Below are 144179 nucleotides of genomic sequence, written 5' to 3'. Positions count from 1 at the left end.
GTGTCCATCTCGGCTGAGTGGCAAGTTTCTTTCCTTTTCTTTCCGTTTGTCTCAGATGCCGCGGCCACCGGGGTTCTCGGTCGCGCGGAGTAACGACTTCATTTACTAGCGGCTCTTAACGAAGTGGGCCAAGTTACCCCGTATAGGCACAAACATCTACATCACGCTTACAACGAAAACAACGAATGATCTCACAGTTGCGTTGCTTCTGCTGTTTTGGCACGTGGTTTCTTTCGAGAATCTGTGATTTCTTTCTTTGCGTCACTGGATCAGCAGATAAACCTGGAGCTGGTGAATATACGTGACATTGTACTATATGTATGGGCTGAGTGGCCAGCTGCTAGTTCAAACGTAATGTGATGCGTTCCATTAAAATTAATGGCGGTTTCTATTGACTGTCAATTGATATAGAGTACAAGTCCAATAGAGTTAACAGAGAGCGCTTTTGTACAGGACGTGTTTAGGGATGACTCACGCTGTTGACATGGTTGCAATTGCTATGGCATGGTCGCGATGATAGCATGCTGCGGGGAGTGGCAGTCCACATCATTTGGTATTGCTCCTGCCATACAATAGCGAAAGGTCATCCCGCACAATAAGACGGACTAAGCTAACTCAGTTTCAAGCTTTTAAATTGCTCACATTAAAATTTGTGTAAGTGCGGCACTCGCCCACGCCGCACTTACGCCAGCGCGTAACGGCGCGTTGGCATAATACAGTGAAACAACGCATTGGCATTATGCGCGCATGTATGCATAAGCCGAAAATCGGTGAAGGATTTTTTGTGGTTATCATCAGCTCCGCTCAAATACTACCTTGCACGACACGCACTTGCCGCCAGGTTATGGCTTAGTCGATTATGGATGACAAGCTATTGTGTCTTTGTTGGGCGCGCTTCCTATGGTAAATATGGTTTCCGAATCGAACGGCATTGTCTGCTGTACTATATATATATATATATATATATATATATATATATATATATATATATATATATATATATAGGTAACCAAAGCAATCTAAACTCGAGTGCACTTTCGTCATACACACGTATGAAGACACCTTCTGATAACAAGAAAACAGTCGCTGCAATATATATAATACAAGCGGGGCTTAACTGCAACGTCGAATGCCTAGGCGTGAAACGGAGCGATTTTAAGAAATAAACCAACACCCGCCACTGACGACAAGTCTCATGTCGGAAAAGCAACTCGTCAAAAAAAGAAGAAAATACATTAAGAACCACCCGCAAAGTGACGGCGGCGTATGCATGCCGGAGGCGACAAGACGGGTCGGGACGTGTCGCCGCGCGTCGTCGAGATTTCGCGAGAGTGACGGCAAAATAGCTAAAGCCGACGGCTCAAAGACTGATGGCCGTAATGGTTTCTGCGTCACTTCGAGCGATGCCGACTTCCGCCTCGCAAAAAAATCCGCGCCACGTCGCCGCACCGCGAGAACGACAAGCCGCGTCAGATACACACACCGATCTCGTTTCTTCGACGGCGTACAACGCTCTTTTCCTGCCAGACCCGCTGGCTCGGCGGGAAAGCGGACGATAAGGAGCAGCATTTCCTGCCTCGATTTTCACCCGCATCCCCTCGCGCAATACTGCGGCAAACGACGCCGAACCAAAGAGCAAATACGGAGAGATGAGCGCCACATCGCAGCCAGCCGCCACCACGTACACTATACGCGGCACTCGCAAGCGTTTAACGAAACGACGAACGGGGAGGGGACGTCTACGAAACAGGGGTAAAAGAAGAGAGGTCTATGGGAGGCGAGTTTGTCAACAAAAATGTCGACAGCACGCATACAACACAGGGGCGCTGAGCTGCCAGCATTCTTTCCGTTTTCCGCGAAAGCTTCGCGCACGCGCGAACGGACGCCGTTGCTCAACGACAGCCGCACGCACGCGGCAGCAACCCTCGAAGCGTTCCGCGGACGAAGGAACTAAAGAGAGGCGAGCGGCGCCCTGCGACATCGAGATGGGCACGGCGACGACGCGGAGAACGTCTTGCGAGCCAAATTGTCTGTGTTTGTGTGCGTGCGCGCGCGCGCGTTTGCGTCTAACACTGTCGAGCTCGCTTGCACAACCGATGTCGCGCCGTTTTTGTTGTTACTCCTGCCGCCGCTGCTGCCAGAGCGCAGGCACGTCAGGGTTAGAGAAGACCCGTTGGCAGCTGACTATGACAGCCGGCTGTCATCCCTGTACCTAAAATTGTTCTCTTCTCGCCAACGACCTTCTTTCTTTCTTCATTTATTTCTATCTTTCTTTCTTTTTTTTCTCTTTCTTTCTTTCTTTCTGTTTTTTTATTTATTTTGCTTGAAGCCACGCTGACGCATTTAGCATAGCAAAGGAGAGGCTAAAAGGCTCAAGGAATGTCCAAACTTCTCTCTCGCTGTTTTCTATGCATATGTCTAAACGTTTCAGCTTTTTCAGCCTTGCTGCTCTGTTCTATCACCGCGAAATTTTCGCTTTAATTCTCAACAACAGGAGCAGACTGATTATTCCTCCGACGTGAAGTTTGTTACTCTGTTATACAAAAGGGAAACCTTTATTTAATTTTTCGAAAATATACCAAATAACGAAAATAATGTTATTCTGGGAAACAATATGCATAAAGCCTTCACGTGGAGTACGTTGCTTTTGAAAAAGAGGATCAAACTTTCACCACGTTAGGAACATACCATGGTGTATATAGATATTGCAGTAATGTCGGTGTTTCCTATATTTTGTTATTGTGCGGTTTTCCCAAGCCTGGTTATAGTGTACTGCTGACGAAATGGTCATTTCAGAATAGACTTAGTTAAGGGAGAGGCATGCTCAGTCAGGTCCAAAGCGGGTACCACACTAGCGCTCCCTGCCTTAGCACTGGCTATAAAGACTGGAAGTTTAATACTTGTCCGCACTCTAAGTGGACGCTAAACATTTGTCGATGGCTGCACTGTCCTCTACGGAACACATCTCCCGTCTCACACTGGGATTGTCACTGGGAAGCTGCCAGCGAGACAAACGTGAGGCGGAAGAGAGTGCGGCTTGCGCGGTATACTTTTTTTTTTCTAGAATTTTAGTCCAGCGTCGTAAGGAGAGCGGGTCTAATAAACGTTTCCGGTACAAACTCGCTTCGAGCGATGGCTTGACACTATATATTTTTGATTGTTCTCGCTGCGGGGGGGACATGCCATTTAGATCAAATGCTAGCTCGGGCGGTGTCCCTCGTTACGAGAAGATAAGGACGTCACGGAACAGAAGTGGAACTCGGCCATCAAGAGCTCGGAATACCATCGTCAGCTTTGGACTGTCCAGAGATCCTGCGGTGCGGCGGTTAGGTTGGGCCTAACCGACCCCACGTGGGAGCGGCCCGCGGTATCGCCCTAAGGGGCGGCGATTCTCGGGATGCTTTTAACAGCGAAGCTGTTTATACCAGCCGTAATTGTGCGTGTGCCACGAAAGTATCATCATCAGCATTGGCTCGAGTGTCGTCGTCTTCTTCCGCAGTTTAAGCCAGCCGTAACTTGTGCGTGTGGCACGAAACTGCCGCGCCGTAGCCATGGCAACCGGGCGACGCCACATCGACACGGCTTCGCCGAGCTCCCGCCAGCTGCGCGCTATTGCGCATGCGCCGTAACGTCATGCTGGCGCGTCTGCGCTCGCCGCCCGAGAGAAGTAAGTAAATACAACAAAATGAAGGTTCTTGGCAAGGCAGGATTCGAGCCCGGGTACCCACGTTCTGAAGGCGAGCCTCATAACCACTGCGCTATACACCCACGCTTGCAGAACGTGCATTTATGGGAACCATATAGTTGCATTGTACTGACGATTGCAACACAACTTCCTTTGGGAGAGAGAAAGAGAAAATGAGAGCGAGAGTGAGAGGGAAAGAGAGAGAAAGAGAGAGAGAAAGAAAGAGATATAAAGAAAGAGAGAAAAAGGGAAAGCGAGAGAAAGAAAAAAGAGAGAGAGAGACAACCAAGAGACGCAATCAATCGGCCAGCTTCGCTGTGTCTTGAGCTTTGTGCGGCCTAGTGCCAGCTTTCGCCTTTTAAGCGAAGCTTTATAGGCTCACAAGTTTCGGCGGTAGTGGTGGTGTCACGCTGAAAAGTGGGCCGATCCCGGCGACAGTGCAGAAGGGTTCAAGCTCAATGGCACATACCAGGCACAAAAAAGAAATAGAGAAAGAAAAACAAAAAGAAAGAAACAGAGAAACAGACAGAGAGAAAGAAACAGAGAGAGAGAAATGTGGAAAAAGAGAGATAGAGAGAGAGAGAAATAAAGAAAATTACCACCCCTTCCCCTGTCGAGAAAACCGGGGTAAGCGAAGGTCGTCGTGTATGTACTTGACCTACTGCTTTCCCTTCCTTTTTCTACTACTTTTCGTTCCCCTTCCGTCTACTTTTGTTTCCCTTTCGTGCAACTTTTCCTTCCGTTGTATTGTATGTTTCCTTCCCTCGATGTATACATTTAACAAACGTTTTATGTTGTATTACCGTGACATGTCGTGAACTTTACGTTACCCTGACGAAGGTCAGATACACACACTACAAGCTTCGCTTAACCCCCCCCCCCCCCCCCCGCTTCCCTTTTCTCGACTGGGGAAGGGCTGGTGATTTTTTACATAAATTTCTTCGTGTCCGTATTCCATTCCCTTAATGTGAGGCATGGACTTCTTTTATTGCGATAACAAATATATGGACACTCCAGGCGAATGTTCGCCGTCTACGTCACCGCCGTCGCGATGGTTCCGATATATATACAGATACAGTCAAACCTCGACATAACGAACCTCGATTTAAGGAAATTCGCGATGTAACGAACTATTTTTATTTCCCGCTTTTGGTTTCATTAAATTAACTACATTCGCGATGTTACGAAGTTGTTCGCTGCAAGTACAACTTCGTCATATCGAGGGTCGACTATATATATATATATATATATATATATATATATATATATATATAAAGTTAACCGACCACCGGATTTGACCGAAGTACGTCTAACACAGAAGCCCGATACTCTAACCATTCGGCCACGGACGCTTGCCTCCGCAGGCACAATGGAAGATAGAATGTTTCGTAGCTGCCAGGGCGCTGTTCCTTCTAGCAAGCGGGAGTTGCATTGTGTGCTCTGTTGTGCGCCAATATGTCGCATTCGCGTATAGTTTGAACACCGTTTCAGGAGTCGCCGTTGTTGCCCATCCAACTCGTGGTTCATGACCAAGCACTATACATATGAGGGATTTACCGAGAAATGGGTGCATTTTTTCAAGTTATAACCGCAAATAAACTTTCTGGACTGCTGTAGAGAAAGTGCTGTTAAAATGTGAAATTATAGGTCAAAATGAAAGCAATAGTAGGAAGAATCAATAACCATTAATTGAAACACCACAAAAAAAAGAAGAAAAGGTACGCATTCAATAACAGGGCGTTCGGTTGGATCCCATAAGAAATCCCGAGACTGCGGAGCAAGCATCCCTGTCGCTGAATCCCAGAATAGGGGCCCCATACGAAAGAGGCCACACGCAATGCTTTACCTTGATATCACGCTCAACGCTTCGCCCATCGGGCGAAACTGCCACATTTTTTTTTCTGTGGCTCAGAAAATCAATAGATCACAATAACCCTAGCAATCTGAAATGAAAGAATTCAGTTAGTCAATAAATATACGTTACTGATCAAAGATGTTTGTTAATCTGTAACAATTATGAGGCACGCCGTAGTGGTTTAGACCACCTGGGGTTCCGGAATGATTTAGACCACCTGGGGTTCTGTAACGTGCGCCTAAATCTAAGTACACGGGTGTTTTCGCATTTCGCCACCATCGAAATGCGGCCGCCGTGGCAGGGGATTTGATCCCGCGACCTCGTGCTTAGCACCCCAACACCATATCCACTAAGCAACCACGGCGTGTTGTAACAATTATTGTACAGTGCTAGCGCAAAATAAATTTACGCATTCTTTATTTGATTAATACTATTAATGAACATTCAGAAGGACATACAGTAATTTGCATAGGATTCGAAGCACGTGCACAATGCATGCTTCGAATGTATTTCATAGTGTCGTGCATCGCGCTTTTTTACACGAAAATGCGTGTTAACATTTCCGGAAATTTGTGACGTTTTGCGTACACGAGAGAATGTTGTATGGGAGTTCCATATATAGGGCTACTGTGCGACACCAAATATACTCCTGGACAGGTTTCTGGGTTTAGCCCATTGTGTAAAAACGGTGGAGCCACAAGCCAATGGATGTCATCTTCAAGCCTGCACACAGCGCCAGTGCATTTGTTCCACTAAACCTCGAAAGCAAACTACGTCTCAGTTTTTCCGATCGCTATTTATCAACGCCTGACACGCGAGTAAGCACGGTGTAGACGCGGCCCAACAACGCGACAGCGGCACATCACAAGATCCCCGCTCGTATTCAAACCCACAAACACGACGCAATGCCTGCAGCGCACCACCGCATGGGATCCTCTGGCCTCCTCGTGGGGGGAGGAAAAAACAGCCCCGGGGCAAACCTATATACACGTCAGTCGAGGAAGGACGTAATTTATTGGCCTCCCATTGTCACCAAAAAGTCGGCGTGTCGCGCTGTTCTCTTTTCCGAACGTCGACGAAACTCCTGTCTTCTTTCAATTTCGCAAATACTGTCCCCGTGCGTCTTTTCGTTTTTACGTTTCTTTATTCGTTTGCTCCGAGAACTGTGGTTCTTTCATTCCTCATGAAGTCGTTTGTTATATACCATACTAGAGGCAAATACTTGCGTGTGTGCGAGAGCTGCGTCACTGTTCTCTTTTGTTACTTTTTTTTCTTTTAAATATTTTTATTTGGACTGACTTCGATGCCGGAGGGCATACGGATGTCGATAAGAGCGGAGCGACGGTTTTCAATCGAAGCGGTGCGTTCCCATTTCGCTATGAGCGGTTTGTACGCCAGACGCGAGAAAACGAACGCTCGAAAAAATATCACGAGAACGACAAGTATCATCCCTCGCAACGACCGCGCCACACCCCAGATGAAGCCATCTGCGAAAGTATACCAGCGATCACCACCATCCGGGAGACGACCATGTGTAGCTACAGTACGCGCTTGCGGGAGCTCATGAGTGTGCTATACATGAAACCAGAGAGAGAGGTATAGTAGCGACTGCGTTTCGAGTTCTACCTCCGGCTAAAAAGTCATCAGCGCTGTCTGGCACTTGCTGTGAAGGAATGAAATGCGATAAAACTGATCGAAAGGCGAATGTTCTCGTCTTTCCGATACGGTTCTTTTGTCACGTCATGTATACTTATTGGCGGGTGTTCGGTTGAATATGTATGTGTACAGAGACGTACAAGTTACAAAGTGAAACATCAGCGTGATGGTGAACCACAATCGCACTTCCTCTTATTTACGTTTGTTTGTCAGCTGTTCACTTTTAATTTTAGGGAAAATTGACGCAGTGCGGTTTATCTCACACATGTATGTCTACAACAGTGCTACTACGGCGTTTACGCGCGAGAACTTACCTGCAGTTCGTTATCACCGCATTGCGTTCCGGACTTCAAAACAACCTTCAATGCGTCTCTCTCTCTCTCTCTCTCTCTCTCTCTCTCTCTTGTGTGTGTGGTAGTAGTCTGCACTGATAGCGCAATATAATTAGGGTTGTTCGTTTTTTTTACACGCCAAACATGTTTAAGAAAAATCTGGTTAAATACGATTTCTCCCCGAATTCCTAAACTCCATACCAACCTATTTTTTTACGCTGCACGGAGTTTGCGGCGCACACGTGCTAGCTACCCTGCCTCGGGACAACGAAGTTAGATCCCGTTGGCTTAAGTGAACTCCAGTGGCCTATAGACTTCATTTCACAAGTTGCGTGCACAACGGTGGACGCTGCACGGCTCTCAACCTACCGCCCAACGAGCGCGTCTAACTCTGAGTTAGTAACTCACCGTGTTACTCCCCGTGTCACTGTATTGTGCCTGTCTAATGGAAGCTGCGATGTCGAGAGAACTTCCTCTCAGCTGAAATACGTTCAAATATCGGACAGGTATCGGATGGAGACCGACATGTTACGCATGCAGATCATAATGTATGTTAAAAAGGATCTGTAAAAAAATGATGACCAGCTTTTCGTGAATAAGATATGTTTCATTTCCTAGAAGTTATCAAGGCTCTTTACTGTCATTATTATTTATTATTTTCCAAACAAACGTCGAACTTTGGAGTATTTGCTAGAAGACGCTGATGTGCCCCCGATGACCAGCTTGAAACGGATTCCTAGATTTTACGGGTCCACGTTAAGGAGCTTGTGATATTCTCCGATACAAAAATGCCCAAATATAATGTATTTCTTAGAACATTTTTTAATTTATAAAAAAAAACAGAATTTCGGATTGGTTCTACAAAAAACCAAATTTCTAACCGATTATCAGCTTGAAAAATAGCACCCGATTTTTACCCCCTGAATTTAAAAAAATATATATAAAACCCGAAAACGAACAACCCTAAATATAATTAGGTTCATCAGTTCATCAGCACGTAACACGATTAAGATGGCCTTCTCTTTCACATATTCCGGAACTGTCAGCCCCGCGTCGCCTCGCTTTCATGACGTCACACTTAGCATCAAGACTTCTGTCCAAGAGCGCTTCAATGCACGTCGCCACAGTGAACGTTAGACAAACAGTGAGAGAGCTGGGGAACGTGAAAAACGTGGTCATTCTTGGCGTGCTTGCAACGGCATGTACGAAAAGCACAGGTTATGGTTCTGCAACATATGATAATAAAGTGATATCTTCGTTGTAAGTTTATCGGGCGCTACCAACTTCTTACCTATAAGCCCATATACCATCTGTGTGGGCTAGAAAAATGGGATAACCGAAGGGCTAGATCTTTATTGACAACCATATGACGCCAACAAACAATGAAGCCCAAGAAAGCATATAGGGGAAATTAACTGTTCCGAGAGCTACGGTTATAGCCTTCGATACATCCACTTTAATTCTGGGGCGATTAAGTACAGTGCCGTCCACTGCTGTATAGAGCGCGTGAGCGGGTGGCTTTGCTCTGCAGGGCGACAGCTGGCGGCAGTCGCTGGGTTCGAGATAGTGTGCCCAGGAGCATGCGCGGCCTAATAGACATGTAGAACTGTTTTTGACGAGTGGAAGTTGAAAAGCGCCTTTGTTTACCCAAATCTGAACTCGGCCAGAGGGCACCTGCGGCACCGCAACTGTCATAGAATGAAACGTATGGGCTGACAGCATGCGCCGGCCTTTCGCAACAAATGAAACGCGCTCATGGACTGTTCGAGATGACAAAGGCGCTCACGAACATCACCTCTGGTTAAATGCAATACGCACATGTTTGCATGTTTATTAGGCCGCGCATGCTCCAGGGCACGCAATTTTGCACCCGGCAACCGCCGCCAGGTGTCGCCCCGCCGAGCAAAGACAGCTGGACACAGAATGGAGGAAGAGGTCAAGGAAGTTGGCAACCAAGTACAGGATAATCGAAACTGTAAATATACAACCAGGGGTCATCAGAAAGAAAGTGAGAGAAATAGAGACCGTGAATTGGATGCAAAGAATGGAAACGAAAAGGACAATGGAGATTTACAAGAATGAGAAGAAAGAAATCAGAAGGGAAAATCTGTACGATAACACAAAGGGCAGTGCCTTGCTATTTGAGGCTCGAGCCGGTTGCCTAAGGACGAAAACATATCGGAACAAATATTCGGAACTAGATGAGACATGTGTATGCTGCACTAAAGATCCAGAGACCACTCAGCACATCCTAATGGAATGCGACGGGATCCACCCAGCGAGAACCGTAGGTAACGTGCAACTCCCAGAAGCGCTTGGGTTTAAAGTGGAAGGAAACATAAACAGATCAGCCGTAAAGATCAGCAAGAGACGATTAGAGTACTGGTGGAAAAAAAGCAGGGAAAAGATCGATACGACCTGATCTCTTAAAATCATAGGCAGCGGTACAAGCTAAATTTTTGAAAAAGGTATACAAAAATGCGAGATAAAGAACATGTGTAGTATACCTGATTAAATCAAGCAGGCTAGGTGACTATTTGTCGCCACCCCGTTTCAAAGGGGATGCCAATAAATCATCATCATCATCATCATCACAGCCGTTCGCGCACTCTACACAGCAGTGGACGGCACTGTACATGTAATGTAACCTACAGCCATTGATGTGCTAGGCAGCGCCACTAAAGGCCGTGGTGACGGATACCATCTATATGACGCTTAGGACGGAACAAGAAAAAATAAACGGGAACAAATGCTTCTAAAGAGTTCTCCTCATCTTGCATTGCCAAAACTCTCGTGAACGTACGTGAATAATTTTACATACAAGTCGAAAAATAGAATTCACTCCTAATGGACTAACGCGAACATCAGAAACAGAGCAGAGTAACATGAAACATTTCCCGCCAACATCTCTCCTACCAGCTTCTTTCGCCCGTTCCAACAACGCCCTCAATTTGGAGACACTCCCACACGAAGTAGGAAAGGGCAAAAAAATCACCGAAGGGAAACTCACATTTCAAAAATCCCCCCACAAAATAAAGCGAATGATAAAAAGTTGCGGCATCCTAATTACCGAGCGATTAAGGAAGCGGCGGCAAAAACGTCCTGAAAGCGACCGAAAAAGCGAGGGCTGCCATCTTCTTTTATTTTCTTTCTTTCTCTCTCTCGCCTCTATACACTGAATGCACACAGCCACGCGCAAACACCCACGCCGCTGGCGTATAACGACAGGAGCATAAAGAGGAAGAACAAAGCGAGCGTAAGGTAATGTGTGATGCGTAAAAGAAACACTAAAAATTATAGATATAGTCAAAAGCAAAACTACGGAGGCGCTAAAGGGTTCGCGGCGTTCCGAGAACAGGCGAGGAACAACTCGTTCTCAAGATAAACACTATGCGGCACCTTGGACGCACCGCCGTGCCTGATGAGCCGAGTCTGAGCCCGTGGTTTTAGCTCGCACCCGGTCTGCACCCGGGGCCGCTGAGCCTTAATACACCCTGCCCGACGCGGCCCCGCTAAATATAGAGGAGTGCACTGGTTCGACTACAGCGCTTTTCACGTTAAAACTAGGCAGCGCTGAAAAAAGCTAAGAGCTCGCATCTGCCAATGAGGGCAGTCAACGCATGTAGGATCAGCCTGGTGTTACACCGAGACCTTTTCATTTGCAACCGGGGTTTCTTCTTTCCGCAACGGTGAGGCATGCATGCGACACAGTGTGTACACGTACGGCGCCATATTGAAAGTGCTTTGGTAAGATATAGCGAGAAGAATAAGGGGAATCGAGGGTCTTGATTTTTGTTGATTGTGCGTTCTGTGAAGTGCGGTTCAAACCGGTCACTGATTTTTGCATCGAGGTGGTGAAGAGTTCAAGCACACCTCAGGGCGGCAGACGTGCCGTCAACTGTGTTCCTCCGCGATTCTCACAACTACTACCCACGTACGTCTGCTTCCTTTGAGGGTAAGCAGAAGTCAACGTAAAAACGTGCGGCAAAACATTGAAACATCAGTGGGCTCTTTGGGGTGTATCGATTACGTGATATGGGCACATAGGCGTGGTACAAATTCGGCACTTCTTCGGGACGCTCTACAGTGAATCCTTTGAGCATGTCTCATACACCTTTAGAAACATTGCACCCTTTTAGTTTAGCCAGAATAAGACTGCAACCATGTGCTGGCTCGTCAAGAGGAGAGAAAATGCCTTGTAGTGTATATGGAAGAAATAAAATGTGCTCATCAGGGAGAAATAAAACAAACGACGCACGACCGACGCGATACAAAATAACAACGAACCAGGCAGGTTTAGATGTGTAGCAGATGTGATACTGGAGCCACCTGACGAGAGCTGCCTGGATTACCTGGGGATATGGCTAGATGCGCTCTGGCTGGAACACATTCGACCCGCGTGGAGGAGAAAGATGTCTCCCGGCTCTTTCGAGGTCTGAAAAGAGGCAACGCGAGTTCTTGGAGAGAGCGGAGCAAAACAGGCAATAACTGTGAGACAAGTTTGCTCCCCAAATGCCTACGCAAAGTTAGTATAGTAGCCAGAAAAAAGTAGCTTCTCCTTGTTCATATTAAAAGCTCCATCAATTAATATAAAGGAAAAAAGAAACTCGTGGAAGGGATTTCGGGGCGACGATGTTTTTCTTATACTTAACTACTCACTTATCGTTCTTGCTTATAATCTTGATTCTCGTTGGTTGAAGCACTTTCTTTCCCCTTACGTAGTGAGAACTTTCGGATGCAGGGCTGTTATCGCGTGGACTTAGCGATAATACTGGAGCAGGATATTTACAGGCTAGCGCAGCGCAACGCGGGAGACATAACCGTTACTGGCTATGTCTTGTTTAAAAAAAAAAAAAAAACAGAATAAATAGGAGTCGAGACAAAAAGTTTGAACAAATTGCCCCGCGAAGGAAAATGAACGCAGTGCTTAAAGGCGCTTAAATACTGCGAAGATAAAGATGTCGCAAGGCGTACTAATTTAAATAATAAGTGAGTTTTACCTTTGTAACTGTCTCTAGTTTTCCTAATAGGCTGGTCCTAGAAAACGCGGAACTGCCTAGAAGTTGTTCGTCGAAGCTGGCTTTCCCGCAGTAAGATTACCTGTGAGGAGAAGCCCATTTGAAAGACCCACCTCGTTTTGCAGGCGATTGTCTTGAGTGACGGAAACATTTGTACGTGTGCAAGAGGGTATGTGTGTGTGTAATACCATTGCGATGACAACTATAAGCGTTGTTGAAAATTTAGAAATATATATATATATATATATATATATATATATATATATATATATATATATATATAGTGAAGTAAAGAGTAACCGGAGCCGGCACAGAAGTAGTTCAAAAAATAGAAGCACGTAGGAAAAACATAACAAGACTTTACTGACGTTTCGGCCGGGGTCCGGCCTTCATCAAGACTCTTGATGAAGGCCGGACCTTTGGCAAATCACGCGTTCACAAAATTGGCGTAAGCACCAAATGATCTTGTCATTTGACTTGTGCGCATAGGTAACTTCAAGCAGTTAGTCATGACTTAATGTTTTATTCCTACACGAATGCGTACACAAAGATACTAGAGATCTGCCGAGGCGGCCTAGCGGCTAGGGGCGTTTTTCTGCTGTACACAAGGTCCCGAGTTCGACTTCCGGCCGCAACGACCGCATTTAGACGGAGGCTGATTACAAAATCACCTGTGCACACTTAGATATACACACACGTTAAGGGATAGCAGGTGGTGGAAATTAATCCGCAGCATGGACTAGGCGGCGTCTCTGATATATATATATAGCATCTGCATAACAATGGGTCTTTTAACTTCATCAATGGGCATCAAAATAATAAGCATCCTGTCTCTAGCAATATTTATTTCCTTGTTTTTGTGAAATTTAACGTTTTTTTCATTTCACGAAGCCAAGCAAATTACGTTTCATTCTATAAAGAGAAAAGCAAAGAAGATGCCAGATGCCAGTCTCCCTTCGTTTACGAGTTTCTGTTCATAGCGACGCCGGTAATCATTTTTCGTGTAGCTCTACGACTGTTACTTTAAGCTGGCTCGCAAGACGATCACAAACGAAACAGAAGGCGACGTATACAGCGGCGGTCGTAATGTCCAACCGACGCTGGTCTCACGCCAGGCGGGAGGGGGCACCGTGCACGCCATCTCCCGGAGGCATCGACAGAACGCGGGCGAACGAGCAGCCATCCTATAGGGGAAGTACCACCACACCCGGCGGGTCGTAACCCTAAAGAGAGAGCCCCGAAGTCCGTAAACAAGGCCGCTGTCGAGGAACCCGCGCGATCAAGGTGCTCATCCCACCTCCGCAGGTACACACACGCACGCACACACAGCGCAGGTGGTGGAGAGCACGTTTTAACGCTCGGCGCGCACCTCAGTCGAGTGTTGCTGACCTATTCTGCAGAAGCTCTCGAGTTGTGAGACGATACGAGGAGAACAAAATGCTTCGCGTAGCGCTAGAGAGACTGGACAGACGGTCACTGTTAGAACAAAGGATACTCGAAAAGTGGCCATAGTGGAAATCTGCGCTAAAGGTGAGGTGCAGTTCGCATCCTGCCATCTACATATGGGTCTGCAAGGTGTAGTCTGCGTCAACGATGAGCGCCGCCTCAGATTTTTGTGAACCACTTTGTCTTCCTTTCTTTCTCTTTTGAGTCTTTCATCCTGCAGGGTAGCAAATTGAATCTTTTTTCTGGTTAACCTCCCTGCCTCTCTCTTTCTCTCTGCCTGTCTCTCTCTCTCTCAAGAGAGGATCCGATGGGGCATGAGAAGTGGGGACTGTGCACTTGCCCGTACCTTTAGGCTTTCGACGGTCCACCTCCTTGGAGAGGGTGTCCTTGCCTGCGGAACAGAGTGCCGTCCGATGCTAACGTCTCAAAAAATTGCGCGCGAAAATATCCCGCGGTCGCGCTTCGCGTTCTTTCCGCCGTGTCGTTTACAATGTTTGATTTCCAACGACAGAGGTGAATCCAACACATCCAACGTTCAGCTTCGTTGGCTGTCACCGCGTTCGCAAGAGTACGGACTCGTTGCCACCGGTGATTATGGGCTCCACAGACGCGTCAGCGTCGGTTTCTCGCGCCGCCATTTACGTGCGGCGTCCATTTCGTGCGCGGTGTGCGCAACACCGAGTCGCCTTCGCCCGATGCTCTCCCAGGGCGGCATAGCTCGACGGGATGCTGCGCGCGAACGGAACTCTGGGGAGCCTTCCCGTGTGGCGTTGAAGACAAGGCACGTTGGTGGGAGAAAACGGGATCAAGCCTGTACCTTACTCTGTAGTATAGACGCCAGCCGCCACGCTCTTTCCTCTTTAGTGAAAATATTTATTCGCCCCTCTTTCTTAATTTTCTTTTTTCCTTCGCTCTGGAGCCCTGCACATCCGTAGTCGACAGTCATTTGGGGTCGTGGCCACAAGGTGTTCGGGACAAGAAGAGGAACAGGAGCGTGCGGTTTACGGCCGAACGGGTCCGACAGTCCCCGGGGTGCAGTGCGGACTCGAACGACTTCGCGCGTTCGCTCGCTGTTAGTGGACGCACAGGTATATACGTGGCAGATAAAATAAAGAGAGAAAAAGAATAAACGACAAAGTGGCCGAAGCGAAAAGATACGAATGTGTGCGCACCTTTCAAGGAAAGTAGGAAGGCTCCCTAAAAGACCCACTATACAGCTGAACGCCGAACTTATCGTGTTCCACCTAAAAAGCGAAAAAAGTTATTATACACTTTCTCAGCCCCGCAAAGCTTGATGTTATAGTATTCAGGCACCCGAACGATGGACCCGAACTCCAATGTAGAGATAGGGGACGCCACTCTGTTTCTTCCTCGCTCCTTCTTCCTCTCTATCTATCTCGTGAAGAGGGCAGATGATGGTTTCCCTTAGTTGCTGCCTTTACACTACAATATTTCTTCTGTGATTTTCTTTATTTTTATTTCTCGTTCTCCTCCCACGTGTTTTTTAGACGACAGAATTACATTATTGTCGGATTGGACGTATTTCTGTGCACACTTATGATTACATTTCATATAAACTTCCCAGGTGACGGAGAGTTCAGCACTATTTCACACAAAGCCCAGTAAAGTGTTTAGATCCTTCTGTGCTGGTAATGTTCATGTTAGGTCGCCAGAGATAGCCAGTGCAGCGCTGCAGAGCCCACAGAACAAAGCAGAAATACAACATTGCTGTTCCTGTTTTGCGCGCCATCTTCCTTGTGCGGGGTTGCAGGCTGTGACAAGAGTTCCTGTCCCCATCTGAACCCGCGCTGCGCGGGAACAGCAGCGATATTCCTGTCACTTCTATCTTCGTCTCAACACAGTCCGTCCGGGGGGAAAAGCCAGAAGGTCGTCTTCCCCTTATACACTCACACAGCACAAGATCAGCTTTATACCGACGACAACAGATAGCATCAATCGACGGGATCACGCTCCCGTCGGCTTCCGATGCAGCGCATCAAGCACTGTTAAGACTTTCCCCTGACATCAACTCGGTCGCGACACAAAACTGCGAGAGGTCACAGCTCGGAAACAATGCCGCCGGACCGCCACACGTTTCCAGCTCCCATCAAGCGCGGCGGACACAGCGCCGCCTGCGGCGCGAGCAACAACGAGCTCTGTGCTGGATACGCACCGCCGACGCAACTCTCCCTTCCGGCACAGCGTCTTCCCCATCTCGAGTCGACATCTTTTCCAATCAAGTCCGGCCCGGTTCATTTCCCGATTATCCCGCCCCTCGCTCTTTGTGTTACTCGTCTTGGCGAGTAGTCCCCTCGGTCCCGCCTGGTTCTTCGCACGCCGTGAGACCCGTGCTTCCCTGACCAGTGCTATAGCACCTTTTTTCCGGGGAAACCGGCTTATGCCGAAAGTAGCGACATTCACCCTTCTGTGCCCGAGTCGCAGTATGCTGTTGTCGTGTGGAAGTATGTATGCGCCATAGTAGGGAGAGGCGGTACAGTTATTCCGACAAGCAGACGTTTTGACAAGCAGACCTTGTCAACCGCTACATGTGGCAGCTATGTATCAATTGATTGATTGATTGATTGATTGATTGATTGATTGAAAATACTTTATCAAGACAAAGAACTAAAGGAGTCCGCGGCCTATATGCTTTGTACTTTGGCGGTGTTGTCAGAAACAACCACGTAATGCTTTTTTTTTTTTGCTAACTGTACATATGGGATAGGTTGGGGCTCGTAAGTGGCGCTGGCTACTCCTCTGACATGACAAGTGTGCTCAAGATGATGGCTATAACATAAGCAATGATTAGACAAAAAACACAGTGACATCATTTTGTAAAGTTCGCGTACACACAATTTAATTGTTAACACAATATAAATGTTCACAAACTGTCCATGTACTTGGACAGTTGCGAATGAGGTCCATCTTGGGTGTCACATTCATCCCTGCCTTTCATTTATTATTTTCCTCCATCTCTCTTTTTCCTTCTCTCAACACTAGCGAACATTAACAAAATAGCCGCAGCAACACGAAAACACAAGGAAACACACAAGCAAGTGTGTGTGCTATTCGCAGTACGCCCTCGCCTCACTTGTCCACCACTGCTTCTCAAGAGGAAGCAGTCCAGGCGCCACTGTACACAGAGATGGGAGAACTTCGATACAGAACAACAGAGACGACACGCACCCCGTGCTGTCGGGATGCCGTTGTGTCGCGGTCGGTGTCCATAACGCGGAGGTTACGACTGCCGAGACTCTGCGCCGGTCATTAACGGAACGCAGGAATAGAACGAAGTCGGAGCGGAGGATGTGTCCTTAGTCGACGGGGGACATACGGCCGTGCTAAGACGCTGTCCACATGGCGCTCTATATACGAGGCCGACGAGAACGAGATACTGCCCATCAAGATCACCGTTTTCTGTGTTTTCTTCTTCTTCTTCTCTCTCTCTCTCTCTTCACTTGTGTTTGGTCTTTTCCGTAAGGGAGATGCGGTGCTGATGCGTTTCCGTAATGCCAGAGAGATATACTTCACTGCGAGAAATACTGCCGCGCTGCTCGGTATAGCAGGGGAGTCAGGGCTAGTTGATGAATGTTCATACTCGACAAAACACCGTTAAAACAGGCAAGAGGACAGAGAAAGGGACGTGTACAACTAGGTGTGTACTTCCCCTTCATTGCCTTTTAGCTCTGTTTTGTCAAGTCTGCTTGATGTGTCACAATAATTTCTTTGCTCATTTGCACATTTGCACGGTTTTGTGAAGAGCAGCTTTAGGGGAGGAGGAGCTCACAACGCAGCTCACAACGCATCCACTATATGCCTAATGAAGCAGCAGTGCTCTCAGCGTTCGACATTGTGAGCCCTAAGAGCCGAAGTGTGTTTTCTATAGTGTAACCGCCTTTATATCCGTAACGCCCCTCTCGTTGCGAAAATTTTTAATATACTCTAACATGCGCAAGATAATAAAAAAACACCGACAAAAAAAAAACTTGCTCAAGAAAAATCGAAGAAAGGAGGCTACCACTATCAATGAAGTTGCCGAGCGCCCGCCTGTTTACCTAGAACAACGGAAATCGAAAGTGTGCGGAGTAAGGATCGAAGGACAGGGAGAAACAAAGAAATGCGTACTGAAGCAAACCAAAGCGAAGTCAGCGTGATAGTCGCAACACGAAATATTCGCCAGACACGACGAAACTTCGACCATTAAACTTAACATTATAGCATTTCCTTGCGACCAAAGCTTTCTCTTTTTTTTCTCTCTCTCTCTCTCTCTTTCTTTTTCTGCTGTTACCATAGTCGCCCCCATCCAGCGGTGAATCTCTCACTGCTAATAAAGCACAAAGCGTACGGGAACAGAATCGTCGATACTTCTAGCAACGCATCTCTCTCCTCGATGTTCGTGTCTTCTGCTTTCTCTCTTTCGCAACCAAAGTCAATAAGGCGTCCGTCTATATACGTATACGGCTCGACGAAGCTCACTCTGGTCACTTCCTCCTCGCAAGCTCCCGTCTATACCGGCTTCCCTTTGGCATAATTCGGTCTTAACCCCTTCGGTTACGACCGACACCACCGACGCCGTTCCACATAGGCGCCTTCCCACAAAGGATCCGAAACGACTGGCACGATGACCGTGCGACATCCTGGCAGTAATTCGGAGCGGAGGCGTGTGGAACCCAGCACGCGCGGTCATATTCCCCTAGCAACGTCGTGATGCGAGCTCGCAACCGCCCGTTTGCATTACTGCTGCCCACAACAGGAAGAAGATGCGTGTTCGGCTGCGGGAGGTGTATAGAAGACACAACCGGGCCGCGAGCATATACGACACGCCAAGGCACGTACGCCTCATTTACTACCTCCGTCTCTCGGCATTGCTAATCCCGCCGGTGGAGTCACCGAAACGCCGTATAGATACGTACACATACATACAAGCTATACGCATTCGCATCGCACGTCTCACGTCTCCGAGGTCTTCACCTTTGTGGGAAGCGATCTTATGCGCGCATGGTCGGCGCGTTTATGACGACGTCTTACCGCAACCGCGGCGGTGTTACTGTATACGGAGCGCGCTCGGCGCCCTTTATGTAGACCTGGCAACCCCCCGCGTACAGAAGACATTGCATTGATGGTCCCTGCAGCTATGTCGCCCCGTGGTATACGCAGTTTATTTTTTATTTTTTACGTGTTTTGTGGCTATTTTCATGAGGTTCAGTTTCGCGGGAGTTCCGCGTAAACGTCTTTAAACTTGATGCTATTAGCAAAGTTCTAATCTATGTTTAATATAGGCTGATGATGATGATGATTATGAAGAATCTATGTTTTATTCGCTTTTCTTTGTTTATTTTTTAATTCTTTTCCATGTTTGGCTAACATCACATGTGGCTGAACAGACGAAATGTTGTGCCGATCTTCACACTGTTCGCAATACGTCTTTATTTTAAATAGCTGGCTCCAAACGTGGGAAAAAGGTGTTACCTCGAGACGAGTCTTATACAAAACGACGAACAAAAAAAAAAAAGAAAGAAAGAAGTATCGTGATGACTGAGACATCCAGTCATCCCCTGGTTAAATAGAAGACAGAAAAAAAAATAAGCAAAAACGCTTTTTCCTCATGGAGAGATACAAATACAAGCGTATATTTCAGATAAAATAAATAGCGAGTTTTAGGCGTCTTATTTTATTTTATTTTATTTTATTTTATTTATTTTATTTTATTTATTTATTTTATTTAGTTATTTTATTTTATTTCGGAAGGGCGAGAAGGGTTACTAAAGCTAGGTTCCTTTCTTAATTCACTTCGGAGATGCCGTCTCTGCGCATGCACAACCGTGATATATCATGTATCACTAGCCATGCATCACTACTAATGTATCGATAAATTCCATCATAAAGTCACCGGTGCATAGAATCGTGCAAGTACGCAAATACATTGGCAAAGCGCGGAAACACGCAAAACACTTAACCTCATGCCTCTATGCACAGAATTAGTTACGAGCTGACAAATGCGCAACTATACGCGCCCGACGCTATCGTCCGACACTATCTCGGCTTTCAGCGGGCCGCTACGGCAAAGCAATGTGTTGCACAACCTGGCCAGTGCGTGTGACTCACCGCGACGCGTGGCATGTCGAGCCGCAGCTGCAACGTCAGCAAGGAACAAAAAATCTGGCTCGCCCGCAAGTACAAACACGTAATGCGAGTAAGGACATTTGCATGCGCAGTTTCATACTACGACGAGTCATTTATTTCACTAATGGGAAATGCGAACCGCGGCCCGCGATTAGTCAACACCTCGACAGAGAGCGAACAGAACGCCGGGCCGGCGCCTACGCGCTAATTAGTTACGAGCAGCTTTCGAAAAGCGGGCAAGCTGCCGACGGACGCCTGGGTCATCTTCGCTGACGTGGCTCGCATGAAATAAACACTGTGAATGGGTTTGTGGTTCATAAACTGCTTGAATACGCCACGTTGAATGACTTGAATGCTTTCAATGGCTGTGGCGCTGTAAGCACGAGGTCGAGGGATCATATCCCAGGCCACGGCGCCCAATTCCGAGAGGGGCGGAAGCAAGAATTCTCGTACACCATCCATTGGGTGCACGTTATAACACCCGAGATGGTCAAAATTAATTCGGAGCCCCCCGCTACGGCGTGCCTCAAAATCAGATCGTGGTCCTGGCACCTAAAGGTCCAGAATTATTTTTTTTAACAAATTGAGTTTCTAAGCGCGGAAATTATTTGTTAGTTTCTATTATATTTGTACACCGGTTGATAAAGGATAAACACATGAAGTTATCGTACAGATTATTAAAACATTAAGATGCCATCATGCACCCCTTCATTCATCATATTTTACCGCCGTACCCTGTGCTCAGTTCGTTTAATTGAAACCGCGAAGCACACTTCGTAGTTTTGTGTTGTTCCGTGTTATTTCTCGGACACTTCATGGTCCAGTAACGTCAACGTGAGCACATTTATATGAGCTTCATGCGTAACACTGTGCACTATAGGAGGCTGTACGTGTTTGTGTGACACAGTATCACTGCGTCTGTGACTGTATGACACTTCGACTGATTGTTTGTGACAGTGCTTACACAGTCTCAATAGTTTCTTCTCCTCTCCTGCTTTATCCCTCATCCTTTACGTTCATTTGCTCCATCCGAAGATATCCTTCGGTCCTTCCCTTTCTTTTAGCTCTCTTGCTCTCTCTGGAAATAGTACATATGCAATCGAAACAAATGCAACAATTTCGTACAACTTCACAACAACTCCAAACTACCAAGATATGGAATGGAGAGCGGAAGAAAATAAAACTTAGAGAGCCGGAGTTTCGGATTCATATCACAGCTCTAGAGTGAACTAATGCCAATCCGAAGCCTGCTCTTTCCTTCACATTCCGATGTCAGCTGAACGACTGAACCTTTACCTTTCTCGTATGTCTGAACTTTACTCCGTTGTTTTACCAATGCGCCGTAGCCAAGTTTCGTTCGGCGGCGGCCGCCTCACAAAGACGATTACCGCAAACGGGAATGTATAGTTGCACCTATAAGTGCACCTTCCCTGGTCTATCTATCTATTAATTAATTGTGGTGTTTTACGTGCTAAAACCACCATCTGATTATGAGGCACGCCGTAGTCTCCGGATTAATTTCAACCACCTAGGGTTCTTTAACGTTCACCTAAATCTAAGTACACGGGTTTTTTCGCATTTCGCCCCCATCGAAATGCGGCCGCCATGGTCGGGATTTGATCCCGCGACCTCAGTGCTTAGCAGCCCAACACCATAGCCACTAAGTAACCACGGCGGGTTATCTATCTATCTATCTATCTATCTATCTATCTATCTATCTATCTATCTATCTATCTATCTATCTATCTATCTATCTATCTATCTATCTATCTATCTATCTATCTATTTGCATTTCTTTCTTAGAAAACACAAGCCGCATCGCGCACCGTCGGCGGAACTCCTCACCCGGTGAGAGAGGAGGTCATCCAGGACACGTGGCTGTCAGAGCGCGCCGCGCCGTGCCCGCGCGCGCAGCCCGTGGTCCATTTTCATCGAAAACTCGTTATACCCGGCCAAAGCCAACCGACCGAACCGAAGCTATATGCGACGACGAGCGAGGGATGCAAAACGAGCGGGCTCAAGCAAACTAATTAGCGCATAATTAATTGATGGGCTCTCCCCGCTCACCCATACACCGACCGACCCGCCGCCACCTTCAATCCTGCATTGCATCCCAGTTTGCTTTTCTGTGCAGTTCTCTTCCGTTTTTCTCCCGAAATCCTCCAAGTGTGTGCGGGCCTTCACAACATTTTCCTCTCCTGTGATTTTTATCACGCTCCAGAGGCGGTTGCCCGGTTCGACTGTGCGTGTCCTTCCTATCGTCGCCAGCACAGAAGCGCGAAACTGGGCTCGTTAGGAAGAATCCTGTCCCTGCGTGTGTCGAAAGGGTTGTCGCCGGCCGGGGATCCCTAAACCGACCGAGGGTTCGGAGCTGGAGTGTTCGAGTTTTTGGAGCAACTGTCTCGCGAAGGAAGTTTCTTAGCTATAGGCCTGGGGCCTATAGCTAAGATTACAGGTATTGAAAACGTTGCTTAAAGTGAGACGTAGGCACCCCGTTCCAAGAGGGGTGAGTTGAGGGGAAAAATTATCGTAACGACTAATCCGTGAACAGCTTCCTGTAATACAACGCCAACGCACACTGATTTCGATGTGTATGTACAGAAAGTTGACATGTCAGTGCTGCTCAAGAGCCTATATCATCTATCATTATCTGATCGCGAAGGAGTTAGCAGCAGAAAGCACGAAAGGAATAATAGAGGGTGCGGACGCCAATTATTGTTTGATAATAAAAGCTGCCTATCATAACTGGAAGTATATACGGCGCCCGACTTTGTGTAGGAAAGCAGGCAAGGGTGTCTGTCAAAACACATTTGTGAAAGATGTGTCTAAGACAGAGGCGTCTGTCGAAGCGCCGTGCACCTGATTTGACGAGTACCGAAAGTTATAGAGTTGTGATTGCCCGCAACTTACGAAGTCGAAAATCATCAAAGGCTAGAAGTTAACTAAATGTAAACATATTGCGTATATTAAAGGAACACGTAATCACAGGCCAGATTCACAAAGCTTTTCTTTCGGAAGTTCACTTTTTCATTGGCTGGCCGCATTCGCTAATGATATGTCTGGCATCCGGATTGTCTAAAATTCTTTCTTACGAAAAATTCTAGCATAAGAAGTTTTTTTGTGAATTCGGACCCACGTTCTGAAGCCAGGTAAGCATGACTGAAAGACGAAAGGGCCGAAGGGCAGCTGCCGGGCTGTTCGTAGGTGTGATTCAGCATCACACCCACGTCAAGCTACACGTCAAGCCACCCACCTTAGTGGCGCAAAGGCTGATAAGGTTCTGCCGTTAAGTCCGAGGTTGCGGGTTCGATTCGCTGCTGCGGTGGTTGCATTCAGATGAGGATACGAAGGCAAAAACGACACATAGGCTCATTTTATCTCCGCGTCAAGAAACCCCTGCGGCCAACAAGTCATGTGAGATTAACCCAAAACCGGCCGCGGTAGCCCAGTGGCTATGGTGTGGCGCTACTGAGCTTGAGATCGCGGGTTCAATCCCAACCGCAGCGGCTTATATTTAGGTACGCCTTAAAGAACCCTAGGTGGTCAAGATATAATGCGAAGTCCCACACTACCACGCGCCTTTTATCAGATTGTGGCTCCGGCACGCAAAACGCTGGTCATTTTCTTTTTTATTTTAATTAACCCGGAGCCTTCCTTCTTATCTCTCTGAAAGGTCAGTTGTTGCTTTGGGCATTAAACCATATCTATCTATCTATCTATCTATCTATCTATCTATCTATCTATCTATCTATCTATCTATCTATCTATCTATCTATCTATCTATCTATCTATCTATCTATCTATCTATCTATCTATCTATCTATCTATCTATCTATCTATCTCGTCGAGCCTCCATCTCCCTGTCATCCAAACACGCTGGTTGTCGAAGCACGTCGCATCGTCCTGGTTTTCGTGACACGTGCACTCTAGCCAGGGTACGCTTCCTCCGTGCCCGTGGCATTTACCCACCTTTTTCGGACCCGCCGGGCGAACAAGGAAGGGTTAAAGACCTGGGCACGTACCCTGGATTCAACAGCAACAGCGGCAGGCCCTCGCGCTCGACCTCGCTCACCCGGGTGAAGGGGGGACCCGCAAACAAGAAGCGCCGTCGGTGACTTCGGAAGCATGCAGTCGGGAATGAGAACACTTGGAGCGTGCGTGCTGCAGCACCGGGCTGATGCCGCCGCGTCAGCAGTTCAGAAAAGGCAGCCCCACCGGGACCTGCTTCGTGCGCCATTAGACGCGCATGCGTGTCACATGCTTTGAAGATTTCGCGGACGACGCTGGTGCGTGGATGATACAGGCGCGCGCTCGGCCAGGCGCTCTTGTTTACCTCTCGAAGTTCACGCCCGACACTACAGGATTCGTTGCTTTGCCGATATTTTATAGTGAAGGCTTATGCGTTATTATTACTATTCTGCCCACGCATCAAAGCGTGGTCTGGTTCCAAGATAAGGCTGGTAGAAACGCTGCATCAAGCGTGGAATCAGTGTAGTTAATGTTTCGGGTATGCGGTTGGTATACCCGCCTGCAATGGTCGTCAACTTTGATAATGTAAATAATTAAGAAAAGGCCAAGAGCGCGAGAGTTCGGAGGAACGCTGAGAATGTAAACGAACCATCTAAGCGTGGTAAACTTACGCTATGTAAATAATTGTGGAAGAAAATTAAGCAATATAAAACGATATACGCTGATTCAAGACGGAGCGAAATTAATAACATAAAAAAGAACACGTTTATATATTCAGATGCACCTCAAGTAAAATATGCACAAGATTTATACGCGTGATGTATGCACATGTGTCTTAGTTCGACGATAAGCCGTTAACGACAATATAAGGTGTAACGAAATGGTAATGTTATTGAAGGGACGATCACGACGAAAAGAAAGAAATCGAGTGGGAGGAAATTCTAGCCACGTTACATACTGGCGGACATGAAAATCGGTCCCTGGCAGTTATGCCTGCACTGTGGTTTGAATTTAACCAACAAGTCCCTGTAGTTACTTTCTTAACAAAACGTCGTTTTATGCATTGAATCACAAATATAACTGGAACGCCAGTGCAATTCTCCGCAAAATTGGGGAATTAATGACTCGAAACTGGTGTCATGCTGAGAATTCGTTCCAAATGGATCCGCCTAGCGAACTCCATGGCTAATAACACCACACACTGAACATTCCGGGGAGTCTGTCCGTCCAATGATGTGCAAATATTTGCGCGTCGCTTTCACGCGCAAATATTTGCACATCACTGGACGGACAGACTCCCCGGAATGTTCAGTGTGTGGTGTTATAGAGACTATAGACCATGTGCTCGTGGTGTGCCCTGAGTATGCACGCGAAAGACTCACACTGGCAGCCACCTTGAGGTATTTATATAATAGACCACTGTCGGAGGACCTCTTGCTAGGCGCAGGGCCACAGAGTTGTCAGACAACAGAGGCAATGCGTGCTTTTTCACGCTTCTTAGGCGACACGGGCCTGGACTCACGCTTGTGATAATCATCTGTGCAATGTGTCCTTTCACCTAGTTCCTCCCATTATCATCCCCTATTGTGACCCTCTTTCTTCCCCTCCTCCCCTTCCCTTACGTAGAGTAGCAGGCCAGATGCTCCATATTCCGGCCGACCTCTCTACTTTTTCACATCAATAAACTACTTCTTCTTTCTTCCATGGCTAGAATTTCTAAATTGTAATATGAGCCATAATGTAATTAGATGAAAACGTAATTAGTGATTTTTTTTCATTAGTCGATAATGCCTTTCGAATTTTTGTGCAAGTAATGTACGCCTCTTCGAGTAGACCAGCTCATGAACTAAAATTGTGCTATCTGCCACAGGCAACCTTTAAAAAGTTTTGAAAGTGTTCGCTGAAATACCCTGTATGTAAACATGCGGCTAGTAAGTGGTTCGTTGGGAAAGGGAAAGGTTGGCGCTATCTTCTGCAGCCCTTGAGGGAGCACGGCTCAGCGCCAAATGCGGCTTGTTCTCTTCAACAAGTTCAGCAGGGAACTTTGATGGGCACCATAGATGTACAGATGGTGAACATACGTTCTGAAACCTTGTATGAAGCGTGCCCTTCTCAAAATTGCAACGTATGGGCATTAAATTTTTTTTTCCGGAAAGGCGAAAATGTGTTTTCTTTTACATCTTGTACACGGAATGAGTACTGAGAGATGATATAGATGATGAGGAGGAGGAGTAGGAGGAGGAGGAGGCTAACTAGGTTTTGTGTACTGAAACTCGCGAAGCGTCAAGTAGTCTGAATGAATGTACTTTCCTACGTGAACCACAATTCTCTTCGCATATTGTCCTTCGTCTGTACAGTTCTTCATTCACTGTTCCTCGTGTACTGTTCTTCATGTGCTGTTCTCCATGCATTGCATTGTGTCTTCATGTACCGATCCTATCACAAAGTCCAACACCAATTTTGCATATGTTTGGTGTAACGGGAAATAATAGTAAAAATGGAAATTAAAATGAATCGAAAGACAACTTGCCGCAGTTGGGAGCGCGTGCCAAACCCACGTCTTCCGAATTGCGCGTGCGGTGCTTTGCCAAATAGGTGACCGTGGTTTCCATCATCCCGTTTACTTTCTTGGGTACTCGTGCATGCGTACAAAATTTGCGCTGGGAACGTTAGCCGCAGTGCCGCTCCCGTAAGCACCGCACGCGTAACGCGGAACATGTGGGTTCGGCTCCCACCTGCAGCAAGTTATATTTTGGTCCATTTTCATCTTGCTTTACATTATTACGTCTACTTTTCAATTTACCAGAACGGTTAACTTTTCCTATGCTCTTTCTGGCTTCATTGTATAACTTCGTACGGTTGTGAATAACGAAACATCGAGCCCCTGGGATCCCCTTATTCTTACCACTCATCATTAATAAGGATACTAAATGGTCCGACTTCACTCAGACAGAAAGTTTAGGAAGCACGAATCTCAACCACGATCCTCCAGGAACGTGTACTGTTACGGAGGGTCCACGACACGCCAACTGCCAAACATTTTATATCTAATTCAAATCAATTAACCAATCATGTTCCTCATCTGCGCACCTGAATCTGTACGTGTATGTGTTTGGAACTCTGCATACGTGTATATGTAGGGAGTCGGTGTGGTTTAACTTGCCCTTGCCTCTTTGTACGTTCGTGTGTGTATAGAACTGCAAGCTCTAGGTTTTTCTAACCTATGACACTGTGTCTTCTTATCCTACAATACATTTTTATTATCCATAGGACTTGCTGAGGGCATAGTTGATACATGTCTGACATAATTAATGAGCGCAAAAAAAAGCAAATGCAGCCCGAAAGAAAGGAAAAGGGGGTGCACACGGGACAAGTGGTTTTTATTCTTGTTACTATTATGAAAAGGAGTACCCGTCATCATAAGAGGATGGTTATACACCTCTTTATTTTGTTTTCTATTTCAATAAAAGAATAAATAACCCACGGTAGCTCCATCCCATGCATTGTCTGAGAAAAATGATGCATGCATGCGAAATAGAAATATTCGCGTAGGCGATACAGAAACGACCGCATCACGCTAGTTTGTGTCGAATCTGGCGGTATATTCCCCGATATTTGGGATTTAGCACCCTCGTATACCAAAACACAGAAGTTAAGTTTTGCCACTGGAAAGAGAAAACAAAAATAAAGGAGAGAAACAGAGAGAAAGAGAAAATAAAAACAGAGAAACAGCTCAGCTCCACCACAGTCACACATCACACTTTCACCAAATACACGACATGTTGGCGTGCACATGTGAGGTCTTCTACAAGTGAAGCCCGCTAATAGGATATGCATACTGCAACTATGACTGCAATATCCCCGTGCGTTGGTTATTCATTTTAGCTATCTGCATCTCTTGAACGCAGCTGTGAGCAATGCGAGAGTTGTATGAATTCGTTCTATTGCGATAGCAATTATATGGACACTCCAAGCGCATTCAATTCTGCCGTCGTCGTCGTCGTCGCCGTGAGGTTCCGTATAAAGTCCAACGGCGATAAAGTAGTCGCCGCGCGCCGTACCCTGTGTGTGCAAGTGAAAGCGTGCGAGGGTGAGCCGGCAATCGCGGCTCAATGTAGCGAACGCGAGGGAGGAAGGCACACGTACCAGAAGCGCGCGGTCTTCTTTCGCGCGCGAGGCACGATGGCGAGGCGATGTAGCGAGAGAGGGGGGGGTGCTTTCTTCTCCGTCGGCAGCTGCTCACAGCGCGGCCGCGCGGGCGCCGTATCTTCAAAGCGATCTGCGATGGGGACAAAGTGCATGCGCCGAGTGCCGGTAGCTTCGTACGCGCTGTGCTTTCGACGTTTAGTTCGCGTCGAAGCGAGACGAGAGACAGCGCGAAGGTCAATTTGCCCCTGCTGCTGGCACGCTTTTATTGCGATAGCAATTATATGGACACTTCAACCGGATTTCTGCCGTCGGCGTCGCCGTCGCCGTCGCCGTCGCCGTGAGGTTCCGTATAGATAAAATCTTCGCCGCGCGCCGTATGCCCCGGCGGAAGCGTGCGGGGACGCGCGCTATCACGGAGAGCGAACGCACTCAATCTCCCACGCGCAAGCAAGGAAGCGGAAAGCCAGCGCCGGAGGGAGCAGGGGGGGGGGGGGGGGGGCACTTCTCTGCCAACAACCGCGCTCGTCGCTCGTCCGCACAGTCTCTTATCTCTCCCACGCGCAAGCAAGGAAGCGGTAAGCCAGCGCCGGAGGGAGCGGGGGGGGGGGGGGGGGGGGGGGCGCACTTCTACGCGATCTCGACGCTCGCACGTCTCTTATCTCACACGGCTCTGACCTTTATGCGCTCAGTTTCCGTTGAAGCGATAGACCGCACGTACGTTCGCCGCTGCGGCGTATCCGCTTGCTGCCAGAGTTTTGACGGTCGTTGTCTGCAGTCATTCAGTGTGAGCTATTCATGTTTGTTTGTGCGCGCTCACACCACTCTTGTTCATTCAGTTAGTAATAGTCGGGCCACATTTTCCAACGCACGCTACACATGCAATGCTGCCCGGATCGGCAGTGCAGCGCTACAGATGTGTCCCTTCGCACGCGCTGCCCACGGGAAGCGCTTCTCATCAACACCACCGTTTCACACGCGCCTTCTCGTGATCATCGAGTCTCTCGTCATGTCGGTCTACTTACGCCGCAGCACACCTGCTTACTTAATCAGCTCATGTTTACTGCAATTCATATTGCTACCAAAGCCGCTCACCTTACTTCGTATGACATTGCTGTGTTGCTATCGCATTCATTGCTTCGCCCTTAGGGCGAAACTGTGACATTTTTTTCACACCGGCATCTTCAAAGAGAGTTCTCGCGGTCAACGAGCGAGATAGTTCACGTTTACCTGTGCGCGCGTGACACCGTGCTTGTCTATTTAGTTAGTAAGCGAATGTTTACAACTTTATACAGCCCATTCAACTACTATCCTTGCTTCGTATAGCTCTCTACTAATTTGCTATCGCAATCGATGCTGCGACTTTCTTGAGTAACAATTACTCGAGGCATGAAAATTGGAATCTGACATCTTAATATGTAACAAGGCTAGCTTTACGGACTGAACATCTATAGTCTCATTGGACACTTTTATGGTGGACATGTGTATTTACCAGCAACGTCCGCTTAAAACCGACTTGGGTATTATTTTTCGTATTGCTCGCGGGGGTACTATAAGTGACTATAGTTACGGACTCGTAACCGAGGCTTCACTGGTTGAGGCTTTCCTTGTTCAGTCACTGCTGATCAATCTAATTGAATTGGAGCCTCTTGCTTTCCCATCGTCATATGCATTCCATGTGTGAAACAAGGTAGCATTTTGTGCGCGCGTGCGCGTGCGCAGAAGCGCGCTGCATGTCATACAAGAACGGGCACAACCACTGGGCAGAGCAGGGACCTATGTATATAGCAGCTTTAAGCCTTCCGCTTATGAACAAAACAAAATTTTTTTTTTCCTTCAGTGCTATCTGGTTATCTCCATTGGCGTGCGTTGGCATACGCAGTTAGTTACCTCTGCAATACGGCAATGTGCAAACGGGAACACATGAGGAAACAAATGAGACGAATACGACATTAAAGTAACGAAAAACAAGCGCGCAAGTGTATTTTCAGCATTTCAGAAGAGAAAGGCAGGGTAGAGAGGGTTCACATAGGAGGGCGCTGGCGTTGCCCGATGAGGGAAGGCGGCGATGGATTTTTTCGGCGCGCCTCGAAGCGGCAGGGTTTTCTAACTGGAAGTGTCCACAGTGGGAAACGACCGGTGTTTGCGCTCCACTCAGCGCGTGACACGCAGATATGCACGCACCGCGGAGTGGTGGCTCTCTGAAATGCACGGACGAGAGCATGGAAAAAAGGGGAGGGCAGCAAAGCGAAGATAAACGTATACAACTGAGTCCGCAGCAGCTGGTTGCGTATATATACGGAAACCGCGCTGCGCTTTCCTCAAAATTCCGAGTGTCGGGGTGTGGTACAAAAGTTTCGTGGATGTCAAAACAAAGCACAGCCGAAGGGTTTGACACAAGCACGCAACGCGCGCACGAACGCACGCACGCACGCACACGCACACACGCACGCACACAAACACACACACACACACACACACACACACACACACGCACACACACACACACACACACGCACGCACGCACGCACGCACGCACACACACACACACACACACGCACGCACGCACACACGCACACACGCACACACACACACATACACACACACACGCACGCACACGTCTAGATCTATGTATAGAAGAAGAACAACAGAGAGATGTCGTTCTTCTACATCTAGAAGAACGACGTTTTGTAAACAACGTGTTTATTTTGAAATGAGCATCTCTCTGTTGTCGTTCTGTTATCATTCTCCTATGCACAGAAAAACGACAACAGAAAGATGCTCATTTCAAAATAAACGCGTGGTCATCGATACAGAAGTGGGTAGAAATTTTGTCGGCAACAGAAGTGTAAACTGATGCACGCGCTTGTTTAAATTCAATCACGAATGCCTCCGTGATAATCATTTGATTTTTTTTTTTTTTACCTGTGTGCTGTTAAGTCGGCTTCCTCGCACAATTCCTGCCAATCCCTTTTCACCTTTGTCGCGCATGCTCTGAATTGTCAGAACTACGTCTGTATATACATCGTGCCTTTTTTTTTTTTTTTTTTTTCTTCGCGATAATTTTCACACAAAGCCAGAGGAGTTCCGGAGTGTGCCACATCTTTCCTCCCGTCGAGAGAGAAAGGATAACTTTTATTTATTAAACCCGGCGCTACATTTATTCACAGCGCTCGGAAAGCTTGTGCGAGAGATAGAGAGAGAAACGTATGTTATTGAAACAGTGTCCCGAGCGAGGCCCGGTATCACCCTGAGGTGGGAAGGTTCCTTAGTCCAGGAACCCTCTGGCTTCGGCTGCCCTCTTGGCCCTGGCGACGGGTTGTCGTTGGTGCTTGTGCGAACAATTTTTTTTATTGTTTTTTAGCGAGTACCGTATTGCGGTTTGAGAACACTATTGTTGAAGCGAGAGTTCAATCTGCTTGTTAAAAAATAATGAGAACACGCATATGTTCCATTGCTAAAGCGGCGCGACGCCACGTCATTGGTGTTTTTGCCTTCCATTTGTATTCCTTTTTGTAGGATAGGAAAATGGAGAGGGAGGAGGCTGCATTCGCTATTACGGATTGATATATGACATGATGGATTCCGGGTATCAGGCAATTCGAACATGTTCGAATTGCGAGCAATTCGAGCAGGCAAGATGGCGAATACATTAAGTATACGCCGGAAACTGGCCGCGTCCAGGACAAAAATCCGGGTCAACCTGTGAGAAATACGTGTATGTAACAAGTAATATGCATGACACTAGAAAAAAGTATCTGAACTTAAGTCTTGAGACTGTCTTGAACATATGTCTGAAGATGTCTGTACTAAAATCTGAATGAATCCGAAGAGGTCTGTTAATACTCATTCACGAGCGTTTACCGGCACACGGCTAACGCTAAAGTCGATGCAGAGATATAAAGAAGAAAACAAATCTTCGTCTATTTTATTTCAAGTTCAATCTCGAGCTATATGCTTCGAGCGGGAAATATATGCAAGGCAATAGACGGCATCGAATACGCCCGGACATACGAAACCCTCGACGAAACCCTCGACGCGCCTCAGAGTGGCCGGTCGTGCAATGAGACGGCCAGCCATATATAGTCTCCATTACAGCCGCAACCTGGGCCAAGCCGATCCAGAGTCGAGCTCTCCCGCGCTCCGCTTCAACGGCCACCACCACTCGACGGCGAGTGCAATCGTAAAAAGCGGGTCGCAAAAAGGTCGCTCGTTCTCGCTTCGAGCCGGACTCCCACTCAGCCGGATATATGTCCCGCCGGTCTTGATTCTCGTCATAAAGTTCTAACGCTTCGCGGCGCAAGTCGCAGGCCCTGCTGTAAAGAAGAAAATGAACCCTGGTTTTACTCATTTAGTTTAACAACGGAATCTATGACCGCCATTTTCTCCTTCTCCGTCTGTTTCCTCCGTGCAATTCGCCTTGGCTTCAGTATACTTGATTTTACGTGCAGTTCTGTGCCGGAAATCGGTGTTCTCCTCTTCGTCCTGAAGACTCCAGAATGCAGAGCACAAAAGGGGCGCTTGTGGTCTGAGTTTCAACCTTTACTGCGAAGGCCTCGCTCGGCAACCATTGCGTTTTTGTTTTCTTTCATTTTCTTTATGGGTTCGTCCTCTTACATTGAGTATGTTTTATACATTGGCCTGAATCTTAAATTCGAGAGTCTTACAGTCGTGATTTTCAGGTGACTGCGTTTTAAGAAAAGTGTCCATCGTATTGTATACTCGGTCACCAGGAGGACGTTACACCGCTTGAAGCAGCTTAACAGTGTGCTCCATATATTACATTCAAACCGAAAGCTCGGGATATTAGAACATCATAGGACCTGTTTTGCTTTATGTGACAAGCGTGCGAGTGCGTTTATACTCTATTCGTCTTTTCTTGTCTTGCGTTTTAAGTTTTGAGAAAACTTTAAGGACGTTTTCTCTAGCACGTAAAAATTTGAAAGGCTCAATCATGCCCGGTATGGTACATGCATTCGTTGCAACTCATACCAGCGTATACAAGGCTTTTGGATGTGGCAGGATACATTTGTTGCTTTGTTGTGTGGCGTGTGCGTACCACTAACGCAAGTACGTCTGTTTTGAATGCATCCTCGTCGTATAGAAAATTATCACCTACGCTGACAGTATTCCCGGCGAAGTAAGTCTGCTGTAAACTCTGCTGTGCCAGATTGGAGTTTAATTTGGGCGAAAAATAATTGGTGCCCGGCAAAGTTAAGGACGTTGCACTAAGAACTTACGTAACTATTTAGCCAGATAACTGAAGCATGCGTTAATGATCCACATTGTTCTGTCATCAAACCGTTCTGTCAATCAAGCCGCTGTTCACGCCGCCTTCCTTCTGACAGATTAAAGTAGACAAAAAGTGCAAGCCTCAATCATAGAAAATACATAAAAAAATTAACTAGATCGTTCTGCTACGACTGCATTTATATGCGCACTCTCTATATACACGCTATCCAAATAATTTTTTGGCGAAGCGCCGTATACAACGGCGTCAGTATAGGGAAAACCTGAAATCGGTCTCTGAAGCCAGTCGATTTCAGAAATTGCAGCAATGCCCGCGTTGTTTTGTGAATCTGCAAACGCATGAAGCCTGCAAGATTAATTCGTGTAGGGTGCTGAGGAGAGGCCTGAGCCCGCAAGAGCATCCTCTCTCTCCTTTCTTTATTTCTCTCCCCTTGCACCACTTTCCCCTGTGTAGGGTAGCAAACGGGATGCTTGTCTGGCTGACCTGCCTCCCTTTGATAATCTGTTCCACTACTCACAGAAGCGCACCAGTTGCCCCTGAGCTTGCAAGCAGACCAGAGAGCGCTACACCATATCGAGCGTTTGCACCGAGCATCAGACGGCCAAGCACTGATTAATCGGCTGATTCAGCGCCCGTTCTCTCGCCTGGGGCAAATGGCGGCATTGTTTGTGGACATTACTGCAGTTCAGCAGACACTACTTCATTCACAACTCCGAAGAAGCGCAACAAATATTCCTTTCCCATTTATCTGTCAATTCCATAAATACACAAAAAGTCTACCCAGCCTGTTTCGGCACTATTTCAATTGGCCCAGTCCCACCTATTAGGTTATACTAAAGTATTCACGGACGCATCTGTACACAGCGATGCCCAAGGCGCTTCTGCAGCTTTCTTCTGCCCTTCGACTGGCATCAGACGGTTGTTTAGAATACTACATCCAACCTCATCGACAACTGCAGAACTGGCAGCGATTGATGTTGCTATGAAGTACGTACACGAAGAATCAAACGCATTGAAGGTCGTCATTCTTACAGACTTCCGTGCTGCCCTCAGAAGACTGAGACAACATGCCGATAGCCCAGCTTTATGCAGTATTTAAGAAACTTCCAGCAAAATTACTTCCTGTGGAGTGTCCCTCATTGCCCAGTGGATACCCTCGCACGTGGGCATCGGTGGAAATGAAGAGGCTGGTCGCCTCGCTTCAAGTTGTGCCCACCACGAATGTGACTGCCCTGACATTTCCTGCATGTTTGAAAACGCTCGTCTTCTGATACGCCGACACCTCCTAAAGCAGCACCCAGACCGGCGTGTTGCAGACGGATCGTTCCCTCCCCATGTTCGTGGTCGAGGCTTGCTCCGTCGTGCACGAACTATAGCATCACGCACTACTATATAAGTTAAGGGCTGGGTCTGTGTTGGTGCGCGAACGCCTATACCGACAAGGACGTGTGGACAGCCTGTCGTGTACGTTTTGTGGCTCCTGTGAGACACTTGAACATCTCGTTTTAGAGTGTCCCGCATTCGTTGCGCAGCGCGCATTGCTAATTAAGGAATATGGACTTACTGGACTGCAATGTGCGACCCTTGACGATTGTCTATTTCCAAGGGGGTGCGCTTCCCGACGTGACCAGGCCCATCGAGCCCTGCTAACTTTTCTTAAGGACACTGACTTGGCCTCCCGTTTATAGACATTATTTGTATTGTTCTGTCTGTGTCTCCGTCATTTCTTTATTTCCTCTTTTCTTTCCTCATATTATCATTTCCTCTATTCCCTCCTCCTGAAAGAGTAGGCAGGCGTTGTGCCCCTCTCGGTGGCAGTTGTCAGCTTGCTCCCTCCCTATTTCCTTCGTGTCCTTATGTGTATACGTGTACAAACCAAATAATAATAATAATAATAATAATAATAATAATAATAATAATAATAATAATAATAATAATAATAATAATAATAATAATAATAATAATAATAATCTCTTTCATGATTGTATTGCGCTTAGTATTACACTGACGGAAGAACTAAAGAACGAACATAAAGGTTCTTCCGTCAGTGTAATACCATAGTCCCTTAATAGTATTGAGGGACTATGGTAATACTAAGCGCTATACAATCATGAACGTCCACCAACTAGCTCCGTTCATTGCTTTACTAAATCCCTACCTTGCCTTTATTATTTTTTTTTTTTCACTTTATATTTTTTTCAATCCGAGACTGCGGCAGCCGGGAGTGTATCCATCCCCGCAGCATGGCTCATGAAAAACAAGGCCATCGACGGGTCCCCCCGCCGGACAGGCGACCGAATTTTGAAGATTCGTTTCTTTTTTAACTCTCGGCTTCTTTCCTTGTCTGCGTGTCGCTATCGACGGCTGTCAGTTCGGGGAAAGAGTGTGTCATCACGCCTGTCGCTTGTTGGCGGTTACTTCCTCCTGCGTTTTTCGATCAATAAAAGAGGGCGTCGGTCACGCCGCCACGTCACTTTGTGTGTGTGCGTGCGTGTGCGTGTACACGTCTCTCGCTTCTCCTGAACTTTCGTTTGTTTTAGAGTGATACTCTTTTGGGCCAGTTGGTTTGGCTTTGTGTTTCTCGTTATTTCACGCCCCCTTCTACTTCTTTTATTTCCTTATTTCTCGGTCGACAAGCTTGCGATGCAGGAAGTGGTCGAGCTGTTTCGGTCATCTGCGAGACTAGGGTGACTGCGAAGATGAGATAGCGCGTTATATTGCGGAGTTCATAGACGTTACACTTGTTCGACAAGCCAGGGCAGGAATAATGTAATCATGCTATTCCGCCTTTTGTATTTTGTTTGTTCTTTTTTATTTATTTTTTTTCCCTTTCGTGCTACGTCAGTGGCCGGAGCGGCGCTCCCCCTACACGTTATTGCCAGTATAGGCCAGCGGTGAGCGGTGGATTAACAGAAGAGAATATAATCAAGTTAAAAGTGTCGTTAAGTTCTACTGGCCCAGCTGTCACCTCTGATATTATTCGCCGGACCCTAATGGCAGTCAGGAAAGTTGCTTATCGATGTACTATTAATCAGGGCTCGTGGTAGTATAGAGATATGACGAGTTTCGTGTGGGCAGTTGCCAGAAGTACACCGTCCTTTCCTCTCTCTCTCTCTCTCGCTGCCCTATAAGGTATGTCCGTGTATTAAATCAAACTTTCGTCAAGTTGCCAATAGAGACCGCATGAATTAAACTAGAGGTGCTGGAACTGGGCGGAGAGTTTCTGCCACTGCAAGTTTATATACAGGGTGTTTCAGCGAACACTTTCAAAAATTCTTAGAGGTTGCCTGTGGCAGATAGCACAATGAGCTGGTCTACTCGAAGAGGCGGACATTACTTGCACAAGAAATTGAAATGCATAATCGAATAATTAACATAAACTCACTAATTAAGTTTTTAACTAATTACCTGATGGCCCATATTGCAATTTACAAATTGTAGCCGTGGAGTTCGCAAGGCAGATCCACTTGGAACGAATTCTCGGGATGACACCAGTTTCGAGATATTAATTCCCGAACTTTGCGGAGAAATGCATTGGCGTTTCAGTTAGTTTTTTTTTAAAAAAACGTCGCTTTATGCACTGAAGCAAAAAATTAACTGGAACGCCAATGCATTTCTCCGCAAAGTTCGGGAATTATTATCTCGAAACTAGTGTCATCCTAAGAATTAATTCCAAGTGGATCCGCTTTGGGAACTCCACGACTACAATTTTTAAATTGGAATATGGGCTATCAGGTAATTAGTTAAAAACTTAATTAGTCAATTTTGTTGATTAGTCAATTATGCATTTCAATTTTTTGTGCAAGTAATGTCCGCCTCTTGGAGTAGACCAGCTCAATAACTAGAATTGGGCTATCTGCCACAGGCAACCTTAAATAAATTTTGAAAGTGTTCGCTGAAACACCCTGTATATATATATATATATATATATATATATATATATATATATATATATATATATATTACATTGTTATTCTGTCGCTATTATGAAATTTTGCGTATGACGGTTTCGAATCGACCACGTATACAAATGTACAGCACGTGTTATTATACCAGAGTTTGCTTCTGGGCTAGTTGACATATCGTGGTGGCTTAACTTTCCTCAGATGCAAAAAGCAAGCGAAAGGTGCGCGGTAGCACGAAGCATCCACAGATAAGAATCGTAGGCAAAACTATTGTTAATATATACGCGTAGTTACGATAATGTCCTGAAGACGGGCCTGTTGTGTGTTCAGTGCCCAGTTGCTATTTACCGCGCAATACTAGCAGTAACATGCATCTTTTCTTCAATATAAGAGATTGCCTGCAGTCCCCATAGTCTCCCGTGTGGTAAGGAAGGGACCGAGATATATCGCAGTAAAATAATGTATCTTTCTTGTTGAGCAAAGCATATAAATTTCTAATTACAAGAACTTGAAGTATATATCGGCGAAGGTAAACTACTCATACATGTACCCGTCAGTTCATATTGTCCCTTTATAAATAGATATTGAGATAAATATGCAGTTTACTCTAGAGGAAGCGGTAATATTGCTCATCCTTATCACTATTCTCACCCACCGGCTTGACTGCACTCGGTCACTTCGGTGCCGCTAATATTACTGACGTAATTTCGACGGGTTATGTGCTCGCACATGCGACATTATTCTTCCTGTCAGTTTAGTTTCTCTGTTTCCAGCGTTACGGGACACGGTCGGCGGGAAAGGCAATGTAAGAACTTGAACAGCAAGCTTCTCCTAGAATTCTCTTTTCGTGAAATAGTCAGTGGAGCGACCATAATAGCTTCTCACAGGGGCGGTGCTCAGCGGACGCAACACGGGACGATACGACAGAATATAAACGCGATCACGCAAGTGTTTGGCGTCCTACATCACGCGTTCGCAAGGCACCAGCTGATTCTCAGGCGATCTACAGTGCTCGAACGTCTTTTTGTTCCGGCGCTGGGCTTCTTGTTTTTTCGTTATGCGAACCAACGCTATAGGGAACGGGACGCAAGACAAAGGCGACACAACACGACGTTGATGCGCCAGCGCCGAGTTGTCGCCTTCCAATCTTGTGTCCCGTTTCCTATAGCGCCGGTTCGCATAATTGTTCCGGTGATATTCCTTCTTCGATTTCACTCTCGTGTGCAGCTCATTCGCAGACGGAGAACGTACGCCTCCGAATACGCCCTGCCTCGCTGAAACAACAGTCTCCCCCGTTCTTCGCATAGCCGCACGACGAGGTCCACGACCGGCGGCGGTCGCGACAGGCTTCCAATGAGGAGGCGACAAGGCACCGCTCGCGCGTCGCTCGGAAACGTCGCCAGGCGGCGCCACCCTCCGGACTGCCCTCCCACTCTCCGAAAGTGGGAAAACTCTCCCTCTCCCGCGCCACCCACCCCCCACGGTCTCCGCACGAAGCCCGCCGGTGCGAGTGCGCGCACGATTCACTCGCGGGCCGCTTAGTCGAGTGCGGGACTCTTCGTGCTGCGCCGAGTCCTCTCCGAGAAGAAGCATGGCATCGACCGATGCTGCCTCGCTGCTTCCCGAGAACCTCTCGCTGGGCGGCGGGCACCCCGCGCCGCCGCCGGGCTCCGCGTACCTGGGGGGCGACAGCCGGGGTTCGTCGCCCTGCGGTCCGGACCTGCCGCCGCCCCTGCCGCCGGCGTTCAACGCGGCCGCGCTCTGCGACCAATTCTGCTCGGTGATCAACGGCTTCCGCGGCGGCCTCGACCCGCTGTCGTCGGCCGCGGCGGCGGCGGCGCGACTCAAGAGCCCGTCGCGGTCGGTGGCCGCGGACGCGACCGACTGTCGCCTCATCGAGTACCGCGGCGAGAAGGTGGCCGCGTTCGCGTACCGCGGCGAGTACCTGCTGTGCCTGCCGCAGGCGTTCGAGCTGTTCCTCAAGCACCTGGTTGGAGGCCTGCACACCGTTTACACCAAGCTCAAGCGGCTGGGCATCAGCCCCATCGTGTGCAACGTGGAGCAGGTGCGCGTACTGCGCGGACTGGGCGCCATCCAGCCCGGCGTGAACCGGTGCAAGCTGCTGTCGTGCAAGGACTTCGACTCGCTCTACAAGGACTGCACCACTGCCAGGTCAGCACGCTGCGTTCTGCTCGGGTTGGTTGCCGTCGAGACCACCGTCTTATCTCTCGCGTTATACCTTTATCCTTTTCTGTGCTCCATCCCTCCTCATCCCGCGTTCATTCCGTGCATCCCGTGTGAATGTCCGTGCGTGTCCTGCGTGCGAACGTCTTCGAAGCGCAGTCGCGTTCCTACTTTTATTGATTTGCGCCTTCAGCCATCTGTCTCTCATCCACACAAGCACCTCCTTCTTCTTCTTCTTTTTTTTTTTTTTTTTGGTTACATTTATCCTTTCCAGCATGGTTGTGGTGAAGTAGAGCATCGCATCCTGATTTCTTTCTTACACGCGCTTTCTTTTGCGTAATACCTATTTGTGTGCTCTTGTACCATTCATCTAGACCAGACTGAAAGTGTTCTCTGGAGTTCCCGCGTCTTGTCCGTATATTTTTGTGATCGTTTGTCCTCGAGAGAAAACGTTGGCAGAATGCAGGGCACTCGAGTCGAGAGAGGAGCCGAGCATGAAACTTGCAACTTATTGAAGTTAACGGAATGGAAAAAGTCGTTTAGTGGGCATATTTCCAGTGTACGCCCTGACAACAACAAAAAGCAAAGCTAAGTTCCTGGTTAACTTTCCTCTCCACAACGTTTCTCAAATAATGTATAATGCATGTTTCGCGCATAGTGTTAGTTTGGGGTCAAGGTCTATACATACGAGTAAACTGGCAAAAGTAACTACGGCGCGGCGACCGCTGTTACGTTTCGAAATTTGTCCTCATTAGCATTCGCAGATTATCATCTGCCCCTCAGCGCTGTTTCTTCTCTGAATCCTATCAGTCGAGGTGCTACGTTCTTTTTTTTTTATTTTTTTTTATGAGTTACCTCGGCTGGCCGACATTCGGATAACTTTTGTTACAAAGTATCGAAGAATGTAATTCACAGTAATAGCGCGAACACTTCCATAGAGGAGATACAGTTTCTCGCTTTTCAGTGAATTAGACACTGTAACGTTGAATACTTCGTCAGCCTGTTCCGTTACAAAGCAAAAAGAAAATACGTCACCATGCCCTTACGAAGTAGCATTGCGTGTATTGAAACATATAAGCGACCTCTCTATTCGATTCTACGTAAGTACGACATCGAATGCATATTCGCTCAAACATAGCCGTATTATTATTAACCTAATTATTGTTCAATCCAACATATATCTTCAGCATATCGTCAACCTCATTGGAAAAAGTGCTTGATAAGACGTGTTAGATAAAGCTATATTGGTCAGAAATTATTGCCGAGGCTTTCGTTTCAAAGCTCAGCTGCAATCAGTCCCGATTACTAGTTTGATGTTCTCATTAAAAGTGAACCATACCGCATACAATATGACATTCTTTTTTTATGTGTGTGCGCGCGTTTTACTTTCTAACTATATTTTGCCTTGCGTGCCTGTAGTTGTAATGTGACATGCCTGTGTGTAGTAAAGCTACCCACGCCGCGAAAAGCAGCTTTTTGTCATACGTAAACACTCATTCGGTTTGAGGTTGTCTCTCATATCTTGTCTTATATTTTGACGTATAACTAACGATTACACGAGTGGGAACTGGAGGAACTTATGAGAACGTCCGTGCAGACTCCGCTAATATAGAGCTTCGTCTTTTGGAATGATCTCAGGACAGTCACTTTATAAGCAATAACGAACAAACCGGCCGCCTTCTTTGCCCCCCCCCCCCCCCCCCCCGGCCATGCGTAGTTCGCACATTCCATAAATTTCACGGTGCTACATTTATCTGCAAAAGTGATAAACAGCAAAATCATGCCGCCGTCTGCTTTGCCTATACATTAAGCACCAGGACTCGTGCTCGTGACAAACTTCATTAAACACCAGTGAGGTAACGCTGGAACACGATTGCAAACTATTCTTGCTTTCTTTTACCCAACAACGGCTATATTTTCACCCTCTCCCTTAACACCTTCGAAGGCAGGAAAGCAATCAAGATCTCGATAACCCTCTTTTTCTTTTTGCTTTCTTTTTCTGCTGCACATCATCAACTCGGAGAAGCCGGCTTATATTGGCTAACGGACCTATCAATGTTATTTTTGCCTTTCAGGCGAATAGCATCCATTAGCTTCAGGTAACTGTGTTCACCCAATCTTACCAGCCATTACAGTCTCACAAGGTCGTTAATGCCTCTGCCTCCGCAGGAATTTACTTCCGTAATCATCACTGTATCTTTCTTCCGCCTTCGTGAATTATCGGAGCGACAACGTCAAAAACTAACGTTGAAGTCGTGAGACGCTATCGAGATATCTCATAACACCAAAATAACCTGTGGAATCCCACTGCGACGTTTAATGTTTGCGTATTTTCTGCGTATACGCTATTATGAAAGCTTTTATTCATTTCACGCTCCGTAAGATGGAGCGTGAAATGTACGGTAAAAAGAAATCGCGAAGCGTGAGGTAAAAATAAATCAAGAGTTTTGTACATTGGTAGAGCGTTACATATATATAGCTCATGAGTGGCACGCATATCGTAGCGCTAATGGGGAAAAAAAAGAAGTATGGCGTAATATATCGTGTACCAAAAGAAAGCTTGCATTCAACTTCGCTCGTGCGAAGGCGACCAGCAAAATTCGATACAGTTAAGCTTTTTTTTTTTTTTTGCATATTAGAGAGCCGATTCATGAGGGTGAAACGCGCGACGAGCATGAGAAACAAAAAATAGTTTCAAATTCCCCCACGTGCTTCTGTAGTATACGGCGTTATATCATAATGACCTATAGCAGCGTTAACAGTTTCTGCGAATAGCATCTTTATGCGATCAAGAGCAAGTTTGTCCACACATTCGTGTGCATTTATTAGTTAATCGACGATACGACAAAGCGGACTCGGTGGAGCAACGGGAATAGGCGAATATATGTCGCCATAAATTAACCTTTAATTCCGGCAGCAACGTCGAAGTTGGAGAAACATCTCGCACTACCGCACTAATGAGAATCGCGCTCATCGTCAGCAATATCTAAACGAAGTAATGAATGCAATATAGCGATGACTGATCAAGTCGCCAAATAACGACGACGCTTCTGAATACTCGCTGGTTCCTTGTTCAGACGAGTTCTAAGAGAAGACGCTGCTTTTGTATGCTTTGTGACAAACGTTGTCGTACGTATAGTGAGCGTGAGAGACCACGAGCATATGTCGTCCATTCCTTCGGGTCATAGAATTCTAATCCGCTCACCTGTTGATGACAGGATTAGAAGCGATTCCAGCAGAAGTGACGCCCTTGAGTTCTTTGCCTTGGCGACAATTGTCCGATTATCTCGGCTCTGGGGCCGAATCCACAAAACATTTCGTTCGTAACTGCAGTTTGCTATTGGCAGACCGCCTTCACTAATGAAACGTTCAACGTCACAATTGGCTAGCGGCTGATTTTATAAACAATTCTAGACTAAGAAGGTTCTGTGAATATGGGCCCCGGGCCCGTATTCACAAGAAAGCTATTGCGCTATAATTGTTCGCAAGAGAAAATAGCAGCCAATATTGGCTCTGGACATATTGTTAGCGAAAGCTGCCGGTCAATAGCAAAGAATACGTACGAACGAAAAGTTTTCTGAATATGGTCTTTGGTTTCTAAGATATATACGTGTCTAGCGATCTCGGGTCAAATTTACAAAGCTTTTCTTCCGCAAGTGCATGCTTTTTCCCATTTACCGGCCGCTTTCGCTTGTAATATGTCCATCACCGTGATTGGCTGAAATCTGCTCCTGCGAACATTTCTAGCATAAGAACTATTTTTGTGAGTACGGGCCCTCGGTCGTATAATGCTCGTTGCTCTTCGCGTCGTGCTGATGGTCCTTCAGTCTAAGGGTGAATTTCCGAGTTATCACGTGAACGGGTAAATCGTGACGATTCCTAAATCATCGCAATTTAAAAGAAACTAAAGGGCAATACTAGTGAGTGACAGACTTCGAGGAGTGTCGCGCGCTACATCGCACTCTTGTGCAGTTTTTTTTTCTTTTTTTTTTTCTTGCTCGTGTCGTCGTCTATTATTTTTAATTCCCTTTATACGGCGGACCTCCCTGTCTTTCCCTCTCTTCCTCCTCTTCCTAGTTTACATTCGTAAATTAGTCTTTCAAAATTTTTATTTAACAGTAAAAGTTTGATTAATAGCAGGGAAAACGAAGACTTCCCTCATCTCTCCCTCTCTCTTTCGTGCGGAGACGTTGGCGTTGCTACTTCAGTGCGACGTCACGGGTTTGGAAATCATTACACGTATTCAGGCCGGTTTCTAACTTCGAGAGTTTCTCGAAGCTTAAGTCTTCGATTACTTTAGAACGCAATTGATCCCAATTTACCAATAAACAATCAGCTAATACAGAACCGATCATGATTAAGCTGCCAAAATGCATGACGTCACGGCGTCTTGGTGCGGTAATTGTTCTTGCGCCTTTAAGCCTTGAGGGGCTCCCCAGGCCTTTTCTTGTGGCAAGAGCGGCCGTTTTGCTATTGCAAAAGTTTCATTTGTTAATGGAGCGTTATTTAATGTGGCTATTCGGTGTCCCTGTAACGCATAAGCGTCTTTTTTTGCCTGGTTTTCTCACCAACTTTCTGTCAGAATTTGTGATGGGGCCAATATAACACAGATGACTCGGATATTGTTTTCCGGAGGTTTGACGTCGTCCCGATGCATCACTCGGGCTAGGCTATCGCAGACGCCGGACTGGAGAGCTCCGGATTAAGTTGTTTAAAGGGCACCCAAAGCGTGCTACATAAAAGCGTCTTTTTTTTTTTTCTTTTTTCTTCATTGCAATGCGAAGCCACAATTGAATCAGAGAGGAATATTTGAATTGTCTGATTGGCTGTTACCATTTCTTCTGCTCACATACAGAACTTGAAACACGTTGATTGGAACTACAGCCCAAGGCTATATAATAGCTCGCGTGCAGAAGTATAGAAAAGTTATATAGAGGCAAGTGGACGACATGAAGGAAGATTCTATATTATATGAACAGGAATCACATGTATGCAAAAATCTCACGATGAGGCTCTGCGCATATATAGCGCAGCTACGCAAGTAATGAAGAAAATATATGTTATCCCTAAGCGAGGCAGACTATTCGGATAAAAGAAAAATTAAGTCGAGGCATGCACCTCAATTCTATATATTCTATATAAACTTTTTTTATTTGCTGTATTGCTTTCTTCTTCCGCATAATACTACTAAAATCAAATAGGGCCAAGAATGTTTAAATTAACGGTAAGCATTTGCCAGTACTTGCGAGGTCGCGCGAAGAATAATGGCGAATCAAGGTTGTTGTAATTTAAAGAAACAATTACGATCCAAGGCTCTTAGCAGTAGCGTGCTAATTTCTTCGTATTTAAGGTAACGTTAAAAACAAGCTTCGGCAACACGCCGCTCCGTGTCTACTTATATCTTGTATATATTCTTCCTGGATCCTAACTAACACGTGTTCCTTAGTCGTTCCTTTATAATATGAGCAGTGCCGGTCTGCTTAAAAGTACGTTGCGTTGAATGAATCCGCTCTAATTATACTTTTCAACAGTCACGTTCTTTCTTTCTTTCTTTCTTCTTTCTTTCATTCTTTCTTTTTTTTCCTTTCTTTTCATGCATGCGTCGCCCTCCCACCAATTTCATAACAGAATGCTATAACGTAACATACGCCACCTCTGGCGAACATTTGAATCGTTGCGCTTCTGTATAGCGCCACACTAGAATAACCTCGATGTATCTTGACAATGTTCGTCAACCGCGCAGCTTCTGCGTGCGTGCTTTTAATCTCGAATGAATTGATTTTCCTGCGCCTTTACATTTTTGGTGACTCGGTCAGTGAACACTACATTGTAGCATGCATACAGAACGAAATTCCGCCAATATAGCTACTAGTAATGAGAGTGCGCTCTCGTGTTAACCAAATGTGTGTTTCTTTTTTGTGTCTATAATGCGACAATTACACGCATGTAGACGCCGATTTTAGCTGATTCTGATCATTTTTTATCACCTGTTCATGTGTCCTATTACGTAGACTTTGTGGGGAGTACTTAGGTGTCCGCTCAATTATCTGATTTAATTTTGAGTACGTGGTTTCTTCTTTTTGCATTACCACATCAACAGCTATCTGACAAGTGCCAGACGTTTCTTAATTAACCTTGACAGTCTCGTAAAATTCAGCCGTCTAAAGACGGTGTCACAAACGGGCGTGATGAAAATGCGGACATCCACGATATATATGACCAGCATGGCAGATGCATGGCCGGTTTAGCACAGGTATAAACGTCCAGCTGCTGTTCGATGATTTGAAAAACCGACGCAAAAACGTTTAACCGCTTCAAATTTATTATCATCGCTTAACAGCGCGAGCGGCTCGGGCAAAGCCATGTATTATATGACGGGGATTCAGACTAGCTCAAAACACTTTTGTACACCTGTTGTTATTCCCGTCAACTCAAAATGTTGCTACGACCTGTTACTTTTGCGATTAGCATGATATACGCATGTATGTTTCATACTGACGTTGCGTTGAACATATTCCGGCCACAATTTTCGCATGCTATCTACTTTAGAACATAGCATTACTAAAGTGCAGCGCGCGGTGAGAAAGCCATCGGTTGGCACCTATACAAGTAGCCCGTGCATATACACCAAAGCGTAATCATCCCTGAGCTCCGGGTGTTCGTGTGTACGCGCAGTACGTAACACGGGAAGAAACGCTCCCCATCCGCGCGAAGAACGCCTCCGACCGAGCCGAAACGTCACTCATCTCAGCCCACAAACCGCCACCGTCTTTAAGAAAAAAAAAAAGCCTTTGACAGGTTGCTTGCCGCATCCCTTCTCTCACGTCACTCAAGCTTCATGCCTCTAGTTCTTGCCTACGCGGATGCTCTAATTTATGGACACCCCGTGTCTTGGAACACAACGGTGAAGATTAGCTGTATGCATGTTGGCAGAAAAAGCTAGGAGCCTTCTTCTGATGTTCTTCTTTTTTTTTTTTTTTTTCTTTCGTCGCCGGTTTCGAAGCGTTGAGTTGCATTGTTCCTTTAGCCGGCTCTTTCGGTTGCTTCGGCGGGCGTGAATGAAAAACTGATCGCCGCGATACAGCTCGTGCGAGCAACGTGCTGGACATCCGACAAACACCGGGCGAGGAAATCGTGCGTAGAGGCAATCGAAACCACACAAAAAACACCACTTGTTGCAAAACATTCCTTTGCGCACGCATCGTATATGACGGTGGGAAAACAATACGTTTTGTTTCTCGCGCACGGTAAAAAAGCCTCTGGTTTGGAAAGAACAATGATGCTTTGTTGTATACGAGGCTGCATACACGAGCAGCAGATCAGGGCTCAATGATATAACCGTGAACGGCCTATACGAGACCACGCGCGGCGGGGATGTGTGACCCAATTTAATCTTGTTAGCGCGCGGGCGCCGTTGACGTAATGAATGATCCTCAAGCGCAACCGAATAGAGAGATAGGGAGCTGAGGCTGCTGTTGTATATCATGTCTTTTCAACACACTCCTATAGCCGTACTCGTCTGTATATCCTTAAGCCTACTGTTCTTCGTAGAGTTACACATTAGAAGAGCGGTACGTGGCTGAAGTTTTCGTTCGAGCACAGAGTCGGCATTCACACCGGCTAGTCACGCGACCAAGTCGCTCGCAAATGGTCTCTTTGATCGCAAAGCGGCCGATTTCGTGAAGTCGCTCGCTGATCGATTTTCAGCTCCGCAACTGGAGTCGCAAAGCTGCTGAATCCTTCAGCGGCGCAGGAGTAAGACGTCGGAATACGTTGATGATTATTTTACGTATATTGACGGTGCATGGCGCGAGCAGATGTGAGCGGCACCAGTCGTGAGACATTTCGGTGCGGCTAAGGCCAGGTCGCGCTCGCCAGTGTGAGCCCAGGGTCCCGTGATTAGCTCCGTGTTCGCCAGTCGCCGTCAGACGCGCCACCTCTGTCAGTGGCCGGTGCGAATGTCGCATAACACATGAAAGTAGAAAAAATGTCCGAATCTTCCATTCTCTGATTCTTATCCGTTTCTAAGGGAACTCAGCGTTCAGATAGGCTTCTTAATGATAACTCTGTGACGTTCGCTTCTTGCGTTGCACTCGACAGCTCTCACGCCTTCGACCGCAACATTTCCGTTCCTGTCAATTTTGCTTACATATTTTCTACATTTTCTTGAGAAATTTGACGACACGTAACGCTACGGCACATAAAAGGTTCTCTCGCTTTTGAAAGCTCCACGTTTCGAAACGACGTTCTTTTGAGCAACCCGCATATACGCGTCCACATCTATAGTAGTTAGTCTTAAAAGGAGAGTCCACCTCACTTCACCGGGAGTATATATTACATACAGGCCGCTTTTTCTCCACTCGGGGGACATTTTTGAGCCGGCCGAATTCAGCTGTCCCATGTTCAACGGAGCGCATTAATGCACTCGAGTTGTAAGTGCTCGTGTATGGGACTCTGGCTGCCTGCCCTGTCTCAGTTTGAGTCTCCCTTTCTTTTCTATAACATTCGCGTCCTTCTTTTTCATGCCGTCTTTCTCAAACCGACGGGAGCAAAAAAAAAAAAAAAAAGGGGGGGGGGGAGGGAGGGGTTAGGACCTGGGGGGTTTATACCCCGGCATCATTACCTCGCGCGCCTTTCATTCTCACGCGCATGTTGCAGCCGCCGGCTTACAACAAGACATGAATGAACCGAACGACCAAACCCCGCGCGCGCACGCACGCATGCTGGGCCGCGTCATGCATTGACACCGCGCCGTCGTCGCCGAGTTGTCGGCGCCGTCGCGCAGCGAACCCGAGTGGACGTCCAATAAACTCCCTGTCCCGACGACGCGCGGCTCTTTTGTCGCAAAGCGTACATGGCGCGCATGCGTGTGAGCGTGTACGCGCATACGCCGAGCGTATATACACGCGTCCGAACCGCTCGACCATGCGGCATGCCGCCAGCACGCACGATATCCAGCGGCCGGCTCGGCGGTCGTCGCGTTGTTGTTGCCTTCTCCTCACCACACGGTGTCGAAGAAAGTACACAATGGTTGGCGCGGTACGGATATACAACGCCAGCGCCGAGAGAAAGAAAGAAAGAAAGAAAGAAAGAAAGAAAGAAAGAAAGAAAGAAAGAAAGAAAGAAAGAAAGAAAGGAACGGTGTCGAGAGCGAAGACGTCTTTCCGGCCGGTCGGCGGTGGGGAACACAATGGGCGACTCGGGCCTTGCGCATTTCTTCTCCTCGCAAGCCGAGTGATCGCCCCAGCGAAGACGACGACGTCGTGCGAGCCGAGCCTTTCGCGGTCGCACCGCAGCAGCAGCCGGGTATACAGAGGAACCGACTGGCACTATCAACCCCTCCCATATACCGGGCACCACGCCTGCTCGGTGGAGTGCATAACGCGCGCGCGCGTCGTGGTCCCCCTCCCCTGCCACCCTATATAGGACTTGACGCGCGCTTTTGTTTCGCCGCAATCTGGCATCTAGCTCGCGCTATCACACACACACTTTCTCCTTCACTCACTATCTTTCTTTCTTTCCTTCTTTTCATGCTGCTTGATTCTGTTCTCCTTCGGTTCCTGTCACCTTTAGTGGAGTCGCCCGTCTTGGTTTTGAATGAAGCGCACTCTTGCATCCACTCCGTTAAAATGGTCCGGCAGACTCGGCAACGCGCGCCGCCCGCCGGTGGAGCGCGCTATAACGTCGTACGAAGAAAAGACGCCTGCGCGACACGTCCGTACATAAAGAACGGCACGATAGGGCCATGCAGCGATAACACCGCAGTCTGTCGCTTTTTTTTTTTTTTTCGTCGTGATTTCACTAAGCTTTTAGTACATGATCCGTTCGGCTTGCAATGACGTCCCTCCGACAGCGTATGGCCATACATGACGCCAACCTTGGGAACGAGGCAGTTGTTTCTTCGTCTTTTCTTTTCGGTATTTTACGAATACCGCTGCTGGCTTGTCATAGAAAACCCTTCGTTGCACATAGGCTGCGTGTGCGCACGTGACTGAGAAAATGGGCTCGTGAGAGTTTTATGCGAGAAAAACACTGAAGTTGCTTCTGGTGTTCAGACGAAAACTCTTGGATTATACCAGGTTGCTCGGGGCATAAGAAGGCGCAAAGGAGTGACACGGACGCAAGAAGGGACGCGTATTGGGAGCCGTGATGATTGATCCCAGATTGAGAAAGTAAATCTCAAAACGTGGTGCTGAGCACCGGATTTCTGCGAAACTGAAATGGCTTAATTCGTCATTGCCCGCGACTCCTATATTCTGGAATTGGCAGTGTGTCCTATAAAGAAGATAATTAAATAGGCATTCAGCGAAACTTTGTCCTGCGAGTAATGTCCGCTTTTTTTTTCTTTTTTTCAAGTCATGCAACTGGGGTGACAGAATTTCGCCATTTTAGTAAGTCTGTTCCCACAGACGCATACACACACAAGCAATACAGAATTTTTTTAAAATAAAAATCACCTTTTAGACGAACACATGAACCATACGATAAACGCATATCTGTGTAAGAATGCGTGCAGGTGTCAACTTTGGCTCAAACTACGATTAGTAAGAAAACGAAGCATTCTCTGCTTACATTTTCTATACATTGCGCGTTATCAAACTTGGTAACATATGGGCGAATTAGGGCGATGGCGCACTGAAGCGCTGTGTTATCTGGGCCCACAAAAATGTCTCAGACTTCAGTGCCATCCTCCACGGCAATCGGCGAGGCAATGGTTTCATCACACTGATTGCTGCCATTATTCTTGCGCAGCCAGATGATCGGCCAACGAGGAAGCGCTTTTACGCAAGAGAAATTTTGTTAACACAAGCCGACACCGTCCTCTTTCCAGATTTATACCAGACTGTTGTTACTAGCCTTTTTGCGAGTGTCAAGCACTTCGTCGCTACCCTGTACGTATTTGTATATGAGCAAGGAAAAGTATCGTTTATTACATTTTTTCCGACGTTATGTAATGCTTTAGCAGCAATCACATTGCACCTGCACATACTTGGTCTGATATATATATATCATGCCTCCCTTAGAATGCACGTATACACTGTCTCCCTTACAATGCACCTGGCTTTTAAATCTGGCTTATTTTTATCGTCTCACACAAACACAAACAACAACGACAGTCACTCGCAATACCAACTCTTATCAAATCACTTTATTCAAGCATCACCAAGATGTTTGGGGGCCAAGACAAAACGCCTTTCAACAGGCTCGACAGGGTGCTTGCCTCTTGGGGCACACAGAAACCGCGGCGTAACTGAACATGTTACAGAGTTCCAGTACAGATATGATAAACATTGGGCATAGAAATGACTATCAGAGTTGTCTAGAGCGACAGATCAGACAACCTATATGTATAGAGAATAATAGGCAGCAACAAACGTCACTTAGCATGGCATATATAATAACCAAAAGTAAGCTCAGTAATGAGGTCACAAGTCATGGTGCGAAGCAGAAAATACAGGTTGTTAAAAAAAATATGCGTAAGGAGCTAGAATTGCAAGGATGATCAGATAAGGGTGATAAGATGCTATAGTGTCTACGGGAGCTGAATGCATGGTGGTTCAGGCAACGTGGGTATGACGAGTAGCTCATTGATTTGGTTAGACTTCGTATTTCTGTCTTCAAACGGCTTTGTGACTGCAGATTGACAATGTTCAACAAATATTGCGTTACAAAGGCAAAAGTTTGCAATGATCATACGTGTACGCAGAAACTTATTACGTTCATGCGTTTAGGGCAAAAGGAAAACGATTTCTCAGAAATTTAGATACAGATAAAGCGTAATAAATAACTCCCCAAGAACGGCTGAAACCGCAGTCACGAAAATGAGACAAATCGGTGTATTATACTACCCTTCAATCCCATGGTAGCTGAGCGACTGAAGCGACTGAAACCGAAGAACGGAGAGCGCATGCGTCACGATTGTTTCGTGCAGCGTTTCTTCCTCCGCGTGTACTGCAAACAAGTAAAACGCACTGCCAGGGGTCAGCGTAGGAGCGACTAGATCACTTCTAATCAACGCTGCTGGCCGCTTCCGTTGCACGCCCGGGTGTTGAGAGGGGCGAGGTCGGATTTCTTCGCCTGCACAGGGGTGGCTGGCCGCCACTGAGAGAAGCACCTCGCAAGCGTGGCAGCCCGCTCCACCGCCGAGTTCGCTCGCTCGCTCGTCGTTCTTCGCCTCGAGGCGGTCACGATATACGCCAAGCCACTCGGCCCTTTTAGCCGCTATACAGCGGGTAATCTCTCTCTCGCACGTGTGTGCGCTTGCTCCATATGGCGCAACGCAAGACCACCTGAGCTGCTGCTTCTGCTTCTCGGGCGCATGAATCACGTGATGCATTTCGACATGGAAGGAAGGTCGGTTTCTTTATCATATATGTTCTCGCGACTTGGGCAAGTGGGGGCAATCGGACCTTAGACGGCGGCTGTTCGCGTGTCTCGTGGACGGGAAAAGTGTCCAATGGATGGGTTTGAGCAAAGGTGCCCCGCGCCGGCGTGGAAGCCCGATGCTGTATGCCCATTATGCCACGTACGCATGCATGGAACGAGAGAACCTTACCACTCCTTCCCTCGTGCAAGCTATAGAGCTTTGAGATGATTGGTGCGTGCGTCGTGTGGCATAGCAACAACTTATAGAAGTGCGAGAGTTTCCCCCATCCTTCCTTCTTGGCAGCAAGCGCTTTGAGACGATATATGTGACAGCGCAGCACCTCGCGGATGGGTCCAGTTTAGCCAGCCCACACCTTCGTCGGGATCGGTCTACGTCGACGTTCACGAAGTGAAAGGACACTATGGCTTTTTAAAATTATGGGAGCGTTAAGAGTTATACTATATAACCGCACGAATCGTGCTACAAATGTAAAGTACATTCGTTCTCGGTAGCTCACTTTCTTTCTTTCTTTCTTTCTTTCTTTCTTTCTTTCTTTCTTTCTTTCTTTCTTTCTTTCTTTCTTTCTTTCTTCGACACTCCGCCCATATACACGCCAGCCCCTGCTCTCAATAACAATCGAGCTCCTATTTGAAAAAAAAACTTTTCCACGCGTCGTCATTTTCTCCCTCCATTTTATTCCACTTCCCTAGCTAAACAGGCGTTCCTTTCGTGCACGTCCCGCGCACGTTCGCCGAGAACATTACCGTCGAAAGCGCAGCCTTTGACCACGCAAAAAACGTATAACCCCGCCCTGCTCGGTGAACCATTGGTCGACAGTCGGCGAGCGGACTTTACGAATGCCGCCCATTACAAGGGCACGTACGAGTGTGTAATATACGTATGTGTATAACGCATAAGTGCGCTCGCCGCAGCCTTCGCGGCAGGCGTGGAACCACACCCTAGAATGGCAAGTCGCGGGCGGTCGCGTTAGGCGCACAATCGAAACAGAGCCAGCCTGCAATTCCGTCTGTCTCTCTCCCTCTCTCTCTTTCCCTCAGCCTCGCTCTCGCTCGCAAACTCGGCCGGCTGGAACGACCACTGCGACTCTCGCAAATTGGCAAATTGCTCGACGGTCCAGCTGCCCATCCCTTCCTCGCTCCCTTTCCACTCAGTCCACGCACAGAGGCTTCGCCTTCCGACGTTTTTGTTCCTTTGTTTGTTTGGTTCTTCGTTGTACCTTGTTTCTTCTTCTTTCTCTCTTTCTCAACAGACAGTAAGACGATAGAAAGAACGAGGGAGGGAGCACGCGCAGTAGCAAACAGAAATGACCCTTCGCGCGGTGTGTAATTCGCGCAGGCCAGTCATTACGCAGCGGCGGTGGTGCGTACAGGCAGAGACGACTGCTGTTTCTGTTTCTGCTGCTGCTGCTGCTGCTTTCGAAATGACCGTGTTCATATATCTGCGCAACGCCGCCAACGCGCAACGACTCTTGCCGGCACAGAGTTACGCACACGCCAGCGAAAGAGAGAGAGAGAGAGAGGCTCACTCTTATAGTTCCAAATGCTGCAGGTCACGTATATGCAGCGTGTCCGGACGGCGCTGTGGTAATGCGTCGTTCGGTTGGACACGTCCGCAACATTCCGCTCACGGCGCGGTGGTCGCTTGTACCGTGCAACTGACCGCTCCCTCCCTCCCCCTCATTCTCTCAGCCCCCAGTGCCAGTATCGTTTTGCCCGATGTGCGTGTCGGTGTTGTTTGTGCCGGAAACAGAATGGGCCAATCGGCGAGTGTGGATGGTCATTTGGGCCTCGTTCGGCAAAAGGTGGGGTGGACTGCGAAGCCTCAACGAAACGGGGAACCGAAAAAGAAACAGCCTAGTCCAAATGCGTCGTGTCATTGGCTGCTTGCGGCCCCCCTCTCGCAATTCGAAATCTGTCATTATGCCTCGAAGCAGCCGCGCTTCCTCAACCGCTGCAGTCTGCGGCGTGCCCATTTTGGTTGCCAGCGGGCAACAAGCGGCAATAGCTTCTATTTCGCCTGCGCGAGTGCTAACTTAACCTAGGCTATGCTCGTACGCGCGATACGACATATAGTTAAGAGGAGCAACAAGAAGAAGCGCAAACGAAGGAACACGCTTGACAATCACAGTGGTCCCAGTAATAATAATCTCACGAGTCGCACTGCTTTTGCACGGACAACGCAAAGGGCGACGCCTGAGGCGCTCGCGCCGCCGTTGGCAGCTGGAAATGCCGGATAATTGTGGGCCGTGATGAATGAAGGCTCAGGCTGGCCGCGTGTATATTTGTGTGTATCTACTGAGCCACGTTAACGCTCTTGTACGTAGATGCATATACATACACAGACACCGCGCACCAAGAACTACTGGCAGACGCACGCACGCACGCACACAAACACGCACTTTTCTCTCCTCTCCCTGGAGGCAGTTATATAGCTGGCGGATTGAAGGCTTTCCGAGCGAGCGTTTTCCACAGCGCGCGCGCGCGCAGAGATAACCATAGCTAAGCAAAATAGGTATATATAAGCCGCGGAGAGGGCATTGCACAGAATGCTACTCGGCGCGCATTACTCATCTCAGGGTTGACAGCGTTGTCTCTGCGTCGCGTAATTATTATAATGCGAAGTGCGCGCTGCTTTCTTGCTCCAGCGGCCCGAGATATGAGGGGCGCGCGCGCGCGCCTATCTATGTGTAATGTTACGCAACTCTCTGTCGCTCGCTCTGGGGGACCTCCCCTGAGCGATTTCGCAAAAGTGCCCCTTTTTGCTCGCGTTTATGAATTCGATGCCATAAACGCTCGTGTACTTCCACGAAAGCGAACAACGACGATCCGTGCTTGTGTGGAATACAAATTACAACCATGCCCGCCGGAAACATGCCAGATGAAGTATGCACTTGTCGCTACGTGTATTTCAATTGCGGCATATAGTCCCAGCTAACGTGCAGCCAAGCTGTTCAAAGCAAAATAAATAAGATTTTTAAAAAATACGGTGCAAGATCTGATTTTAAGGCATACGGTGTTCAGTCATCAGAACTCCGACGATCGAGCACCGCAGGACATGTATTCATTTCTTCCACCGTGATTTCTTAATCTTGGCTAACGCTAGCTGAGACACACGTTGTACCTTCCTGCGCATCGAGGATTTTTGAAGGTCATTGTTTCTGTGTTTCAAGCACTGGAGTTTGAGAAAGTATATAGATTTAAAGGAAAAGCCTATAGTGGTATATGCGTGACTTCGCGAACATCGGTGATATAATATAGACATGCAGTAGAACGCACGTGAAATCGTAGAGGAGTCCCACGTAAAAAAAAAATAATAATAATAATTGCCTATCAGTCCCCTCCATTTCTTGGTTCGAGTGCGAAATGGATGTGCTCGAATTTGATTGAGTGTATATATATGCGCGCGCAGGTTGGCCTTTTTGTATTTATACTTGCTGTTTGTTTCTGGTAAAAGCGTGAGTAGCAAGTCAGCGCCTGTTCTATATACATACTTCTCACCGTGGTTTTCGTCCCGTTCGCGTTGTTTAAAATAATGTTCTAAAAATAGTGGCACCGGAGCCCGATGACAGGTCCGGTCACGCACGCAGTGGCCTTGACGTTTTCGACAAATGTCAGTCAGCAAGGAACGAAACGCAGTGACTGCAGAAGCAGGCGACCTTTATTGATTCGTGGCAAGCCCCAAACGGTTATAGCTACAGCTGGATAAAAATCGAGGGCCCATGTGCTACTACGTAAGCGCAGTACACAAATTACAACGATAGCACAAGAAAGGCAACAGTAATTTAACGCTGCAGAGGAGCCGCGGTGGCATATTCGCCAACATTTATATAGGGCCATAATAAAAATATAAATAAATAAGTCAATCAACAAAGGCAACGCAGGCGGCTTTCTTGTGCTGTATAGCTTTTAACTGTGTACTACTTACAGTTAACCACAGCCGACGTTCCTAATGGCGCGTATACGTGCAACTGTATACCATAAAAGGTCCATGCATGTGCTGTGCGTGCGTGTGTGTTCATGCGTGCGCGCGCGGGTGTGTGTGTGTTTGTGTGTGTGTGTGTGTGGTGTGTGTGTGTGTGTGTGTGTGCGTGCGTGCGTGCGTGCGTGCGTGCGTGCGTGCGTGCGTGTGTGTGTGTGTGTGTGTGTGTGTGTGTGTGTGTGTGTGTGTGTGTGTGTGTGTGTGTGTGTGGTGTGTGTGTGTGTGTGTGTGTGTGTGTGTGTGTGTGTGTGTGTGTGTGTGTGTGTGTGTGTGTGTGTGTGTGTTATACACGAGCACGTGTAGCCGTTACGTGTTTAAAGTCCGCGCAGTGCATATATTTATTTGTTTCGACTGGCTCACTCGTGCTATCCGAAAGCTGATAAACCGAATGGGAGGAAGAAATAAGAGTACGGCGATCTCCTCCTCTTACGCATTCCCCCATAAACTTTTCTTCGGGGCGGATAATACGCCAGAAGAGTCATCTGGCACATTCGGTAACCCATGTACTTCTCTCATATGGATAAAAATAGAGAGAAAGAGAGATCTTCATTTCAAATAGCAGAGATTTCTACCAGCGTGTGTCTGACCGTTTATGCTACTGTGTGTGGGAAAGGGTATCGAAATGCCTTATGAGATGGAGGGCTTAGCTGAGACAGGGCTGGTTGCTTATCCTCGGAACGTCGGCTTGCTAGAAAGCTGTGTATAGAGACCGCTTCTCCCCATCAGAGTGACTGAACTTCAATTCTACGTCGCGTCACAATTCTCTCCTCGCACCTGCATAACTATAGTCTTGCTATATGCTATGATACAAGCTATAACTCGCAACCGCGTGCGTAACCACCCTTAGGGGACGCACCTGCCACCAGCGGCGCCGTGTGCACAGGTGGCAAGAGAAACGCGGAGAAGCTGTTGGACGACAACTGGAAGAAGGAAAAAGAAAAGGACGGCGAATCGGCAGAACGTTCGTATATAGCCCCCACCGTTGCCTGCAGCCCTCGTCGAGGATGTATATAATCGTTCCTAGCTGCTCCGGATGATAATCGTCGGTTTGGGAGCCGCGCGCAATATTTCTGCTGCAGTCGGACGCCCGTTTGCCCCCTCCTCTCTTCTTCGCTGCGCTCTCGTCTTTGGCACATGTGCATGCAACGCCCTGAGCGAGCTACGGCTATACGTGTATACTCGTGGAAATAGCAGTGGGACTCGCGTTCACAGAACTGCAAGAGATGGCACGCAGCATCCTGCCGTCGCCCAAATTGTCCTCTCTTCCTCGGCCGGCTTGTTTATTACACTGCATGTATACGAGAACGCGAGATGATTGCCGCTCCTCGTGAGAAACGACGCGCTGTTGGCCATTCGCTCTGTCCCGAGCATGCGTGCCGCCTCCCCGGCGAGATCTCTCTCTCTCTCTCGTGCTATGTGCTCGGATTGGAGACATGTTCTTCCCAGAATTGGACCCGTCTCGTCATCTTCGATGCCTATGGCACGCCACCTCAGGCTGTACCTGGATGGCTCGCAGTCTGCGGACTGACTTGCGTGGTTGATGTTCGGTCGTGCTTCCCGACTTATATGACGCACTGAACGGTATATAGTGCCTATAGAATTGACGTTTCCTAAACGTTTTCTGGAACACGGCGATCGGGTGGAGCAGTCGCCACCAAGTATCGCAAGGCTACATAGTATAGGGGTGTGTGAATAGTAATTTTGAGATCGAATGTGAATCGAACAGTGCCACTAGCGAGTCTAAAATGGAGTGCTTTTCGAATAAACAACGTCCATTTTATCCGTTAGTATAAAACAATGTTCATACCCTAGTGTTCGTAATATTAGCAAGTATTCTCCGGTTACATTACACGTTATGATGCATTGTTTTATAAAAGTTTGAATAGAGAATTTGGAACAAATGGGCGTTTTTTTCGCGTACTCGTCATTCTTCGAAGAGTGCGAATGATCGTGGCTGAGAAGGAAAGGTCTGGATTCCTGAGCGATGTATAGCGGCCTCCGCTATACATGTTTACGTAACTTCTCGTGTTTGATGTCTGCTACTATGTCCCCCGGGAATAAAAGTTATCGCAGTTTTGCTCTAATTTTATGTATGATTGGGCACACTATTGATGATTTAAACTATTAGAAAAATATTCGTATTTTACTAATACCGATCGAGGCTGACGCGAAAAGTACGTCTGCTCTCCCTGTTCGAAGTCCCTCTGTTGTATAGGAAAAAGTGATAAAACATTACAATTCAGATAGTGATAATGACGAGAAGAATCCCCGGCGGAGAATTCAGTCAACGTCTAGCTGCGGTCCACGCGCTATTCACATAATCAGGGTACAGGTTGCAGTCTTTCACCGTTGGTGCAGAAGTCCTCCACGTATATTTACGTATACTATAGCATGGACTATAGGTCCATCGTGCCAGCAATGTGTCAGACCATAGCTTTTGTCATTGAGTGTACTGTATTTAGAGCTTCACGAATAAACAATCGTGCTCTCGATAATTAAAGAGAACTCCTAAATCGTCCTCGATTGCTATAAGTACCCTTTCTTATTATTTTTTTTTAATTTCACGTGCAAACCACGGCGTCAGAAACATCATTTTAATGTCACTGGTCTTATGGTGTTTTCCTGCATCTGCAATTTAAATCTCCCCGTGAAAGTGTTGTGAAAAACGGCAATTTGTCGTAATGACGGAGCTTTTTGTGAGATAGGGCTCAAAAAGCTACATTTGCACATGAGCTGCGATCTTCGTTCAAGCAGCGCCTACCAAGAGTTATAAATGACGCTCATTCTCGCAATGAACTTAAGTAACTCACAGAACTGTATAACATACACTTTGTATAACAGCGAAGCGGCCTTGCGCACTGAATCATATCACCGTGCTTCGAGCTGCCCGCATACGCGCAGGCTCAACCTTACGCAACCACCATATTTTCATCCATGGGGATCGTGTTTCAAATTAGTTCCATGAGCGCAGTTAACGCGCGTGGAGCCTTTTCTTATTTATTCGCGTTTTTGTTTTTACTATGCACAACAGGGTAAATGGCGGGCGGTTCGAGTGATACTTATATCTGCCGCGATATTTTTAGACGCGCTCTTGTTACCGACGCGATAAAACGCATTAGGATCGGCACGTTCTTCGTGTAACACGCGGGTGCAGGTTGGGGCCAAGCGCGCCAACGATTTCTCGCCGCGCATATAAATGCCGCGGGATGGTCGCCTCTGGCGCGAGCTTCAATTACCTGAACGAGTGTGCAGGGATGTCCCGACCTGTTTACACATATGTTGGCCACGCTGAGCCGTGATTTTGACCAAACTTCCTGGCGATGCTTTAACGGTCGAGAGTACTTGCTATGCGTGTCCTTGACGTTTCCGGGTGCGCCTCCAGCGCCAATCTCGTGCGCTTGAAGTCGGTCGAGATATGCACAAAGTATCTTAATAATCATGTGCACCCCATCGAAACGTGCTTAAATTATGCGTGTCGACGCCGCCCGCGTGACTCACGTTTGAGAAAATAAGTGTATAGAGACTGCTCGGCTGTTTACAATCGGCGACCCCTCGGCATATACTCCACTTCCACTTTTGCCCTTTCGATTAGCCCGCTAAATCTAGCGGACAAGAAAGAGAATGGCATAGGCTAGAGCTGTTCGTCAGTCGCGGCGATTACATGTGCGCGACAGCATGTATGTATAGCATTTTCTAGCGCGTCACCTGAACGCGACACGGCACCGTTAACATGTGTACCGAATCAACCCTCGCTCAACGGTGTCTGAATGAGAGAGAGAAAACGCCAGTCATGTTGCGTGTGACGCGCTTGAATGATGATCCGACGCGCTATGCTGTTGCATTCATGTAAACTCTCGATGCTCCGTCTTGCCCGGACGAATTCACGAGACCGTCCGTCTAGCTGAAGGACTATCCGTCTTCGCTCGCTAATATGTCCGTTATGATAATTGGTAGGCAGGCACCTGTTCTTACGGACCGATATAGCCACTCAGTGCACACGGGCGCTGAACTTTCGTTATTCACAGTTGTTTATAATTCAACTTTGACGTGAAATACGCTAGAAGTTGTACACACACATATGCCCAATCCATGATACGCACTTTCAGACAATTGAACACGTTCGATTCAATGGAGACATATTATAACCCCGTACTTCAATCCATGGTACTGAAACGCACTTACTTTCTTGTCGCAAGATTCCAGTCAAAAGACACGCGATCGGAAGTTCACATCGGCCACAGTCACGTCCTCTGCTGTACGCACGTGCCAAAATGTCTCTTTTATACATACATGTGGGGACCAAATATGCAAGTTAGTTGTTCGGCGTTTGTAGCGCATTTATGTGGTGATTCAAAAATGTACTTCTTGTTGGGCTATATATATAGTTGGTTAAGTATAGTGATTATAGTGATTCGTATAGTATAGAGATTAGTATAGTGATTCGGATTACACGTATGTTACACACACACACACACACACACACACACACACACACACACACACACACACACACACACACACACACACACACACACACACACACACACACACACACACACACACACACACACACACACACACACACACACACACACACACACACACACACACACACGTCTCTGTGGCTCTTGAGCGCCACTGCATCATGTATTGTCTGCCTTGGCCCATTTCTAGCCCTTGAGAAATTGCGGCACTTAAAGACATCGCATGTCACGACCTTTACGGTGGCACAACTAACGGTTCTGCGTCGTGAACTGGAATTCGTTGATTCTGAAAGACGTAGAAAATGGGTGATGTTCTCTAACTCAAAACCGGCATTACAGTGCACGCAGTCAGTTCTCCGACGCGGATGTCATGAACAGCTGACATACAAAATCGTGAAACTTCCCCACCACGTCCAACAAAAAGGCTACGAGGTTGTCTTTCAATGGGTACTTGGTCATTGTGGAATCAGTGGCAATGATTCCGCAGATAACGCTATTCGCACATCAGGAAGAGCACAGCGTTCCAATTCCGCTTGCGAGGACAGACGCCGCAAGGCAGCTTCGACACCTGGCACGCAGTCTCTCACTGGACCGAGTGGAAGTCGTCAAACTTAAGACATACACGACTGCATCGATTAAACCCCTCACTGCAACTCCGACCTCCATTCGGACTTCCTCGACGTGAAGCTTCGCTTCTCTGTCGCCTTTGGTTAGGAGTTGCCTTCACGAAGGCATACTCTACATTAATTGGAGTGACCGACAGTGCGAGCATGCGGAGTCTGCGGCACCGAAGAAACTATCGACCACCTGCTGTGCCACTGTCCACGATATGCCCCAGAAAGACAAGAACTTGCTAACGCGCTAAAAAAACTGGACAATCGGCCGCTTTCCGTGCAGGTGCTGCTGGAACACCGCCCCCATCGCTCGTCGGCCCACAAAGCGTGAAGGCACTTTTGTGCTTCTTGAAAACGACGGGCTTGTGTGAACGTCTTTTACTAATAGTGCAATACCAAACGCGTCAGCGAACTCACCGCTCATTTCCTTCTTTCCTTTCCTCCTCTCTCTCTCCCTGTCATCATTGCGTTCCCCTTTCCCATTCCCCCGGTGTAGGGTAGCCAACCGGACGTTGTTCTGGTTAACCTCCCTGCCTTCTGCTTTTCTCTTTCCTCCCTTTGAAGCGACCAAATAAGCATATGGTTCATGTTCTATTTTCGTACCCCATCAGAAAACGTATAGCCCTGTATTCGAATGTTCCTCTGGCTTCCTTTATTCATTCTCGCCTTTCTGGTTGTTATTGTACAACGGCATTCGTTCGACTTAATTTAGCAGTTTTGACTTATTTTCCTCTTCTTGCATATATGTTTACGTGCACGTACAAGATATGAAACGTTCTTTTGCACACACGCGTGATTCAGTGATCTTAAACATTTAATTAAGGCAGGTATCGTTGCACGCGTCGACTCAAACGTCTTATATGAATTACGGGCACGCACAGCAAACACTGGTGCTCTAGTGCTTGCATGCAGTCGTCACTGCACACTCGAGCTATATAGTCGTGTCAGCAACGTTTGTTTATCCTCATGCGGCGATTTGCCGATCTCCAGTATAAAAGCGAGTCTCTGCGAGCTAAACGTCAGGCTTCGATTGACATACACAATGACACTTCGCGTTTCAAGTCATTCGGCCTATTTGCTATATACCGTTCGAACGTATTATCTCTCACATGTATCGTCTAACGAAACATCTCGTTCTGCAACTGGATGTTGTCTTCTTGTTAAAAGTTAAAATGATGAGTTAGAGAAGACGAGGGTTATCGTACACGCGTCTTCCTCGAGTTGTTCTCCACATGTTGTTTCATTTCAGCCCGCCGCTATAACAGCGTTTCCGCAGGAGGCTAAAAGTATCTACCGTATTTTGTCTTTGCAGACAACAGACGGGAGAAGGACGAAGAGCATCACTGTAAGCAAACACGCTTTCCTATATAGCTCTTTCTGTCGGAAAGACGTGCTTTTTCTTGTAGTCTCTATTTGATGTCGTTGTGTGCCAGCTCGATATTCCATTGCATGCTATACACATGCATGACTGCATACAACCGGTGTAGCAGTGGTATTTACCCCCTTGTTCTGTGTCCCCTTATAGTTTCGTGCACGCGTAGCAAGCCGAAATTGGTGTTCTTATATAGTCCAGAAGCCGAGTTCAAAGTGCTTTTCGTTTGTATAAGTGCTGTTTGCCATTGGCCTGCCGCCCTCTCTAACAATATATGTCCAACATCACGATTAGCTGGCATTTCCTCTTACGTACGAGCAGTTCTCGCGTAAGATTTCTTCCGTGTGAATATACGGGCCTATACGTGTCTCAGAAAGCCGAACAGATACGCGGGGCTCTAACAAGAACGCGTATAGTATTTATACGAGGATCGTTAAAAGGATCTGACAAAAACGAGGCGTTCTCAACATCTTCCCGCGGTACGGGAAGACGAACCAGCTGAGCGCACGCGCGTGCAGACACACAAACATAAGCACTTAAGGCAAGGCACAAACGGCATGCCGCAGACACGCACGTGCGCGAACTACTCTCCGTCTATACGTTCCACAATCGCAACCAAAGTGCAGCGAAAACGTATATACAGGCATACACTCGCGCAAACCATATTGCGAGGCGCATACGTTTATACTATATATGCACACCGCTTTCAGTGAAAGAAACGAGATCCGAGAGCTAACGGGACGCTGGCGCCCCCAAGTTCAGAGCGCGTCTCTTCTCACGACGCATGCTTCCCCCTTTTAGAGGCCGAGAGAGAACCGACAAAGGGAAGGGGAAGCTGGAAATGAGATCCAATTTCACGAAGGCCCACTCAATCTAGTTTCTCCGTCCCGGTGCCGACTGCACGGGCGCTCTAGCTCGCACGTGCGCGCACGTATTCATGCACCACTCTCTTCTCCGTGCAGTTCTCCGGCCATGCAGGCGTACGTTGTTCGTATGTTATACGTACAAGCATACACGTATACACGAAATTTCACAACGTGGAACACGGGGTTCGCGTATATTGCCCATATATGTAGGTTTCAGCTCTTCGTTTCAGCGACGCAGACAATGGAGCAGGGCGCATCACCGAGATCGGGAGCGTAGTTAGCAGTGACACCGCAACGAGACACGGCGACAAATCGAATACCGTCGCGGCTAGCCCCTTTGGGATCAGCCTCCAGGAAGTTAGACGTGTGCGCGATGGCGTATATAGGGGGCGGGAGAGGATGTTTTTTGGTCCGCGTATGCGCGCGTGACTCAGGCGAGCCTGTCCGTTCGTTCGTTCGTTCGTTCGCTCGTTCGTCCGTCCGTCCGTCCGTCCGCCCCCGCCTCACCTTTCGAGACTCTCGCGTCGGGGATCAGTGGAAATTGCGCTCTCGTTCCCTCCTCGAAATGGCTTTAGTGGCTTTTAGCCCGGAGGGGACGCGGAGAATGCGCCATCTGTTGGCAGGAGCCAGTACCGCCCTCGAAGCCTGCGGGCTTGGAGCGAAACGTCGTGAAAAAGTGCCGCTTCTTACGTTGACGCTAAAGCGCCGCGCCCGGCGTCCCATTGAAGTAAACAGTTAAAATCTACACCTCTATGCAATGAGTTCTGGCGAGAAATGACGAACCATTCATAGAAATATACAAATGAGAAGGAGCGGAGCTATGTGTGCGAAATGCCGCGGGTCGCAGGGCTGCAAGAAACGCGCGGGTTCTCTGTTTCACTAAAAATCATTATACTGCTACCAGAATTTGTTTTCGTCGTTCTCTGGTCTTTTAGTGCGTAGTAGCTGACTACAGAAGTCTGACTTGGGCTAAATTCTCAGTCTTCCCGCGCCCGTAAGCGTTCTCACATTGATATTCGAAGAACGCGCTAGCTTTTGTTGTTGAGGCGTACGAGTGTTAAGCGAGCGATCGTTGTGGTAGTTGCGCTTGGGTACTCGGGGAAATAAGAATCGCCTACTGCACCTGAAATATATGAAGAGGAGATCCGTCCGAATCGATGCTCCGAAATCGGGGTCTCCTCGCGAGAAATTTCTGCTTAGCCTCGGTGATCCGACGAGAACCGACGCATTCAGATAACGCTTATTCAAATATTCCGAGAGCGCCGCATACAGGAGCATTAATTCCCGCTGGGATAACTCCCACTAGTATTCCTGTGTATATAAATCGCGCATACAGTACTTCAAACCGCTATGCTACTCCTACGGACATTTGATGCCATCTGGCGGCCGATTGATTTCGCTCGAGGACTCGCGAGTCGTCGACGCCGTCGACGTCGCGGAGGGAAGGGGATGCGAAGCGAGAGCGAAAGCGCGGCATTCGCAACAGCAGCGAGACGGGGCCGGCGACGTCTCCGTTTCCGCACCCGCTGGCGACGGCGGCGGGCGGAGGCGGGTTCGCCAAGGAAAGAAGGCGGAGGCCGTCCCACTGCGGGAGAGTCCGAATCGAAATGCGGAGCCGTGCTCTGCTGCGCCGGCGCGCCGCGGAACGCCGCAGACGCCGGTAGGCGTGCCGACCGAAGACGACGACGACGACGACAAGCGCCGCGCCGCGTCGCCGGTCCGCCTCCGCTGCTCCCGACGGCACCTGCGCGTCAGAGACACACACGCACACGAGACAGTCACAAAAGTGAGCAGGCGCCAGCGACGACTCGGCGGCGACTAAGAGAGGCGTGTTTTCTTCGCCCCGAGAGAGGAAGCTTTAAAAGAAAAGCGAAGAAAACGCGAGAAACCCGGAGCCTCCCACTCCGACCTCTGCTGCGGCACGGACTCCTTTCCGCCTCCTCGCTCGCCCCTCGCTCCCTCTTTTTTTTTTTTTTTCCCGGACCACCGGGACAGAAAAACGGGCCCCGGGCCCGAGAAAAACTCGGCGTGATGTCGCGCGCGAAGTATAGGGTGGCCCGCTTCCTTCCTTCTCACGGGTCGCGCGCCCACTGTGGCCGTTGTTCGTTCCTCCTCCTCCTCCTCTCGGGCTTCCTCTGCGCACTCTCGTGCTTTATCGAGTTCTCTCTGGCTGCGGCTGATGCCTCTGCTTCCTGGAGGCCCGCCGCATCGTTCGTTCGCCTCTACACGTCGTACCCCCCCTCGCCCTTCACTTATTTCGCTCGCTTTGCCGGTTGCGTTCTCATCGCATTCTACAACGTAGGGAGGAGCGCCGCTGGAATGGCGTATGCGCTTCGCATGTGGCCCCGCGTGCGATGGATCTCGAGAGGGTCCCTCCTTTTTCTTGGCCGTCCCAGATGAATGCCCAGCGCATTTACTCTCGTCTCTTGCGTTTCTGACCTTTTCTTTTCTTTTCTTTTTTTTTTCGCGTCCGTTGGTGGTCTGAGGTTCTCTATTTTCTTTGGTGGCGTACAAAGAGAGAGTTTTGTATTAGACGATGCCAGGCCTTCGGCTTTGAATTTCGTGGCTCCGCAGGGCACTGTCACGCACTTAGTGTCGCCGCAGGCATGCGGTCTTGGCACACATATAGCTATGCGAGATTCTTCGGACAAATATAGGGACAGCCTCCATCTGCGATGTCCTATATATCACACTGCATTCTATATCGGACAGTCGGCTTCAGAGGCGACCAAGCGGGTTGAAAGGCGTGATCAGCTTCACAATAAGTAAAAGTAAATAAATGTTTACATAACCCGAATACAATTATTCTCTCGGATTCATGGGCTCATTTACTGCGACAGCAGATAGAAATAATGTCCCCCCGAAGCTATCCAGTGTCCGTATGCTGCAATGTAAAATAATTTACACCCCTAAAGTGAATAAGGGTGTAATCGATCTATAGCGTACACCCTTACACAAAAAGGGTGTAACTTATGTTACAGTGTACTTGGTATTTTTCATTTGTACGTTCATTGTATGGAAAACGGTCATTGTAGTACATATATGCATTGAACCTGGTGTATTCTTTATTGCATAAATTGCACAGTCATATGCCCACTTGCTATGGTCTTGAAGTGAGGCTGACAGTATCGAAAATAAAGAAATGTTGTCGCAAATAATAATAATAATAATAATAATAATAATAATAATAATAATAATAATAATAATAATAATAATAAATAGAGACCTTGGTTACAACTTTGTCAATAAATGGATGTCGTCCCGTCGATATGCTAATAGCTAAATGACAGTGACATAGGTTCCCTCCTTCAAAAAATTGTCTTGTATAAGCGCAAGCACAAAGACACATAGAATGCCTTCGCGAGCAATATGAACAGACCTCCCTCCCTCAGGTTCTCGCTTCCTCTTTTTTCATCCGGTAGCAAAGACGTCTTCGCTCTTTCTACATGAGGATGTTCTTTAGGTCAACGGCTACGCCACAGACAAGGACATAACGGTAATTGTTCTGCTAAGTGATGCCCAATTGTAGTTCGAAAAATTATGTTACTTTTGCGCAAACCAGCTATAGCATACACATGGAACCACACTTAGTACTATGTGTGGTCCTGTGTATACCTTCTGTGTCCGTACCATTGGGCTTGCACTACGACAATCTTTCATGGTCTTAATCTTTGAACGTACGACAATCTTTGAATTACATATTTAATCATGACTTCGTAAAGCCAACAGACAATGAAGCCAAGAAAGCATCGGAGAAATTAGCTGTGGTGTTGAAATTGAAATGAAAGTGAACGAAAAAATAACTTGTCGCCGTGGGTGCCAAACCCACAACCGGAACGCACGCATAATGCGGAGGTTGTGGGTTCGGCTCCCACCGGCGACAAGTTATCTTTTCGTCCACTTTCATTTCACTTTTCTTTATTATTTTCTTCATTTCAATTTCAACACCACAGCTAATTTCCCCGGTGCTTTCCTTGGCTTCATTGTGTGCTGGCTTTATATGTGGTCACGATTAACAAAATCGAGCCCCTCGGTTGCCCTTCTTCTGTCGTTTACATACATATATTCTGCTTTTCGCCCCATCCATTAGTCGGCTGCCAACTGTCTTTACATCCGGCCTCTGCACACTCGCGTCATCGCGGCCTCCTCTCCCCCATAGCGCGATCTGCAGATCCCAAAAACGCGGGGAGGCCGAATAGCTCCTGGGCGCGTCGAGGTCATATCGCCTGCGTCCCATAAATATACCGCCCCTAACTACAAACAAACCTTTCTCTTCCCGTTCTATTTTTTTTTTTTCTCCGATCGCTCTCTTCTATCCCTACGGCCGCTTCCGTCACGATACCCGATCCCTTCAACCGAACGCGGCGCGCGCGTTGAAAAGCGAAAGCCGAGCTGCGCGCATAACGCGCGTATAACCAGAGCCCACCACCACTCCACCATATACCTCCCTTCTGACACACAGGTCACTTTTACTTCTTTGTTGCAAAAAAAAAAAAAAAAAAAGTATCCCCCGTCCGTCCCAAAACAGACCTCCTCGTTCACATTGTTCATGCGTCCCTTCGGAAATTTATATTTTCTCTTTCTTTTTCTGGGTCCTCTCTTTTGCTTATTCTATTACGTGGATGTAGTTTTATGGCGAAGATCCTGTCTCTCATTTCCTTTGGTTCTGCCAACTTCGTAGAAGTATCAATTTAGCGCCAAAAGAAAGTGGGACACTGCAAGACCGCCGTTGAAGCTTAGTAGCGCCAATGCGCCTCTGGACCACTCGTGTCTTTCGGAGTATGTTTGCTCGTCCTAGCAACAGATGGCGAAACTAGGTTTCGAGGCCTCTCCAAGTGGGACCGATCCAACGAAACCAAAGTTTACCAACGTTCACCTAGAAGGAAAGTCGAAAAATAAGAAAATAACGGAAGAGTGAATGGAAAAGAAAACAATTCGTCGGAGTGGAACCTTGTCTCCGTTCCCGCGAAGGTAAACTAAAAATTGCCTGATTTTTTTTTCTCCCTTGTTGAAAAGCTATTGAATTAAAGTTAGAAGTTAATTTTTTTGTAATGTTAGAACAATAAAAGTTAGTTTCACGCAATTTACTCTAAGTTATGCATTGTCAAACTTGAGGACATTTATGTACAGCAGAGGCGAGAACTATGGTCAAGTTTAAAACAATGGGGAGAAATGTGTTAGCTTATGGGACTATTTTTGGACCGTGGCCTTCTACAGGCATTGCAAGGAAGCGCTATGCGCGGTGATAATTCTTTTTTTTTTTTAATTGTGCAGCTATGCAGCTTCGAAGTATTTACAGTGTGCATGCGTTAGAACTTTATTTTATTTTTTCAGCCTCGCGTATAGGTTTCTTTCATCATAAGCCACCATTTGTTTCTGTTTCATTTTTTCTATGTTAATCAGCAGCTTTCTTTTTTCTTTTTTTAGTAATTTCCATCACCTATCTGGCGTCTTACCCTATATATATAGAAGTGAAATGAAGCAACATAATAAGCTCCCAACTTCTCTTCCTGATCCCTAAGCTAAACCCATCAATATATATATATAAACTTTCTTTGCCTCTTGGTATTCCCATTACTCAGTGGAAATTACTGCTGAGGCGAAGTACTTTTCACGGGCACTATAAAGCTCTCAGTGTCACTTAAATACGCTGAAACTTTCACCTGCATACTTCTCCGTGTTTTACAGCCGTTCTGCTTCATTATCTGCAACCCTTTGTTCGATTTTCTACCTCTTCCTCTACTTTCCTCGTTCAATTTTGCTTCGAGTGCTGCTTACACTTCCAGTGAAGAGGAAAACGCCCGTCGTTATACGGCCCAACCGATAATCGAGTTCTCCGCGCGTCAAGCCCATACAAGACACATACTCTAATTGGGCCGACGTTTCAGCAGTTTGAAACCCCCCGAAACGTGGCGCTATGTACATGCGCGATTCAAGCAAACAATACGCCGAGAGAGAAATAAAACGACACTTCGCGATAAACTGTAACTACGAAGCTGTTGGTATTCGCACTTCAAGTGACAGAGCGAAACGAAGAGGGCGATCTAGAGGGATGAGGAGAGGAGGAGAAACCGACCTCCAGATGTCAATCATCTATCCTGCACGCGGGACCCATACGGAGTTTTCAGGTTCGGCTGTCGAATTAGGTTTGGCTGCTGACTCCGCCCGGACACGTTCCAAACTACGCACGAAGAGAAAGAAGCGAACGGCCCTATAGGCACACACCCCGCGTCCTTCTCTCGTCGTCACACATGCCGCTTTCTCTCTTTGTATGCCGACACCGTGTCCACACGAATAGGCGAGCGAAAACGGAATGCCGGGGGAAATGAGGGGGGAGTTCTTGTTTTCGTATCTCGATCGCATGCGACTCTTTCTATTCGCGCATATTTGATCTCGCTCAGGCGACCGTCGGGCGTTAGATGACGTGCGCCGCTTCGCGCGGGCCACTTTCGACGACAGCTTCACCGACGGACAGATGGCCAGAGCGAGTGTTTGCCGGAGCGAAAAAAGTAGAAAGAAAGAAAAAAATTTGATATCGGCGCTTCCGTTTGCTTTCACATGTATATACGCATAGGTACGCGGTTGCCGAGGCAATCAGATACGCCGTTCTAGGACCCGTATCGCGAAAAACTTTATACAGCAGATTCCCTCCCCCTTTTCTTTCTTTCTTTTTTTTTTTTTTTTTTTTTTTTTTGCTTGCCCGCTTGGCGCCATTCTCCTCCTCTGCCTCCGTTTCCTCCAATCCACTGCGGAGCGCGTTTTGCCACGGTCACGTGCTCGATTGTGCTCGCCCGTCGGTGTGTCTGTCACAGTCACTCAACGATCGCGCTGTGGCCCGTCACACGTGGCAGAGAGCTGTCAATGCGAATTCTAGCAAGGCCCACAGAGGGAGACTCGTTACGCATCGACAATTTTCTCCTGGGTATAGTTTATAACAGCGGGACTCCTGTCCGGTGGTTGACATTGGTGGGCAGATGTTGGCTGCGTTCACTTACCCGGCGCACGCGCTGCAAATAGAAGTGCTGTAGTTGGTTTCGTGCTCCTCGGTGGTGGTTTTGTGCGTGACCTATTTGCGCGGCACATACGATTTCAGCCATTCCAGCTCGATGCCTACATAGCAGGCAGCTTAAGGCCTATGTGACCTGCATGTGACGCGAAAATAATAAAAAAAATTGAATCTCCCGGAAGGGAACAAAAACACGCACAGAAAAAAAAGAGGTTCGCCAATTTGTTTTCTTAACTAACTCTCACGCACTGTATCAGGGTCATTCGGGGTTGCCGGTCGTCCAGATTGCAAACTATGCATTAAGTAACAAAATAAGAAAAAGACAAACACGTTCGAGGTATGCTTGAAACGCGTCCACCCTCTCGCATTAAGATATTAGTCCCGGCCCTATATACGACTTGTATAGGAGATGCTGCTTCTGTCACGGGACAGCTATCCCATCGTTATCGATTCTTATTCTTATTCACTTCGATGCATCCATTCTCTCACCTGCCACGTTCATTCATTGGGTGATTCGTACACGCGGGAGTGGCCCAGTGGCTATGTCTTACTGGTGCCCGAGGTAGTGAGTTCGATTCCCAGACGCGGTAGTCGTGTTCCGAGGGGCACTATAGCTGCATGCTAAGTGTCTTTCTGCGCAGCTCAGCGCCTAAAGAAGAAGAAAAAACACACAATGCACAGAGTAAATAAATTGTTCTATATAACAGCTATCTACTTTACTAATATGTAGGGAACGTAAGAACTCTAGGAGGAGCGTTACCAATTTGTAGTCCTGGCACTCGCTCGTTCCTTTCGTGCGCGAAATAGGTTTTCACTTAGAGGCGACGCGCAGCAAGACCAGCCAGGGAGCACATCGCGTTGCAGAACATCAACATGCAAACGACCTTCCACATCGCACACTCTAAAACTCTTTTCCACACTCGCGCCGCGGCAAGAGGCACATCGCCACTGTTGATACAGCTTCCCAGTATCATTAGCCGCACGCGTTCCGTGGGGTGACGTGAAACAGGGGACGAAAAAAAAGTTGGGGGAACGTGTCGTACCCATCGCCCACGCAAGCTGACGACAGGCGGCGTGGCCTCCCGATGAGGCGAGAGCTAGCCTTCATTCGTGCCCTCCAGAAGGCACGCCGACGAGGGCCGACAACTCCGACACGAGCCGATAAAATACGACAGGTTTCGGCGTTTCACTATGTCCTGCACCCTGCCATCAACCCACCACTCTCGTCCCTTCCTCCTCTGCTCACGCTCGTCGCGATGGTGTTTTCAGCGAGCAGACGACAGCCGTCTGTCTGTCGTCTGCTGGGCCGGACGCATGCGCGCTAGGCACGGCCGGGAACGAAAGAGTGCGTGCGGGCCGCTGACAGAAAGCGGAAATATATTCGCGCTTTCTAAAACAGCCAGCCCTCTTTTCGTACTCCCTAAAACCTTTTGTTCCTCCTGAATTTTTTTTCTCTCTCTCCTCTCTTTGAGCAGTGCGCGCTTCCCATGGATCCCCGCCGAATGCATACTCTTGCCCGTATATATAGTATGAACGTGACCTATACACCGCTTTCAGATCACTGAGAAGTGAAGAGCTACAAAAACAAGCCTGCGCGCCGAGGGGAGCAACGTCGGGAAAACGGGAGAGGAGTGGCAGCGAATAGAGGATGGCTCGCGGCCCGAGAATAGGGAGAAATCCCGACGAAACAATCGCCTCGCGTCGACAGGGGAAGTCCCGGCAGCGGCTGAGCGGCCGTGTACACATATATAAGGGAGAGAGAGAGACGACGAACTATTTGGTCAAGGGGGATCTGAAACTGCTGCCATGCCAAACCCGCTCGCTATATACACGGCCAAAAGGGGGAGAGCTGAAAAGTCAGTCAGCGGACGCTTTTGCGCGCAGTTCAAAACTGCCCGAAAACGTGCGAAAGTAGAAAGAGTGCCGTATGCATGCACAATTAAACGAAACGTGCACGCCCTCTTCGTGCGTAACGGTTCGGGGGCTAGAAAAGGGAGGCGAGAATTTATACGGCAACCGCCCACTGCTGCATGTGTGGATGTGTATACCGTGGGGAACGATTTTAAAGAAAGGAAACAAAAACCACTGGCTGACCGCGCGCCACAGACTTTATGCTAATCTCTGCACCCGTATATATATATATATATGTGTGTGGGATTTGCACGTCCATCGCTGCTGCATGCTGCGAGCAAACCTGTTTCAACTCCTCCTGTCTGTCTGCTCCTTTGAATGCGCGCTACGCGCGGCCCTCATAAAACGCACAATGGGGAAGTCAAGAACGCAAAGCGGGGCACAATGCGCCGTGTCACGGCTGTATATCTCTTCCCATTGCAGAAATGTCAACGCCGTCCACGAGCTGTGACAATGGCGTCCGGCGTCGCATTAAATCTTCCGCGAGTGCGCAGTGTGCGCCATCAGCGAGTATACTTTGCCTGGCTAAACGGCTCTTCGTCACTCAACCGAGAAAAGCGCCACTTCTGAAGCGGTTCCTGAAGCTGTTCTTTTTTTTTTTGCGTAGCTCATTATTATCGTTCTGAAGATTTCACACTGCGAGCACTGTTATGAGAGGCGAAGACGAGCAGTACCCCATGCGTACGATGATTACGGAGCAAGTGGTGCAGCAGCGCGCCTAAGCTCGATGTAAGAAATTTTCACTTGGACGTGTTCACTCGGACATGTTTACTTTCACATGTGTCGCACAGTGATCTAGGCCTCCATTTTTTTTTTCTTAGATCTGATATTTACGGTGTCCCCAATTAAGGCAAGGGGTGACAACCGAAATGTTCCCTAAATGTTCAACAGATGGCGCTCATTGCCACGCTTACATTACAGAGAGGTTAAATTGGATGCAAATGATGGAAACGAGAAAGATCATGGGGATTTACAGATACGGAAAGAAAGAAATCAGTACGGACAATTTGTACGATAACAGAAAGGGCAGTGCCTTGCTATTTGAGGCCCGAGCGCTGGCTACCTGATACACCCTTAGCTGGGTAACCCTTAGTATAGGTGCACAAATTCACATTTATAAGGTACATTGTAATTAATACAAAATATGAGGTACATTGTTACTCTTAAAAAAGTTGAAAATTTAGAGGTTACGCGCCGTAACCTTCTATTTTCTAAAAGCAAATGTAAGCCTCTAAAAGACTTGTTAAATTTAGGGGTTACTTTAGCTATTTATAGGGATTTCTTTTTCTTTTTGATTGCACTCTATTTTTATAGCCAACCTAGAAAATTTACAATGCCCAACTTCAAGATATCTTGCATCTCGAATTGGGCCGATATTTCCACGCCTGCCAGTTGACTAATTTGTTCCAGTCCATATACACTTCGAAGATCGAGGGTTGGACACCCTACATGCTTGAAAGGTTTGGGGTTCGAGCCCCTATATGCTTCGGAGGTCGAGGGTTCGATAAACTGCGTGCTGGGAAAGTTCGGGTTTCGAGTCCCTATATATACTTTGGAGGTCCAGGCTTCGGCACTCTACGTACTTGGAAGGTCACGTGTGCGAGCCCCGACCCACTTTATAAGTTGTGCGCTCGAGTCGTTATTCATTGTATGCCACTATATGTGTCCTATGTATTTCCTACGGAGCCATATGTACCACTATGGAAAAGGCGTTGAGTTACGGACAAATAAACTGGGGAAGTAGCCTAAGAATGCGTTCGTATTAAAATCGAACGCCACAGGCAGCGATCGGCAGCACTGCGTGCACGCCGCGCGAGAGTGAAAGCAGGTAAAGTTTCTTTTTTGATTGTGGCCGAAACACCGACGCTTTTTCGCGCAAATCGCTCCTCACCCCTTTGCTTTCTTTCTTTTTTTTCTTTTTTTTTTTATTACTCCACTTCCCTCTCCCCTAGTGAAAGACAAGCTGCAGCCTAGTTAACCTCTCTTCTCGAAAGCAGTGGCTGCATAGTCGAATATATTGTGTGTGTGTATCAGGGCCATCTAAAGGTCCCGTTGCTACAAAGACTTATCAGAACAGTGATGCTCACTCTCCCGAGACCGCGAGGAAGCCCGAGTAAGCCGTCGTTGCCGGACATCGAACATTCCCGCTAAAGCGCACGAATACCAGCAGTTATACTGCGCTGACAAGCGTCCACTCATTCAAGCGACGGGGAGCATCGCGGAAAGAACAAACAACAAACAAATGCCCATATATACTGAAAGACAGACAAACCAGCCCATTGCAAAACACTTACCAAGTTCGTCTGTTCTTCCAAGCGATCAGGGGCAGTGGTCGCAGTAATGGCATCGAATGTTCGGCGAACTGAGGACGGTGTAGCGCTCACAGTCGCAAAATGAATTCTTGCAGCGGCCGCGCACTATTCCAAATAAGTCCTGGTTCGTCACTGCCATGATCGGACGCGGCGCGTATAACGCGAATGGTACAAAATCGGCGCGAAACCAGCCAGAAAACACACACACACGCACCGCTCATGACGCCATCTTTGCAACTCCCTCCCGTCATGCAATGCTGCAACTATATAAGGAGACGCGGAGAGATGACATAAAAACATGGCCGCTACTTCTGCACGGAAGCACGATTTGTATATTCAGATCCGGCTGTACGGATTCAAACAAAAACAGGTTCGTCGAGAGTAAAAACAAATATGGGGACGAAGTGCGCTTTTGGAAGCAATGTTTCCGCATTGAACACAATAATTCTTTATTGCCATCACGGTGGTTGAACTTCGGACAATTGTGTCTTTCATCTGTCTATATGGCTCCGCGGCAGCGGAGCGGCTGTGTGCGGCTTTTCCGTGCTTGGTGTCCGCGCTGGCATGGATTGGCGCGTTGTACCAACCGTGTTGTTGTACAATATAGGAAGTATGGCGTGTTGCAGACGTTTACTCGTATACCGTTGCTGAGTACACAAATAATAACTGGAGAAACGTACCAAGCGGACTAATGATTGCATTTTGCTTGCTCCAATTTCGCACCTCGGCTGCAGAGATTGTTTGCTAAAAATGCTTAATCAATGTAGCTTCCGTTGGGGCAACACTTATTAAGTTCTTTGGGCGCTTTCTAGGTAACGAAGCATTGCACCGGCTGGTTTTAATATGAGGAAAACGTTGGTACATCAGTCTGCGATTGAGTTCGCTTCATGACCCAACCAAATTCGCACTTAGTAAACTCGGCAAAGGGCCCTTCCAGGTTCCTAGCATATAAACCAATGTAGTAATGATGCTTCTTTTTTCTCGCCGCATGAACAAGCCAGAAGTGCCTGAGGAGCATTATTTTGTCACGAAATAAAATATAAACATATGTCAAAGCGGTCCCCAATCTGTGAATGTGTGAATCAAAATAAACACCAACAAAAACACTTGCCGTGGCATGTGTCGGATTATCGGGTAATTTAAAATGTTACATGCAACCAAATCGCGTGTAGCGAGCGAATATAATGCGGTAGAACAACGAGGTAGCTTTCTCCAGGACACGTGTAGGGCCTGTAAAAAGCGCTAATTGTATAATATTTGTTCTGTCGGTAATTGTACTAACGACAAGAATAGTCATTATTCTTGCAGAACATTACTTTCTCACGGGCTACTTCCAGTATGTGGCTCTGCCAGCTCAATGAGTCATTAGCTCTGAGGCAAAATTTGCGACTGAGCAGCCGTACACGTGTTTATCAAGCGGATCGACCATGTGTGCACGCAGGCAACTTATCCTGCGCTTTGCTGATGTGTAAATTGCGGACTTCCACTCCCTATATGAGGTCTCCGCGGAGTCTCGGTTAAAAGGTTATTTAGAATTCTATAGGTTACGACATAGAGGTTACATGCCGGCAGCAGATCAAGGTAGCTCATAAACAGCTCCCGTCACGCTCAGTTCCATCATTGTAACCCTTAGCATGAGCCATATAATGAAAACATCAAAAGTACGGACGATGTAACCGTTATTTTTTTCGTTAGTCATTTTTATATGTTAACTTATAGGTTACCAAGTTTAGAGTGTAGGCTTGACTATATATATAGGCTAGACTGGTATGCATGTAATAATACCTGATAAGCTCAAGCAGTCTAGGTCAATATTTGACACCATCACGTTTCAAAACGAATGCCCTTAGAAACCATCGTCAACATCAACAAAACGCTTCCACAGTCTTAACATGGCCGTTCAGCTGAATACGTTCGGTCTATAGCAAATGTTTCCCACCAGTAGACGATACATAATTCACGTTTCTTTCTTACTCGCACCTCAGCGACAGTAGGGAGAAGCCTATCAAGTTAGTGCCAGGCGCCTAATTTCCCACAAGCCTTTCTCCATCTCCACAAAATATACCGAACCCCTTGCGAAAAGTTCCGCTGGCCGGACAGTATATACAACGCCCGGGAAAACTTCAAAATTAATGCGCGCAAGTTCAGGCTACATATAGATAGGCCTACGCGCCAATAGCCAAGCCAAACACCGGAAAACTAGGGAAGAGTCCCCCGGCAAACCAGACCAATCTGCATATGAAACTTGTCGAGCAGAAAAGGGAACACTTTGAGGGAAACGGGCGACCGCGGTGGCAGGTTTTCCCGTTGCTGCTGCTCAAAATGCGGCCAGCCTTTGCTTCCTTCGCCGAAGACGTTTTCATTAGAATATCTACACCCCCCCCCCCCCTGCCCCCATACACAAATACACAAACACACACAGTACCAAGCACACTTCCTTTTACCATACTCTCAATTTTGCAGACGCCGCGACGGCACAATGCAAGCCGCGCCGCCCCGCCTTACGCGGTTTACAAACAATGAGCGTTTAGTAAACTCCACTGGTTCCGAAAAAGGAGCATTCCGACAGGGAAGTGCGTATAGAATAAGGGGACCTGTTTCGTCAGAAAAAAAGAAAGCAGGGACGATTTGCATACGTCACAATGGGGCAGCCGCGTGCTCTCTCTGTCCGTATGTGTACACGCGATGCTCGCTTTCTCCCATAGCTTCTGCCGCGCGGTTTTCTTGTCCGTTTTCATGGAGTCCCGGCGACTGTAGTGAGTCCCGCTCTGTGGGAGTCCGCTTTTCCGCGAGAAGTTTGTCGTATACGCAGAGAAAGGAAAGAAGAAAAAAACTTTGAGCCGTCGCTTACAAGCATGTTTACGCCAGTGGAGTTCATTTTCTTGTGAAAAGGGGGTAGGCGGGAAGCTTTGGACTTGATTTTTCGTCGGGTTGCGCAGCCTCCCTTGCGCTTCACTGCTCTCTGTGAAACCCGCGTTAGTGCGCTTTTTTTTTTTTTTTTCAACTTCTTTTCGGTGCGTCGCAGCTTTGGGAGTGTGCCCCGGACAGGATTCGTTAACCGTTGTAAAAACGACTGGTCGGGGTCTCCCTTTCGTCGCGCTGTTGAGACTGCAAGATGCTGCACCTGATAAATGATAGCCTGTTTCGGAGAGCGTTTATGTTTTTTTCTTTGTCCCTCAGTTTTCCCACACGAAGGAAGACGGCTTAGTGCATATAGTTTATCCCTGAATTCTAGGTTCGTGTGTGCAGCCCAAACAGAGCGATGTGCACCGGAAAGGAAATTCGTTTGTCAGGAATACGCCTTCCTTCATTTCGGTTATGTCGCACATAAGCTGATTGGATTGTCGCGTTCACGTGTGCTCAGTTTTACAGAAAGGCAAACATAAGCACGGACGCACGCGCACACATGCATCTGTATACAAACACGCACATGGATGATCACAGCAGTTGTCGTTTCTCTATGAGGTGGGGGTTATGGATGTTCTATAGCAGCAGCACTTGAGGCGACACCGCGTGACGACCTGTTCTACCATAATTTGTTGGGAACTTACTTATATTTCGCAACACTTACCGTCAGGTAAGTACAGAGCCTAACGTATACCTTCCTGACGAATGTGTGTTTGTAGGAGTACCCTTAGCGATTAATCACAGGAACAACACGATGTATCTGGGACATCATGCGCCTTTCTTCTTTTCATCCCTCATCCCCTCTCCCTGTGCCGGGTAGCAAACCGGACGTCCGTCTGGTTAAACTCCGTGCATTTACTTGTTTGTTCTCTCTCTCTCTCTCTCTCTCTCTCTCTCTATCTGTCTAGGGTGGATATAATGTTGGAATTCCTTTCGCTCGACTCTATTTGTTATCATCGTGGCGGGCCGATCTTGGTGATACCATATGCTGAGCGCCGCTGAGACCACTGACTCAGCGCGCAAAGGAAATATAATTGTTACACTACTCGGCCCCGTGCTCATCACTGAGACACAGACCGCAAAAAGATGAAAAGTGACCATTTCTGTATTTTTGTCGCAGACGAAAGGCAATAAGCAATGCACTCGCGCGTGCAGTTTCGTAATCAGCTCTCGAACGGCAGCGCGCAAATGTATTCGTCGTTACCAGGCATGGCTAGTTTCGAAACCGTCTTTTTCCGAATGTACCGAGCCGACTGCGAACGTGACTGCGCATAAGAACCTTCCCGAATCGGAGCGGAACACGATCTCTGACTGAGGGTCACCCCTCCTGATGTGAGTCGTATACAAGCAGTCTCCCGCTGTGCTTGTGCGCTGCGGCGAAGACGAATGCAGGAACGGTTCGGGCGCTTCGTATATACACGCACGTTTTGTGAAGAACGGGATGCGTCTTGTTGGAGAGGCCGGGCAGCATTTGCCGCGCGACCTTTACAGTACAGCGCAGATCAGCGCGACGTTTCAATGTTGTGTTGCGTTTAATGCTCGAAGGCGCTCGAGATTGGATGGGAACGCGACGGCTTATATATGTAAGGGAACCCCGCGTGAGCTCACAGCCTTGAACACGCGTTGAAGAGGAAAGGTGGTGATGGATGCGCCAATTTCGCAGTGCGTCGTCACGTTCGCCGAGCGCCCAGTTACGTATATACTTGGAGATTACGAAGCCCTTATAGGGTGGCAGGAACAGTAACACCACCGCCAACAAGAAACAGGCTTTTCTGGTTCAATAAGCTTGTTTTCCTATTTAGTCGCGTTGCAGGCCGCAGCGCGTCGGCCGCAGAGGAGTGTGCTCCTTTAATTGGCCTATCATTTACGAAATTTGATGGTTAGCTCTTAAATAGTCTCTTGCACGCGCAAAGTTGGAATTGACAAAAAAAATAAAAATAAAACTATTGTTTTGGCCCTGATGACGTTTCGTGGCCACACAAACACTGGCGAGACCCGTCGTGGTGGCTTAGCGGCTCTGGCGTTGCGGTGATAGGGACGAGGTCGCGGGTACGAATCCCGGCCGCGGCGGCCGCATTTAGATGGTGGCCGTGTCCCGTGCACAACACGCACAAATGCACAACACGCCGTGTCCCGTGCATTGGGGCACGTTCAAGATCCCCTGGTGGTCAAAATTAACCCGGAGGTCCCTGCTACGGCGTGCCTCATAATCAAATCGTGGTTGACTCACGTAAAATCCCAGAATTCAATTCAATTCAATTCAAGAAACACTGGCGAAAGGTTATTAACGTACTAAAATTACCTTTGCTGCTTGTTCAAGCACAAAAAAGAGCATAACATAATACCCGGCGGTTAAATTAGTATAGAGTTATTGTCATTTCTTATATTGCATGCATCCTTCCCAATTTTGCATGCATAATTTTAGTTGTTGAAGTTAGTGTTGATGATGTTCACTAACAAGTGTTCCATGCGCTCGTTTTTATTTTTGCTGTTGGCAGACCGGGTCGACCACCGAAGCGTGCCTCCCTGGTGGGCCTCGGCGGTCGCTCGGGCTACCCTCCGCTGCTCAAGCCGGGAGGCGAGATGGACTACGACGCGGCCATCAAGTCCGGTACGTGCATTTTAAGGGGGTCGCGCGCTATAACCCTCTCGCAGCCTACAGTTGCTTAATTCCAGTGGTTTGTAATCACTTGTTCCAAGGCACATGTCAGTGAAGGTTATAGGGTCACTATTAGAGGAAGCATTGAATGGAACACTGAAGATAAAGAGTAATTCTTAACTGTAAGACAACCACTCTACAAGTTACGTGTAAGACCACTTTCTAAGTAGTCTGTTAGACGACTTTTTGTAGTGACATATATGTAAGACGTTATTTTCAAGCAGTCTGAAAGACAGCGTTTTCAAGTGTCTGTAAGACCGCATTTTCAAGTAATATGTAAGACGAGTTTTTCGATATTACGTGTGACCACTTCTTGTAAATGTCTGTAGGCCGACTTTATCAAGTAATCTGTAAGACCACTTATTAAAGAAGCTATAAGACCACCTTTGTGAGTAATCTCACAGAATTTTTGTGCGACTGAAACATATTGCAAATTAGCGGAGGAAATGGAAGCCAAAGCTCAGCTTTTGAATGCCGCATCGAGAGCGCGGCACTCATGATGTCATTGCAACGTCACGAGTTTGTCTGTCTTCGTGTAGGTGGCCGCGTTTCATGCAAAAAAGAAAAAAAGAGAGAGAGAGAGAGAGAGAGAGAGAAAGGTTCGCTGATGTTTCCAAGTAAACTTCTTGTGTTATCAAATTGAATATAATCTACTTTTTTATTCTTGTTGTGGTTGCTGTTAATAAACGACTAGCTATAGGCCCGACTAGGCGTTGCGAGATCTATGACGACAACGACAGCTGGCGCGGGAATTTCAAGACGGTGTCGCCACTCGTAATTTAATTTTAAATGCCGTCATTGATGCCTCGACCTGCTCACCTTAGGACTCAAATATTTAGAATTCCAAGAATGTAATTTCCGGAACTGCAAATACGCTAGGAAAAATGCCAATGTCAAGACGGACAGTGATCGCGACTCATGAAATAGGAAACAGACAAAGCATTTTTTGTTTGTCTGTTCGTCTTGCCTGACGCTGTCCAAACGGTTCTGCGTGTTGTAGTAGTTTAACCTCCACCATTTCTTGCGTTGCCGCAAACCACAGCTACAGAATAGAAGCCACGTTGGGCAAGCAGTACTGCAGTTCGACAAGCCCGTATACTAGTGTTGTTGGTACGAACAGGCAAACTGCAGCCAGTCACCGGAATATTGGAGCATACCTTTGTCCGTTGGCCCAACATTCAAAGCTCGTCAAAAAATATTTACAGTGCGAAATTTAATGGCTCTCACGATGCAGACAAAAGAAAGAGAAGTCACTATGACTGAGTGAGCTGTTTATATATGCGCAATGACGCCTAACCGACCCTTTCTGTACAGAGGGAGAAAAGAAGCGATATGAGATTCACCTGAAAGCTTTTTCTTCGAGCGAACGCATCCTCAAACCACTGAAGAAAAAAAATAGATAAAGAACACAGGGGCACGGGGCGTCATAAAATCGGCATCTGCCCGAAGCCTTATAGTTCGCGCGTTGCTACTGTATATGTGAGCGCATAACAAGCTGGATCACCTCACGCGGTGCCCAACGAATACGGCGGCTGACAGCGACGCATTGTTGAGGATGCGCCCGAATTCAATGGGCCGCGAGCCGCCTTGTCAGAGAACTGCGTTGACACTGGATTACATCTCGCCTGTCGGCGTCCCCCCCATTCTCTTGGCTGGTTGAGGTGGCAAAGGCCCCGTATACCGTGCGAGAGCTTACCGGACTGCGTAACTGTAGCGCGAGCTTCCGCCGGAGGGTGGCGCCTCGGGTGCGTGTTTCGATTTTTTTTTTTTTTCGCTCTATCTCCGTCTTAAAGCTCAACGCATTTCCTATATACTTTTTTCCCGCGGCTCTTTTCAGCGGGAAGCGGCCGCAGCCTCCTATTAAGGTCTGACGCTTGGTTGAGAAATGAGCAAATGAGCAAACCTTTACAGATAAGCGGCACAACGTGACCTAACGTGACGTCACGAAGATGCGGTGTCACAGCAGTTACATTCAGTGTAGGCGACGAAGAAAAAAATTAAATGAAATCTATAAACCTTACTGGCGCGGATTTTCTCGGAATGCTTAGTTCTCGAAAGTTACTTGGCCGAGATTATTGTTCAAAGCGGCGAACAGCAAAATAGTGTCTACTCAGTCGTCTGCTCATTTTGTCTGCACTGTGCGTAGTCATGTCCCTTCGTTTACAAGCGCGAATTATATGCATACGACGTCATAAGGTCGGTCACGTTTACTCAGCGAGCCGTAACCAACGCATGCTCCACTTCACTATACAATGAGGCACTGGAGAGTAAGATGCGGCCGGCGTGTCATCCAATTAAGAGTGCAGTCCTGCCAACGCTCGCACATATATACGTCGGGTGTCCCTACATGTCAGAACGTCGTCTTCTCAGTCTCGGGCGCCAGTCTGAGGGTCAGAGAACGCCTCGTATCTTTCACTGTAGCCCCAGATTATTGGGAAACGAAGTAAATAGCGCAAGTCATTTTCGAAACGAGCCATGACACCACAGGAGTGGGCCGAAATCGGTGAAGCGAAATGGGGACGGCGACAAGTAAGCATTAGCGCTTACATTCTTCACGATGTAGCTGATCCACTTCTGCGAGTAACTGATCAGTTTGTGTGGCGTTGGGACTACAGAAGCGCTTGCCTAAGCGAGTTGTCAAGGTTGATAGAGCGGTGTCCATACCAGAGATCGCTTGCACCGTTTAACCGAAGCCCGTCGGTCTGAGGTAGCTTGATCCATGCACTACCGCACGGCCAGAACATTACAGCTCCCGCCCGCTTAATGCAATCTATGTACACTTGTTATCAAAAGTATACAAACCAGGGATTATGCCAGAACATTTTATTTTATTGATACCTAGGCATGTTACCTGAAACTGAAGACTGCAGTTCAGACTTGGAATTGAAAACATCGCAATGCACTAGTCAGCTACAGGTTGCCAGTCGGAGTTGCCATGAAATTAATTTTCTTTTCCTTTATCATGGGTGTATCTAGTTTATGCCTCATTTATAGATCACTTCCCCCCTGAACAAACAAGAGCGTCCGCAGCAGCGTAACTGCGTATAGTATTAAGACGAAAACTTCCTTTACGCCAAATGAGGAAGCGCGGCTCGGTCTACCAAGTTGAACTGTCGACTGTTTAAATCCAAAAGCGATGCTATAAAAATATTGCTACCATCGTCGACTAGCTATAGACTCCCTGTGCTTTTTTGTATACCGGCCGTATGCGAAATCTTTTGTTGCTTGTCCGAAATATGAGACCCGCACCGCAGGCGTAAGTACAGAGTAACAACATTACTTTCAAAGACGAACATTGCGCTTCCGATCTGATAGTTTCCTGCTACACGATGCCATCGGGGAAATCGTAACTTTCAGGCTGAAACCCGGATGACAAGTGAAAGTAGAGTAAAAGAGGATCGCAGAGCTCAGCGCATATGCGAGTTGCAAAGAAGGGGCCCGTTTCACTGCGGTCAGAGACGGTGCAGATGATTAGCATATAAAGAGTGCTCCGCACCCGTTTTCAGACAAAAGTAAAGCGGAAAGAAGTAAAGAAACGAGATAGGCGAGCTCGCGAGTTGAAAGCACAAACGCCACTTTTTTCCGCCCCTATCCTTTGCGCGTGATACATGGTCCGTATAGGTGATCGGGGCCCGCGGCTACATTTTTCACGCGCAAACAACGAACACCTCCTTCTCCCGTGTGGCCACATGTGGCGCCCTCTCGTGTCGTGCGCTTTCACTTCGCGGGTAGGAAGGGAAGCGGGGGATGCTAAAGTTGGGGAAGAAGGGAGCAAAAGAGACAACTGTGGGGATCCAACAAAGGCAGCGAAATGGGAAAGGGGGGAACGGGACGGCGGGGGGAATAGTAATGCCGGGCACGGAGAGGATCCGGACGATCACAATGGAAGGCCCAAGTTTGGTTTTCGGTTTCACGTATCATCCCATTCAAGGACGCCCCGGGAAACTTCTGCTGTCCTGCTCCTCTCCCTGAATTCTTCTCTCTCTCTCTTTTTTTTCGGTTCGTTTGAGTGCGTGAGGATGCGCCCCACGAGGCACGTCATTGTGCCCGATAACCGACGCGTCACAATTTGTCTGGCCTTGCTGCCGTGCGAGCGCCTGTCTCTTGGTGTGCCTTTGCAATGCGTATAGTACTCGTATATACGTATGTATACAGATGCCTTCCTTGCGCGAAATCGTTCGCACTGGCACCGCGATATATCTCGCGACGAATATTTGAACGCTTCCGGGCGCGCAAGCACCCATTATGTTATTCCCGTGTACCTGTAATGCATGCGGTCAAAAAAAAAAAAAAGTTTTAGTGGGTGCAGCAGGAGGTAGAATATGCTGGTAAGATCACGAGAACGTGCATGAGTGTGTGCGGAAATGTTTTCTGATCGTGGGGGAAGTGGCAAAATTAGAATAGGGGAAAAGGCTCCTCGGCTAAAGAACCGTAACGGCTGGGAATTCGAGGCCCGATACCTCGAGAAGAAATATAACATTACGCCTCGTTCCTTTCACGACGAGACTTTTTTTTTTTCTCTTCGAAACTCGTTGGGTGACGGCACTCTTGCGCTGCGCTGCTCCGGCAAGAAATGGCGATCGCTCATATGTAAAGCTGAGCGTCTACAACTCTCAAAAAGTTTCTCGATTACTACAATGCAAATGCGCGCCGAAGGCCTCGTGTTGTTTCCGCGGAAGCAAGCGCTTTCGGTCGCGAGCAGCTGACCGTAATATCCAAGAAAGTTCGCAGCGAAGTTCCAAGTCTGCGGCTTCCTTCGTCGGCATCGCCCGCTGCGTGCTCGGAACAGTGATTTTCCATTGCGGTGGAAGGAAGATTTTTTTGCCGAGAAAAGGGGAAATTTCCGAACGGGTTCTATGGCTCAGGAAAAAAAAGAATAGAGAGGAAAGAAAAGAAATACAAGAAGCAAAACGAAAGACAACGCAGGAAGCTTCCGTAAAGGCAAACTTGCAGCGGTGGGAGTATAGTTGTGGCTGTTCCGAATCTGCAATGCAGAACGCAGCACGGCCCTCCGGAGGGAGTGAAATCACAAGCGATCTGTTTGCATCTCCATAATGCCCGCAACGATATACATACGCCTACACCTCCCGCGCGAACGAGAAAGTGCTGAGATTTTTGCGTAACTTCTCTTTCTGATGTTGTTCTTTTTTATTATTTTAAACGTAAGTAGCTTTAAATTTCCGCTCCGAATTTCCGGGCCAGCTGTATATAGCGAGCTGTACAGCGCCGTTTAAGATCGGGTTCTCAAAACTTCTGCGCCGCGCTTCGATATAGCCTCGGCTCCGCTTACCGCCGCCCTCGAATCGCTCTTTCTTCCCCAGCAGTCGCGGAACCCCCGACGACGCTTGATTTTTGCGCCAAAAGGTCCCTCATTGTTCGCGTTGCAGCTTTTGGGTGGCAGGTACGCTCCTTTGAGGAACCATGGATTGATGGATAGCTCAGCGGAACCCTTTCTTCGTTCCCTTTCTTTTCAAAGTATATTTCTCTTTTTACTTGTGATAGAATGTTATACTTTTAGTTTGCACTTGTTAGTGAAGCATCTTGTGCGTCATCTATGTGCCTCCGAAATGTGTAATCACGCAAAAGTTTACTTGCGATAGCAAGTTATGGTTTGTGTTTATCGTCGTTCGTGTCATTTTGTCTGAAGCCTTTTGTGTGTCACATGTCAAATCATGCAAAATAAAACCTAACTAGAAGTTTTTTCTAAAAAAACTGAAAAATGGCAGAAGTTTCCACCGACATCTCGGAGGCAACAGCCGTCATTCGCCGAGTGCGTACTAGATGACGCCAAGATATCGCGCCGCATAAAGTTATTGTGTAGGGTATCCCTAAAGGGGAGCCTCAGTAACTCAAGCGCCGCAGCAAACAAATGCGTAGTACCTGCGTTCTGCTAGCGTAAGTTCTTGGACGTACGCCTGAAGCGGCGATTGATGAGCATGAGTACGGGCACGTCAGTGGCACCATTTGCAAGATAGACCTGAACTCGCCAAATATTTCAGTCGCGATTTTCCGCAAATAACCTTTAACTTTTTTTTTCTGTTTTCTTATTTTTTTTTTTCTTGTTCTCTATAGAAAGTGCAGATGGTGGTTTAACTTTCGACCACTTCTCAAGCGAGACGCCACCACTCTGAGTTCATTTCGTAGAAAATGTTCGCATATTCACCTGCTCGGTTTCCGTGTTTACGAAAATCTTCGGTAGCGCCCGTCCACGTGCTCATGTTGCGCGCGCGTGGTTGATTTAGTGTCCGTGTGCCCCCGCGGTTGCCCGTGCCAAACTCTCCCCCAATATCTGTCTTCCCCCTCTGCTTTGTCCTCAGAGAATGTTCGTTGCGCGGAGGAAGCAGAACTGAACATCCCAGCCGTGTTATTCAAGATGTGGAGCCAAGGTAAATCTCAACGTTCACACACTTCCGCTCTCCTGCTTTCTTTCTCGCCGTCTCCACTGCCTCTAACCGCATGGCTTACAAGAAAAGAAAGCGCTTTCTCTCACCCTTTGATCACTATGTGGTCACCACGTCGTATGTGATGGCAGCTCAATAACGACTTGTTTGGAGCGCCAAAAACAGAAACAATGATAAAGCAAGCAGTGTCTGGCGCTTGGAGTTGACCTTCCCGGCGCGATACGAGTGGGTACAAATGCAGTCAGTCTCGCCTCGCCGTTGACTGTGTAGTCGAGTCAGCAGATTCCAAACGAGGACAGAAGTTGTGTTAGTTCTTTAGTGATATGCTGCGAAAGGATAGAAGGTTGGGTGAGTTGGTATTTACTGAGTTTTGTAACAACAATGCAAAATGGTGGGACGCAAAGGGGTGATGCCCGTTCCCCTGGCTGGAGCGCTTGGTGGATGGGCCAAGAATCGGAGGTTTTGAACAAGCTTACATTTATAGAACGAACGGATAATTATTAAATTGTCCCGTGGGCTTCTTCGTCTTTGTGTCATGTCATTTTGCACTTCAGTCAAATATTTGTCGGCCGCTATAGGCAGGTCAATGATAGTATCGCCGTCGGTGTCATCACATCTTTCTTTCTTTCTTTCTTTCTTTCTTTCTTTCTTTCTTTCTTTCTTTCTTTCTTTCTTTCTTTCTTTATTTATTTATTTATTTATTTATTTATGTCTTTATTTTTTCTTTCTTTCTATTATTTGTAATTGGTGTTGAATAAATAACGATGCTGTTGTTTTTGTCCCGCGTGTTCAGCAGTCACATGAGCACCGAATTCTGACCTATACTTCAGATTTAGTGGCGGTATACAATTTTAGCCTTCGTTTTGGTTAGTAGTTGTGCATTTATGCCACACTCGTCGCCGTTTTACTTAATCTGCTCCAGCTTACTTAGTCAAGCCGTAGCTATTACTTTACGCTACGCGTATGTCGAACTTTACTTCTTTTTTTCTTTTTTTAATATAGTAGATATGTCCGCCCATTCAGGCGAAGCTAAATACATAATTCGTTTGATAACAGCACACACGCCTTTGCTCGATAATTTCGCGGAATCGCAAGCGGATAGCAGTTTTCTTCTTTTCTTCAAGCGACCTGCGTTTTTCGCCGCCGCACTGGCAACCAATGATACGACGTTAATGGCTAATATGGCTCCCATCGCGAAAGGGCTCGTGTGGCCCGGCTTGATTAGGCGAGAGAGAATCGCCGAGGTCCGCAAGCGTTGTCCGTCTCGCTTTACAGCCTTCATTAAGCGACATTAGGGAATGGAAAGAAGACAAAAGAAAGAAAGTCAGACCGACCTCGTTTCCAAAGGGGGCCATTAAATAGTGCGCCGGCGCGCGTTGGAAAAGAATTCCTTTCCGCCTTATAAAGTCGCATCATGCTCGTCGCAGCCCATTGTTCGAACGTTGAGCAGGAGCCGAGTATGAGATAAACGCGTTGTCCGGGGTTTTAAGAAAGCGAAAGGTCCGCGAAGGAAAGGGACATTGATTGTGAAGCGGGCAAAAAAGTGAAGGAACCGAAACGGCGGGGGTGGTCGTGTGTGTGGAGCGCTTATGGGGTGGGGTTGAAGGTGGGAGGGCGGGAGATGGAGAGGGGGGGAGAGGTAGTAGAGAAGGGCATCTTTATCGCAGCGCTCCACCCAGCCGAGAAACGTTATTAGCGGAATTATTGGGCATCAGAAGCAGCAGCAGCAGCGGGAAAAGCCCCGAACCAAACGACCGGTGACGGACAGCGCTCGGGCGGCGCATAATAGAATTTTTATTACGGAGTCGCATAAATATCCTCGCTTATCTCGCAAAGCCCGAGCAAGCGCCGCCGCTGCAGCTACAGGGCGGAGGAGAGAGAGAGAGAGGGAGCAGCGAGTCTTTGAATATCGAAGTGGGACAAGATGAATTCCGCCGCTGTATTCCTTTCCTCCTCAAACCGCGGCTCGCGAGCGAGCCTTCTTTTCTTACGAGGGCCAAGCCAAGCCGCATGCGCTGTATGTAAGTTGGAACGTTGTGAATGGGCTGTGCTTCGCGTCTCTCTCTCTCTCTCTCTCTCTCTCCTTTTTTTTCTCCTGTCCGAGTTCTTGCCAAATCGACCTTTTGATTTATACTTAGGCTGTGCGCTTCGGAAAGCTCGTTCGCGTGGGTTTTTTAAGGCCTCCCTTTGCGTACGTTACGTGCGATGCTCCGCGCGGGCGGTGCTCTCCGGAGAGGCTAATTTGATTCACCCAACTCGCGCCCGCGACCGCCGAAGCCGGTGGTTTCAGAAATTAAAATTGGCTGAAAAATCGCTGAGTCGTCACCGCTCGATTATTGGATGAGCGGAACGCGCCTCTCCTTCTCTCTTTTCTTATCAACGCCGATTCCTGCGGCATTTCTTCATTTAAAAGTGATTTGCGCTTTTTTTTTCACCTTCTTTCTTCGTTAAGAAATTAAACTTATATGCTGCTTGCCTTTACCAAAGAGACAATAATTGTTTTCAGTGTTTTCGGAATCTATATAGTATTTCGTATTGCGCAAGCATGCAAGAGCCTTACCAGCTTTTGCAGGCTTTTGCAGGCTTTCGCGCGCAAGCATGCAAGCGTGCGTGCATTCCATGATCCATGGGCTCCACGTTCCGGAATCATAATTTCCATGATCATACAAATCTAGCTAAAAAATACGTGTTTTACGGAAATAGAAATGGAATAATACAGTTTTGGTTAGTTTCACCTGTACACTAACGAAGCCTGAAATGAATGTTAGAAAAAAAAAGGAACAATATAATTATGGTCAAACTCCTGGGTGTGGTTATTAGATAAGGTTGCAAATTAAGCGCCGTGACCGAATCGGGAAGGTGGTACTATAGTCTTCTGAGGTATGTGGAATGAAATACCGCTGACAGCTTTCTGTATGGCATAACATGTCAGAGAGCGGCGTGAAATTTTAACCACATGACCAGTGGAAATCGGCCAGTTGGAGCTAAATTCATGAAACTCACAATTGGCACCAACCCTAAAGCAGCTCGAAGTGGCGACGCAAGTCCGTACGGGTTGCTCGAAATGGAGCCCCACGTGTAAAGAAAATGTGAAGGAGAGCCAAGGCTTTCGTTTTTTTCTTCTTGTTCTTCTTTTGAGAAACTTCTACAAGTTTACGCTGTATGTGGATGCAAGGTATCCTTTGACGTGTAACGTAATTATCAATTAACTTAATCTAAGCACCAGACAAACAAACTACCACACGAGTGATAATGCCAAGCGCAAGCAGAGGGCATTTCAAGGCTTGACCATGACTTGCGCCCGGTTTTCAATGCAGTAAAACAGCAGCTGCAATCTACGGAAGTAAAGTCACACTAGCGAAACACCGTCATAGAAAAATTACAGAGACATAATATCTCATACACATTTAATATACGCGCATGTTGAAAAAAAAACAATATTCTTGAAAATATATATAGTGGTCAACTCGTGCGTTATTAGGACCGGTAGGAGTAAGTATCGCATCACTAAAGGTGACCATATTCATTGTACGCGTGTAAGAAGTTTCCCCAAGTGTGTTTACTGTACCTTGCTGTTTGTGCCATCATGTGAAAGCAGCCTTTCTCTTATAATAAATCTATATATCTCTGTCTGTTGCGTGAAAAACTAACAGGCCCTAATCCCTGATTTCTGTTTTCTCTCGTCCCCGTTTTCTCTTTCTTTTTTTCCTGTGCCATTTACAGGAAAGCTGCCGTCGTTGTTTCTATTTCTATTTGAGTACGTTACTCAGACACAGGACTACGTTATACCACTCTACACATTTTTACACATTTACGGGTGCTTGTTTTTCCCATGGCTAACACCTGGTGTGCACCTGGTGACCCGAGAGTTTGACCGCGATAATTTTTTAAAGTTTAGTCTATGCAGCTTTCGTGTTTGTCGCAGCTATCATCGTACTTACTTGTCACAAAAAGTCGCCAGAAAAGAAAAAAAAACATTATTTGTCCTGATCTACGTTCCATAACGTTCTTAAGGAATCTTGGCCCTTATAGGTGTTAGCCATGAGATAAACCAAGCCCGCCCCCTTTGTACACTAGTTTACACTACACTATAGTAGTAGAATGTTTAGTGTGCACTCGCAGATGTCTCACTTTCTGACTACAATCCGCTTTGTGCCAACGACAAACATTCAGCGTCTTTCGTGGCTGTACCCTGGTACTCCGGGTATTAGGTACAAGATGCTCATGGAGATCGAACTAAACCTAAATGTTCCAGTTGACTATATCCGTCGGATAACGGATAGCAAAGGTGCGAACTCATTGCTGCAGTAACTCCATCACAGAGGGCTGCATGAATTTGTTTGATCTCCTTTTGTTTATTCTGTGACTACATATGTGCCTTGTGGCATGTCCCCCGAATAATAATAATAATAATAATAATAATAATAATAATAATAATAATAATAATAATAATAATAATAATAATAATAATAATAATAATAATAATAATACAGTCGAAGCCGGATATATCGAATCTGAAGGGGATCACAAAAAAAGTTCGACATATAGGTAATTCGATATATAAAATAAAGATTTTCTACAAAACTTTTTCAAGGACATTTTACTGCTGTTCGTTATACACAGTAATTCGTCGTATGCGGGTTCGATATATCCGGGTTCGACTGTAATAGTAAAAAGACGTCGTTGGCGCAGCCCTTGACGATATCTCCGGCTTCCCTGGACACGTAGGTGCCCGTCCGGCTGTGCACTCGGACAAGATGTCGGCGAGCAGCGCGGCGGCCGCGTACCAGGCGGCGCTGGGCGTCTCTCCGCTGGAGCAGCAGGCCCTGGGCATGCTGGGCCTAAGTGCTCACGGCGCTGCCCACCCGTCGGCCACTGCCGCTGCCGCAGCGGCCGCAGCCTATCAGAGGCACCTGCTGGCAGGGGGACTGGCGCTGCCGCTGGCCGCCGCAGGCATGGCGCAGCTGGGACGTCCCGTCGGCGGACACGAAAAGCTCAGGCAACAGCAACAGCAGCAGCAACAACAACAACATCATCAACAGCAACAGCAGCAGCAGCAACAACAACAACAACAACAAGCCTTGGCACACGGGCTGGACCTGTGCAGTCCCAGGTCTGTATATACGGCCTTCTTTCGATGGCTATAACCCTGGGGGGAGACCGGGGCTCAAGGGTTTGGGAGAGCCAGAATTCATTCAATCATAGCATAGTTTCTATAAGCTCCGCTTCAAACTCCGGGTTATCAGGAGGACATTCTTCTGGACCAGCTGGTGCTTGCTAACGGATATAATGCTTGCCGAGCAACGACACAGCCACACAGAAACAATTACGTAGGCACATACGTCACAGGCGCTGCTAACAACTTCTTTATTCGAAAGGCAGCGAAGTACTCTGTATCGGTGTATCTCGTTCCCTTTCGAATACAGCAAGTGTACCTCGACACCTCAGAAGATAAAGAAGTTGTTGGTAGAGCCTCTGACGAGTGTTTATCTTTCATAAGTCGTGGTTCAGTCGTTGCGCTACACATTATGTCCCTCCCGATTATCATCAGTCTTCAGTGGCTAATTCACTGATGTGCCTGCCAGTGAACAACCAAATGAAGCTTCGTTCGGATGTGTCGTCGCGTATCGCCGGCTAAAATGTGCTCAAATTGACAAATCCGGATGAAAAGATGTGCTGATGTGAAATTTTTCATACACCTATATATTCCATCTTGTTGCGATGCTGGTTACGTGGCGCTTTATAGTTAGGTTTGATGTGCATAGGTGACGCGACAGTCAGCAGATCCACACGTATCCGAAATCGGTGTGTCCGGATTCTGAAGCATGGTGCCAGTGGGGAGTTTCGCGACTATAGTGTGTGACTGAATATTTCTGGTGCGAACTATACACTCTGATTCGCAATGACGCAGCACTAATGTGTTGACTACCGCTGACAGCAGCGAGTCAATAGCATGATCATATGAACGCACGCATACGTGCCCTGCGCGTGTATCCCCCGCTCAGACTCGGGTACAGTCTCAAACTCAGTCTCTTGCACCAGAGCACGCCTCGCAGCCTTACCGCTTCCAGTGGGTCATTATTTTGAAACATAACCACGGTGCCCTATTCAGCGGTCCTAGCGCTCTGGTACCGAGCTCGGGTTTGGGGGTTCGATTCCCGCAGCGCCACCAGCTGCATCGGTGCCGCAACCGTAACACTGTGCTCGTGCGGTTTCTTTTTCTCCTTATTGACCTCGCAGTTCCTTGATGAATTTATTACCGGACGCAGGCGCGCTTCTCTTTCCCACCGTGCAAATCGACCCTGCTCTCTCGAGCTGAAACAACAGCCCATCTGTTGCGTATTTTAGACCGAGCCATCTGGTCTGCCGAATCGCGCTGACGAGGACGTGCGCAACTAATGAACGTGGCTCTCGCTTCTGAAACTGCTGCAGCCGACACCGCTGACGGACGCGTTCGCGTTCAGCCACTCGCGCTGAACCCCGACGACTTTCTCTCTTTTATTTTATACTTTCACCGCTCTCGCGCAACGCGATCATATTTCCGGAGGCGCAAGCGCGCCATCGGCAGGCAAAGTAAAAGGTAAATACGAATTTATGCAACAAAAAAAAAAAAAGAAAACGAAAATTGTAGAAACGGTTGCAGCTCATTTTGCAGCAAAACTCCCGTTTCATGTCTTTGCCACGCCTTCTTCGGGCGCGTTAACAGCGTCTCTCTCGCTATATATATATATATAATATATATATATATATATATATATATATATATATATATATATATATAAAGGTTCCAGTGTCTTTAACGTATATACTATAGCGGATAAGCCGCCTAGTACCGAGGAGCTGACGTTGCGGACGCTGGAAGTAATTATGCAAGTAACGCGTGAGCTGTGTTAGATTGCCAACCTAAAAAAAAAAAAAAAATTACTTTTGCGTTTACCGCTGCCTTTTTTGCCCTTAAGTATCGCTACAAGATCGCGTTTTCTGGTCCGCATCATTGATTATAACAACTGGAACCGTTGCTTGCCTGGTTCTTCGGAAATAAATAAGGAATGCGCTGCTGCATGAACGTTAGGATGCTTCGATCCGAGCACTTTCATCCAGGCACCCCAATAAACGCGGACTGGCTGCGCCGCCTGTCGGTAACTAAATAAAACAGCGTAGATAACTGGTAGGGGACGGCACACTTCGAGATCGCTCGTTGATGTGGAAGTTCCGTTTCGTCTTCCCGTCTCGAAGGAGATCACAAAAGGGTTTCACATTATTGAAACGGGAAACACCAACCAGCAAAACCCGCAGAGTCCCCCTGCTGGCCCCGTCATCCACGCAGATTTCTTCATTAGTTTGCCGACAGCCGGCGACAACAGTTCACCTCCATCACGTCAATGCACTAGCTCGCTAAATCTCATTCGACGGTGCTCTTCCATTGTGTCTAGACGAGCCAGTCAGGCAACGATGCCAAATGGTATATGAACGATGCGGAATAGAAACATTTATCATCTTAGAACAACAAGCAGCGGTAAGCGCTAAATTTTTTTCTCGCTTTTTTTAAAGCTGCTGCAGGGATATTAAGATAAACACTAAATCCGTTTAAAGTGATAACGCTCCTTCTTTTTATCTTTTTTTTTCTGGTTTGTCAAGCCTCTTCTTCCGGTAAGAGCGGCATTTCTTTAGTATTGTAATAGAAACGGGATGTGCTAATACAGCTAAACACTTTTTTTTTTTTATTTAGTGCACCTCGAAGATAAAACACGCATGTAAGTGTGGTCGTCGCAGAGGTGATGCGGTCCCACGAGAACGACGATAAGCTATTGCCGAATGGTACGAACGTATACTAAACGAAAAATAGAATAAACGAGTCAGGGAAGCCTAACTAATGCGAAATCTAACCTCACTAAAGGCCAATCATTTTAAAATCTGAGTGATGCGTGAATGTAAGTTGAGGTAACTGGTTCTGTCCCAAGGGAAATGGCGCGTAATATGTCAAAAATATGGTGGTAGGAGAGACAAGAATGTTTAAATACTATTTTTGAATAAAAATGAATGACTGATAAAAACAAAAGAGGAAGAGCGATGCGTTCAGCGATTGTAAGGTAGAATTTAAGAGATAAACATCAGGAGACGGTAGTAGTAATATTTCTTAATACTTACGTGAAGGTAAAACATTATAATGTGAGTCACGAAAATATTAAATAGAGGATCACATACGTTTATACGCTTTAAAAAAAAAAGCAGTGCCCAAACCTCAATGATTAGGCCAACCGGAAGACTAAGGCCTCTAATCCAAGCTGGCGATGGAGATTTTCCCAAAGGCGCTTTCAGTGTAGTTAAATTTGACGGCACGTTAAAAAAATTTACATCATCATTACAGAGTCACTCTCATTACCTGAACTTCACTTTTACGCCGTTTATTATAATTTGTTAGGCCACATTTGCCGCATACGCAACCGTACGTTTGTTCTATAGCCATGCATTCATATCGGAACTCATTTTATTGCGTCACGCGGTGCAGCACACGCTCGATAATAAGAAAAGAGAGTCAATGAGCATTCGACTTCCGGTATACGCGCTTGGTTTCCTTTGATGACGACACGATATCGGTGTCGTCATCACCGGCCAATGCAGCGTCAACGGCGCACACCCATAAGCCGCTCCGGCCACGGCCTGACTTCCCGCCCACGGCCGTCCGATACATCCTCCCACTTTTCCGTCATCGATATCACATTGCCACCGCGCGTCACGAAAGAAACAAAAGAGCGGCGGAGATTAAAGAGCGTTGCCGCTCGATTGGCAGCGGGCTTGGCTCGGCTCGGCTCGGCTTCGCTGCGTGAAACGGGTGACCGGAAACCGCGCGCGATTAATAAAGAACAACCCCGGCCGGTCAATATCCGACGCTTCGGCCGGCCCCGACGACCCAGCCAGCATAGCGGGAAAAACGTAACAAGGGATAAAAAAAAAAAAAAAAAAAAAAAAAAAAAAAAAAAAAAAAAAAAAGAGGGAATATGACGCGATCGCGCTTTTCTGGATGTGAGCGGATGTACGCGGGTGTAGCCTATTACACATCGCAGGCCACGAGAGTGGAAGGAAGGAAGAGAGAGGCGAAAAAAAAAGAAGAAAATAAAATGCAGAAGCTCGTACGAGGCCAGACAGCAAACGGCCAGCGGTTCATAACTTTCTCTCCTCCTCGCCACCGTTGTTTTTCTTTTTCTTTTTTTAACGTGCTTTATGCTTCGCGTTGGATGTTTTTACACAAATGCGCTCTCCTTGGGCTAATCTGGGTCCTGACCGCTCATGAATGAAGCCGACGAATCTGATGGAGCGATCGTTCCCTTTCTTTTTTATATTTTTCAACATTCGCTACAGAAGATGCCAACCACCTGAAGTAGCTCGCTCTATTTATTGTCTTCTTTTAAAAAAAATATATTTTTTGCGTTGGCCTAGCACTGGTTGGTAGTAGTAGTAACAACTTTATTTATCCTTTTTACAAGGAAAGGGGCAGCGGGGTAGAGGGGGGAAGGGGTCTACTCGAGGTAGTCCTCCGCTACCCTCTCAGCCCACCCCAGGATGGCCTCCTGAACGTCGGGCCTGGAGCTGCGCAAGGCAGCCCCCCACTGCTCCTCACTAGTAATTAAATTATTAAGGGGAGGGGGTAATGAGTGTTGAGGGCATCCCCACATTATGTGGTCGAGATTGGCCTTGGCCGCTGAGCAGAAGCGGCAGGCCGGGGAAGGGTAGAGAGAAGGGTGAATGACGTGTAGAAAGTGAGGGGAGGGAAACGTGCGAGTCTGTAGCTGCCGCCAGAGGATCTCGCGTTTACGTGGAGAATTACGTGCCAAGGGAGGAAATGTCAGACGATCGAGTGTATAATGTGCACAGATGTCGTGGAATGTGAGAAGGCGATCTCGCGCGGAAAGCGGCTTCTCGAAAGCAACGATTTGCGACTCACCTAATGCCCGCGCCCGGTCCGTTAATCCTCGGGCGCTGGCGTGAGCCACTTCGTTGCCGGCGAGACCCGCGTGTGCTGGGGTCCAAATCAGGCCTACGTCTTGTGTGGGAGGGCGAGAGAGGGTTAGGGAAAGGACTTGCCTTGACACCCTGCCCGCTCCGAAATTGCTGATGGCTGTTTTTGAGTCGCTGACAATGACGGAGGAATTTGGAATAGTGAAAGCCAGGGCTATGGCCGCCTCCTCCGCCTCCTCCGGAGAAGAAGCATAGACAGAGGCGGCCGTAGCTAACTGGCCATGCGAATTTATTACTGAGAGGGCATATTTGGAGCCAGTGCTATATTCGGCGGCGTCGACATAGAGCACGTCGGTTGAATTGGTGAATTTTCTGTGTAGGGCCTTGGCCCTTTGCCTCCTGCGTGGGATGTGATGTATAGGGTGCATGTTTTTAGGGAGTGGTGGAATGTGTAAATTCGCGTGTATGTGGTGTGGAATGGTGTGTTTGGGGTGAGTGAGAGATGGTGGAGAAATGCCTAAGGAGTTGAGAATGTGTCGTCCGGTTTTCGACTTGGAAAGGCGGGTTTGTTGGGAGGTGAGATGGGCTTCGACGAGCTCGTCGAGTGTGTTGAAGGTACCGGTCTGCATGAGCCGTTCTGTGGACGTGCGTAGTGGGAGGCCTAGGGCGAATTTATAGATTTTGCGAAGGAGGGTGTTGACCTTGTCAGTCTCCTTTCTGAGAAGGTGTAAGTATGGGAGTGTATAAGTTACCTTTGTGATGACAAAGGCGTGTATTAGTCGGAGAAGATCATTTTCCCGCAGACCGCCGTGTCGGTTGGACACGCGGCCGAGCAGTCTGAGAGTGTTGTCGACGGTGGATTGGAGTGTCTGGAGGGTGTGCGTGTTGTGTCGATTGCTCTGAATATGCAGACCGAGAACCCTGAGCTTATCTACCCTGGGGACATGTTTGTTGCCGAGGAGGATGTGGATGTCGGGAGTGTGTCTACGGTTGCCGGTGTGGGCAGGAAGGAGAAGGATTTCAGATTTCTCGGGGGAACAGACGAGACCCATGCGTCCCGCTATGGCCTCCACCTTATCGGCGGCGGCCTGCAGTTGTTAGTTTCGCGTTGTGGCGTTAAAGAAATGCGTTTCGGGCGCGCCCGCCCAAACCAATTGCGCGCGTCTGCGCGCGACCGTCTGTTCAGTTTTCATTCTTGTCACGCGGAGTAGTACTTGGATTTAGGTATAGGTAGGGTTAAATGGGGATCTAGCTGGAGAGTTCGAAAGCGGCACGCCTCCGGATGCTCCACTTCGTATATGCAAATCAGGTCCTTTATACGACTGGGACAATCTCTCTATCTCTTCTCATCAATCTATCATTTTGATGTATCAACTTCCTTACATGTTCATATATAGGAGTATCAGCTTCGTACTCATTTTAATTCCTCGTTGTCTGTCCTTGTCCGCTTTGTCGATTAACAAACGCCGTATATCTTTAATCGAAACCTGCAGTACATTGCAGGTGTGTCTGCGTTAAACCCCCGGCTCTCCTACCAGTTTTTTTTTTATGACATGCTTAATGAGAACACCTTGTTTGATAAGAACACCTTGTTTGTACTTCGCCATTTATGAAACGTGATGTATGACATGAGAGCCTGCGGACGCTTTTTTTCTAAGCTTGCATTTTTCTATTGCCTTTGGTATATTAGAAAATGTTTCTTTTATGAACAGACCGTATAGGTATCGCCGCTTTTTGTTATGCGAAGAAAACACACACACACACACACACATCTCATTGTCATATCTATAGAGTCTTGTCTGAGGAGACCTCGACGTTGACAGTCCGTGAAGTGTAATTTTTGTCAATGTCTGTCCTAACCTGTTTTCTTTAGGATGCTTCAATAACAAATATCGCTGTTTCGCCTGAAGGGCGAATGATTGATGGCAACAGCAAGATATTACAATGTTACGCGAAGGGAGGATCGTAGATTAATGGACAGTATAAATTGCAGAAAGCTTTCGCTTACGAATTAAACACTTTCGGCCGCGTTTGTCTCCAGCAGCGACTAAACGCACGCCAGTGGGTTCATCAACAAGAAAACCGAAAAAATAAATAAGAGGGAAAGAAAATAAACAAGTCCGCCTTAAAACAAACTAGTTACGTGTTAGCGTTCTAGTTTCCTAGAAAACTTGATTTCACGTGATAAATCTGATACGTCATTAAATAATTGATCGTTAATCCGTTTTGAACGTCTTAACTCGTGCGCAATGTAGTTAATTGCATTTTCAGTCACATATGTTTCTGTTTCGGTGTGAAAACTCTTTTTTTTCTACTTTTTTTTTCTTTCTTTCGCAGAAACAGCGACGAATACTGCGAGAAGGAGAAGATGCGTGGGTCGGATCCGAACAGAAGATCAATGAGTCCAGGATGTAAGTGCAAGCTCGTCAGATACTCTTACTTGCTCAATCCTTCAACCGTGCAGAAAAGATATCTTCATACGGTCTTAGCGCATCATAACCTTAGCGGGCGCCAAGCCATTATATTCAATACACCTTTCCTCTTAAATCTCACTTCTCACTGAGCTGAGATAACGTTTTCGTAATTAACGCTTTCTGCGAAAAGCACTGCGGAACAACGCGTTAACTATATACTGAATACGAAAAATGCAACCGTTAGCACTCTCTAGCCCGTACACGACGCTTCTAACGCGACGCGAAAGTATTCATATTTTTCACACCCCAGTTGAACGGAACGAGTAACCACTATTAAGATGCAGCCCTGAACGTTTCTTTCTTTCTTTCTTTTTTTTTTTTTTTTTTTTACTTTGCGATCAAAGTACTATAATAGTTACATACCCGCGAAACAAACGACGATCTGAGATGAGGATCATACGGCGCGCTCCCGCAATATAGGTAGGCGTGGCCTCTGTTTAGCGCTGTACTTGTGAAAGTTGTATCGAAGCGGCACACGCGGATAATTTGTGTGCGTTGATCATATTGTGTCGTCGTCTGCTTCGCGTTGAATTTCTGCACGGGAACGCTGTGCCAACGAGTTCGATGTGGCTACTACCCTGACCCGACCAAACGCATGTGCTCTATTCATTTAGTGTCTAAACGAGACAGACGTTCACAGGAAAAATGGAGGCTCGAAGTGGTCGACAGTGATTTAACTAGAGATTTCGCTGAAGCCAACGTTTCGACAAGGTGTCCTGACAAGGACTAGTCCACTCGCCGAAATGTTGGCTCCAACAAAGTCCTTTGTTCGACTTGAGTCACAGTGTATACTCTTTAAACTTGACTTTCGCCATATAAATTTGCAGGGCCTCCGGGAGAACACGACCTTGGTTCGGCGCTCAATTTGTCGCAAAATGGTGGCATGCCGTCGCGCGACAGAGACTCCGCTGACGGCCACCAGAGGGCGAGGGACGACGATGAAATGCAAGCAGAGTCGGACTACGCTGACGACCGGGAGCAAGGTATAGACTACCTTCGGAACTTGGCGTCTCATCTCGCTCTCGTTCAGCGCGGCCAACTCCAAACCAAACTTGACTCGGCAGGGACCCACTTTCGTTAGTGAAAATTACTTCCTTTTTGTTTTTGTTTTTTTCTTGGTCACAACATTCAGTGATATCCATGTCCCTAGAGCCGGTGAACCGGTGCAATGCGAAGGCATTTTCACTCCTGAGCAAAAGAAATTGGCCTGTTCCATAATGGATAGGTCAAGCAAACTTACGCTGTTTCAAGCCACCTTCGATCCTGTGAAAAGAAATTGGCCTACTTATTGTTATAAGCATGGCAGCCATTTTCATGTAACTGATCTTGAAGAACAATTTCAGTTGTATTATATTGGTTGCATTTTATGTTGAATTGTGAAGATGCGAGAACTAGGAACTGGCCGCGTGCGCTACCCAACCTCGCAGGCCAGTTTACTTGTAGTTTTGTGCTTTAGATTTAGGATCTATGTTGATACTGTGACAGAAACTCGGGGCACTCGGCACTTGACACTGCCGTATTGGTACGCGACGATGCTGGCGCGCATGCCGTTATGACGGGCACACTGGGCTGTAGAGAGCCCGATTTGTTCTGACGCAGCGTAAGTAAACTTCGACATGCTCGTCCATCGCACCGAAAAGCATATGCACATAACATTCTGAACGTGAGGCTACCGGTGTATCAACAGCTGACAACGCTGATATATCCTGCGTCATCGTCCGTAACTGGTCACTTTCCTCTCCCGGGGCAAATACTTGGGGATAACAGAAAAGTTGCGCCACGAGGATAAGAGTGGCACGGGGCTTCTTTGTTGGTCATTTAAAATCCAGTTCTGAACGAAAATGTGGCAATCATCATCAGCCTATATCTTAAGTCAACTGTGGGACGAAAACGTCCTCCCTAGGGAAATTTGTAGTTACGCCTGCCTTAGGTCAGTCGAACCAATACTATTCCTGCAGATTTCGTCATCTCGCTCATCAGAGCATTTAATACACTGCCGCCCTCAGTTGCACTTCTCATCTCTTGACGACCGTTGTGCTAATGCAATAATTAAGCAACGGGTCACCACTTGTACGCATTACATGACCTGCCCAAATACGCTTCCTGCTCCTAATATCAAACTCTGTGACATTACTCACTAACTTTGGCGAGGCTTATAACCGTGCTGCACACGATGCTTAAGAAAAGAAAAAGGGGATAGATGCGTTTTGCGCAGCATGGTTATAATTGAAGTATGAACCAACTAGTCCGCAAGGAAGTATTATTGCACAGCGGTGAAGGTGGAGGGGGGTAGAGGCAGAGAGGCTTGACCTTGAATGGGTATTCGCAGTACTACCGTCACGTGAACTCTGAATAACTGAAACAGTCGGAGCCCTATGCAAAAATTCAGCACAAGTGACAGAATATACGACAAAACATGACAGTATCCCAATTCTACAATTCTCAGTTTATTATTATTTTTTTTCGTATATCAAAATGAAACCCCTGTGGAGAGTGTGAAAGGGCAGAAATAATACTCAAATGGGGAAAAAAGAAGTTCACACTTGAGGTAATATACCGTTCAGACACAACAGCGCGAAGATCAAAACGGCCGAAGAGGCTATCGTGTAGGAATGGAACGCTATCGCATTTGTGCGGTAGAATAGAAGTGCCACTTGATGATGATGATGATTTATTGGCATCGCCTTTGAAACGGGTCGGGGACAAATTGTAACCTAGCCTGCTTGAGTTCTCAGATAAGCTATCAATGCTTCTACTTCTAGCATTCTTGTATACTTATCTTTAATCTTCTCTATCTACCTTGTACCGCTACCTATGCCTTTAACGGATCCGGTCGTATCAATCTCTTCCGTGCTTTTTTTTTTCGCCAATACTCCGAACGTCTCTTGCTTATCTGGCCCGCTGACTGGTTGATACTAGATTTTGACGAGCCCGCCTTCTGCGCCCCATCACACAGGTGACCTGAGTGGCGAGGACTCGGAAGCGAGCCTGTCGAGCTCCGGTGGCGGCGGCATAAAGCGCAGCTCGTCGCAGGACGGCGAGGCACAGCTCTTCATGGAACGCGCTGGTCTGCTGGCAGCACGGGGCATGGGCTCCGTCGAGACCCTCCTGCAGAACATTCTCGGCTTGCTCAAGGTGGCCGAGGAGAACGCCAGGCAGCAGGAGCAGCAGGTCCACATGGAGAGAGGTGAGCGCCGTGCGCACTATATAGTTTGCTTTTGATCACCATCGTCGTCGTCATCATCATCCAATTCAAGCGTCAGCTTTTCGAAGTGGGAACGAAATTTAGGAAGCCGCGGTCTCTATTTATTTAAACGTTATTGAATTTCGGGGTTCAACGTCCCGAAATTACACAGCCGGTCATTAGGAAAGCCACAGTGAAGGATTCCCGGGTTAGCTTCGACCAACTGTGGTTCTTCAACCTACACTGAAAGCACGGTAAACGAGCGTTTTTTACACTCTGCCTCGGTCGGAGCGCAGCCTCCGCGCCCGGTGATCCAACCCGCCACCTCGGGCTCAGCAACACGACGCCATAGTCACCAAGCCTCCGCGGCTTGACACGGTCGCTATTTGACTCGAAATTGGACCCCATGGTGACACGCTGACCCGTGTGCGAGCGTAGACTTAGTCGACGGCATGTAAAGCAGTTCATTCATTCATCAACTGATTGCTTGATTGATCGATTTTATTTCCCAAAGCAGCGCCTTGGTAGCTACGAGGGACGTCGTGATGAATCGAACTCGCGACCTTCTGCTTAAGAGCAGAACTTCATAGAAGCTGAGCCACCGCGAAGGGTATAATGACCTGCGCACGGTGTAATAGGCCTAGCTCCGGTCGTGTTCTTATTTGTGTGCTTTTTTATCACCGGCCGTACCTTCGCTCCGTAAGACCTTCAAAGATGCGACACCCGCACCGAACCGCTTCCTTCTGAACAGCTCACGCAAAGCGCGTATGTCCGCGTACGCAACGAGTTCACATTAGAACCGACTTCCTAATTGCCCACGATGCCATTACGGGACGACAGCTGCTGCAACGTGATTATAGCTTTAGGTGACCTCGTTGGACGCTAAGAACGTTATGACAGCTGGCATCGAATGAAAGCAGATTGCCTATGCAAAATACAACCATTAATTCTGGCGTTGTACTATTTCTTGTGTGCATTGCTCTGTGAGATGTATCGTTGTTTTATTTTTTATTAAATTCGCGCTGGCTCCCTGGAACCGCGTGCAAAGTGTCCTACAGTGCTTATACACTACTTCAATCTGCTTATGTCCCAGATGGGCAGCTAGTTCTCCATATTTTTTCCCAAACTCTTATAGATTGTCAACCAATTGCGTCATATTACGCGTTTATTGATTTATTGTCTCCGTTCTTTCTTTTGCAGCGGAACTAAAAGTGGAAATCCTTCGGGAGCGAGAACTCAGAGAAGGCCTTGAGAAGAAACTTCAGGAGGAACAAACCAAAAGAGGTCAGTAGCTGCATCGGTCCGCAGAGGATGAACAAGAGTCCTAACGCAAACAGGCTTTCAAGAGCTCATTGAATTATTGCGCGTATCAAAAGTGAGTTCACTGCCACGGCACCGAGGTGAAGCTTCTCTTTCCAATAAGCCCTCGTTTAAGTAAACTTTACGTTGATGGCATATTCAGATGGCATAGAATACATATATATTCTTGCGTCATGGTGCTCCTCGCGTTCTTTTGTCCGATCGTGGCAAAGCTTTCATGTTCCACGTCCTCGAGGAAGTCTTGCGGGAGACTAATGCGAAGCATAAAACCACTTCTACATATCACCCGCAAACCAACGGCCTTACTGAACGCTTCCACCGAACCCTCTCTGACATGATTTCTATGTACTTACGTCCTGACCACACAAACTGGGACAACATCCTTCCTTTTGTTATATTCGCTTATAATACTGCGACACAACAAACTACCGGTTATGCCCTTTCTTCCTCGCGTCTTCGACACCGAATTCTTTTTCTCTCCTGCTTCGCCTAACACTTCCCTCCCAGAAGAGTTTGCAGTTCAAGTCCCGCATTGCCGTGAAATTGCTTGTCGCAGGGATGATGATGGCTATATACAAATGAGAACGATGAAGTACGGTAAATGTGCTTACAATATATATGTATGCTCATCTGTGCATGTTTGCATTAGCTGGTCGACGAGGTTTTATCAGTATTGCGAAAACCAAACCACTTATTTTCTACGGCTTTCGTGTTGACAGCTCCAACCTGATTGCAACAAGATGGCTTCACCTCCTGAAACATCATTGTGCGGTGAAGCACGCTTTCGGTGTTGCGTTCGTAAGATATCGGTGGTCCTGAAGTTTGAGAGAACAGGGTCTGCAATTCGGAGATGGTTTCACTCATCTGCTATGTGATCACCGAGCTCAACGCGTCACGGGCACGTATTCAGTGCACTCGGGGAACTATTCGATGCGAAAATGACGCTGACAGGTAGCCAGCGATTTCTTTCGACACAGCCACTTCGGCTAGCCTAGATAATCACTGCGCGTTGAAAGTGACATCGCCGAACGCTATCAGTCGACAATACTACCAGAGAAAGCGCTTTAACTGATTTTTTCCGTTTAAAAGCTCTGAGGGCAGCACAGCCGCTCAGAGAGAATGACCAAACCGCGCCTTCTCATTGTACAACGTACTTAACGCCGTCTCCCCCTATCGTGCACTTGCAGTGTTCTACCAGAAACGGCTTCGACGCGAGAAGCGCTGCCGGCGACAGGTGCAAGACCAGCTGGAAGGCGAAGTCAAGAAGAGGGCCCGGTGCGAGGAAGCGCTCCGCTCCACGCTCGTGGAATCGCAGCAGACGCCCAAAGGTAGGGGGCGTTTAACTCTTTCTCTGAGTGTATGTGTCGATCGCGTGTGAATGATGGTGTGAGAAGTGGCTTGCGCTGTTACGACTGCATTTGGTAGCTGTTACGCCCGACATGTCGGGAATGTGAGCACAGGAGGTTGGCGAACTTCGTTCCTCGGGGTTCAGTCGTACAGTGCTGATCTACCTTTCAAAGCTGCAAAATTTGAAACCTTTGCTCGTTTTCGAAACGCCGCTTGTAGGGCGGCATTCTTAAACTGCAGCCATTGAGGAAGGTGTACGCGACGTATATGCGGCGTGGCGCCACCAGAGGTCGGCGTGTCGATCTCGCGCTGCACGATGACCGCACTGTTGCTCTTGTGGCTGAAATACGCCCTGTGAGGGTTGGCTGTAACTACACGAAGCAAATTCAGGCCAGTATCACAGCGCTGTCATTGCGGAGCGCGGAAAGGGTGCGTCGACTGCGAGCACCGCCTTGCCGAAAATAAGTCCAAAATGCGCTTCATGTGGTTGCAGCTTTTGCGGCTGCAACCACATGAAGTGGCTGCTTTGCGTTTGCCTGAACAGCAACTGCTTGTACGGTTTTTTTTTTAATCGCAGCAGTTCAGCTGGCACTAGAACGCCATCTAGTATTGCTGAAAAATAGCACACAATCGATTACCTAGTTTTCTAGTTGCATATTGTAACTGCTGTAAGTGGCAGATGCAGAGAATAATGCACTACACAGCTTTATTATGCTGATGAAAGTATACTTTTGAACTAAAAAGATGTTGACTGTAGCATTAGCGCGTGTGTTGTGACCTTCAAGTGTAGATTTTAGTTCTGGAATACGATTTGTCTTTGGACGTGCGGGGAAAATATGACTTCAAAGAGGGTTCGCTTTGTCAGCCTTGCGATTGGAATGGATCGGCATGGAGTGATAATAACTGTATATCGTCGGCCTAGGTTCAGTGAACGTTGACGCTTCGGGCTAACTGGACACTTCTGTATGCTTAAAGCGAGCGAGATCTTATGTGCTGCGGACAATATTGAAACGTTGTTTGTTGCATAATTTCAGAAACATTACAGGATGAAATCAAGAGCGAGGATACTATCGCCATGGAGTCAGACAACAGTGTTAAGAGTAAGTACACAGTTTTATGTTCGCAATAAGCATTTCTAGTGCTTATAATACTTTAGCCACGGAATATTAATAATTTCACTTGCGAAAATGGAGCAGTCTTTTCCTATGTTTGTCTTAACGCAACCTTTCGGTGATTCTTTAATGTGATCGGGGTTTATCCGCACATTGCGTGGGGGAAAATAAGCAACGCTTCCTCCCTCCCCCAGCCCTAGACAGCTCTGAATGATCCCTTCCCACTTTCATAACCAAGTTTCTAGGCGCTAGAGTCATTCTTATAGCAATGTAAATAAATAATTAATTAATTAATAATTAGTTGATTGATTAGGTAATTCGCAATCTATATGAGCTTGTCACCCAACAGCTCCCCTATTTACGACACGCGATTTTCCATAAATTACCAAGAAAATTAACTTAAGATGTCCAGTGAGAACTTGCTTTCGGCAACCTTAGTTTAGTCACTCTGTTTTTGCTGTTTACTCACATTCGTCTCACACGTCTTTCATTTTTCTCCCAGGCCGATAGGTCTAGCGACACCGACGTGCGTCCGCAATGCAAGCGCACGCTATGGACACCAATCTAGCCGGAGGCAGTGGCTCATCGAGTGCGAAGGACAGCGTCGACAACGTGCGCGTCTTCGAAGCGATGCCAAGTCTCCGGTCTCGTCGACATATCGACTGGACAGTAGTGCGTGCAGCCATATCAAGACTGGTTCTTGTGCGGAAACCAGCCAGTGCGTGTTTTCTTTTTGTTTTCTTTTTTTTTCTTTTTTTTTTTCTTGTGCGATGGTGGCACGGACAGCGCGAGCAGCGCGTATCTCTCGCATTGCTGCTGTTGCCATCGGATCGGACACTGCACAGAGCTTGCCCACTGAGAACATCCGGGTTCACTCCGCATAACAACGAGTTTGCTGCACCAAACCCGATCATCACCGCACGATGATAGACTGACTGACTCACTGACTGACTTGTGTCAATTCGCTGCTGGAACACCGGAGCGAAGAACTGTCTCTGTCGCCTGCAATGAACCCTTGGTGTGTTTGTGTGTGTGTCAACTTGCTGTAAAGGGTCGCGCTGCCTCGGTAAAAGAGGCCGGAGACTGCATGCTCCGCTAGTTAAGGGTAGAGAGCAATTGTTCACAATTGTGTGCGTTGGTCAGCGTAGCGGTGGTCTACTGTAGAATGGCGTGAAAGACACACGATGAGCCAACCTGAGCTTGCGTTCTGTCACTTTGCGTTAAGGGTTCAGCAGCGTGAACAATTCGCGGCGCTTGACACGAGTGCGTGCTTACGGAGCCAATGTCACACCTCGAAACGTACCACCGATCCCTGGACAATTTTCACTCACGAAATACCTAACATACGAACGGTATGAAGCACGCGAGGCGAGCGGCACGGTGGCGTGCAGTATTTGACCGCACAGCCGGTTGCAGATCACGTGTTTGTGTGTGCTGTAACAACGCTTGATTGTGTCTGCACGGTGTTGTTCTGGTCGTGAAACTTAACGAGGGCTTAACAAAGACAAAGAAGTAGAGTAGTTATATACTGCACAGTGTTTCGACGTGGAGGCGTTTCATTTTCGCCGTGAGACACCTGCCGTAAAGGCATGTGCGTTTTTTTGCCGGTGACCCAAGCGGAATATCTAACTTGGACAATAATTTGTATATTTATTCTCTCCGTATCCCTCGCTGGATTCTAAGAGCGAGTACTTGAGTCACGTATAGAACTTCGAGATGTTCAACGTTGCGCTGGCATCGCTGAAGTGTGTAGTAGGGCCAACTGGTTTTCACGTGTGTGTCTGTTCTGTTTGTGTTCTGTGTACGATAAACTTTGAGAATCTGAAACACGGACTCGAGTTAATTGCTGAATGTTTTGCACTCACAGAAAAGGAAACAATGCTGGCTGAACACACTTTTCATTCTTTAAAAAAAAAAAAGAGTCCAGCGGATAAGCAGGCCACGTATAGAGTGGCAGTATTATCTTGGAAATACGCAGTGTGTTCTCACAATTAAACGCGAAAGTGTTTAAAAATTAACTAACCAAACGCCCACCGGTTTTTCAGGTACCTATGCGCTAATGGTATTGGCTACTATAGACTGAAGCATTGAACGCTGAGGACTCCACCTACTCACTCACTGCTATGGAACCTATATGCGATACGCGATAGACCAATAACCTGTTACTAGGCAGCACTGCAATTCAATTGTATCCCGACCCAGTCTCAATTCTATTAAATTGCGCCAAATTTTTCATCTTCGCGCTTGAGATAGGTTGAGCAAAGAGAAACCATACTTCGTATATTCGTTTGAGGAGAGTTACGCTGACTTGTACTGCTGCCGATAGCTCAAAAAGCACGCCTAAGAAGTGCTGGAAGAATGGATGGATATTATCAGCATTACCATTGATCGGCGCCATCAGTCTCGTGCTTCTTATCTTTCTGCTGAATTCTCCCTAGGCCCGTTAGATCCGTAATTCCTGGTATCGAACCACGGAATCTTTTATAAATGTTTTCATACACAAAATGATTTCGCCAATAGCGCCATTCTTCGTTTGTGGGTGTGTTCCGGATTTCCTTGTAGACAGACAATGCTGTAACGGTAGTCACCTTAAGTCGTTTCATTTCGCTGTCTGACAGCAAATTATACAGCTTTCGGAGCCTTGCGAAAGTCACACGCACTGACATTTATGAACAGCTTAACAGCTTAAAGCGTTTCAGGTTTATAAAGGGAATCCGCAGCTCTCCGATACAGCGTCTCTCATATAGGGCCTGCTGCATACCTTTTAAACGTAAAAAGATCCCAGAATGACATAATTGGAAAGAAAGGAAGCTTACCTGTCGAACTCTTTCCGTAAGAACTTGCTACTTCGGGTGTAACGGCGCAAGAAGGCTACGTAATCTCCATCGTATTCTTGCCAATTTCAAGTGCGCAGTGGAGCTATCATCGTAGAAACATCGTCTGGATGCTGTGTACCATCAGGCATCAGTATAAGTTGAAGAATGAACAGGAAATAACCGACCACAACGAATGTTGCAGAGGTAATTCCGTGGAACGGCAAAGTGTGCTCGCGCTCTGTAGCCAGTTTCCAAACGTGGAATATTCCCGAGTGTGTGGTCTTTTGGAGCCTGAATTAGACCAGTGTTATAAATACAGCTGAACCTGAAAACGGAGCAACGCATTGGAGTAGTTCCGGAATTGTTCGCGTTTGAAGTAGTGGCATTTAATGCCGATAGTACACAAGAAATGGAGCGCTGCGTCGGTAGACACTGTGAATCGGTAGAGACGTCCATTCATCCTTACCTATAGTTGCACCCCAATGCCCTGAACGACGGACGTTGACATTGTAGTGGCCTCTGTTAGACGGTGGCTGATGATGAAGAGTAAGAAGTGGGGTGGCGCAGAACGCGCGCACGAGCAACATCGCAAAGGTTCAGTAAAAAGAAACGTTTAACTCCGATTCTCGGTTCTCGTCACTTCTGCCTCACCCCGTCGTAGCTACAGTTTCAGTCACCGCTAGACGGTAGCCACTGCAACATACTTCATAAGAAAATAACTCGATCTCAATTCCTACCTCCCCCCCTTCCCCTGTCCCAGCGAAAGCGGCCAGCAATGCTCGCTTCACAGGTTCGCGATACCCGTCCCTTTGTATCGCATACGGAGGTCTGGTACATGGCTTTCGCAGCGCGAGCATGACTCAGCGCTTCAGTGGGAACAGGATAATAAAAGTTAAACAGACTTGAACCTTGTTTGTGAACTGTCCTATTCTCTCGCGGCATTGTAGAAACAACAAAGACAGGCTCCAAAAGCCAAGTTATATAGCCCAAGCGTCTCTCCAGGGATGTTTCCGAACGCCTCTCCAGGGATACCACAGAGAGTGCGAAGAGGCATGTGAGCTGAGAGACTGACAGGTCTGTGCAGCATTTTTCGTAGCTACTACGTACATTGCGGTCCACTGTTAAAGCGAACACACGAGTATACAACACCTGCTAATTTTCCCACCCGGCTGGTGCTGCCTATTAGTGGTGTTCCTAAAGTCCCTACCTGATGAAGATGATGATGATGATGATCATGATTTATTGGCATCTCCTTTGAAACGGGGTGGTGACAAATAGTCACCTAGCCTGCTTGAGTTACTCAGGTATGCTATACATGTTTTTCATTCTATACATGCTTTTCATTCAGTTTTTTCCTGCACAGCAGCGCTGCGGATCGCACTTTCGCTGCTCCAAGTGCCGATCACTCATGATAACGCTTTTCCGTTGTCTTTATGCGTATCTAAGCGTCAAAGCCAGCGCGCCATCCCAATCTAAGTTTTCCCAATAATGGGCACAAGAATGGGCTCCGAATAGCTAGAAAAAAAAAACGCCAATAACTGTTCCTTTGATTTTGTCGAGAAAGACTTTTATAGAGGTACCTTGCTTCTCTTGACTCGCTATTTCTCCACGAGTCTTCATGCTGCAGCTTTCCGTTGGCAGACCTTATTGCGGCACAAGTAGAATCGCGTACTCGTCGTAGATTGAGATTTTGAAGAATACAAGTAATTCGATTTACTATAGAACTAATGGCAAGCGAACAATCAGAATATCATAAATTGTGCAACCAAAAGTGTTCAGTAGAACTGAGAGGCCTACTTGTGGCGGTTTCTCTGCCACTCATTAAACGCGTCTAAAAGCACTCAGACGTTGACCTCACTTTCATCAAGATGAATCCGTAACATGAAACTGACCGCGTATGAAATAATTCTCTACATCCTGAAAAACTGCTCGAAAAAAAAAAAAAACTTGACTGCTGCACGCCCAGGCAGACGCCCTGAGCACACGCTGCTTACGATTTCATCTTAAAGAGTGGACGCCAACTGCCTTCTCTCAAGTCTTAAACTAAAAGCGGACACAAAAAGCACTGAGGCCATCCGGCAAATTGCCACAGAGGTTTCCGAACAGTGGGCCCTAAGCTAACATTTAAGCTATACCACCAAAAATTCCGCGCAGCAGCAGTACCAGTCTTCTGCGCATGCTTCGGCTGGAAGCTGCGTTTTCACAACGTTGCCTACATGCATGCGCTTAATGCGACGTACCGAGTCTCCCAACTATGAACTATGTCATCTGCGTGAATCTAAAGAACATGTGCTATATGACTGACCTCTGCACATGAAATATCGATAGAAGTTGAATGGTGCTCGTGCCCACTTTCGAAAAAGCAAAATTGCAGCTTTCATTGTCAGTGGATGAAAATTCCAAGTCACACCAAGAATGTCTGAGCGAAAAAATAAATACAGAAAGAACTGGCGGTAATTGCTGCGTAATGTCAACAACTTGTCGTAGCCAGCGGAAGTTTTTTACTTTACATAGCAGCTTAAAATATTGTTTCCAATTTTTCCGAAAAAAGTTGTTACAATTTGATGTTTTTTTTCTTTCTTTTTTACATTCTCGCAGTTTCTAGACAATTTACATCCCTACTGCTTTGTGCACATCGCAAAAATTCTCATTCAGTCACTCGACTTTCAGTCAGTCGCTAAGATGTCTCTCCGTTTGCCGGACCTATGCCCAGACCCATAACAGGAAATTATTTATTTATTTATTTACAGAGTACCTACATCGTCATAAAGGCATTGCGTGGGGGGAACAAAACATAACCAGTAATACAGAAAAGCTTCTGCACAGATATACTCACAAACAGAAGCACTACAATAACATTTAGAGAGAGATATACAAGTAAGGTGAAACAAGCAGGTTTTCAAGATATATAGCAAATACATTTCTTTTACAAGAGTGTTTTAAAAAGTGTCACAGCATAGAATAGAATAGTTCGTTATTTGACATATTTACTATATCATTTGATAAAGCATTCCATTGTCTAATTGATTTGGGGAAAAAAGAGTAGTAAAACGTGTTTGTTATGCAGTTATAGGCTGAGATCTTTTTGTTGCTATCACAGCGAGTCGATATGTAATCTGGTTCCAGAAGATAGATATAGCGATTGATACCTGTCTCACTGTTATACATTCGGTGCAATAGTTTGAGCCTTAACTTCTGCCAATGCATATGTAGCAGATCCCATCCTAAAGTGGCCTTTATTTCGGAAACGCTAGAGTACGAGCTGTAATTATTGCAAACAAACCTTACTGCTTGGTTTTGTAGTTTTTCCAGTCTATGAATGAGCTAATCTTGATAGGGATCCCATATTACACAAGCATAATCAAGTATTGTTCTGACATGTAAGAAGTATAAAATTTCTTTAACTTCGCGTGTTGCCTGTTTGAAATTTCTGCCAATAAAACGCAACATCCTACTAGCTTTTGCTATGACAGTGTCAATCTATTTATGCCAAGTGAGTGATCAGGTGAAATAGACTCCTAGATACTTGTATTCCGACTGTATGTCAATAAGCGTGCCATTGATGTTATATCGGTGCTGAAATATGGATAATTTTCTGGAGAAACATATGCTACTGCACTTTTTTATATTTAAATTCATGTTCCATTTTTTACACCAGTTCGCTACCTTATCTAAATCTGTTTGCAAAGTATCTATGTCATATTCAGTAGTAATTTCTCTGTAAATCACACAGTCATCGGCAAATAGTTTTACGGGTGATGTAATTGGTTCGACAGTGTCATTTATGTAGATTAAAAACAACAAGGGGCCCAGTACGCTTCATTGAGGAACGCCCGAAGAAACAGTTATTGGTGAAGATTGTTTAGGACGACAAAGTGGGTTCTTCCGTCTAGGTAGTTTCGTATCCAATTTTGAACGTTTTTGTTTACATTTAATGCAGCAAGCTTTGCATCTAAGACCTTATGGGACACGGTATCGAAAGCTTTTTGATTATCAATAAAAACCGCGTCTACCTGACTATTGTTATCAATGGCTTTGGATAAGAAGTGCTATTAGTTGTGTGTTGCAGGAATAACCTTTTCGGAATCCGTGCTGGGAAGACGTAAAGAAAGCGTTTGAGTCAAGAAATGCAGATATGTTACTATATGAAATGTGTTCGAATATTTTGCAACATATCGACGTTAGTGAAATCGGCCTATAGTTTTCTCTGGGTATTCTATCGCCCGATTTAAAAACTGGTGTCACGCTTGCCATTTTCCATGGAAAAAATTATGAATTTTTTTCTCCTTTTACAATGGCAACATAGTAACTATGTTCGTGACGAAGGTACACTGTATATGTTACTCTGTCGTGCGCGTCCTGTGTATCGGAGCACTGTGTATTGAGTCACATGCATGTGTTCTGAAACATATGAAACACTCCTGGCAGTCTCTTTCGTTAACGGGGCTTGACACCACTTGAAAATGCGCATGTCTTTGCCGACTACGGCTCTTTCGCACGTCCCTCGTTTGTTGGCAGTTCATGGCTTCAACTTCAAGATGAATAGTAACATACCTTCGTAGTAGGCAACAACTTTTATTGGTACCAAACCATAACATTTAATAGGTCATAAGAAGCCAACAAACAATGACACCAAGGACAACAAAGGGAAATTACCTGTACTTACCGATTGAATTAAAGAAATGATAAATTAATGAAAATCAAAATGGATGAAAAAAACAACTGGCCCGCAGGTGGGGAACGATCCCACGTCTTCGCATTACGCGTGCGATGCTCTTACCATTGAGCTACCACGGCGCTGTTTTCCCATCCACTTTTGGGGTATTTATGTCTAACACCCTGGGAGTGTTAGCCAGCGCCAGCACCCAAAACATTTAATAGGCAATGATAAACAACTTTTTCTGTGAGAGCGCGAACTATTGCACACGACCAACTTCAAGCGCGTGCTCATCAGTTAACACGTCCACGAGCTTGTCTTCAGAGAGCGTCTCGGACACTTCCATCCAGGCTGGACGAGCGACTTCGGCTTCGATGCAACCATCCCCGGGGAGTCTTCCGAGCCTGAAACACATCAACAGGTCGCATTAATGGAACTTTCACTACAAAGGCAGAGTGATATGTCATTTAAAAAGCGATATATATATATAGATATATGTGCCTCGAGCGGCCAGTCGCGCGGCAATTATGCGTGTATTCGCGGGCTTCTTTCACGCTCTGAAAAACACATTTATGTAGCAGGTATTGAGCAACAGAAAGCTGTATCGGGAGTTTTTCATGTTGCTCTACAATCTCCTCATTGACACTTTGATAATTAGGACAGTACTTCTCGAGTTAGATAATTAATTACTGTTAGGTAATTAAATCTCAGTAACCAAAAAAATTACTGGCGGCTACTCCATTGTACTGGAAACAATACGCACTAGGTTTGCTTCGCGTAACGCCGTTCCTCTTTTTTTTAAATCGTGCTGCGTGATAGCTGGGACACCCTGTATATATAAATCATATCATATGAAGCCAACAAACAATGACACCAAGGACAACATAGGGGAAATTACTTGTACTTACTAACTGAACTAAAGAAATGATAAAATAATGCAAATGAAAATGAATGGCATAACAACTGGCCGCAGGTGGGGAACGAGCCCACGTCTTCGCATTACGCGTGCGATGCTCTCGCCATTGAGCAACCGCGGCGCCGTTTTCCCATCCACTTTCTGGGGTATTTATGTCTTACAACTAGAACTAACCCTGGGAGTGTTAGCCAGCGCCACCACTCACAAACCTGCGGGACCTGCCTTCGTCGGAGTTCCAAGTGAATACGCCTTGCAAGCTCACCGGCTACAATCTTAAACTGCAATGTGTACCATAAAGTATTTCATTAGGAAGTCAATTAGTTAGTTTTTTTTTTTCAATTCGTTGAATATGTGTTTCGATTTCTCGTGCAAGTAATGTCCGCCTTCCTGAATAATCCAGCTCAAGGACTAGAACTATGTTATTTGTGACAGGCGACATTTAAAAATTCCGGGAAACTTAAAAAATTAGGGGCAGCTTCACACTAGGGCCTTCGTACAGAAGTACGTGAGGTGAAGGATGCAATAGCTTTTATCAACGAAGAATTCGAAAAGCTCAAGCGGGAGGTGGAGAGTATTCGCGCTGATAACAAAAGCTTGAGGCAGCAAAACGAGAGGCTTAGAAAACAATGCGGTGACAGCGAGAATCGCATCAACGAAATTCAGAGCACGTTAACCCAGGTCGATCAGTACTCGCGTAGATGTAACGTTGAAATTAAGGGCGTGGTACAAAGGGACGGTGAGGACGTTGCGGAAATTTTGACGAAAGTTGGAGATGTGGTGAGTGAACCCGTATGCCGTGATGATATAGAGGCTTGCCACCGTGTGCCAACACGTAAGGAAGGCCAGAGCAACATAGTAGTTCAGTTTAAAAATAGACTAAAAAGGGACGCATTTCTTGCGAAGGCTAAAAAGCAACGCATCACGAATGGATGCATAAACAGGATAGAGGTGGTCGGCGAAGCTGACAGTGCTCGGACGGCAAGCAGCGCTAGCAGGCCTGCTGATGCAAAACCAATTTTCGTCAATGAGCATTTGTGCGCAGGCCTGAAACGACTGCTGTCCGCAGCCATCAGCAGAAAACGCCAGCATAAGTGGCGGTTTGTTTGGACGCGGAACGGCAGAATCTTCGCACGAAGGTCTGACGGTACTGAGGCCATTGCTATTTTGTGTGAGGATGACCTTGCGGCAATCGCTTAGAGATAAGCTAATAATAGCTGCTGGTAACTAACTTTAAGACGAAATGCTCTATCAGGAATATGTAGAAGCTAACAATATAAAAGTATGCAACCAAACCAACCAAAATGTTGGAACAGTACTGCACTTGAATGCACGCTCCCTCGCTAACAAGTATGACGACTTTTCCCTGCTGCTTAGCAATTTCTCGTTTAATTTCAACGCAATAATGGTAACCGAGACGTGGTGTAATACACTTAACAGCCTTCCTGATCTAGACAGATACACCCACTATTCGTTAAATCGAACTAACCGACGAGGTGGGGGAGTAGCTATTTATTTTCTGAATGTGAACATCTGTGCCATCGTTAATGATTTCACAGTATTAACACCAGATTATGAAGCACTCAGTCTGCGCTGCAATGACACCATATTTACCGTTTGTTATCGCCCTCCTGCTGGAAATGTGGTAAACTTTTTAGATTTTATTGACTGCCTTATGGAGCATGCTTCCTATCAAAGGTACCGATTGATTCTTGGTGGGGACTTTAACGTTAACATTTGCCCAGAAAACAACAATGCTGTGGAACTGCTAAATAGACTGACTGCGCTGGGCTTTCGCAATGTCATTACAACGCCCACACGAGTGTCAGCGACCAGTTCATCTGTTCTAGATCTCTTTGTTACCAATGCTGACACAATTGTAACAGCTGCTGGCACAATTAACTGCGACATCAGTGACCACTGCCCCATATTCATGGCATATTTAAACTCTTCTGTTGCTAACAAGCATACGCATATGCCCAGAATATTTCACCAAACAATAACTCAATCGGCATTGGATCTGTTTAGAACCAAAGTACGAGATAACGACTGGAGTACTGTACTAATGAAAACAGACGCAGAAAGCGCGTACAATGAGTTTTTGAAGGCATTTTGTAAAATATACATACACTGCTTTCCTATGAAATTGTTTGCACCACATAAACGATTACGGAAGCCATGGATTAACCGTGATCTGATGTGTCTGATTAAACAGAAAAATAAACTGCACAGCCGTTTTCTAAAAAGCGTGATCTATCAATTCTGACGGCTTTTAAGAAGCTCCGCAATCGGCTGACTAAGGATTTAAAGAAAGCGAAAAAGGAATATTACGAACACCTTTTCCAAAGCGCACGCACACCTGATCGTGTGTGGGCGATTATAAATAACGTACTGGGAACGCATTCACGGCAAAATAATCTAAACGAAATTACACTAAACGGGAAAACACTCTCCGGCACTGCTTTAACGGAGCACTTCAGCGCACATTATGCCTCATTGCCACTAAAACATGCACCTTCAATCAATTCCTCTTACGTGCTTGATACAAATATTCTCGACACAGCGTTTTTTCAACCAACAGATTGCTCGGAAGTATACCAAACGTTTAAATCTCTGAGGAATAGCAAGGCTATCGACATAGACTGTCTACAGATTAGGCCAGTGAAACACGTGCTCGATCTTGTTTGTCCATACTTGGCACATATTTTCAATCTTGCTATTGAATCGGGTATCTTTCCTTCCAAGATGAAGGAAGCACGTGTATCGGTGATACATAAAGGTGGCTACAGAAATGACATTTCTAACTATCGGCCGATATCTGTGTTGCCTGTTTTCTCGAAGGGCCTTGAAAAAATAATTTTATCGCGACTAAGTGGCTTTTTTTCTAAGCACAACATCCTGTCCGGCTGCCAGCATGGCTTTACAAAAGGTAGGTCCACTGAGTCTGCGCTTCTAGTGCAAAAGGAAATAATTCTACAGGGCATCGAAAAGGGTCAATTAACACTTGGCATTTTCATAGACTACAGTAAAGCTTTTGACTCACTCCATCATGGTATACTGTTAACTAAACTACAACAATACGGCATCCGTGGAGTGACGCACTCCCTCTTGCATTCTTATCTCACTAATCGGCAACAGAGCGTGGCGATTAACGGTTTTGTATCAACACCTAAGAATTTACCGACTGGAGTTCCTCAGGGCAGCATCCTAGGCCCCTTTTTATTTAACGTATATGTTAATGATCTAAATAAAATTGACAATGAGACTAAATTTATTTTATACGCGGATGACACTAGTCTTTTTGTTACTGCTGATAACGACATCGACTTAGTACTGCGCACAAATTCTGTCCTCTCAAAATTACATGACTGGTCGCTTAGTAACTACCTTCACATCAACGCTAAAAAATCTAAGGGCATCATTTTCACTGCCAAAAACAAAGCCGTTGCTACCATAAACTTGACCATGGGGCCCCATCCTATTGAAGTAGTGGCAGAACACAAGGTGTTAGGCGTAACATTTTCGAACCATTTGCAGTGGTATTCACACATCGACATGCTTATAAAAAAGCTGTCCTCAGCTATTGGCGTGTTTTTCAGGTGTCGACACATGTTCCCCTCTCGAATCCTCTTCCAACTTTATCATTCACTATTTCGATCGCATTTAAACTACTGTTTATTAATATGGGGCACAACAACAAAAAGTAATATTAATAGGCTCTTGCTTTTAGAAAAGAAGGCCATTCGCTGTGCAAGCCTTGTCGACTATTTTCACCCAACAAAAGAACTATTTCAGAGAAACAAGATAGTTAATATCGAGCGCTCATACAGCTACCGTCTTTTGCATCAGCTTCATTTTGCAGAAAAAAAAACTGCTGAATTTCTAAATAGCGTGTCTAATCCTGTAGAACTTTCCAGTATTCGTTTGACAAGGGAACGCGAAAGGTGGTTGGTACCGTGCCCTAGAACCAATTATCTTTTGCAATCTGTAACTCATAATGTACCAGTGCTACTGAATAAACTTGAAAAGCGTGTAAATAAAGATGTTGGGTTTTCACGAGGGCGATTGCGCAATATGTTTGTATTTGATGAATTTTATTGATACACTGTATTTATCTCGTCTTATATACGAGTATTACTTGCATGTTTTATTAGTGCATCTAGTATGTAGTGCATGTATTTGCATGTCGTGTATGTATTTGCTTATAGTGTATAGGTATTTATTGTTGTGACTGTTGCTTATAGTATTGGTATAGGGTTTTTGATGCGTCTTCATGTATTGCCATTTAATGCTATTACTAATTCACTGACACTGCTGCCAATTATTGGCCCCCCTGGCCTCCGTCAAGCTGTATGCTTACAGCTTTTTTGCCAGGGGAGCCTTCAACACAACTTTGTATGTGTGTTGTGAATAAAATTGAATTGAATTGAATTGAATTGAATAGTGGTGCGAAGACTGGGCAAACAGCAAAGCTGGGGACCCCGCCTAGCTTTATCTCGGTTTGGCCAAGTTTTTGCGAGGTTATGCTTCGATACTCGGCCACATTTTGCGCAAGATCACCCCGGAATCATTGACAGCCCAAGGAGCAACGAACACTGGGTCATTAAAGTATCTGGACGCTTATGGACGCGCAAAAGCTTTTGCTCGGTTTCGCGGGATCGTAACTTCGGATCTTCTGCGAGTCGCGGACGTTTCGCCGCCGCTTCGGTGGTGATCAGGGGCGTAGCCAGGGGCGGAAGGGGGGGGGGGGGGGGGGGGGGCTGATGGGGCTTCAGCCTCCCCCGAAATTTTTTCGTGCCGGCATGCACCACCGACCAAAACTACCACCGACGCCGGGAATCATTCTGGATTCTGTCTACAATGTCTTTTTCACGCTCGAAAAAACATTTCGGCACGAACATTGCGAACTCGGTCTGGATTTTGTGGCATCGCCCTTGCACCTGGAGTCACGTAACGCAAGGAGCCCCATCCGAGCACAAACTTTCAAGGGCTTTTCGATAGCGAGCGGGCGCGTTGCGGCATCTCGCAGCGGCCGCAGAATCTACGGAGCGCATGGATTTCATTTACGAAACTTTATGGGTATAAAGTTCTCATAAACTTTTGACGCGAAAGGTGCACTGACATTTCCAAAGGCGTGCTTTAAAAGATTTTCAATTCTGGAACTTTATGGGGTTAATGCTCTTATAAACTTGGGCCAACATGCGCGCACTGGAGCCCTCGTGTCCAAGCCATTCCAGAAATGAAAGCACGCGCTCGCTATCTTCTATACACAAAAATACTAAATGTCACCGTGATCGTGAGCTAGCAGCTGATAATTTTCTCGAAACATTTTCAGGAAGCGCGCCCAGTGTGATCGATCAGCTGCACCAGTATAGGCAAAGTAAAATAAGATAAAACAGAAGAAAGTTAACGGCCTATTATTGAGGCAGTTCTTTATTGCAGGCGACAAGGTCTGGCTCTCCATGGCCATAGGGACAGTGGTCCTATGGATTTAAGCAAAGCCCCCGCTGAAAATACTGATATTTTCAGAGCGCTTCTTCGCATGCGAGCTGATTGTGGAGATACATATCTGAAGAACCATTTGGAAAGTCGCCCCAGTAATGCTCGTATTTAAGCCCAGATGCACAAAAACAAATTATAGAAATTTGTGGTGAAATTATCAAAGAAAGCCTAGTTGCAAAAGCAGGCTGCTTCTCCATACTTCCTGACGAAACCAGGAACATCGCTGCAATCGAACAGCCTACTGTTCGAACAGCCTACTGTAGTTAAACAAGGATGCCAACGACATCGAGGTAGTGTTTTAGGTTTTAGCACCGGAATAGATGCTCTCTCTCTCATTTCGGCTGCAGGTTCTGTATAAATGTGTACAAACTGTTGCAGATTCTAGTCACCCTTCCAGTGACCACTGCCAGCGCAGAGAGAATATTTTTTAACGAGAGTTAACTAAAAAAACTACTTGCGCTTTACAATGTCTGTGGAACGCATGGTTAGGCTGGCGCTTCTATACACCCACAGAGACGTCGGCATGAACGTGTCCGAAGTCATTGACCGCTTCGCTCAACTTCCCCGCCGAGAGAAGTTTGTCCTTTAGATAGCGAAGCAGCAAAAATCAATGCACGTAAAAAGCTCTTTTGCTTCAGGTCCATAAGCTCGTAATTATGAAAACGTATGACTGTTCGTTAGCTTTTAAAACCGCGGAAATTTTAGCCGTTTATTCTAGCAGCTAGCATCATGATCAAAATTATCATGCGAATACGAAAATTACGAGGACATCAATAACCAATTTCGAATGACCTTGCTCATTGAAAGCGTGGCCCACGCGGCGTTTGCCAAAAACACACTCGGATATTGGGTAGCTCAACTTGCCGCATCATCTGTGGCTTTCGTTTGTCCTTTTCTTTCCTTTTTAGCTACATGCTTTTATTTCTTTTTTGAAACGAAGCAATACCCTCCTTTAATTTTGGGTGCAGAATAATTGTTGCCGCTGTGTAGGCAGTTAAATTACGCATTTCCGTACTGATGTCTGCATTATTCCTCTATTATTCTACCCATATGGCGCTGTCGCGACCGCCGCATCGCCCGCGCACATATCATGATTTCTGCGATAATAGTTTTGTTCTTGCCTAGATCGTCTGTCTTTCTGTGCGCAAAGTTTACTATCTGTGACTGCGTAACATGTTTATTTTTCTTGTTTGACGCATTATATACAATGACGTTTGCTTAAATACGTAGATTTATTGGAGACCTAGACGTATATTTAAATATCTTGTTGCGAGGTTTTGTGTATACAAGCAGTGAACTTTGTTTCCAGCGACTATATTTTGCCCTTTAGTGAGTTGTATCTGGCATTTGTATATCCCATTTTATCTTCATATTTCTAATGTATGTTTTGCAGAACTCCTGCTTTTATATGTACCCACTGTTGCGACTATAATTTCGGTTCAATTACTCACAATACACGACCGGTAACTGCTGCTCCTGCGCAATCTATTGCAACTAGGGACAGCGTCATTGAGGTTTTTTCCTGGTCGTTGCATATGTGCAAAAATGTAAACAAGGTTCTTGAATGACAAAGATTCGACAAAATATTTGTCCTCAACTTGTTCATTTCATGGCCTTTACGTTTTTCATATCAGCTACATGCACTGCCTTGCTGGTTTCAAACTGATATAGTTCTAATGTTCGTGTGATATTTTCTTTACTTAGTAAATAGAAAAGAGAACGCGGCAGCATTGGTATCAGTAATTTCTGCCACAATTTTTGGGACATACGAATATATTTTTAATGAGAAAATACATATTTTACTTGACAGTGCGTAGCGTTCAATAATTCGTTTGCAGCATCTAATATACAATGGCATCGGCAATGCAGTTATTATTCATGTATTTGATCACTCGACAAATTATATAAGAAGGAGGCCGCGCTGCAACCTCAGCCCCCCCGAACAACATTTCTGGCTACGCCACTGGTGGCGATACTCGGGATCGGACCGAAGTCGTCTCACTCGCTCTCGAGTAGCGGCACGGCGGCTTTCGCGCCACGCTTCCTAGTGTTTGTAAGGGGCGGCCTCTTCAGGGTCGTCCCGAGCATACCTCCTAGTACTTTTTGTCATGCAATTAAAAGTTTTTCACCACCACCGCGCTTCCTCTTCTTCGGGAATGACGCTCTTCTTCGGCCGCCCCATCTTCGCGGCGATGTGCTCGGCGCGGAGACAGCGGGCCTTTTGTGTCGCTGCGGCGGCGACGCGGAGCTATATATCCCGTGGGTCGGTGCAGTCACATCACGGCTTAGCTCCGCCTCTGCGCAGCCGCGGCAACCGCTCCGCATGGCGCGGTGACGTCATGGCTCGGCAAAGCTAAGGCGAAGCTATGCGGCGCGTGCGATGATGTCATGGCTCACGCAGCTGTGGCGAGGCTCGACCCGGTCGGCGCAGCTGGGGCGAAGCGTTGCTGGGTGACGCATGATGACGTCAATGCCAGGTGGAGGTTTTGCGGCATACACTCGACGGACCATCCTCGAGGTTAAACAGCTTCGCTAGTTCACAGGGGTATGTGCAATTGCGCTTAGACACTTTCTGCACTACCACCAGTATCGGCCCACATTTCGGCGTTACACCTGACGTACGGCAAACACCCAGGTTAAACAGCTTCGCTGTTAAAGTAATCACCCGGTATATTAACTACATCATGCATGAGCAGAACATCTTTCTTTTCTTTTTCTTTTTTTCGTTCTTTTTTTATACGCTCCTTAGTTGCTGGAGCTTATTTTTTATGATTGATTTATGATTTTATGATTTTCGCACGGTCTCATCATTTAATAAACAACAAACAACAATCATGGATGGGAGATAAATTACACAGAGTGAAGGAGAACGCATACATAGGCGCCTACACACGCTAAACGCACTAACGCGGAACTCGGGATAACGTTCAGAACCTTATCAAGACATGCATGCCACAGGGACACAAGAAGTACCTTTGTATCACGCAATGCAGATGACTGCGGTGTACTTACCACATCTGTTGGGGCGGCATCACTTCACAGCTTCAGTGTTGGCGCCACGGCGTAGCCAGACTTGGTGTTGTGAACCGCGGGCCAGTCCGAGGCAGCGGCACCGGGGAAGGCCCAGCCACCGCCGGCAGCGTAGCCCGTGTAGCTGAAGGACTTTCGCGGGCAGTGCAGCGGTCAGCGCCGGCTTCGCCGCGGGCGCCGAGTAGTCGAGTCCGTGAAGCGACTTGCCGAACGAATAGGAGCCGTAGTTGACTGGAGCAGCCTGCTTGACGGTGTCGAAGTAGCTTGAGTAGACGTCCGGAGCACTCTGCGAAAATGCAGCGGTGGCGCCGGGAGCAGCCGCCGCCTGGAACTTGGGAGCCGCCGCCAGCGAAGCGGACGAGAAAGCGGGCGCCTGGGCTGAGGTAAGGCCACCGTACGAGAGGCCGCCGCCGTAGACGTTGCTTCCGAGACCCGCGGAAGAGCCGAAAGAAGACGACCCAGACGGCCATTCCCAGCCGGAAGAAGCGGGCCAGGCGGCGGCAGGCCAGCCCGTTGAGGGCCACTCGGAGGGCCACTGCTGCTTCGGCTCATTCTTCACCACGGTAGTTGAGTAGACGGTGGGCCCGCCGTAGACTGGCTGAAGCCGACGGCACGGTGAAGGGCACGTAACTTCTTGCCAGTGCTTCTTCTTGCCGAGCTTGCTGCTGACCTTGCTTAACTTGCTGGCCGCGACGGCCTTGGCGGTGAGGCCGAAGAGGGGCTTGATGGCCTTCTTGGTGAGGATGGGCGTGAGCAGGGAGGCACCGACGAGCTTGGCGCCTTTGATGCCGAGGACCTTCTTGGCGGCCAGCAGCTTGCCGCCGATCAGCACGGCGGCCACGCTGGGCGACGGATAGGTGGCGAGGCCCGCGAGCAGACCTGGCGGCGTGGCATCAACACCACTCGATGCGCACCACGCGACGAGCGCGATCGCTGCGAACGTCGATATGCGCCCCATCCTGGGCGAAGAAGCAAAAAGACCAATGGGTGTAAAAAGCGTCAGCCGATGGTGTACGCGATCGTCGCCATTAGCTATGCTGTTTCTGCGAGAATGCAGGATGCATCAGAAATTAGAAAAGACTACTGATATACGGTACGCGCCGCGCGCGTGTGCGCGCGATATAACACATATTTCACGAAATGCATTAGAAATGTGTTAAAATTAGGGTACATGGGATAATTAAACGGTTTCCTATGGATTGATTTTACGACAGGGTCATACACTTGGAAATGATTCAAAGTAGTAATTAGACAAGTAATTAGACAACTTAGACTAAATATCCTTTTAACCGAAAGAGCAATGCGATTGATCCCAATGGATGACTTAATTAAAAATCAGCAGCGTCAAGTTTTTCCAATTCTGGAAACGGTTATGAGCTCCTCAGATGGTACGCTTCAAGTCTTTCTTTGGAATGAATCGCAGGTGCTTTTAGTTAAAAAAAGCAAAAGTCTAATTTGTATAATTACTTGAGTAATTACTACACCGAGTTATGTTCAAATGAATACCTCTGTGGTAAAAGCAATCCAGAGGAAATCATTTAAGCATCTTATCTTTCCTATTTCTAAAGAATTTCGAGCACACCCGGTATATGGTCTTACGTTGAGCGTGATGCTTTCGTATAATAAATATTATGTTGACTTCCTGAGATAACTAAGATCGGACAATTACTTCGAAACGGTCCGTTCCCTTGGCGTCGACGGCGAAAGCATAGAAAGCTGCACACAGTATAGTTTGGAAAGAGTGATGCCGAGGAGGAATAATGTTTATTTAGAGAAATGAGCAGACAGTAAAATCGTCCGAGGTGGGCGGCGTCCATAGTCCAGGATGCCGTGGGCCTGAGCCGATAGCTTGGCCCTAACAGATTTTTTATTAAACATTGCCATTGCTCCTTTCTTCAAGCATCAGCATTTGGTCTACTGGTGATGGCATCCAGCGCGAAGGATCTTTCTTTTCACGAAGCTGTGGGGCGAACGTCTTGCTGACTTATAATCCGTGAAAACGTGCACAAAGTTGGAGCTTTAATGTGCATTCACGCTTTGACTGTAATCATTCAAGCTCAATAAGCTAAGCGTATATGCGAGTACATACCGAACCTAAGATGCAAAAAGAGAGAATCGCTAATTAAGTAGCTTCGGTTCCGTAAAAAAAAAAGAAAAAAAAAGAGTCAATATATTTGAAGGTCATTTATAGTATTCAGTACACGCAAGCGAAAACGTGAGATTAAATCCTGTGCAAGTTCCAAGGAGAATATCTTGCCGATTAATCTGGAGAGAAAATGTCAAACTCTCTCAAGTGCTAGGTCCCGTTTTCGAAGCGATACAATTATGTACATTTGCCACGAATGTAGAGAATTTAAGAGCAAGCAAAAAGTAAAAAAAGTTTTGCCCGTTATCTCCCCAACAGTGTGGGACAAAGAAGAAAAAAGGCGAATGCGTGCTGAAGGTAACTGTAGAGAGATGGTGGATTCATTTAGCTAGGCCGCCGTCCACACTCGGCGATTTGTGAACAGGGTCGTCCAAAGGGTGCTAGAAACGTCGGGTCCATTTTAATACTTTGTGTACTAATGTTCTTAATTTAGGGTAAAAAAACGAGACGGAAATGAAGATTACAAACAGGCCCATCTAAAGCCGGCAGTAGCGGTAAACAAATTCGAACCGACACTCAAGCTGTCGCGAAGACGCCTTTAACGGAAGAAATTTTAATTTAAGCCGTTCACAGTTATTGCCTAGCGTTACTATAGTGAATAACAATAACAAATTGGCGTGAACGTTACGTGGCATTGTTTGAGGAGTGCCACATCATTGTTCAGAGACGGGAATGAAACGGTAGACGTACCTGGTGTCGCCTGCAGTCTAGACGACGGTAAAAAAGAGAGTAAACCCCCAGGGAAGGTGGCGGGTCGCTTTTGTACGCTCCTCTCCCTCTTTGTGGCCGAGGCGCGTTGACCGCCGCTTTCTATTGGTTGCTTCGTCGCGCACCTCCGCTGCACTGTTGTCGCGATAGCGGGTTGGCGGACACACGTGCAAGGGTCATGTGCCAACATGACACCCCCGCGAAATTGCGTACACTGCCAGCAAGCCTGAGCGAAGGAAGCGTGTTTTCTTTGTTTTTTGGTTTCCTTTAAATGCTGCCTGCTAACTAAACGTCTAAATATCAATTGCTTTCTTTCATTTGCTTTTTCAATCGCAGCCTCTGTGGCTGTGAGACCGTTCACTCTCCGATCGAACGGTATTCACAATTAAGAGGAAGTTCTTGACTGCGAATGTCTAAGTTGTGAATAAGCTCTGAAAATCTGGCAACAAAGAAAAGTGAAAAAAAAAAGCACTTGCCAAGCGCTTGTATCAACCCTAGGCAACAAGTAAATAAATAAAAAATATACTTGGCGATGACCTTTGATTGAATTTCTATTTCGGTCAAACCCTTCTTTCCTTGTATTGCAGCGGGCAAAAAAAAAATGTAAAAACATGTACGTGTAAACGCAACGTATATTATTTTCGAGCTAAATACTGTTCTTTACAGTCAGCCTGGCAGGTTATCCATAAGTTGTCCTAAAGTTTGACCGTATGCAAGACATGCAAGTAGGAACATCTTTCTTTTTTTTTTTTGTCGAAGGGTCGTTTTTATTTATTATATTTTAAAACCTAGCTTCGTGGAATAACATGTGTCTCGTTTCGAAGAACGCCATAATTAGGTTACTTATTGTTTACTTTCGATATACGTCAAACAGACGTTATGACCAGTACTTGCCACTCACTGTGTCCAGGGAACAGCACGCTTGGTTCCCCTGAAGCGATGGTCACCACCATTCGACAGAAGATAGGAGTCATTGACCTCGAGCTTCCAGCGGCGTTTTTCATTTCCAACCAGTTCTTTTTTTCGAGTGCACGCCTGACTGTACATCGAGTCGGTTTTATATATGTCTAAACTATCAAACGTGTCGCCTTACAGAATACTTCCTGAACAGTGCGTATTGCATTCGATGCTTTCAGTAATACTGGACAAGGGACCGAATTCACAAAGCTTTTCGTTCGTAAATGTCTATTTTTTTTTTTTGTCATTGGCCGGACACGTTCGCTAGGAACATGTCCCGCATAATGATTAACTGCAATTTTTTTTCTCACACACATTTCAAGCGTAATGACTTTTTGTGAATACGGGCCAAGATTATGCAACGCTATACGCAAGCGAATGACAGCGCAAACCGTTCTTGTCACACGACAATAGGCACTTGTACGACTTCTGAACCGAGCACAGTCGTGATCAGCAGAAGAGGAAACGTCTAATTCATTTTACCGCTATTAGCATTCTTCGGGAACTCTTCACGCAGTTTGTGGTATGTCTATAGTAAATTTCTCTATGCATCTATTTATGTACCTATGTCCGCACATAATCTCTTTCCCGCCAACTTGGGTCGCTGGGTAGTCCACGGTCAAATGGGTATAGAGTATCGGACTGCTGCGCTGAGGCAACTGGGTTCAAAACCAACCGTCAGAGGAACTTGGGTATACGTGGGTATGCGCGTATGCGCCACTGTCCATGTGCCGCATTTCAATGAACATGTTGGATGCCAACTTGAGTCACTGCATATGTGCTGCCTTTCATAATAATCATTATATAAAACACGTCATCAACAATTACCCACCGATCATAAGATAGAATGCTAATAGCATTAAAGTCACCAATCATCCCTAAAGGGTGAATGCACCACCATTTTTTTTAGAGCAACGATTACTCGCGATGTGTGTACCCGAATATGGCACGCTAATGTGCAACAAGTAGCCCTCCCGTTCAACGTTTTGTCTTATAAGACATTTTTTATACGTTGCACGAGTCAAGGCTTCTGGAAAAGAATTCTAATGCTTCCTTTCGAATTGCTTGATGATGCGCACGCGCCGGGAGGTTGATCGCGAACGATAGAATACAAGGCCCGCGTTCACAAAACTCACTTAACGCTAGAATTTTTCGTAGGAGCAAATTATAGCCAATCTAGACACCGGGCATAATATTAGCGCAGTCAGCTGCCCGACCCATGGCCTAGAGCACTTACGAACGAAGGACTTTCTTAATTCGGCTCCAGGTAACCAATCCACAAAGATTTTCGTTTTTTTTTTTGTGTGTGTGTGTGTGTGTGTGCGTGTGTGTGTGTGTGTGTTTTTGTTTTTTTTTTACATGTTAGTCGCTCTTGAAAGTAATATATTCTATATCACTATTGACTGACATCTCCTCCTACGAACAGTACTAGCGTAAGAAGTTTTTGTGAATACGCGTCCAAGTAAATTTCTTTTTACGAAGCGGATGTCTCGTATCGAGCTGGTTTACAACGAAGAAAGTTAAGCACAAGTTTGCTCTCCACTTACCTTCGTCTGTATTCGAGATCGGACTCGGATCGGATTGTAGTCGAGATAGGAATTGGGCTGACCGTCTGCCACTCGGAGGAAATCTGTTTGGTTTGTAACTGGATCGAACCGACACCCGCGGCTTCGTTACGACATTTCGAGTGTTTTCAATTTACTCACATAAGAAAGAAAGAAAAAGAAACAAAAATCAAAAAGAAACGAAATAATGTCAGTATCGTCTGTGGTTGACGTGCACGCCAAAGATTTAGCAATCGTATAGAGGAGAGGCGAATGTGGCGCCACCTTGCACAACACCGCTCATCTAAGAACCCAGAAAGGACGGTTGCAGCTCGCCGAGGCTCTCAACGCCTGCTTCTTCTCAGCCCGGCAACAATAGCAGTAGCGGCGGCGGCGGCCATTTTTTCCCCCAACATTTTTTCGTCGTAGTTCTCCCACCTCGCTAGGGTCAGTGGCCGAGCACCCCTTTGCGCGGCTCATCACCGCTGTTCTACCACCACTCTGTTGTGATGGCCGCAGTCGTCCCCACCGCTCGAGGCGTTCGGCAGCTACCGAGAAGCCCAAGAAAGAGTTGTCCCGCCAAGACAACTCGTGCTTCAGCGCCACGTGCGGCGTATAAGCGGATAAAGGTCGAAGCGGGCTGTCGCAAGCGCGGATACAATAATGGCTTTCAACTGCGTTGTTTACGAGGCTGCAGCTACCTCCTCACGGCAGAAAAAGAGGAAAATAATAAATGAAAGAAAAAAAAAGAGGAAACCAACAGTTTTGTGGAAACCCGTTCGGAGTTCTCGCGTCCGCATACTGCGACATCCGCGGCGTCGTGGCTATGCGTACATGTATATTGCAAATATCACGCGTTTCGCCATGCATATATGCTCTCCACGATTACGAAGACTGCAACAGTGACGTCAGGCATATGCAGTATTTCCACCTTTTGTCAGGCGGTGCTGAGTTTGCTGCTATAAGCGACGTCTGATCGGCAGTGCGGAAGACGAAGAGGCAACCGAAGAAGCGCGAACGAGATCTGTACATTTACCTCTCCCTTATATTTACTTAACCAACGCCTTAATTAAACGAAAAGCGTCCATTTCTCCTTTGCTTTCCTTTGTTTTGGCTTCTGTTAACCCTGCGACTTCAGTGTCTTGTAAGTGTGATCCATATGCGGGGGTCGAAGCGCTATGTAGATGATGTGGGCTTGAATTCTCCTTAGACCCAAACCGCTCGATGAGCGGTTTGGGTCTTTCTTGCAAGTAATCATTTGCCCTGCCCCTTGGGTTCAGTAACTTCCAGGGAATCGCTGTTATGGTTACTTGACTAAATTAAGCCCTCTTTACCACTGGCATTCTTTTGAATGTCCGGTGCAATCAAATGCGGACATAAACAATTCTTATTAAAGCACATCGACGCTGAGAGATTACCAACAAATTGAATCAGGTTTAAATGAACCCTAAAGAAAAGCACTGAATCAGTTTAGAGCGCTAAGGTGTTCTTCCAAAACTCTATTTGCGTAAATTTGGTGATAATAGGTTGATTATAAGAAGAGAGAATGGAGGCCAACGTTCTACGTTTTGAACTTTGCGCCTTAAGAACAGCACCGGTATACGTCAGTACGACGCCATATAAATGAATAAATAAATAAATAAATAAATAAATAAATAAATAAATAAATAAATAAATAAATAAACACACACACACACACACACACACACACATATATATATATATATATATATATATATATATATATATATATATATATATATATAATCAGTGAAACAAAGAATCATAGGAGCCGGTGCAGAAATAATTTAAAAAATAGAAGCACGTAGGAAAAAGATATAACAGGACTTTACTGACGTTTCGGCTGGCGTCCGGCCTTCATCAAGAGTGCGACTGCAAGCAGACTTGCAATCGCACTCTTGATGAAGGCCGGACCCCGGCCGAAACGTCAGTAAAGTCCTGTTATATCTTTTTCCTACGTGCTTCTATTTCTTGGACTATATATATAAGAAGCCAACACACCATGACACCAAGGACAGCATAGGGTACGTTACTTATACTTACTAATTGAATTATAGAAATGATACATTAATGGAAAATGAAAATGGATGAAAAAACAACTGGCCGCAGGTGGGGAACGATCCCACGTCTTCGCATTACCCATGTGATGCTCTTACCATTGAGCTAACGCGGTGCCGTCTTCCCATCCACTTTCTGGGGTATTTACGTTTTACAACTTGAACCCTATCTCCCCTATGTTGTCCTTGGTGTCATTGTTTGTTGGCCTCTTATGATATGATTAATAAAAATCGGGCCCCTCGCTTCCCTTTCTTCTCGTTCATTACATAACGAGGGCTCGAATTTGGCAACATTGATGCATTCAGGTAGCATATGTGGGTTTATTGACCAGTTGCCTTCACCCAAAAAGATAACGTACTCGTGACGCCTGCGGCAGAAAGGATGTTCCACATCCGCCGCTTAGGTTTGTGAGTGGTGGCACTGGCTAACACTCCCAGGCTTAATTGTAGTAATTAAACATAAGTACCCCAGAAAGTGGATGGGAAAACGGCGCCGCGGTAGCTCAATGGTAAGAGCCTCGCAAGCGTAATGCGAAGACGTGGCATCGTTCCCCACCTGCGGCCAGTTGTTTTTTCCTCTATTTTCATTTTCCATTATTTATCATTTCTTCAATTCAATTAGTAAGTACAAGTAATTTCCCCTATTATTAGAGTGTCACTGTTTGTTGGCTTGTTATGATATGATTAATAAAAATCGGGCCCCTCGGTTCCCTTTCTTCTCATTCATGTATATATATATATATATATATATATATATATATATATATATATATATATATATATATATATATAACTTGGGCAGGTATGGCTCATAGTAAGGTTGCCAAACTTTGCTAACTTCAGTTTTTGGCTTTCTTAGAATACAAAGTAGTCCATATTTACCATTAAAAAATTAACTAGACCTAAGCACCGACACGCCGTTGAAATCCTTGACGCAACGGCGAGTTGGGGCGGCAACTTCAAGGCGACGCCACTACTCACCTTTCGCCTTAGCGTCTTTTCTCGCTTATAACACATCCTCTCTGGGTAACAATGGCTTTTTTTTTATTGAATAAGTGTAATTTACTAATAATACCCAACTTATTTTATCTTTAATGTCACTTCAGGATTACGCATCCTCGTAACTATCAGGAAGAGCACGCACGAGAATCCACTTGAAGAATTACACCAATCGATTCATTCTGAACGTTCCCGTCGCGTTGAACAAGGTGAAAAGCCGTAAGACCAAATCTTCACTGGTGATCGAAGCAGGCTGGCTTGGTTTGTCTCACGGGACGCGAATTCTGGACCGGCCGAAAGAAGAAGCCACCTGCAAGAAACGGACCACAGAAAGGCTCAGCAGGTTCGACCGCAATCAGCTCGCGTGCACAACGTATACGTGGAAATTCCTTTCCAATTTTCATCAAAACGCAAGTGGGTAACGTGTGCAATTAATTGTACACGCAAATGACAATGTTTTTAATCTCTGATATCTTCAACATATTAATAGCATGCAATTGATCAGTCAGTTATAGCCGAACGCCTCTACAACGAAATAACCTGTATAACAAAGGTTTTCATATGTTCCAGGCTTCAGCCGAATTCCTATCTGCCATGCGTTTTGTGAAACCTCTACAACGGAGACCACTGCAACAAATCTGCCTGTACAACGAAGGAATATAGGCGTCGCCGAGGGCTGATTTGTTGCTTTACAGTGAACGAAGGTATAGCGTCGGTGCCGCTACCCTCCATAGCCGCCACAGAGCGGCTGTGCACATAGAAAGCGCCTAGGTGCCTCAATGCCACGTTTGAAGCGCCAACATGCAGGAGGGTCCGGACTCCAGAGAGGTACTGGAACCCCGCCTTCTTGTACATTTAACCAACGTGATGATCTGCTCCAAGCTGACGACATCGTCTAGGCCGGGAGAACGATGGAGGCGAAGATAATGACGAAGGCAACAGTGATGAAGAGCTGATGAGAGAGGATGAATTATTGTAACCAATAATTTTGATGAGGCGAGCAGTAGTGGCATTCGACGCGCTGCTGCTGTACCTTACGTCACTTCCGAATTTCGCCGCCGAGCGCAGCGCGAACCTGGCTGCCATAACGTTACAGTGTGCAAAAAAATAGCGACGCAATTCGTAATGTATGTCTTGAATTCATGCTAAATAAAGATTTTCTTTTGACGAACGTGCTGTGAGTGAGTGAGTCCTTCCACTGAAACACGGACCAGAGTCATTCAACATGGTTGCAAAAAAAAAAAAAAAAAAAAGAAACGCGCAAGTTTGCACTCGGTCGTGCAAAGCTTAGGCACAGCGAAAGTGTCAATCCTCAAGTCTTACTGGCTGCTACTCGAGGTATTCTTGAGCGATCATTTCGGAGGTACCTTCCCTTTCGCGACATTTCGCGTGACTAGCGCTGGACGCATTGGCGACTACGAGCGCCAGCGTTCCTATGCCACAAACGCAGGCAGGCAGGCAGGCAGGAGCCGTGTCTGTGTCGGGCGAAGCGAGCGCGCACCTGCGCCGGCGGTTACAAGGCAACGCGAGGTGACTTCATCGCTACTACATCGGCGCATGCGCGGCTAGGCAACGCGGGCGGCGTCGGCAGCAGCTCTGCGCTACGGTGGCCACCGTATCTGCGCGTTGCCCGGTTGCGCGCGCCGCGCGCATGCTCTCCTTCCCTCTCCTTAACGTCCCCTGTCTGCCTGTCAAGGCAACATGTGCACGGCACGGAGAGGAGGCGAGGCACACGCCTCTCCGCGAGGTGGTTGCTAGGCAACGCAGTGACGCCATAGCTCGGCGAGGTTTTGCGACAGCAGGCGCCACTTTTTACGGTTAGCTAGAACAGCTTCGCTGTTAAAAAAGAAAGAAGCCTACACAGACCTTGATCATCGGCCGTGAACATAGCGTCCAGATGTGCCGGTTCAGGCGGCGGACCAGTGGGAGCTGCGGCGGCGGCAGAGGCTGAAGGCACTCGTACACCTCCCCCCACACCTGCCGCTCCATGACGCCGCTCGAGCTGGTTACTCAGGTCCTCGGTGTACTGGCGCAGCTTGGCGTTCTCGCTCTCAGCAACTAAACCACCGCCAGCATGGATGAGGGCAGGAGATGTAGTTTTGTCGCAGAGGAATGGAACAGCCTCGGCGCCAGCCTCGGCGCCAGCCACGGTCCAAGCAAATCTACCGCCGCATCACTTACCCTGCAAGTGTTCCTTCAGAGCTGAAGGAGGAAACATGTTGACGCAGGTAAACAATTGGAGAGTTTTAGCATTGCACATACGAGGGAATGTAAAGCGAAATGTTCGAACAGGCACAAAGAATAGGATACTGCAGAAAAGCAGAGACACACGGATGGACAATTTTCTTTATTATATATAGATAAACAATTATTAATTGATGCTGGAGATGTTTGCCTGGCTATTCGTCCAGCAAACTACTCCAGCTGACGAGAATGACACACGAAATGGCATAGTAGACACGCACAACGCAAGTACACATATGCAAGCTACACAGTATTAAGTACATACACAGTATTAAGTACTGCTTAGAGGAAGGCTAAGAGCACCTTAGTTGCGCGCACACCACTACAAGCACTGATCCAAGGTAAATGGTAAAGCTTAAAGGACCTGTTATATTAACTTAAAACAGATTTTAGAGTAGCCCTTGAGGCAGCATAGCGCGTGCAGATGTCTAGAACGTTAGTGTATAGTCTACCGTGTGTACCAGCTAATGTTCGCCAAGCTGGTCAACGAAAAATGAAGCTTTAGAAAACACGCTGCATGATATAATTTTAAGACCTACGGTGTTCGGTCGTCAGAACTTTAACGATCAAACACCGTAGGTAATTGTATCCTGTATCGTATTTTTAAATATTTCTTTTTCGTTGAACAGCTTGGCTAACATTAGCTAGGACACCCTAAGTAGAGTAATACAAATACTAATACTACTACAGGAGTGCTCGAACTGGGCTGGTTTGCGGATGTTGAAGGGAATCAAACAGCGCAAAAGACGGAACCATGTAGTCTATAAGCGACAGAGACAGCGCTACTACTACTCTGTAATACTATACTGAACAGTGCTAGCACTACTGCTACTGTGTAACACTGTGTACGTGCACTGTGTACTACGCTGTTATACAGTGCTAAAACTAGATATACTGTACTATAATAAATACACAGTAACCTAATGAAAGTAAGATTAACTTTCACTCACATATGCCTGACGTGTGATCAAACGTCGCGCGTATCGCCACGTTCGCAGACGTTTCAATTGTGATTCCCAATGTAATTTTTGTTCAGCATCTTTATTTCATGAACTTAAGACATGCAAGATCAAGGCCCTCTTAAAGTATCGTTTAGTACTTGCGTATAAAAATGAGCAGTAAAGAAAAATAAGCTACATTAACTGTACGGCTCATTTAAATCAGTACGAAGCTCCTTTCCAGAAATCCAAAGCATTGGCACTCACCACATTCGCGCAGTAACTGCGGAACGCAAATGTCGCGCTCTAGGCTACCAATGTTATTAAATGAACTTATTGTTAATGAAATTGATATTCTGTCTTGCTCTCCTTCTCATATTCTTGCTTTTTTTTTCTCTCTCTTACGTGAGTTGCATGCTATTATCTAAGATTGTGCAGTGAAGTGAGATGCATTTTTGTCTTTTAACGCGAATAGCTTTTTTTGGTTCTTTCGCCCGTTTTCGTGGTCGAAGTTTGACGGTGGGAGGTTGCTGGCCAAAAAACAAAAACAAAAAAACTAAAGAAAAAAACTCAAAACACGTTTTATTGTCATCGATTGACACTTTGCTGCCTTCACAGACGCTGATTTGATACCTGGCAACGCTTCAGCGACTAAGACTGGAATGTCCGCCGCTAAATCCTGCGCCTGCGCGATCCTTTTGACGAACTGGACACGTGCGAAGCCATTTCTGAGCGCAGCCGACGACTTGTTCCCGTTCATCACAGAGAACAGCTTCTCACACAAATACGTACGTACTTCCAAACATGGAGGATATTCGCAATGCTGGGAATGTGCGCTGTGACGTTGAGACTTCCGTCAACACCTCTGACGAAAATGGCACTCTGAGCGTTGTCTATAATGTCGGCGCTCTCGACCACAGAGACTTTAAGCGCGACAAACCTGCGGCCCAACTTGTTGCGACCACTTTAGATGTCCAGCACTGATTTCGTTAACACGTTCAGCGACAGTGTTTGCGAAAGGCCAACCTTCTCAAAAGTCATTTTTATGCTGTGACAAACAGCATATCGTACTTTTAGCAGGCACTTCTTTATGAAGACACCATCCGTAAATGGTTTGGAAGGTGCGCCGGTCATATATGAGCTGCGAAATAGCAAAACTTTTTTCAGTGATTTCCAATGGCTGATTTCAAGCCCTGCTGAGATCTGCACTCAGCCGGGCTACGCAGGCCGCCCCCGAGAGCTCCGCGGGCTATATGTGGGCAATGTGCCTCTGGTGCGGGGTCTCAAACAGGGGTCGTGTGAGCTTGATGCACTGGCGCTGCTGTTGCTTCTATAGGATGTGGGCGGATTCTCTTGAGTGGATTTTATTTATTTATTTATTTATTTATTTATTTATTTATTTATTTATTTATTTATTTATTTATTTATTTATTTATTTATTTATTTATTTATTTATTTATTTATTTATTTATTTATTTAAGTTACATGCAGCGTCGAATGAAATGCATTAGAGTAGGACTATAACGGGGATAAGAAAATTCGATAAGAAATGCGAAAACACCCGTGTACTTAGATTTAGATGCACGTTAAAGAACCCCAGGTGGTCCAAATTTCCGGAGTCCCCCACTATACGGCGTGCCTCATAATCAGATCGTGGTTTTGGCACGTAAAACCGCATAATTTTTTTTTTTTTGCCACTGAGCAACCGCGGCGGGTTTTGAGCAGAAAGCGAGATAGACTGTGAGCAACCGCGGTAAGTTCTAGAACGGCAAGCTGGCCGTAGACCAGCACTCCCGCATGCTCGAAGGTATCTATTCTTACCCATATTAAAAGGCACAAAGCGGCAGGAAAGCGCTGCTCAAGCCACGTGAAACATCCCCGAATTGCGCTTAAGCGCGTGCAACAACAACAACAACAACAACAACAAAAAAAAAGAAAGGTAGAGAGAGAAGAAAGAACGACCGAAAATAGAGCACCCATCTCTACAGTTCCGGCAGTATGGTAGCACACAAGCAATCGTCGAAGCCGTCAGTACTGACACAAGCCGTACTCCATGCCACAAAACGGTATACCACTAGGCCCTTTATTTCCTAACCAGTTTACCGTGCCGCTTCTGTGATACAACCGATTCGCACCGCCTGCTCATAGCCCGCACGTTTTTCAATATTTTTGCACGGATTTGCACGAGTCAGGCTCTGGCTTCTCACCGACGCCTCAAACGTTGCTCAGAATGCTGTGTCGACGGAGTATACCAACGGTATTGTTTAGTCATCCTCGTCGCCCTCCATTTTCACTGCTCCTGCAGTTTGACGAGCTCACTCCGTCGGCACCCTATACAAAATGTGGCTGTACTCCATGCGCGGGCGTTGCGAGAGCAAATACGGTAGCGGTGATAGTAGGAAGGGGCACGCCGTTCCATTCGTCACACCCGCTGGACTGGCATTACTCAATTAGCACGCCGAGAAGGCGATATCTGCGAAAGTGGTCTAAATATTACCAGCAGTGTCAAGCAGAACTGCATTACTTCTCGGTTCCCAGAACTCCGTCTAAGATTTTCACGAAGAGTAAGCCTTCGTCCCACTGTCCTCCGGTCCCTCTCCCCGGCAATAGCTCATTTCATTAGTGCAGCAAGTTGGGAGTGTTGGTAAGGTTGCACGGTAACGGATCAGCAGTGCAAAGGAGGACATTGGCTTAGAAATCAGGCATGCCTTAAAACCAACAATCATATTGTGCCTCCCGAAAAAGGCAATAAACTTAGGTGACGTCAGAGAAAGAAATTCGCTCGCTACGCCCATTTATTTACCAAGTCCGCGTCATCCTGAGCGCTGTTTATCCCCCCTCCCACCCCACCATGCAATAGTTCATAACTATACACACCCCTGCACTCCCGGGTGGTCCTCTCGACAGCCTGCTCCAGTTGTGCGGCCTTCTGGCGGCTGCGCTCGAGGGAGGCCTCCAGGCAGGACCCCTGCTGGGCCATCTGGTACGACCAGAAGGCCAGGGCACGCGAGCACGCGTCCATGATGATCTCCGGGCTGTAGCCAGCCAGCACCATCTTCAGGGGTGCGATAACCAAGTGCACCACAATCCCCCCAAGAGCATGTTAGTATACACACACAGTCAAGACATGCAGACTTTGTCGAAAGAAACGAAGCCACTGAGCGCATGACAGCAGTTGGTTTGGAGACGTCTATGGTTGACCTTCCGTTGTATTCAAACTGTTCGAATTTCTGAACCAGAAAAAAAAGTTGTGCTAGCAAAGTGGGCAATAACGATGAAGATCTTCATCGTCGCTGTCCCCATCGCTTGCGTCGCGATTTTCTGGTATAAACATGCACGAACTAGACCACGTAAGGTCTGGAGAGGGAGGCGAACTATACCGTCCTCATTCTCTAGATATTTATAGTGTCGCGTATAATTTAATCGGTCAGCAGTCATAGTAAAGTCTCGGTAGCGTTCGGATTATAATCAACACTCATTCAGTCCATAGTTGCTTCGTTTCTGTTGGCAAAGACTGTACTTGTATTACGGAAGAAAGACAAACAAATAAGGCACTTGTACAGGATCTGGCAGAGCTCCCTTAGCCGCGTCGTCGTGCAGTATTAATACCTAATATAGCATCGAAGTGATAAGAATATTCATCCCCGCTTGTGCCGAGAAGTAGCGGCACTAAGATTAAGAGAGCGCGGTTGTTTAGAAAAAAACAGTCTCACTGGTTAGTCGATCGATTTGAGCTTTCGGTGTTCCTACGGCATATTTCAGCGTTTGGATTCGCTGTTTCTTAAAAAGTTACGCTCGTAAAATTGACGTAACCGATTATTCAATGAACTCTAATCGACGCCTCAGCCACTGAACACTGAACGGCGAAATCCAGCCATCACTGACAGACATTCCCTTTTCTTTTCTTTTCTTTTCTTTTCTTTTATTTTCTTTTATCTTCTAAGCATACGGGTGCTGATGTATTTCTGTGTCCTAAATGTGAGTATATGGGGAGAAGCCGAACTACGAAGCTTCTTAACTAAGAATAATTGTCTCAAAGAATGATTCCTTGGAAGAATGGTTGCATTCACTCGCTATACTTCTGATCTTCCTGTAGACGAAGCGCTGTGCTCACCGTTCGAAAGTGCTCTGGAGGGTCGACGTCCACGCGCACCAAGTCAAACTTTCCCGGCAGTTGAACACCGCCTGGAGGAGTTGCAGAAAGAATCGAATAGCAGGGATGTAAAAAGAAAAAAAAAGAAAGAAAAAAAAACACACGAAGCTGCAAGTTTATAAATGTCCTAACAGAATTGAAACCAATAGGTTATCCTATCCCCCTTCTTTTTCAGCCTTTCTTCAAACACTAAATCTGAATTAGCGCCTGAATTGTTCATTTGAGATGCTTCTTGTAGCATTGTGTGTCGCAAGTCGCCATCTAATCTGCAGCGACATTTCTGTTCAGCAAACGTTCGCTGACACTGTCGCCGTGGTATAATAGCTCGGAAGAAAGGTCAATAGTCGCCGATGTAAAGAAAGCGTGACAACAATCTTAAACGCGTTCCGTAATGGCTTTACCACCATACAGTGGCGTGATGCAGTGAAATATACACAACGTGTGGCGGTCAAGCATACATAGTGTATTGCGGTAAAGGGAAGTGAGAAATTGCGCAAGTACCAAGTGTGAATAGCGTGTCATTAATTCGTGTACTTTGGCGGCGCCTCCAGCACACCAAAGGGGCGACGGGGACACCAAAGCTGGAACCCGGACTGGTCCATGGGTTGGAGGCTCGCCTCCACCTTCGCCTGCGGGGAGTGTATATAAGATCGACTGTCCACTATTGAGGACAGTCGATCTTGCATGGAAACACCCCTTGGCACACTTCGACCTCGGCGGCACCAACCCATGGACCATCCTGGTTCCAGCTTTGATCCCCCCTCTGCCCCTGGGGGCCCTGGAAATTATTCGCTGCCCGCTACATTATAATCTCAGCTGCTCTGTTCAGGCCACCGTTTGCCAGTATTATTTTGTTTTTGCATGCTAAACAGTTTCACCGCAATACATATATTTATGGTGGCGAAGCCTACTAAAGCATCGTAGTGCCGTATAGCGCAGTGGTGGGCACGCTACTTTGCTCCCCCCCTCACTCTTTCATTTTGCATATTGTTTTCCGCCTTAAAGCTCATTTGGAAGTTATCACTTGTCCATGCCCGTCCATTCGAGCCGGTTTCTTGCCTTCGCGCTTGAAATCCCGCGCTTTAAGTATAGTTACCAAAGCCCATCCGGGATTATGAAACACATATAAGACTCTTGCCGAAAGCACAAATAAAAGCAGTAAAGTTGATGAAATTATCGTTTTAGTCATCCTATCTCACTCAACATGTCAGTAAAAGGGTCAATCTCCAAGGGCACAATTCTGCTACAGTGTTATAGGTACGTATATTTACAGCTCGGTGGAAAAACGTACACGCTGGACAGACGGGGCGAGCGGCCAGCTCCCGTGAAGCGTCTTCCTCGCAAAACACATCTGCGTGCGTCATCAGCAGTCAAGGAGGCACAGGCGAATGGTGCGCACTATTAGCGATGCTTTCTCTTCCTTTCACATGTCGGCTAAACGTAGATGTTGTTGAATGCAGATAAAATACAACAGTTACAATGACGTAACCGTCTAACTAGGAAGGGAACAAAATGCACTTCCACTTCAGTCGAAAACGATTAAAAAGAACAATGTAACACTACATACACAAGTAAAACGCTAAATACAAGCTATATAATCAACCTAAACAAAGCCATTCATCTTCAAACAAACAGTCGTTGCATACGATGTACACAAGCAAGTGAACTTGTCTGACCAGTCCGTACTCTGCTGTGTTTACCGCTTTAGTGACCGACTCACACAGGCCACTGTGGCGCGTCCAATAAGAGGTCACTTTCTTAAGGCAGCACAAGAAAGGATACGAGAGCAGGAAGTGACCTGAAAAGCAATTAACGGGAAAAAATTATGATCTTAAGAAAAATAACACGAGGAATAACACATTTAAATTCTGTATCATATAAAAAGCCTAGTTTCGGGATAATTCAGATATAGAGCAGCTTCCATGCAAAATATTAAGCTTGAAATACAAGTAGATCCATCACAAAAGTGTCGCAAAAATAGGCATTTCGAGTAACAGCACTAAAACGGCGGACGGAAGGGGAAATTAGCCGGTTCGACAAACGCAGGCGGACTGACTGGGCGTTTTATCGGATAGGTGAGAGGCGTAAACGTAAGCAGCTTGACAGGTGGTGTCACCTCGTGGCGCAGAGCTGAACCAGACAAACACAGAGCTGATATTGCACCAACAGAGTGTATTCTGCTTCACTGACGATGTGAATTTGCGGCAGCGCTGAATCGTGACACACTTACGCCACTGCGAAAATTTCGAACAGCAACGAAAAAGAATCTACTTGGTTACTGCAATATTAGCGCTGTGTTTGTCTGGTTGAGCTCTGCGCCACCAGGTGGCTGCACCACTTTAGCCATTCACGTTTACGCCTTAACTCCACCCCAACGTTACCCCGCCCATCCGGTAAAACGTCCATTCTGCCTGCGTTTACCGGAATACCGAACAAGCTAAAACTCTCTGTTCGGTATCTGTAGCTAAAGCCCCTTCATCCGCGTTCCACCGCTGGTCGGCGGAAACGTGTATAGAGGTGTTTTAGGACTAGTCAGTGTAGCATGACCTCCGACATTTGGAAGCGCTGGTGACCCCCTAATCTCGAAGGCTCTATGGTCTGGAATTTGCGTCATATTAACCACTATAGGTGCCCACATCGACTGATTAGCTGCTATTTTAAGGTTGTTAATAAGAAAATTAGACAATTACTAGCCTTACAGCTTTGCCAAGATTTCTTCAATAGTAAACCCTCCTTCAATGTGACGCCCTCCGTACATTCTTACGTTATTTTTTTATCAGATCCCAAATAAATAAAGGAAGATGGAGTGCTGCGGAGGGCATCGAATGTGTGCAATCAGGCATTACAAACCCAAGCAACGGTGGTCAGTTTCTTTCGGCACTTGGCCATGTTGCACGTGAGTGCATTCGCCATTCGATTGTCAGCGTAGGTTTCCTGCGTAAGAAACAAAAAACGAAAACCCGCGTTTATCAGCAAAAATGCCTTGCATGGAAATCTCGTCGCACAAGCATTCGTGCATCAGCGCTTTTGCAGCGCGCGCGCTCTCAGTGTGACCAAATCCAGCGCTCGATACTAGGTGTTTCACGAAATGCGTTCGAAATTTCTTGAATATAGGGAAGATGAGATAATTAAACTATTTCCTCTCCTCTTGATTGCATTTACGAAGGAGTCATACATGTGAAAATGGCTCAATGTAGTAATTAGGCAAGTAATTATGCTAAGTAGACTAATTAACTTTTTAACCGAAAGAGTCATGTGATGAGCCCCATGGTAGACTTGAAGCGCGCTATCCAAGGAGCTCGTAATCATTTCCAAAAATGCGAGAAGTTGACGTTGTTAGTTTTTGTGGGGTGATATTTTCAGGCCAAGTGGGCACCGGTACGCGCGAAACGAATAGGAAATGAATGGACAGACAGGCAGGCACGATCCTCTTAGATGATAATCCATGCCAAATGCAAAGGATATACCTTGCCCATCTTCACCCACCCGCCAATCCGCGCTTCGCAGAGCAAGAGAGGAGAGGTAATCGCAATGCGATGTTAATTTCCCGGAAAGTCTGAGGTATACCTACCACGAGAAACGCAGGTACTTGTGAGAAGGCTGACCCCCTATACAGTGATGTCACCCCACAAGAGACATATCTTCTTTGCTGACGAGCCAAACGAAGGAATGTGCACAGCATGCCATCAACAAGCCACTATGCAGGACGTGTGACGTGGGATTGTCCTAAACACGAGATAATCTGCAAATGCATCATGGACGGAATAGCTCGAGATCTCCATCCAGCCAAATTGAATGATTTAATTTGACCTCGCCACATCAATCAGGAAGATGTTTCCCATCTATGGGCGAAGCTTGCCGAATTCGCCTAAGATCAAGACGGACCAGGCCATCGTCTCCTGGGGAACCACCCACGATGACACAAACAACCAATGCCCCTAGAGTGAAGGAGAGAGAAATAGAAGAACCAGACGCACGTCCAGTTTGCTACTCTGCACTGGGGGAAGGGGGTATAGGGATGAAAAGAGAGAGAAAGGAGATAGAGGGTTTTCCACACGCCTATAATGCTTAAGGCAATTGGGACTTTCTTTCTTTCTTTCTTTCTTTCTTTCTTTCTTTCTTTCTTTCTTTCTTTCTTTCTTTCTTTCTTTCTTTCTTTATTTATTTATTTATTTATTATTTATTTATTTATTTATTTATTTATTTATTTATTTCAATATAGAGACGTTACAAATCTAAATCGTACAGAAAAGCGAAACTAAACAGCCGAAGAGCGCACCTATGACGCCCATAGTAGGCGCCCATGAGTGGCCTGATTGATTGTGCCTCACTGGTGGGCGAGCATCAAGCGACCGGCCGTACCAAGCCGCGATCTCAGTCGTTTCACGGTCACCCAAAAGTGAAGCGCAAGCAGTTACGTCCCTCATGGGCGTCTAGTAGGGACGTCACAGTTGCGCTCCTCAGCTGTTCAGTTTCGCCTTTTTGTGTGAAGTCTGGAAATCATCACTCTGCAAAAATTGACAGCGTCAACTATTCGCATTTCTGGAAACGGTTACGGGCTTCTCGGATGGCGCGATTCAAGTCTTACGTTTGGATCAATCGCATGACTATTTTGGTTAAACAGCTATAGTTCGTTTAATTTACATAATTACTCGTTTATTTACTACATAGAGTGAATTGCTAATGTATGACTCCGGGGTAAGAGCCATCCAGAAGAAATTATTTAATTATCCCATCTTTCCTATTTATAAGGAATTTCGAACTCGTATAGTGAAACACCCGGTATAAAAGGTCGTTACCACAGTACGCTTCAATCCGTACAATGGCTCAGTGACAGCTGTATGAAACCCGCGCGCTCTGACCGCGGAGCTGTCCTAGTGACAAGCTTGAGCAATTTTAGTATTTGTAGTTAGCTGCTTCGTCTTAGTTTTTTTTTTCTTCCAGCCCTGATAATTGGTGGTTGTCATGTGACATCACTGTTTCTCACGCAAGCATAAGTACAAGGGCAGGACGACAAGTATTAAGCTCGCCTGCAAAAGGATGAGCTGTTTGCACTGTATAACTCACACATTGTATGCTTCAGATTTTTATCGTAGTTTACGCAAATGTTTGTGAAAACACACACTTCATTATTTAGGTACCGATGATTATAGGCTGACTACATCTTTGTTTCATTTTCAATAAAAAATTTACAGGGGTGTTGAAAACTTTACAGCCCGACCAGCTCTATTTTCCCCGATATCCATTTATCTACTCAGAAAGATTGTAATTTTAGTGGTGATATGCCAATCTACATTATTCTAACGGCAGTCTTTTTTTTTTTTTCCTTGGAAAATTTATCGTCATCGAAAAATTAACCTGCTTTGTGCAAGAAAAAAAAAAAAGGCGGGGAGAACTTAGGGCCGTACCAGTCGTAAAAAAAGAAAAAAAGCTTTCAAGGGCCATCCCGATAAGTATTAATCACATTTATCGGGTGTTCTTGCCAGCCGGCCACATCTGAGTCATTTGCTGAAACATCAAGCATATATGAAACTTCTTACGGATATCTGCGTTTACATCTGCTGAAGATGTGTGCTGATAAACTGTATCCATTACCACTGGTTGCATGTATCCCGGAAACGTCACTATATGA

At 46.7% G+C, this 144179-nt stretch overlaps 2 protein-coding genes across 3 annotated transcripts in view; one reads left to right on the top strand and one right to left on the bottom strand.

The window, feature by feature from the left end:
* The first annotated feature begins 38928 nt into the window (after positions 1–38928).
* LOC119449711 (dachshund homolog 2) lies at positions 38929–107770 on the top strand. Of its 2 annotated transcripts, none has more exons than XM_037712950.2 (12): positions 38929–39558; positions 62347–62379; positions 79907–80019; positions 86385–86453; positions 91197–91581; positions 98763–98836; positions 99727–99882; positions 101856–102086; positions 103284–103367; positions 104591–104731; positions 105785–105850; positions 106365–107770. In XM_037712950.2, the coding sequence occupies exons 1-12, from the start codon at positions 38978–38980 to the stop codon at positions 106370–106372; spliced, it is 1941 nt and encodes a 646-aa protein (XP_037568878.1). In that variant the 5' UTR covers positions 38929–38977; the 3' UTR covers positions 106373–107770. The 2 variants fall into 2 exon arrangements, with proteins under 2 accessions (XP_037568878.1, XP_049521362.1); XM_049665405.1 differs by having other exon boundaries at positions 99727–99975.
* Positions 107771–131295: 23525 nt separating this feature from the next.
* LOC119448063 (E3 ubiquitin-protein ligase CCNB1IP1-like) overlaps positions 131296–144179 on the bottom strand; it is a 20560-nt gene continuing 7676 nt past the window's right edge. The window contains exons 2-9 of the mRNA XM_037711554.2: positions 141398–141481; positions 140330–140345; positions 139839–139898; positions 138509–138579; positions 137272–137449; positions 133394–133414; positions 133079–133270; positions 131296–131522 (exon numbers count right to left, since the gene is read on the bottom strand). Of these exons, the coding sequence (XP_037567482.1) occupies positions 131446–131522; positions 133079–133270; positions 133394–133414; positions 137272–137449; positions 138509–138579; positions 139839–139898; positions 140330–140345; positions 141398–141460 (678 nt within the window). The 5' untranslated portion in view covers positions 141461–141481 and the 3' untranslated portion in view covers positions 131296–131445. The remainder of the gene's footprint in view (positions 131523–133078; positions 133271–133393; positions 133415–137271; positions 137450–138508; positions 138580–139838; positions 139899–140329; positions 140346–141397; positions 141482–144179) is intronic.

Source organism: Dermacentor silvarum, chromosome 4 (assembly GCF_013339745.2).
Source record: "Dermacentor silvarum isolate Dsil-2018 chromosome 4, BIME_Dsil_1.4, whole genome shotgun sequence".
In the NCBI taxonomy this organism is placed as follows: domain Eukaryota; kingdom Metazoa; phylum Arthropoda; class Arachnida; order Ixodida; family Ixodidae; genus Dermacentor; species Dermacentor silvarum.
The sequence above is the reverse complement of the archived record's forward strand: the minus strand, read 5'-3'. Positions and strand labels throughout refer to the sequence as shown.

What these genes read in the sequence shown, in the direction of transcription:
- LOC119449711 (XM_049665405.1), top strand. Translation starts at nt 38,978, where the DNA reads ATGGCATCGACCGATGCTGCCTCGCTGCTTCCCGAGAACCTCTCGCTG. An exon ending in GAAGGACGAAGAGCATCACT is followed by an intron (nt 62,380 to 79,906) that starts GTAAGCAAACAC and finishes TGCTGTTGGCAG; the next exon opens with ACCGGGTCGACCACCGAAGC. An exon ending in GCAGGTCCACATGGAGAGAG is followed by an intron (nt 102,087 to 103,283) that starts GTGAGCGCCGTG and finishes TTTCTTTTGCAG; the next exon opens with CGGAACTAAAAGTGGAAATC.